Source organism: Hydractinia symbiolongicarpus, chromosome 15 (assembly GCF_029227915.1).
Source record: "Hydractinia symbiolongicarpus strain clone_291-10 chromosome 15, HSymV2.1, whole genome shotgun sequence".
Taxonomy (NCBI): domain Eukaryota; kingdom Metazoa; phylum Cnidaria; class Hydrozoa; order Anthoathecata; family Hydractiniidae; genus Hydractinia; species Hydractinia symbiolongicarpus.
The window spans coordinates 1,411,794-1,554,429 of NC_079889.1; the positions used below are offsets into that span (position 1 = coordinate 1,411,794).

The 142,636-nt window shown below is 32.7% G+C and overlaps 13 protein-coding genes and 1 non-coding gene across 17 annotated transcripts; 5 read left to right on the forward strand and 9 right to left on the reverse strand.

Annotated features, from left to right (window-relative positions):
- Nucleotides 1-8,785: 8,785 nt before the first annotated feature.
- Nucleotides 8,786-15,695, reverse strand: LOC130629132 (uncharacterized). The gene is made up of 4 exons (XM_057442239.1): nucleotides 15,569-15,695; nucleotides 12,513-13,056; nucleotides 12,266-12,403; nucleotides 8,786-11,553 (listed from the first exon to the last, which is right to left on the reverse strand). The coding sequence occupies exons 2-4, from the start codon at nucleotides 13,045-13,047 to the stop codon at nucleotides 9,023-9,025; spliced, it is 3,204 nt and encodes a 1,067-aa protein (XP_057298222.1). The 5' UTR covers nucleotides 13,048-13,056; nucleotides 15,569-15,695; the 3' UTR covers nucleotides 8,786-9,022.
- A 2,504-nt stretch (nucleotides 15,696-18,199) lies between these two features.
- LOC130629227 (uncharacterized) lies at nucleotides 18,200-24,022 on the reverse strand. The gene is made up of 4 exons (XM_057442366.1): nucleotides 23,956-24,022; nucleotides 22,830-23,633; nucleotides 22,602-22,748; nucleotides 18,200-21,858 (listed from the first exon to the last, which is right to left on the reverse strand). The coding sequence occupies exons 1-4, from the start codon at nucleotides 24,020-24,022 to the stop codon at nucleotides 19,709-19,711; spliced, it is 3,168 nt and encodes a 1,055-aa protein (XP_057298349.1). The 3' UTR covers nucleotides 18,200-19,708.
- Nucleotides 24,023-29,804: 5,782 nt separating this feature from the next.
- LOC130629228 (uncharacterized) lies at nucleotides 29,805-40,154 on the reverse strand. The gene is made up of 7 exons (XM_057442367.1): nucleotides 40,100-40,154; nucleotides 39,515-39,565; nucleotides 38,908-39,393; nucleotides 35,876-36,136; nucleotides 35,661-35,804; nucleotides 32,885-32,949; nucleotides 29,805-32,012 (listed from the first exon to the last, which is right to left on the reverse strand). Exons 1-7 carry the CDS (start codon nucleotides 40,152-40,154, stop codon nucleotides 29,826-29,828), a joined length of 3,249 nt encoding a protein of 1,082 aa, XP_057298350.1. The 3' UTR covers nucleotides 29,805-29,825.
- A 6,529-nt stretch (nucleotides 40,155-46,683) lies between these two features.
- Nucleotides 46,684-54,456, reverse strand: LOC130628847 (Golgi-associated plant pathogenesis-related protein 1-like). Of its 2 annotated transcripts, none has more exons than XM_057441872.1 (3): nucleotides 54,372-54,456; nucleotides 48,071-48,293; nucleotides 46,684-47,276 (listed from the first exon to the last, which is right to left on the reverse strand). In XM_057441872.1, exons 1-3 carry the CDS (start codon nucleotides 54,373-54,375, stop codon nucleotides 47,057-47,059), a joined length of 447 nt encoding a protein of 148 aa, XP_057297855.1. In that variant the 5' UTR covers nucleotides 54,376-54,456; the 3' UTR covers nucleotides 46,684-47,056. The 2 variants fall into 2 exon arrangements, with proteins under 2 accessions (XP_057297855.1, XP_057297856.1); XM_057441873.1 differs by lacking the exon at nucleotides 54,372-54,456 and adding an exon at nucleotides 53,344-53,470.
- Nucleotides 54,457-55,785: 1,329 nt separating this feature from the next.
- LOC130628813 (uncharacterized) lies at nucleotides 55,786-74,163 on the forward strand. 2 transcript variants are annotated; one of them, XM_057441826.1, is made up of 10 exons: nucleotides 55,786-55,939; nucleotides 57,463-57,552; nucleotides 58,780-58,834; nucleotides 59,753-59,898; nucleotides 61,185-61,221; nucleotides 61,892-61,984; nucleotides 64,161-64,250; nucleotides 68,653-68,769; nucleotides 68,850-68,928; nucleotides 73,327-74,163. In XM_057441826.1, the coding sequence occupies exons 1-9, from the start codon at nucleotides 55,898-55,900 to the stop codon at nucleotides 68,918-68,920; spliced, it is 741 nt and encodes a 246-aa protein (XP_057297809.1). In that variant the 5' UTR covers nucleotides 55,786-55,897; the 3' UTR covers nucleotides 68,921-68,928; nucleotides 73,327-74,163. The 2 variants fall into 2 exon arrangements, with proteins under 2 accessions (XP_057297809.1, XP_057297808.1); XM_057441825.1 differs by lacking the exon at nucleotides 73,327-74,163 and having other exon boundaries at nucleotides 68,850-69,388.
- LOC130628814 (uncharacterized) lies at nucleotides 69,212-77,231 on the forward strand. Of its 2 annotated transcripts, none has more exons than XM_057441827.1 (2): nucleotides 69,212-69,284; nucleotides 76,186-77,231. In XM_057441827.1, the coding sequence occupies exons 1-2, from the start codon at nucleotides 69,239-69,241 to the stop codon at nucleotides 76,650-76,652; spliced, it is 513 nt and encodes a 170-aa protein (XP_057297810.1). In that variant the 5' UTR covers nucleotides 69,212-69,238; the 3' UTR covers nucleotides 76,653-77,231. The 2 variants fall into 2 exon arrangements, with proteins under 2 accessions (XP_057297810.1, XP_057297811.1); XM_057441828.1 differs by lacking the exon at nucleotides 69,212-69,284 and adding an exon at nucleotides 75,525-75,747 and having other exon boundaries at nucleotides 76,186-77,230.
- Nucleotides 77,232-77,428: 197 nt separating this feature from the next.
- LOC130628540 (uncharacterized) lies at nucleotides 77,429-78,748 on the reverse strand. The gene is made up of 2 exons (XM_057441478.1): nucleotides 78,634-78,748; nucleotides 77,429-78,054 (listed from the first exon to the last, which is right to left on the reverse strand). Exons 1-2 carry the CDS (start codon nucleotides 78,653-78,655, stop codon nucleotides 77,564-77,566), a joined length of 513 nt encoding a protein of 170 aa, XP_057297461.1. The 5' UTR covers nucleotides 78,656-78,748; the 3' UTR covers nucleotides 77,429-77,563.
- Nucleotides 78,749-84,802: 6,054 nt separating this feature from the next.
- On the forward strand, nucleotides 84,803-87,078 carry LOC130628990 (uncharacterized). The gene is made up of 2 exons (XM_057442070.1): nucleotides 84,803-85,443; nucleotides 85,660-87,078. The coding sequence occupies exons 1-2, from the start codon at nucleotides 85,350-85,352 to the stop codon at nucleotides 86,334-86,336; spliced, it is 771 nt and encodes a 256-aa protein (XP_057298053.1). The 5' UTR covers nucleotides 84,803-85,349; the 3' UTR covers nucleotides 86,337-87,078.
- Nucleotides 87,079-88,646: 1,568 nt separating this feature from the next.
- Nucleotides 88,647-90,878, reverse strand: LOC130629229 (uncharacterized). Its single transcript, XM_057442368.1, has 5 exons — nucleotides 90,335-90,878; nucleotides 89,797-89,948; nucleotides 89,099-89,755; nucleotides 88,876-89,034; nucleotides 88,647-88,658 (listed from the first exon to the last, which is right to left on the reverse strand). Exons 1-5 carry the CDS (start codon nucleotides 90,876-90,878, stop codon nucleotides 88,647-88,649), a joined length of 1,524 nt encoding a protein of 507 aa, XP_057298351.1.
- Nucleotides 90,879-95,199: 4,321 nt separating this feature from the next.
- On the forward strand, nucleotides 95,200-96,105 carry LOC130628989 (uncharacterized). The gene has a single exon (XM_057442069.1). The coding sequence runs from the start codon at nucleotides 95,245-95,247 to the stop codon at nucleotides 96,019-96,021; it is 777 nt and encodes a 258-aa protein (XP_057298052.1). The 5' UTR covers nucleotides 95,200-95,244; the 3' UTR covers nucleotides 96,022-96,105.
- Nucleotides 96,106-104,139: 8,034 nt separating this feature from the next.
- Nucleotides 104,140-104,221, reverse strand: Trnas-gcu (transfer RNA serine (anticodon GCU)). Its single transcript has one exon. It is a non-coding gene; the product is annotated as a tRNA-Ser (tRNA).
- A 17,670-nt stretch (nucleotides 104,222-121,891) lies between these two features.
- LOC130628611 (uncharacterized) lies at nucleotides 121,892-123,267 on the forward strand. Its single transcript, XM_057441592.1, has one exon. The coding sequence runs from the start codon at nucleotides 121,892-121,894 to the stop codon at nucleotides 122,864-122,866; it is 975 nt and encodes a 324-aa protein (XP_057297575.1). The 3' UTR covers nucleotides 122,867-123,267.
- A 203-nt stretch (nucleotides 123,268-123,470) lies between these two features.
- LOC130629080 (cytoplasmic polyadenylation element-binding protein 1-like) lies at nucleotides 123,471-128,925 on the reverse strand. Its single transcript, XM_057442175.1, has 12 exons — nucleotides 128,798-128,925; nucleotides 128,601-128,691; nucleotides 126,761-127,131; nucleotides 126,310-126,613; nucleotides 126,121-126,234; nucleotides 125,906-126,001; nucleotides 125,701-125,828; nucleotides 125,445-125,559; nucleotides 124,930-125,013; nucleotides 124,730-124,824; nucleotides 124,394-124,577; nucleotides 123,471-124,314 (listed from the first exon to the last, which is right to left on the reverse strand). Exons 1-12 carry the CDS (start codon nucleotides 128,798-128,800, stop codon nucleotides 124,298-124,300), a joined length of 1,602 nt encoding a protein of 533 aa, XP_057298158.1. The 5' UTR covers nucleotides 128,801-128,925; the 3' UTR covers nucleotides 123,471-124,297.
- A 2,840-nt stretch (nucleotides 128,926-131,765) lies between these two features.
- LOC130628936 (zinc finger SWIM domain-containing protein 6-like) lies at nucleotides 131,766-138,519 on the reverse strand. The gene is made up of 4 exons (XM_057442001.1): nucleotides 138,080-138,519; nucleotides 134,501-135,003; nucleotides 134,045-134,351; nucleotides 131,766-133,856 (listed from the first exon to the last, which is right to left on the reverse strand). The coding sequence occupies exons 1-4, from the start codon at nucleotides 138,402-138,404 to the stop codon at nucleotides 132,097-132,099; spliced, it is 2,895 nt and encodes a 964-aa protein (XP_057297984.1). The 5' UTR covers nucleotides 138,405-138,519; the 3' UTR covers nucleotides 131,766-132,096.
- Nucleotides 138,520-142,636: the final 4,117 nt, after the last annotated feature.

The following is a 142,636-nucleotide window of genomic DNA, read 5'->3' on the forward strand; positions in this document are numbered from 1 at the left end:
AAGCATCTTTTGTGCAAGAAAGGACAAAGAAAATACAACTTTTTGTACACACTTTTCTTTAAAAATATCAAAAACATTTGATGTAAGTTGGTTACTTGGTCGGGTTTTGTAATGTCGATGAAGAAACAACGTTAATTGCCAAACAAATAACTCTGTTGTTGTTTTCGGTGCATGGAGAAGTCGTTGGTCTTGATATAGAGAGCAAATTGTCCACAAAAAAACTGGGATCCTCGAAAGGAGTTTTAACTGCTTTGATTCATCAATTTTTTTGCGTAAAAGGTTTCCAAGTTTGGTATCTGATCCACTAAAAAGATTAATGTAATCAAGTACCTGCTCTGAGCTAAATCCAAGAATATCAACTTGTTTAATTGAAGCCGTAGAAAAAGACTTTCTTAAAACAGGAGAAGCATTTGGTCTGGATGTAATAATTGTTTTATGACAGGCATTAAAGCATTATGCGGATTTATTGTTTCAAAAATGACTTTCGAAATATCGCTAACGTTGTCTGACTTCTGTTTTGAAATAGTATGCAAATCTTCAACTCGGCTGAACTCATCCAATCCGTCCATAATAAAAATAATTTTTTTTGAAACAGGAACAAGGTCAGTGAATTTCATTTTTGTAAACAGTAGCGGATACTTTTTCAGGACTAAATCATGGAGCGATGAAATATTGCGAACTAAATTCATTTCTCTAAACTTGAATAGAAAAACAAATTGGAAATTTTTCCAAATACGTTTCTCAGCCCAATTCAAGGCCATTGTCTTTACCATAAAAGATTTTCCAATTCCTCCAATACCTCTCAGCAAAACAATTTGATTTTCTTCATCCAAAAGATTTTCCATGGTGCATTTCCCTTTTTGTGATAACATCTGCTTGATGTGAAACTCTCTAGCAGAATGTGTGTTATTAATATCAACATCTAAGCTATCCACAACTGCTAAGTCTACATAGAATCTTTTTCGGGGCATAGTTTGTTCATTTATACTTTCAATGTGTTCTTTTCCTATTCCTTCTAAATAATACTGCCTTAAAAGATCAGAAGCTTCTTTTAAATTTTTATTGTCACCTAAAAGAAAATGCAATGGATCTTTTAAAATTGCCTTATGTTAGGAATTTGGCGTAGCGTAAAGCGAAGTCCCTTTATAGCATCGTTTATTATGCTGTAAGGCGCGATTTTGCCATCCATGACGGGTGTTAATTTATATTTATCACATGTATAGACGATGTTATTCAGCACTGAAAAGAATCTTCTTTAAAGCTATTCAGTGGGAGAAGAGAGGAGAGGGACAGGGTAAAATCTTAATTGTAACGTGTACAATTCTGGTTGTGCTAGCACAAGTAAAGAATTTTGACACCGTGCGAAACATGTGTTTAAAAAAATATTAAAATTAAAATATGCTCAAATATCCACAAAATCTCTTTTTTTAAAATGTTTGGTAATAAAGCAGCGTTAAAGAAAGCAATTTACGAAAAAGTTTTAATGTTTTACAAGTTATGGTTGTGTGATATGCAGCTGGTAAAAATTAAATAAAGTAATTAACATTTTAATCTAAGAAGTTTTAAAAACAAAAAAGCTTCACAATGAATTTGACCTTTCTTTAGGGTTAAGACGAAACATACTTTAAAACCACGTGCTATATCGTACATTCTAGTTCTGGGAGAATTTTCATCACAGGTGATTTCAGTAGACACAAAAGATTACTATCAACTTCTTAATTTACTTAAAAACAAATGATCATACCAGAAGAAAAGTAGCATATGGATACTGCAATACCAATAATTGCGATGCTAATCACACTGATTGGATAGCACTGTTGACACAGCTTTTGCAATGCAGTTAGAAAATTTCGCCACGATTCCAGTTTCTCTACACAAACTTTCACACCTTAATAGAAAATAAAATGTCGAAAGAAAAAAAAATTTTTTAAACAGACGTGGTAAGAAGAGATTCCAGGTACCTTTAACATTATCTTTCAAACAAGCAATATCTTCTTGCATCTGTGTTATAGAGTTGTGTGCTTGCTCCAGCTCTTCTTGAATATCCTCGATGTCAGTGAAATTACTCCACAACTTACATTGCATGCGCTCTAACGTTTTATTCATATTATTTGTCTGATTCTCAACAGACAGATTTTTATTTGTCAATTCATGTATCTGAGTGTCATGATGGTTTAATTTCGTTTGGTTGTACAAAATAATTGCTCGCAGCAACAAGTTGTCTTGAAGGTTTAGGTTAACTGTTCTTAAATCGTTTACGTCAAATGGAGTGTTGTGTCCCAAGCCATTTATTATAACAAGAAGTTCATCCCATGTGGTTGAAAATTCTGCCTCTTTTAAAGCTGTTATACGAGGAAAATGATTGAGGTAGTTGCGCATCTTTCTTGCTCTAATGCAAAATGCTCCTACTGATTTATCATTACCTGGTGGATCATCTTGTCGCCAGTTTCCATCACTTGGCTTGATAGTTGTAAATTCTTCAATTAACACTAAAATCAGCGTAATATCGAAAAGATTCGAGTTGGTTTCGGTTTTACCTTGTGGGTATAAAATTTTCCATTGTGGTTTAGTAATCACTCCTCTGCCTTTTAATTGTGCCAGTAACTTTCTCTTAGATATCAAAAACTTGTACAAATCTTTTGGTTGGTTTGGCACTCCGTTGATGTACAAAACGTTTAAAAGAGCATCTCTGAGTGGTCCTAGTATAAACATGGCTAATCTGAGCCATAATTCACAGGAGGTTACAAATCTTTCCAGAGTCATTTCTGAAAGGAAGAACGTTACGTAAATGATTTAATCATACCCCTTTTTGTCAAACAATATTACACTTCAATTTTATGTTAGAAACAATAAGATTTAAGCTCGCAGGTACTTATTACGTTTTCATGGGACACGTTTAAAGTCGTGTTACATAAGTAAACCAGAGACATTACACTAAGTGCAAAGGAAGACTAGCTGGAAAATATTTTTGTTATTCTAATTATTATTATTAATTATTATTATTTTTTCCTACAAAATGAAAAAAACACTGAAAAAAACTGTCATCACAGTTGTCAAACAGACTATGATAAAATTTTGCAAAAAAAGAAAAGAAATTGTTCTTGACAGAAAAACGGAAAGTATACAAAGCAAACAAAAAATACAGGCAAATTTACCTGATCTTAAACCTTGTGCATCAAATATGAAGGAATAAACTGAAATACACTCATATTAAAAAAATAGTTACACAGTTACAGAACTTTTGATAATAGAGATGAGTTGTAGAAAGGCTTATGACAATTGAAGGAGTTTATCATGTTTCATGCCACAATTTTCAGGCTATTTTCTGGATTAACATCAAATACATGCACGAAAGGTTTAAGTAACGGTTAATGTGTATTTGAGGTTTTTTTACTGTTTATTGAACGGTGGTTTAGACATGACAGTACAGTGATATCCTATCTACATTGTGTCGCAATTGTTATATTTATTGTTGGCATCCTCGCTGGGAATAGCCGGTTGCTTACAACTGGGGCAAAAAAGAGGCATAAAGTTCACGTGACCAATGAGTAGGTACTACAATCTCGCATACTTGTAGTCTTAATACAGTCAGATCCCAGGTAAGAAAGTTAATTTGATGACGTCAAGAAGATAAGAAGCTACGCCACATATGCGTAAAATATACAATTTTTCGCAATTTTAAAAGTTTGAATTTTTTAAGCATTTTAAATGTTAGGGCCTTGATTTCTGATAGATATAATAAGCGATAAGCACAAATTTGGTTTTGAAAGAATGTATTCTAATGATATTATTGGGTTAGAAAATTATGTCATATTCATTAGAAAGTTTCTTATTTTAACGATAAAGGTAAAAAGATCTGTTTGTCCAGGAAAATTGATGTTCATGTCATTAAAAACGTTATGTAGATCAGAAAGAAAACGTCATTTTGAATGGTATTTACTTTAAATCTCATCCGTATTTCAGCTTAGGATACATATATCTCCTTAGCAACACGTTAGAAATTACCCAATAATTAAATACATGTAATAAATAGTTTATAACTAATACAACCGATATAGATTATCCCTGTCTAAAAAATATCTGCAAAGTATGAAATTAAAAAAATTCAGCACAACAAAAGTTATGCCCAATGAAGGAGAGCACGGGAACCTAACTCCACTTTACTTTATTTTTTAACACTAGTATGAACCCACTCCCAGCCTAAAAAGATGCTGTATGTTAAAAAATCGGCCTATTTAAACTGAAATTTGGCGAGCTTTTTATTGACAGAAAAGCTTTCTCTGATATAAGATATAACTGGGTTGCACCAATCTAGCATGGCACATATTTTTATTTAGACCCGATCTAACAATTTCAATCATGAGAATTGCTTATAATGTTTTTTGCAAATGTATATTTGCCAAAATTGATATACTGTCAAAAATCGTTTATCGGTGTGCCTGAAAACGACTAAGTTCAGAAACTCAGGAATTATGATAATAGTGGAAATATTTTTGACTCAAATTTATCAAACCAAGCTAAAAACATGTTATAGCAAGATTATTCTTTATTTCAGTTTTATTTTTAGAGAAAAGGATGGTGTCGAACAAGAAGTATTTTTTATAACCTAATTCTCTGGGCACTTTAGCAGCTATTTTCCACTTTAAGAAAATTTTCCATGGAACGGAATGGACAGGGTCAAAACAGAAAATTTTCTGCTTGGAATTTCCATTTCATAATATTACACACATTTTTATACAGAAACAATTTGTGCAATTCACACAAAATAAAATAACCTTAATAGTTCTAATGTTTTACATAACAGAATTTCAGAATATTTAACGCTAGATTTTATACTATCTGAAGCTGTCTACATATATCCAGAAATTAATCTGACCTTGTCTTCACTTAGGATTTAAAACGCCATAAAAAAGACTTTTTCCCACAAACTGGTTTTAAAATCTAACAATGAACTATCTAAGTTCAACAGAGAAAATTTTTATTTAGGAAGTACCTAGGTAGCTATAGCTAGCTAAACTATATTAATGTATTATTTAACCTGCTAATAGAACAGCACGCCTTTTTTCTTAACTTTAAAGACGCTTATTGCAGTTACCAAGATAATTTTCTTGTATATTTTAGTCGTAAGACAATACAATATGTTAGTACGTTTTCTGTTGCTGAAACATAAAAGTCTGCCCGCTAAAGTTTTGCCATTGTTGGTCGTATAAATTACCACATGACGCATTCGCTAATCTGGCCATATATTGGCTACATATCACTTAACGATACCAGGGTATTTCTTGTCGTCTTCTCTAATAACAAAAAGTGAGCTGGGTAGCATAGCTAAAAAATTATTATATAAAACGCCAGTGGGCAGCGGGCGGAATCCGCCGCCCAGATGGAATAGGGTAATGACGGTCATGCTCCAGAAAACGCAACAAAAGATCTTTGGATAAGTAATTCTGGTAATAATATCTGCAAGTGCTCCTTTTTAATATAAAAATCTGCATCACTTCAAACAGCCTCATATGATCAGTATTTATAAAAGTATTACAGTTTTGTATAAACGTTTCAATGTTCTTTAATAAAAACTAAACATTACTTTCTTAAATGTCTTAGAAAACTGATAACACTACCTCCGGCTTAGCGATTTTATTAACAGAAGATGATATGTATATAACAAAAAACAGAAAACTTAGTTAGATAGCTACATCCTAAAACGTACTTCTATAGAGTGATTGTTTTTACAAAATTATGGCAGAAGTTTCAAGACTATTCTTTTTTCTAAAACATTAATAACATTACTTAAAATTAAAATTTGCGCTTCATCCAGATTAAGTGCTTTATCCAGATTAAGGGCATTTGGTATTAAACGATTTTTTTTGTGGTTAAAATACTAGCAAAACTCTTAATTTGTTAGTTTAATGTTTATTCTTTTAAATATAAAGCTGTTTGAAGTGATCACACTATCACACTAACTCTGGTTTAGCATTATTATTAACAAAATATGATATGTTAATAACAAAAAACAGAAAACTTGGTTAGATAACTACATTCTAAAACGTTCCGTTCTGTAAATAGAGTGTACAAATTTTAGTACTTACAGGTTAAATTATAACGATCCGAAAATGTACTTCTAAATGTAATGAAACCAAACTTGATCTGAGTATGCAATAATTTTCTTCACAATTTTTTTCTTTATTATATCTGCAGTTACTATATTAAAGCTCCTATATAAAAATCGATAATAGCTATTTATTGAGATGTTCATAATGAATATGCTATTTGTGGCTGATAGAAAATTATAGAATGTCTGTATAAAAGAAACAGCTATTAAGCTCTGGGATATTAATGCTTGTAAGAAAGACGACCATTTGTTGTTATTCCTGACAATGGTTTACAAAGTAACAACTGTACTTCAATGTGCTGTAATTCAAAATTATGCTGATAAGCTGAAATAGCACGAAACTAGTATAAAAATATCCTATATAACTAAATCTGGAGATAAACATGGATATTTACCACTTTTTTTAATATATTCTATTTTGGGTTAAGGTACAAGCGTTTAAAAACTTAGAGAAAAAACTAAAGTATTAATGATAATAAATAAACTAAGTTCTTAAAAGTTATCTGTTTACTTTCTTAAAACTAGCCGGAGACCCTGCATCGAAACGCCGTTTTAGCTACATTTAGTCGTGTTACCCAATGTTGGGTAATTAAAAAATTGTAAGCTGTGCCACACATTCATGTTGAGCACTTTAGTACAGGTATGTACTGTGTCATTAATCGAGTAAAGTGGTTGGTGTATTTTTTTTTATAAAAACACTTTCCTACAATGTTAGCTGACATAAAAACACAATTTACAACTCGTTGTTACCCCGTTAAATAGTCGTCGAACCATTTTTATTTTGCGGAAAATGTTCCCGGGAAAAGTTACTCCAGGAGACTGAGCATTTAGTACAGGTAAACAATGTCGCACATCTATATAAGTGTAATACCCTTAAATAAAAACAGGAAACAGTCCATTGTTATTACCAGGATTAGCGGTTAGTACAGGTACAGGTGTTGCACATCTTTGCAGGTGTAATACACTTTTAAAACATCTTTATTACATCTTCAGCTTAAATAAAAACACAGGAAACAGCCCGCTGTTAACACCGAGCTGTACGCATATTACAATTTAATGGTGTCGCACAGGTGTGTAGGTGTAATAGGCAGCTGAAATATCACTTAGCAAATTTATTTTTCGGAAAAATTTTCGAAAAGAATTTGTTGTGACCAAACCGCATTTGGCCACTTTCAATTTATTGCCAGAGGTAGCTAAAAATATTACTTAGATAACCACAACTTCAACTTAGAAGTAGATAATAACATATTAAACTGAATAAAAACTTTCAGAGAATAGGGATATATAAAGGTAGCTATAACTAGCTAACTGGCTTTAGCAGGATACTCCCTCGAAATCTATGTTTGTAGCCAAAATATTAAAAATTGTTTAAGATTTTTACATCTCTAGAAGATATCTTAACATGTGGAATGTAGAAAAAATAAATATTCCTATAGATAAAAAATATTAAGAAGAAAAAAAGGTCATGAGGGGACCTATACAAACCGGACAACATCACTTCCAAACCAAAACAGCCTTCGTAGCATGTTCCCGCTTTTTTGGGGTTTTGCCGTGATTCTGAAATTAAGCAACTTTCAACGAAAAAAAAAAATCGGTAAAATTCGGGTTCTACGGGAATTTTCCGAAATAAAGCGGCGGCTCAACTCTTTTTAACAGAGTACGACTTTTATTAAAGCGATTAAATTATTAAGACATAATCACAATGTAAATGTACAAAACACAACGGAGAAATGCAGAGTTTACATTTTAATATAAATTAGAAACTAGCCCTTAAAAAGCTAAACTATAGCAAAATTTTGGTACCTAAAAGTTTAAAATGGTGTGATTTTTATTCATTACCTCTTCCTAGTTTCTTATTTGATGGCAAAAAGAGGTGTGATGGCGGAAAATTCTGCCTAATTGCCATAAATTCGGAACTACCTAAGCCTAGATGATAACACTTAGTACAATTGTGGAATGCTTTAATACAAACAGATTCTATGTACATCTAATAGTGATTTTAATGATATATATAATGCCTTCTCGACGATAAAAGGATTCTACAAGAAATATTGCTGCAATAAATGTCAATAAATTTGGTAAATGCTACAATAATAACCGATTACACCAACCTGTACCGCAAAATACCGCCCAAGGTATAAATGTCAACTAAGCTTGCGAGGTTAGTGCAATAATTGAAGGCTTTATTTTTGGTACAGCAAGGGGTAGCATTGTAGTTGCTTCTATCCTATGAAATGTTTTTACCGATAAGCGTAGTGTAGGATGACGGTTAACAATATGCATTATTGCTTTTAAAGATGATCGAAGTGAAGAAAACAATGTAAGATCGTCATTGGGAACAAAAATGACGTTAATTATTTATTTATTTTATCCGTAACACCCGTATATATCACCTTAGCAACACATTGGGGATCTGTATTAACCATGATACATGTAGTAAGTAATACAACATCTTGAAATATTGTTACATGGATATCAAATTTTTACAAATAATAAACTATATCCGAGAAATGCAATACCACTGCAAATTGTCAAATTAATCCATAATATTTCTTCTTTATCACAAGTCTCAATAAAAGCTTAAAAAAGTCATAGAATTTCAGCGCTCAATTACATACCACACAAAAGCTGCGGATGCAGGCAATTTCATGAATTAAAAACATAGAAAAAAATCTTTCTTTAAAAATTACTAAAATGCGGTTGGAGAATAACTAAACAAAGAATCAAATAAATAGACAAAATAGGATCTAATTAACAAACAATAATAATAAAAATTCAAAAAACTATTTATAACTGAAAAACAAATAGAACTACAATTATGTACAAAATTAAAAAAGCTAAGGCAGTGTTTTCATCAGTTTTGGGATCAATGTGCATGTGTTATAACTTGACGTAGTTAAACCATATATTATGTTACATTGACATAAATTCGCCGCAATATTGCCCATCATTACATGATTTATAGGTTACAAATGATAATACCAAAGAATAGACAAAATAGTAAGCCACAAGTACCGCACAAAATTCTCTATCAATCAATATACTTGCCTGTGTTAAATTTAACTTATAAAGACATAGGAGTATAAGGAATAATGGTAAAGTTTGAATTAACAATACAAGTGCTATATACCATCCCTCAAACGCATTCGTTTCAAACGGGAGATTTGACGTTTTCTCATTCAATTTATATTTCCATATCCATGATGTGTCAGTCATTTGCAATTCCCAATTTTGAATGACAAGTTTTACAAGTACTAAATAAGTCGATCCGTTTAAAAATTTAGATTTGGTTTGAATTTCTTTCAACAATTTGTCCATTGTTTGCTTTAAGCAGTCTACTTCTTCGTCAGAAAATCTGTAAAATGCGCTTCTAGTTTTCTGTACTTCAACGTCTTTAACACGCAACAATATTTCAGCTAACATCTCACAAAAATATGGCTTTATCGCACGAATATCTAAATGTAGCTTTTCTAATCTCATTTCATTTTTGTTTCGCATTATCGATTTACGAAGATCGTAGATCACCCGTCGTGAGTGAGAGCGTACGTGCAAGTGAACTTGTTTATAAAGTAGTAAAGTATCGAACAAAATTTGAGTAACTTCACCGTAATCTCTATCGAAATCCTCTCCCCAATAAACAAAAAATATGGAATACCATTTAGAAGTAATAACCGAGTTTTTGGAGCAATTGTGTATTGAAGTTACTAAATACTTTAAACTACCTTGATCAAAAGAATTAGAACATATAACAAAACGGCTTACACTACAAATGTCCGACATGATTTTTGACAATCCAACTACACAGGACACGCCACCTTGATTTGGTTCAAATGTTATACCCAATACATTAAAGTCATTTCTGTATTTTTCAAGAAAATACACAAGCTCAGATTGTGTGTGTGAAGCATCCACTGTTAAGAACAAATCACTGCAATCAGATTTCAGTTTACACTGTTGAATGATCTTTTCGCTTAGGTTGTTTTGGTATTCAAATATTCCTTGAAGTAATTGCGGATTTTTAGTTCTTAACAAGTTGTTAAGAGGATTAATTCCATGTTGAACAAGTCCCATATTTTTTACAAATTGTTTTAAAATAGACGAAGACTCAGATTTAACTTTTAAAGCTCCATGCAGACCACAAACAAGTGGTAAACAGCCAGATAACGAGGGGTTTGATGTAATGTCATTTTTATGTTTGCCTTCAGGAAAGAAGTAGTACACAGCTGTTAAAAACTCTTGCATTAAAAGATGGTTGAATTGATACTTAAGTCCATCCATTGTTCGAAGTTTTGAAACTAAACCAGTAGCTTCAATATTTTCGTTTCTTATCTCCTTTGGTATGTCAGCGACGTCTATTAGAATGACGCCATCTGTAAGCATCTTTTGTGCAAGAAAGGACAAAGAAAATACAACTTTTTGTACACACTTTTCTTTGAAAATATCAAAAACATTTGATGTAAGTTGGTTACTTGGTCGGGTTTTGTAATGTCGATGAAGAAACAACGTTAATTGCCAAACAAATAACTCTGTTGTTGTTTTCGGTGCATGGAGAAGTCGTTGTTCTTGATATAGAGAGCAAATTGTCCACAAAAAAACTGGGATCCTCGAAAGGAGTTGTAACTGCTTTGATTCATCAATTTTTTTGCGTAAAAGGTTTCCAAGTTTGGTATCTGATCCACTAAAAACATTAATGTAATCAAGTACCTGCTCTGAGCTAAATCCAAGAATATCAACTTGTTTAATTGAAGCCGTAGAAAAAGACTTTCTTAAAACAGGACAAGCATTTGGTCTGGATGTAATAATTGTTTTATGACCAGGCATTAAAGCATTATGCGGATTTATTGTTTCAAAAATGACTTTCGAAATATCGCTAACGTTGTCTGACTCCTGTTTTGATATAATATGCAAATCTTCAACTCGGCTGAACTCATCCAATCCGTCCATAATAAAAATAATTTTTTTTGAAACAGGAACAAGGTCAGTGAATTTTATTTTTGTAAACAGGAGCGGATACTTTTTCAGGACTAAATCAGAGAGCGATGAAATATTGCGAACTAAATTCATTTCTCTAAACTTGAATAAAAAAACAAATTGAAAATTTTTCCAAATACGTTTCTCGGCCCAATTCAAGGCCATTGTCTGTACCATAAAAGATTTTCCAATTCCTCCAATACCTCTAAGCAAAACAATTTGATTTTCTTCTTCCAAAAGATTTTCCATGGTGCATTTTCCTTTTTGTGATAACATCTGCTTGATGTGAAACTCTCTAGCAGAATGTGTGTTATTAATATCAACATCTAAGCTATCCACAACTGCTAAGTCTACATAGAATCTTTTTCGCGATATAGTTTGTCCATTTATACTTTCAATGTGTTCTTTTCCTATTCCTTCTAGATAATACTGCCTTAAAAGATCAGAAGCTTCTTTTACATTTTTGTCATCACCTATAAGAAAATGCAACGGATCTTTTAAGTTTGCCTTATGTTAGGAATTTGGCGTAGTGTAAAGCGAAGTCCCTTTATAGCATCATTTATTATGTTCTAAGGCGCGATTTTGCCATCCATGACAGGTGTTAATTTGTATTCTCGACGTATAAACGGGATGCTATATACCACTGGTTTCTTATGAATAGTTAAAAAACTTACTTCATTTTGGAGAAAAGTGGAATAACGTAAAATCACATACAATTCTAGTTGTGTTACCACTCAACAAATTTTTGACACCGTGTAAGACGCATGCTATATTAATCTGTCTTCCATTAAATTGCCACTCTTAAATCATAGTTGGCTTTTTTCAAAGAGTTATGTCGAAATTTTAGTTCAAGCCATGTGCGATACCTAACATTTTTTTCCGTGCATCAATGAGTTACGTAATTTTATGCCAATTAAAGAAGAAAGATGAGACCCAAGGCTTTTTATAATTCATTAGACACAAAAGATTTATTTTTACAAAATGCCTTGTCGATAGCCCTCTCTCTGAATGAAGTATACAGGAGAGGAGATTACTGAGCATCATGAACTTATAGCAGCTACATAAAAAGTGATATCTTATTTTAAAAACATTTATGAATATTTATGAGAAATTAGAAAACAAGTAAAATAACATAAAGTATAGTTTAACTACTTTCAGAAAACTTATTGTAGTTATTGTACATACCTGAAGAAACATAATATACACCTAGAATACCAATGAAAACTATGGCAATGCTTCTGACTACAAATTTCCACGTAAAATGTACATTTGACCCATTTTCCAGTTTCTCCATATCTTGTTTCGCCTTCACATAATCCATACCTAAATCAAAGCTATAAGTGAAACGACGTACAATTCACATCTATTAATATACATCTATTAATAATTAGTAATTTATTTCGCAATCTGCAAAAATTGGTTAGATTTATACCTAAACAATCGAGTGGTGATGTTTTTAAATGTTGTATATCCTTAGTGCAACCCAAACGATATAAGTATTTCTTCAACTTGTTCCAGTATGTATTGAATTCTGCGTCACTCAATGTAAGGAATGTTGGGTGGTGTAGCTTGTTACGAAGAGCTACAAGTCGCAGCACATAGGCTGCATCTGAGGTATCCCCTTTTACAGGATGACTGCGCCAACCATTCACAGGTGGTGGTATATTTGTACAAGCTTCAATCAACGTTCTGCACAGGGATATATCAAAATTTGTTGAATCAGTTTCTTTTGAAGCTGGAAATAAAAGTTTCCATTGATCTTCTTTTATAACACCTTTCTTTCTTAGCCTTCTTAACTCTTTAATATGGATTGTGTTCAACTGGTTGTACAGCTGTTTGGGATCACGTGACAATTGACTGTATGTTCTATCATGCAAGATATCATTCAATGTAGGTCGACCAAAATGTGTGAGGCAAGATATAAGTCTTGTCCAACATCCATACTGTTGTAGTAAAACATCTGACATTTCTGGAAACTAAAGTTTGAGAAAAAATAAACATTACTTACTGAGATTAGACAGTTTTCTAGATGTAACTTTTCCTGATTTTGAGTAAAAATAGGCTGAAAAAACTAATAAATGGAGGAAAAAGATTCGTTCTACTCCTGATACTTTTTCTAAAATTTTTATTAATAACACATATAACGTCTTTGAATTAAAGATCAAATACAACCCCGAAGAAAGTTATTAGTTTTCACTTAACCATGCGATACTTTTGACTGTAGAAGTGCGCGTGTGTCATGTACTTCGTCCGAGATAAAGACAAGTACATTTGTAAAAGTAACAATGAACTTTAAGTGGTTTTGAGTAAAGTTTGTCTCGCCGAAAAAGTATGGTTGGGTAAAAAACTTTGTTGTATAGCAAATTGTCTACAAATAAATTGCGATCCTTGTTAGTAATTTTAATTGTTTAGGTTCAATAATTTTCTTGCTTAGATTTATGTTTAATCCACTAAACGCATCAATGTGCTTACCTGCTCTGAGCTAAATTCAAGAAAGTCGACTTTTTAATCAAGCAGTAGAAAACAACTGTTTGAACTTATAATATGCGCTTGGTCTGGATGTAACAATTGTTTTCTGTCCAGGCATAAGGGTATTATATGGTTCTATTGCTTCACAATCCGTCTCAAGCGATGCTTACAAAACAGTACACCATTTTGAAAACATGTTGCTAATGTTTCGACTCTGTGGTAAATAATCACGAAAATTTTGAGTACACATTATTAAGTAAACATTATATGGTTAAAAGGTTGGTGTATTGTAGACACAAAATACTCACCTACTTGTCTTTGTGTTTAAGTTGATGTCAGTTTTGCTTATTAATTTTGGGAGATTTTGTAGAACCCTCCTATGAAGAAGAAATAACGTCTGACGACGATGAGGTTTTATTGCAAGTTCTTACTACTACTGTCTATTCTTGCCCATTGAATGTAAAATAGTACCAGTGAAAAAAGTAATCATGAAAGATCCTTTTGTCTTATATAATCTTAGCATATACACTAGCCTTTGTTTTTTTTAACCTGTTTCTTATTATTTGGTAAAACTTTCCCTGAAAAATCAGATGAGCGTTAATTAAAATGCCTAAAATATTATGCAATTTTGTTTACTTTCCACACGTTACGGCAGAACATTAATTTAACGTCAATGGCTTAATTTATTTTATTCTTTGTTAATTGTTTCTCACCTTATTCTGTTAATGCTGACTCATATTGATATACAGTTCACAATAAACTGTTATCAAATTAAACCGTTTGTTTCCCATCATGAAGAAATTTAAATTGTTTTTTTTTAAATCAATTAATTTAAAAAAGGATTAATATAAATTAATGAAGCCATGTTAATGCACTTATAACTTTAAGGCCAAAAAACTTAAAACGAAGGTGGTGACGTGAATTGTTTTTCCTACAAAGGTACCCAAGGAAAACCTGGGACAAAATAAAACCAATTTTCTAAAGATAATCAACCTATCCGTTTTGGAACAGCTTTAAGATCCAACATTTCTGCAACCGTTTTTCATAAGGGCACGGTCGTAGTTGTTTTTCTTGATTGATGTTTCAAGTTCTACACAATACGAGCAACAGGTAAATAAATTTCTAAAAAAGAAATTTTTAAGCATCTACGGTTAATTTCTGACATCGTCACAAATATAAATATTTTTTCCTTTGCTCTCTGGTCTAACTGGATCCAGGGGCTTATACACTAGTGTTTTGATAATAAAGGATCAGTGATTGTACATCATCCATGTAAAAGAACACGATCAAAAGTTGTTGAAAGGATATGCTTAAAAGATATAGAGTTAACTAACCAAAGGTTTAAGGTTTGGAAACATGTTTTCAACACCTTTTAGCATTAAAATCCATTTACAGGTAAAGGAGTACTGTCAAGATCAGTAATCTCTTACCGAACTTTTTAATCCCCTTTACGATCACTATTTTTTTCTCAATTACAGGTACGTGCAGTGTTAGAAGCCATTACTGATATGTCAAATTAAACTTAGACAAAAGGTATTTGATTCCCCTTTACAATCACTATTTTTTTCTCAATTACAGGTACGTGCAGTGTTAGAAGCCATTACTGATATGTCAAATTAAACTTAGACAAAAGGTATTTGATTCTCCCAGGGAGGAAGTCAATATAGCAAAAATCCACAGTGGAAGTACAACTAATATTTGGAAAAAAATATTTTATGTTAGAATGAGGCGCTGTTTAGTGATATATGCTTTAAATTTATTACTGGTAAGCTTGTGCTCTCTCCTAATGTATCACAGTTAATCATTTTTCTCTTTTGTTGCATAGGGTAACCGTAATGCACATAAAATAATTGGTTCAGAATCAGCATGTAACGTAAAGTTTATTCACTTAACATTTACTAAAAGGTGGAATGAATGAAAACCAAAAAGACCTACGCGAAAAACAACGCTTTACACATAATTGCTACATTTGCAGCAATGTTGTTTAAAGCGTCGGAATTAAAACATTAAAATACGTACAAGTTTTGTTGTTGCGTTTTAGAAATGTACTTCTAACCAAATCGAACTTCACATCAGTATGCAATTGTTCTTGTCTTTATTATTATAACTGCTATTAAACTTTACTTTCAACATATTTTTTAATAATATATTACCACTATAAACCAATAATACTCTTTTTTCATTGCATTAGAGTTAAATAGTTTTCAACAGAGCATAAAACATAATGTTAATACAAACTTATTATGATCACTATTGTGTTGTTTGGTTATTTAAGTGACGATAAGTCGTGTTTGAAATGTTTGGACAGCCATTATTACTGATGTTTTTATAACAAATAAGATATTCACCGGAAAATTATGCAGAAAGTTAACGCGACATGTATGACTGGACATAAGTTTATCTAGGCATGTGATTGAGTGCTGAAATTTTGTCATTTTTCTTAACTTTTATTGCGCATATTGGAGATATGAATAATTTTGGACAGGTGTTATTTTTTTGTAAATTTAAAAGAAACCTGAAATTAATGTAAGAGTCTTATTAAATGTCGTATTTGTCACATCAATATTCGTTGCATGTATTTTGGGCACTATAGAGTTGCCAAGAAGTTGGTAAGGAGATTAAAGGGTTCTAGGGATAAGTTACGGACATGTTAAAAGAAAAAAATTATTTAGCAGAATGACGTCATTTCAGATCTCGATGACGTCATTATCTTGTTTTCCTTACCTTGACCATTTTTGTTTACATGCAATATTCTACATATAAAGCAAGTTCAATGACATAAGTTTTAATATTTCAGCAAAACCGTATCTTTTTATCCGTATATTTCCTTACTTGGAACGCTAAGTTTTATTACTTGAGCGAAAGTAAGCGAAAGTATTTATGGTACCTCTAACCGCCCAACCCCTTAAATTTACATGGATAAAAAAGACGAAGTCATAATAGATTTAACTCAGAACAGATTTATAAGAACTGTTTATTTATAGTAAGGGTTGCGCAGAAGATTTCACATATGTCTTTTGTAGGCGTAAAAAAATTAATGCAAATTAAGTTTTGTTGTTTTGTTTGAATATTTATATCATTAAAAATTGTTTAACTTTTGTGCATCATAGGGTGATTGTTTAAATTTGGCATTGTTTGTATAGATATAGATGGGTTAAGAAGTACCTGCATTTATACATTTGGAAACAAAACTCAAATAATCTTGTTGCAAATGTACCAGTATCGGTATTTCACCTAAAATGAATTGTTAAGATATTGCTACAGTGTTAAGTTAAAAAAATTACAATAGAAAAAAGCAAAATAAAAGTTTTTGATATAATTTCAAAAATTTTTGAAAAGAAAATTTTTATTTATTTATTTTGGAAAGTTTATAATTTTCTGGGCCTTTTTACAAGATTTCAGAAGTACAATGTGTCGCAAGCCTTCGCAGACGTCTTGCCTGTGCGCAATAAAAAATAATCGATAGCGCTACTGTTAGGTTCCGTGCTTGTTGTCTTTTTCTTTATATAGCGGGAATATCAATAAAATTGAAATGAGCCATTACTTAAGTTTTAGTTAAATTGCACATCCATTTAAAAAGTAGGAAATCGAAATAATTAAAGGAAGAGAAAATTACGTTTAGAATAAATCTTCTGCAGTCAGAATACTGACCGCCCTTCTTAATTGATTATGTTAATATAATTATTTCTATTGTTGTTTGCTTATTTAAACATTATCCGCAAGTCATTTTTTCTCAAATGTTTTGTGCTCGAAGGGTCTCATTTACTTGAATAAACAGGATTAATTCTTTTACTTTTTAGGAGGGTAGGATGTGGGCAGGCTGACCTTGCGCTCAATGGTTGATTTAAGTTTGGCGTTTGCTTTGAGAAATTGTGTGTTTATTTGTACATATAAGTAAGGGATTTGCTCTGGCATATTCGCTTGCGGTTTTGTATGAGAGACTAAATTTTAACATCGTCAAAGAAGGCTTACATAAGTAAAACATGGCTACAAATAAATTAAAAAGACAGAGGTGCTTCATGATAGCAAATTGCACAATAACCAAAAAATCATCCTCTTTTTTTTCAATAGTTTTGATAAATATGAAACACTTTTTGTTTACAACGTTTATGCACTGAAATTGCCGCATAAAAAAACGTTTTCTCCGCATTAAGGCATCTAGCCATATTTTTTAAGTTGAAGGATTCGTAAATACATCTGGCAGAATTGGTTTTATTTTCAATGATAGTTGCGTTAAATCACAGGCACTAACACTAAATATTGCGAAATGATAGTTCTTAAAAAAATAATTATTCCTAGATAAAACCAATGTAATAATAGAGTTAGGCAAAAAGAAGTTGGTCTTATTAACGGCTACATACATGGTAGGGTTGGTTGATGACATAAAGTGCTGTATCCATCTAGAACTACGTTATGCTTAGGTGGTAACACTTGGTACAATTGTGGAATGCTTTAATACAAACAGATTCTATGTATAAAATTAACTTGATGTCATAGCATTCCGAAATAGCTTAAAATACACCAAAGACAAGACAATATTCTGCGTTTTGGCAGACTTATTAACTGTATAGCAGAAAAAATTTTTTTATCTTAAAAGTCATTTGGATTGACTCACCGGGTTAAAAATAATGTCATATTTACCCAACAGTTCTTATTTTGAAGATAAAGGTAAGAATACTCGCTTTTCCATAAATGTTGCTGCTCATGTCATTGAACTTGGCAAATGTTTTACAATATTTCATTTAACGATGATCTAAGTAAGGAAAACAATGTAACTCAATCAACATACCGTGCAACGCTTTAAAGTTCGTGTAGAACATAATGACACCGTCATTGCAGCCTTAGGTAAACATATCAACATCAACACCTAGGCTACAACGACGATGTCTTTGTTATCTACACGAAGTTTATGGGGTGGCGCCAAAGTCGCCTAAGAAAGTTGCTGTTGAGAAGTTGCTTGATTATTTATTTTATTTAAATCTTTCCCTAATACCCTTAAATCGCCTTAGCAACACCTTGGTAACCACCTAGAAACCAATATACATGTGATAAATAATTCATTATTTCACAAATAAAAAATCTTGTAACACTGTTACTTGGATAAAACGGGTTTTTGTAGAGCCTACAAATAATCCCCCCTCCACCCCCCTCCCTTAAGTATTTCAATGCCACAATGAAATTTTTTCAGAATAAATTTTGCTTTATCGCAAACTGTAATAAAAGTAAAAAAAGCCACAAATTCTAGCACGCAATAACACATCAAACAATATGCGCAGTGAAAGATAACGTGAGCCCTTCATGAATTAAAACAACGAGAATTTTTAACACACAACCTCATCATTTCAACTAATTTGCAATTGAAGTTGAGCAAAACAAAATATGCAATACCAAGTACATTCAGGCTTGGCAGAAAAACTTCGAAAAAAAGAGTTTTCAAATTTCGACTAAGAATTTCGATCAAAAACGAATAAAAAAGAAAGAAATAGGGAAACAACAAAAAATAGGAAAAAACAATATTTAAAGAAGGACAAACAAAAAATCAAACGGATAAATATAATAAGAGCTAATGAACAAACATTAATAATAAATAAATATTCAGATGCGGTTAAACTATATGAATAACTAAACAAAAAATAGGACTGCAATCATGCACAAAATTAATGAAACAGTGGCAGACCTTTCATCAGTTTTTAAAGACGGATAAAGGGGAGTGCGCATGTAGATTTTGTTAGTAGCATTCTCTAGCGCTTCCTTACAACGAAATAATCCACGTCGCTCCACACAAAATCGCTAAATTTTTAAAAATAATCGTACTGAGTCAGTCATAACATGAGATACGAAGACCTAAGTCCGCTGACAATCTCAAATGCGAGACTCTAATATAGAACAACCAATGATCACTTCTGGCGGCTAAATTTGAAATTGACCGTTCTGTATATTTTCTCCATGATTTTGGAGCTACATGTTGTACTGATAGTTTATTAAGTTCTAAAATCTATCTATTTAGTAAATTAATATTCTTTATTTTTATTGGCACCAGAAAAAAAAAAGAGTCAGGAAAAAACAGCCGTTCTAGAAAGATTTGGCATGTCGCGCCAAAAAGCTTTGGGATTACTGTGCTTGTGTTATAAGTTAACGTAGATAAATCCATATATTATGTTACATTGAAAAACCAGGGCCCCAGTGTTTAATACCATTACATGATTTGTAGGTGGCAAACAATAATACGCCTCTTGCAGTTTTCTGTACTTCAACGTGTCTAACACGCAACAATATTTCAGCTAACATCTCACAAAAATATGGCTTTATCGCACGAATGTCTAAATGTAGCTTTTCTAATCTCATTTCAAATTTGTTTTGCATTATTGATTTACGAAGATCGTAGATCACCCGTCGTGAGTGAGAGCGTACATGCAAGTGAACTTCTTTATAAAGTAGTAAAGTATCAAATAAAGCGCGAGTCACTTCACCGTAATCTCTATCGAAATCCTCTTCCCAATAAACAAAAAATATGGAATACCATTTAGAAGTATTAACCGAGTTTTTGGAGCAATAGTGCAATGAAGTTATTAAATACTTTAAACTGTCTTGATCAAAAGAATTAGAATATATAAATAAAATGGTTACACTACAAATGTCTGACATGATTTTTGACAATCCAACTACACAGGATACGCCACCTTGATTTTGTTTAAATGTTATACCCAATACATCAAAGTCATTTCTGTATTTTTCAAGAAAATACACAAGCTCAGATTGTGTGTGTGAAGCATCCACTGTTAAGAACAAATCACTGCAATCAGATTTCAGTTTACACTGTTGAATGATCTTTTCGCTTAGGTTGTTTTGGTATTCAAATATTCCTTGAAGTAATTGCGGATTTTTAGTTCTTAACAAGTTGTTAAGAGGATTATTTCCATGTTGAACAAGTCCCATATTTTTTACAAATTGTTTTAAAATAGACGAAGACTCAGATTTAACTTTTAAAGCTCCGTGCAGACCACAAACAAGTGGTAAACAGCCAGATAACGAGGGGTTTGATGTAATGTCATTTTTATGTTTGCCTTCAGGAAAGAAGTAGTACACAGCTGTTAAAAACTCTTGCATAAAGAGATGGTTGAATTGATACTTAAGTCCATCCATTGTTTGAAGTTTTGAAACTAAACCAGTAGCTTCAATATTTTCGTTTCTTATCTCCTTTGGTATGTCAGCGACATCTATTAGAATGGCGCCATGTGCAAGCATCTTTTGTGCAAGAAAGGACAAAGAAAATACAACTTTTTGTACACACTTTTCTTTGAAAATATCAAAAACATTTGATGTAAGTTGGTTACTTGGTCGGGTTTTGTAATGTCGATGTAGAAACAACGCTAATTGCCAAACAAATAATTCTGTTGTTGTTTTCGGTGCATGGAGAAGTCGTTGTTCTTGATATAGAGAGCAAATTGTCCACAAATAAACTGGGATCCTCGAAAGGAGTTTTAACTGCTTTGATTCATAAATTTTTTTGCGTAAAAGGTTTCCAAGTTTGGCATCTGATCCACTAAAAACATTAATGTAATCAAGTACCTGCTCTGAGCTAAATCCAAGAATATCAACTTGTTTAATTGAAGCCGTAGAAAAAGAATTTCTTAAAACAGGACAAGCATTTGGTCTGGATGTAATAATTGTTTTATGACCAGGCATTAAAGCATTATGCGGATTTATTGTTTCAAAAATGACTTTCGAAATATCGCTAACGTTGTCTGACTTCTGTTTTGAAATAGTATGCAAATCTTCAACTCTGGTGAACTCATCCAATCCGTCCATGATAAAAATAATTTTTTTTGAAACAGGAACAAGGTCAGTGAATTTCATTTTTGTAAACAGTAGCGGATACTTTTTCAGGACTAAATCATGGAGCGATGAAATATTGCGAACTAAATTCATTTCTCTAAACTTGAATAGAAAAACAAATTGGAAATTTTTCCAAATACGTTTCTCAGCCCAATTCAAGGCCATTGTCTTTACCATAAAAGATTTTCCGATTCCTCCAATACCTCTCAGCAAAACAATTTGATTTTCTTTATCCAAAAGATTTTCCATGGTGCATTTCCCTTTTTGTGATAACATCTGCTTGATGTGAAACTCTCTAGCAGAATGTGTGTTGTTTATATCAACATCTAAGCTATCCACAACTGCTAAGTCTACATAGAATCTTTTTCGGGATATAATTTGTCCATTTATATTTTCAATGTGTTCTTTTCCTATTCCTTCTAGATAATACTGCCTTAAAAGATCAGAAGCTTCTTTTAAATTTTTGTCGTCACCTAAAAGAAAATGCAATGGATCTTTTAAAATTGCCTTATGTTAGGAATGTGGCGTAGCGTAAAGCAAAGTCCCTTTATAGCATCGTTTATTATGTTGTAAGGCGCGATTTTGCCATCAATGACGGGTGTTAATTTATATTTATCACATGTATAGACGATGTTATTCAGCACTGAAAAGAATATTCATTTAAAGCTATTCAGTGGGAGAAGAGAGGAGAGGGACAGGGTAAAGTCTTAATCGTAACGTGTACAATTCTGGTTGTGTTAGCACAAGTAAAGAATTTTGACACCGTGCGAAACATGTGTTTAAAAAAATATTAAAATTAAAAATAGCTAAAATATGCACAAAATCTCTTTTTTAAAATGTTTGGTAATACAGCCGCCTTAAAGAAAGCAATTTACGAAAAAGTTTTAATGTTTTACAAATTATGGTTGTATGATATGCAACTGATAAAAATTAAATAAAGTAATTAACATTTTAATCTAAGAAGTTTTAAAACCAAAAAAGCGTCATAATGAATTTGACCTTTCTTTAGGGTTAAGACGAAACATACTTTAAAACCACGTGCTATATCGTACATTCTAGTTCTGTATGCTAATTAGCATATCACTTGCTGTTTTTTTTAAACAATAAGCTTTTCATAACAACATGTTACGCGGGAGAATTTTCATCACAGGTTATTTCAATAGACACAAAAGATTAATATCAACTTCTTAATTCACTTAAAAGCAAATGATCATACCTGAAGAAAAGTAGCATATGGATACTGCAATACCAATAATTGCGATGCTAATCGCAATTATTGGATAGTACTGTTGACCCAGCTTTTGCAATGCAGTTACAAATAATTTTAGCCACGCTTCCAGTTTCTCTACACGAACTTCCACACCTTAATAGTAAATTAAAGGTCAAAAGAAGAAGTATATATTTCTAAACTTTTAATAATTAAAACACATGCAAGAAGAGATACCTTTTAAATCATGTTTCAAAGAAGTAATATCTTCTTGCATCTGTGTTATAGAGTTATGCGCTTGCTCCAGCTCTTCTTTAATATCTTTGATGTCATTAGAATTACTCCACAACTTACATCTCATGCGTTCTAAACTTTCAATTATATTATTTGTCTGATTCTCAAGAGACAGATTTTTATTTGTTAATTCATGTATCTGAGTGTCATGATGGTTTAATTTCGTTTGGTTGTACAAAATAATTGCTCGCAGCAACAAGTTGTTTTGAAGGTTTAGGTTAACTGTTTTTAAATCGTTTACGTCAAATGGAGTGTCGTGTCCCAAGCCATTTATTATAACAAGAAGTTCATCCCATGTGGTTGAAAATTCTGGCTCTTTTAAAGCTGTTATACGAGGAAAATGATTGAGATAGTTGCGCATCTTTCTTGCTCTAATACAAAATGCTCCTACTGATTTGTCATTACCTGGTGGATCAACTTGTCGCCAGTTTCCATTATCTGGCTTGATAGTTGTCAATTCTTCAATTAACACTAAAATCAGCGTAATATCGAAAAGATTCGAGTCGGTTTCGGTTTTACCTTGGGGGTATAAAATTTCCCATTGTGGTTTTGTAATCACTTTTTTGCATTTTAATTCTGCCAGTATCTCTCTCTTAGATATTAAAAACTTGTACAAATCTTTTGGTTGCTTTGGCACTCCGTTGATGTACAAAACGTTTAAAAGAGCATCTCTGAGTGGTCCTAGTATAAACATGGCTAATCTGAGCCATAATTCACAGGAGGTTACAAATCTTTCCAGAGTCATTTCTGAAAGGAAGAACGTTACGTAAATGATTTAATCATACTCCTTTTTGTCAAACAATATTACACTTCAATTTTATGTTAGAAACAATAAGACTTAAGCTCGCAGGTACTTATTACAAGAATGGCGTAACAAGCAATTCGTTTTCATGGGACACGTTTGGAGTCGTGTTACATTAGTAAGAGAGTAAACTTCACATAAATGCCATCTATTTCACTGGTAGAAATAAATCACACTTGCATTTAAGCTTTTAATTTAAGGTCTTGGTTGCTTAGTGCAAATTTTTACCTCCTTAATTGAATTTATATGAAGTATGTTTCGACTGACTGCGAGCTGTTTTTGAAACAACGCCCTTTTTAAACTGCAAATTAATCAACTGCGTGAAGGCTTTCATTTTGTACAGCTTAAGTGTAGCACTCACTTAATATCCCATGTTTTCAATTGCTTACCATTGCACATATAGGCTTATTATTACGGGCGTGTTGGATCCTAAGTTACGTTAGTCTTACTGCTTGTTAATGGTGGTTTAATAGAAGCAAATATATAAATTATGTGTTTAAAGGTGATAATTCAAAGGTTTTTCCCCCAAAATGATTTAAGTACATGTTTTAAAATATATATATGCAAAGACGCACTGCCGGTTGAACTATATACTCTCCTTATCAATACTTTCTTGACCACCGTGCTTTTCTTATCAAACTATTTTAAAGCCCAATGCGCGCATTTCATGTACTATCCTATTCTTAAACAATGTTTTCAGTCAAACTCGTCTTCGCGTTTTTTGTGCAATGGCATGTTTGAGTCGTCGTTTTAAAGTCTCATATCTCCTGCACTGCTAATAAAAACGATGACGATCCTAACGCCAGGTTTCAAGATGTAAACATTAGAGAAAATGGACTGAAAAATTTGATCAAAAAGTTCTTTCTTTGCATTGACAGGGTTCTTGCTAACGCTTTACAAATTATATTTCTGTAAGCATTATTTATTCTTACCTAAGTGAATTGTCTGTTCTTCGTTTTACTCGTAAATAAAAAAGAGCCAGATTTTTTGATTTTTTTCCTGGTAGAAAAATTTAAAATTCCAAAATGTTGTGAAATTAACCTGCAACAGTGCTTTGTACGCGTGGTTTATAACATTTCAACTGCGTTTGAAGTAGGAATGAAACATTCAACGTTTGTTATAGATAAAACTACTTTTTCTGACTAAAGTATATTCAAATGGTGACTTGCTGACTTAAATACATTAAATCTTACTATTGGGTTATACGAAGACAAAACACTTTTCATAAAATTAATAAAGAATTTAAAAGTTATTTCTAGTTGACTACTTAGAGTATTATGGTTCTAATAAAGGAAAAAGTTCTAGTGCTGTATCGTTATTTGGGTTGGAGACAAGTTAGTTGCAGAATAACAACCTACAGTTTAAAATTGATTAAATGATACGCCAACACAATATATTAAGGAAAAGTGGAAGTTTTGAAATTTGTCCTCACAGTTAATTATGTAGCTATTTCTTGTATTTTTTAATTAAATTTTTGTAGTTGTAAATGATTGCAACAGAGGATATTATGTTTGTCAATTAAAAGTTTAAAAATACATTTTTCATATTTGTCACTCCTGACATTAATTAATTAACCTCTATAAAGGATGTCGTAAGGGCGACTGGCAGACATTAGACGCTGAAATCTGCTGTGTCGTATCAACAATTTTTAGCAAGATTGTTGATGCAGAAAACTAAAACAAGAGTGTCTTTATAAACTTTATTCTGATACTAGCCATATTATTCGTCAGAACAGGTTTGTGTTGGAAGATAAACCTTGTGCGTAAATATTTTATTGCTATTAAAATTTTTTGAAAGATAATGAAAGTATTTACAGAACTCTCTAATCTCTGCTTAATTAAACCAATGCTTCAACAATATATATATGGTTTATATCTTTTAATCTCACAGTTATCAAAACATGTTTTCTGGAACATCCCTATTGTATATACATTGTCTTTGTATAAATGATCAATAATCTTAGATCAAAATCTAGTAAAGAATATAATGTGTACATGTATTTTACTTTTTATAATTTAATAGTGTTTAGGTGATATAATGTCTGCTAGTACTGAATCTCTAACTTTTGCAATCGTTACATGTAAAGTAAGAAAACAAAATTTTCATGTAAAAAGAGGAAGTAAAAATAAGTAGGGTTTATTTATAACAAACCTTGCGTTTTTTTATAAATCTTTCCTCTTCTTTTAAATTTGTTAAAACTGCAACAAACACGTATAAAAATATCTAGCCAATTAACATTGAACCGTATAATTTGTTATAGAATTTATCAATATACTTCGTACAATGAACATAAATAATAAATTTGTTGTATTGGAATATAGTTTTTTTGAATATTTAGAATTATATGATGGAGTGCGATAGCATTGCTAATTAAATGACTCCCGAATTAAGGAAACCTTGTTATCAAGGTAAGAAACTAACAAATCAAGAGTTTTGCTAGTATTTTAACCACAAAAAAATTCGTTTAATACCAAATGCCCTTAATCTGGATAAAGCCCTTAATCTGGATGAAGCGCAAATTTTACTTTTAAGTAATGTTATTAATGTTTTAGAAAAAAGAATAGTCTTGAAACTTCTGTCATAATTGAGTAAAAACAATCACTCTATAGAAGTACGTTTTAGGATGTAGCTATCTAACTAATAGGGTTTAATATTCGCCATTACTTCAAACTACCCCTTTAACTTCTAGGAAATCCTTATAATCGGAAAAGTATAATAAATTCATGTTTTAGAAGAATCTTTAGAACGTAAATTTCGCAAAACAAATTTATTTCATGAATGAGAATCATTCTTTGAAGTTTAGATACTTGATTGATCCGATTTTTCAATTTTTTCCGACTTTTGGCATTTTTTAACATCAATTATACGAAAATCGGAAAGTATGTTAAATAAATTTTATTTTACCGTCAGAAACTTTAAGGATATTCTTTAAATTCGTTAAGGAGCTAAAAGTAAGCTATGGTCAACATAATTTCCGTTACGACACAAAAATTGATGACATAAGCAAGAATTCATTGCTGCCATTTTGTTCCTTTTATGACGTAACAAGTAATTTTTATCGAAAAAACAGAACAAAAATCCTCGCTTATGTTACAAAAAAATAATTGGTTTAAAAAACTAGATTTTATTTATTCATTTTGGAAAAGCCTTGTTTACAAAATTTAAAAAAATTAATGTCTCGCACGCCTGTTGCTCTACTTCTACAGACGTCTTTTATGGCCAGTGCGCTTAAGAAATAATCGACAGCGTTACTGTTGTGCTCAGTACCTGTTGTCTGTTTCTTTTTATAGCGGAAAATGCAGTCGAATGGAAGCCATTATTTAAGTTTTAGTTAACTTGCAAATACATTTAAGTTGATATATAGCTAGCCGGTAGACATAGCAGAATACTGACCACCCCTCCCAATTGATCATTTTAATTTAGTTATTTCTATTTTTATTTGCTTATGTGAACATTATCCGCAAGTTATTTCTTTTCAAATGTTTTGGGCATGGAGGGGTTCCATCATTTAAATAAACATGATTGATTCTTTTAGTTTTTAAAGAGAGTAAGATGTGGCAAGGCTGACCTCGTCCTTCTGGTTGATCCAAATTAAACGTTTGCTTTGAGAAATTGTGTTTATTTATAGATATAGGTTAAAGACTTGCTCACATTTATTTGTTTAAGATTTGTACGAGAGAATAAATTTCGGCATCGTGGAAGAAAGCTTACTAAACATGGGCACAAATGGATTAAAAAGACAGAGATAGTATGTGCTTCTTAATAGCAGATAGCACAATAACCAAAAAATCATCCTGTTTTTTTTTTATTCTATGGTTTTGATAGGTATAAAATACTTTCTTTTTACACCGTTTATGCACTGAAATTTGGTGCATTAAAAACGTTTTCTCTGCATTAAGGCAACTAGCCATATATTTTAAGATGGAAGATTCGTAGATGCATCTGACAGAATGGGCTTTCATTTCAATTGATAGTTGCGTTAAATCACAGGCACTAACACTAAATATCGCGAAATGAAAGTTTCCTAAAAAAATAATTATTACTAGATAAAACCAATGTAATAATAATAGAACTACTTTTGCTTAGGTGATAATACTTAGTAATAGGTTATAATACTTAGTACAGTTGTGGAATGCTTTAATACAAACAGTCAAGGCCTTCATTCTTAACATATACCAAAAACAAGATAATATTCTGATTTTGTAATTTTATTTTAAAATTCCTTCCGCGGTAAAAATTCTATGGTCTTGCGTTTTGGCAGTCTTATTAACTGTATAGCAGAAAAATTTTTTTCTTAAAAGTCATTTGGATTGACTCATCGGGTTCAAAATAAGGTAAGAATACTCGCTTTTCCCTAAATGTTGCTGCTCATGTCATTGAACTTGGCAAATGTTTTAGAATATTTCATTTAATGATAATCTAAGTAAAAAAAGCAATGTAACTCAGGCATTATACCGCGCAACTCTTTAATGTTTGCCTAGAAAATAATGAAATCGTCAGGCTTAGGTAAATATATCAACACCTAAGGCTACAACGACGATGTCTTTATTATCTACACGAAGTTTATGAGGTAGCGCCAAATTCGCTTGGTTAAGTTGCTTGGTTAATATTTTATTTGAAACTTTCTCTAACATCCGTAAATCAAATTAGGAGCGCCTTGGTAACCACCTAGAAACCAATATACATGTAATAAATAATTACTATCTGACAAATATAAGACCCTGTAACACTGAAACTGTCTTTTTAAAACCTACAAATAATACACCACCCACCTATGGGAGAAATTCAATACCACTATCAAATTTTTTCAGAATAAATTTTGCTTTATCACAAGCTGTAATAAAAGTCAGAAAATGTCACAAAATTTTAGCATGGAATTACACATTGAACAAAAGTTATGCGCAGTGAAAGATGACGTGAGCCCTTCCTGAATTAAAACAACGAGAATTTTTAACACACAACCTCATCTTTTCAACTAATATGCAACTGAAGTTGAGCAAAACAAATAATTTAATGCCAAGTACATTCAGGCTTGGCAGAAAAACTTCTAAAAAAGAGTTGTTAACTTTGACTAAGAATTTCGATCAGAAATCAAGAAAGAGAAAGAAGTAGGGAAAAAGATACGCAAAGAAACAAAATTTTAAAAGAAAAACAAACAAAAAATCAAATTAATAAATAAAATAGTACCTAATTAACAAATATAAATAATGAAGATTGAGATGTGGTTAAACTATACTAATAACTAAAAAGCAAAGACTGCAATTATGGGCGAAATTAATGAAACAAAGGCAGTTTTTTTTAATTTTTAAACACGAAAGGGTAGTGCGCATGTAAAATTTGCTAGTAGTATTCTTTAGCGCTTTCTTACAACGAAATAACCGCTCCATACAAATATGGTCGTGCTTAGTCAACCTTAACCTGAGCTACGAAAACCTAAGTCCGCTGACAATCTCAATGCCCGACTCTAATGTAGAACAACCAATGATTGCTTGTGGCGGTTAAATTCGAAATTAGCTGTTTTGTTTCATTATATTTTCTCCATGATTTTGAAGCTAAATATTGTACTGACTTTTTATTTAGTTCTAAAATAAGCTGGATCTATTAAGTAAAATAATGTTCATTGTTTTCTTTAACACCATAAAAAGAAGAATAAGAAAAAATCAACCGTTCAGATTTGGGGTTTTAACATGTCGTGCCAAAACTTTTTGGGGTTAATGTGCACGTGTTATAACTTAACGCCCTTAATTCCATATATTATGTTACATTGAAAAACTAGGGCCACAATGTTGGCCATCATTACATGATTTGTAGGTGGCAAACAATAATACGCCAAAAAAAATAACATCGTAAGCCACAACTACCGCATAAAATGTCGTATCCACCAATATACTAGCTTTTGTTGAATCTAACTTATGGAGAGATAGGAGTATAAGAAATAATGGTAAAGTTTGAATAAACAATACACGTGCTATATACCATCCCTCAAACGCATTCGTTTCAACCGGGAGATTTGAAGTTTCCTTGTTCAATTTATATTTCCATATCCATGATGTCTCAGTCATTTGCAATTCCCAATTTTGAATGACAAGTTTTACAAGTACTAAATAAGTCGATCCGTTCAAAAATTTAGACTTAATTTAAGTTTCTTTCAACAATTTGTCCAATGCTTGCTTTAAGCAGTCTACTTCTTCGTCAGAAAATCTGTAAAATGCGCTTCTAGTTTTCTGTACTTCAACGTCTTTAACACGCAACAATATTTCAGCTAACATCTCACAAAAATATGGCTTTATCGCACGAATGTCTAAATGTAGCTTTTCTAATCTCATTTCATATTTGTTTTGCATTATTGATTTACGAAGATCGTAGATCACCCGTCGTGAGTGAGAGGGTACATGCAAGTGAACTTGTTTATAAAGTAGTAAAGTATCAAATAAAGCGCGAGTCACTTCACCGTAATCTCTATCGAAATCCTCTCCCCAATAAACAAAAATTATGGAATACCATTTAGAAGTATAAACCGAGTTTTTGGAGCAATAGTGCAATGAAGTTATGAAATACTTTAAACTGCCTTGATCAAAAGAATTAGAATATATAATCAAACTGCTTACACTACAAATGTCTGACATGATTTTTGACAATCCAACTACACAGGATACGCCACCTTGATTTTGTTTAAATGTTATACCCAATACATCAAAGTCATTTCTGTATTTTTCAAGAAAATACACAAGCTCAGATTGTGTGTGTGAAGCATCCACTGTTAAGAATAAATCACTGCAACCAGATGTCAGTTTACACTGTTGAATGATCTTTTCGCTAAGGTTGTTTTGGTATTCAAATATTCCTTGAAGTAATTGCGGATTTTTAGTTCTTAACAAGTTGTTAAGAGGATTAATTCCATGTTGAACAAGTCCCATATTTTTTACAAATTGTTTTAAAATAGACGAAGACTCAGATTTAACTTTTAAAGCTCCGTGCAGACCACAAACAAGTGGTAAACAGCCAGATAACGAGGGGTTTGATGTAATGTCATTTTTATGTTTGCCTTCAGGAAAGAAGTAGTACACAGCTGTTAAAAACTCTTGCATTAAAAGATGGTTGAATTGATACTTAAGTCCATCCATTGTTTGAAGTTTTGAAACTAAACCAGTAGCTTCAATATTTTCGTTTCTTATCTCCTTTGGTATGCCAGCGACATCTATTAGAATGACGCCATCTGCAAGCATCTTTTGTGCAAGAAAGGACAAAGAAAATACAACTTTTTGTACACACTTTTCTTTGAAAATATCAAAAACATTTGATGTAAGTTGGTTACTTGGTCGGGTTTTGTAATGTCGATGTAGAAACAACGTTAATTGCCAAACAAATAACTCTGTTGTTGTTTTCGGTGCATGGAGAAGTCGTTGTTCTTGATATAGAGAGCAAATTGTCCACAAAAAAACTGGGATCCTCGAAAGGAGTTTTAACTGCTTTGATTCATAAATTTTTTTGCGTAAAAGGTTTCCAAGTTTGGTATCTGATCCACTAAAAACATTAATGTAATCAAGTACCTGCTCTGAGCTAAATCCAAGAATATCAACTTGTTTAATTGAAGCCGTAGAAAAAGACTTTCGTAAAACAGGACAAGCATTTGGTCTGGATGTAATAACTGTTTTATGACCAGGCATTAAAGCATTATGCGGATTTATTGTTTCAAAAATGACTTTTGAAATATCGCTAACGTTGTCTGACTCCTGTTTTGAAATAATATGCAAATCTTCAACTCTGGTGAACTCATCCAATCCGTCCATGATAAAAATAATTTTTTTTGAAGCAGGAACAAGGTCAGTGAATTTTATTTTTGTAAACAGGAGCGGATACTTTCTCAGGACTAAATCAGAGAGCGATGAAATATTGCGAACTACATTCATTTCTCTAAACTTGAATAAAAAAACAAATCGAAAATTTGTCCAAATACGGTTCTCAGCCCAATTCAAGGCCATTGTCTTTACCATAAAAGATTTTCCAATTCCTCCAATACCTCTCAGCAAAACAATTTGATTTTCTTCATCCAAAAGATTTTCCATGGTGCATTTTCCTTTTTGTGATAACATCTGCTTGATGTGAAACTCTCTAGCAGAATGTGTGTTATTAATATCAACATCTAAGCTATCCACAACTGCTAAGTCTACATAGAATCTTTTTCGGGATATAGTTTGTCCATTTATACTTTCAATGTGTTCTTTTCCTATTCCTTCTAGATAATACTGCCTTAAAAGATCAGAAGCTTCTTTTAAATTTTTGTCGTCACCTAAAAGAAAATGCAATGGATCTTTTAAGTTTGCCTTATGTTAGAAATTTGGCGGAGCGTAAAGCGAAGTCCCTTTATAGCATCGTTTATTATGTTGTAAGGCGCGATTTTGCCATACATGACTGGAATCTCTATGAAATCCTTATAATGGGGAAATTATAATAACTCCTGTTAGGATTATCCTTAGAACTTGAAACTTGCAACACAACTTTGTTTCGTCAAGAAGAATCATTTTGAATAATTTTGACACGTGACTAATCCGATTTCTCGATTTTTTCGGATTTTACCCGAAAATCGGGAAAAAACGGATTTTCGGTCAATTTTTGGCAATTTTTGGCAATTTTTTATACGGTCCATGTAAAAACCGAAAGATATGTTAAAAACATTTTATTTAGCTTTCAGAAACTTCAAACAGAATGTAAAAATTCGCTCTAGAACAAAAGTAATTATACTATAAGCAGATAGTGGCATTTTTAACAATTTTCAAGCTTCTGATGACGTCACAGAAAATGTGATGACGCAAGCAAAAATTTATTGCCGCCATTTCGTTCCTTTTATGACGTACTATAAGTGTGCCAAGTTTGATTCAATTTGAACAATCCTATGAAAAGTTATTAAGGGGGGGCGGGGCGGAATCCGCCCCCCCGGTCATAGTATGTTTGAAAAACCCCGGACCGAATAGGGTTAACACAAGTAAAGAATTTTGACACCGTGCGAAACATGTGTTTAAAAAAATATTAATATTAAAAATAGCTAAAATATCCACAAAATCTGTTTTTTAAAATGTTTGGTAATAAAGGCGCCTTAAAGAAAGCAAATTACGGGAAAGTTTTAATGTTTTACAAATTATGGTTGTGTGATATGCAGCTGATAAAAATTAAATAAAGTAATTAAGACGAAACATACTTTAAAACCACGTCCTATATCGTACATTCTAGTTCTGTATGTTACCGAATTACAGTATGTTAATGCTAATTAGCATATCGCTTGCTGTTTTTATTAAACAACTAGTCGATTAGGCCCGTGGAAAAATCCACTTAGGCAGAAAAACAATTAAAAAGTTCTGTCATTTGAATTTGGATGACATCAGCAAATATTTCAGTATATTGAATATGCCTTTTACTAAAAAAAATAATCTGAAAATGCATAAAAAGAAAGTGTATAAGTCATAATTTAACAAAAATGTTTTAAAATCTAACACAAAATATCAACATAATATAAAAAAAAAATATAACACATATCTCAAATATGTATACATCTTATTATGTGATTATGTTGAAAACCTTCAATATTTTAATCTGAAGTGTCGAAAAGAAAGGCTTGCAACAGTAAGCACAGATCTATGAAATAAGTTCTTTACCCATTTTAAACATTGTCTTTTCCCTAAATGCTTATACAACAATACAACCTGAACAATATCAAAAAGCCAAACTTAAACAAACACAAAACACCTAAAAACAAAAAGTTAAACTTTGAAAAATCATTTATTCGGTTGCATACCATCCTCTCCCGCACAAATATGCACAAAATGTAAAAATTAACCGGTTAACAAAACAATTTTTTGTCTAATGATCCGTACTGACTTTACCAAACAGTTTAACCTGAAATGTCAAAAAAGCAATAAGCAAAGAGTAAATTTCAAATCAACAAAAATCATTATTTTGAAAACATTGTATATATATATATGGTCCTTCCTCACAAAAGTTTACAATAAATGTAGAACACAAAGGTTTATGAGGAGCAAATCAAAATATGAACAAAAATCAGTTCAATTGGCATGTTCTATATTGTCTTCAGCCATAAAATCTTCCACAAAATTGATATGAAACCCATCAAATTCAACTCAGAAAAAGCAGTCATTTAAGTGCATACAAAAATACAACTTGTAGAATATCAAATTATTATTTTTAGTATATATAATTGCATATGGTCCTCCCTCACAACAGTTAAATTTTTGCACTAAATTTGCAACACAAAATACAAATTCTAAATAATTCCTATGGTTTTCCTCAAAAGTTTAATCAAAATATAAAAGATGAGAGGTGAACGACAAAATCAAAGTTTGCAGAATTTAATTATTTTGGTATATATATATATGTCTATTGATATATGCCCTTTATAACAATATTTCAATCCAAAATGTGAAAAAGAAAAACAGTTTGCAACAAAATCAGTTATTCTGATGATACTGCATACACTTTTTCTCCACAAAAGTGTAAAAAAAGAATGGTTGTAGGAAATACTTCTGATTCAACAAAAATCAGTATTTGCATCTTGTACTCATTAAATATTACCCAAAATTTCAAAAAACTGTGATTTGGAACGCATCAAATTTAAAAATAGAGAGGGATCAGTCATTTCGGTATGTTGTACAGAGTCCTTACACGGTAAGAATTTATACAAAATATAAAAAAACACAAGTTTTTTTGGTGTTGTACTCCCTCAAAAAAGTTGAAACTTTTCTTAATTGAGACAAAATTCCATAAACAAAAAAACATTTTAGTCAGAACATCTAGTACAACAAAAATCACTACACTTAAGGTACCAGAATTATTACATGTTAAATAAAAATCGTTTCGTCATATTGCATGTAACCGATGTATATAAGTTTAGTTAACTACACAAAATGTGAAAAATACATTATTTGCTTAAAAACATTCCTTAAACTCTTCTTAAATACTATGTAATACTTTTTTAAAAGTTGTTGTGGCTTGTTAATTTAAGCTTAAAATGTCAATTAAAATAAGTTACAGTCACATTCTTAGCAAAGACCACTAAGATTAGCTTCCATGTAAAAAGCAACATAAAACTGAAGCGAGCATAAGGTAGCTACAGCAGCTAAAAGCTGGTCACTTAAATATAAACTGGAGACTTAGCTAGGTATAAAAAACATGGCTACATATTTATAAATTCCTAGCTATATACCTAGCTAGCTAGTTGTTGTTGTGGTGGTTGATGCTAGCTAACAAACATGTGTCGCATCAATAATATCATCAAAACTTTAAAAAACATAAACAAACCTTACAGAAACCTTTCTATACTTCATTTATATACCATGCCCCTTTTTAAATGCTTTTGTAAAGATTTATTTTGAAGGCAAGAGAAGACAAATGCTTAAAAAGGACAGCCATCTTTTTTGCAAACACAATTTCTGTTACTTTGTGCTAGAACTTCATTTAACAAACCACACAAAACTCGCGGCTTTTCACGACAAAGAAGACATATTTTTTTCGGCAACATCAAAGATTTTTTTCGGCAACATCAAAGGAAAATAACGATATTAACTTTGCCTGTTACAGACACACAGACACACTTAGCGTATTATTATAAGACTAGTCAATAAGGCCCGTGGAAAAATCCACGGGTTCGCCCGGCCTTTGAATTTACCCGTGGCAACAAAGTGGATAAGAATATATCGCATTTGATATTCGTGTTTCCGTAACATCATTTTCTAACTTAGCGGGGGTCCGCGCAGAGACAGACAGACAAAATACGGCTATTATTATAGAGACTAGCCGTTAACCCGTGGAAAAATCCACGGGGTCGCCCGTCCTTTATATACCGCATTTCAAAGCTTTTCATAACAACGTGTTACGCGGGGGAATTTTCATCACAGATGATTTCAATAGACACAAAAGATTAATATCAACTTCTTAATTCACTTAAGAACAAATGATCATACCTGAAGAAAAGTAGCATGTGGATACAGCAATACCAATAATTGCGATGCTAATCACACTGATTGGATAGTACTGTTGATACAGCTTTTGCAATGCAGTTAGAAAATTTGGCCACGATTCCAGTTTCTCTACACGAACTTTCAGACCTTAATAGAAAATAAAATGTCAAAAGAAAAAAAAATTTTAAACAGACGTGGTAAGAAGAGATTCCAGGTACCTTTTACATCATCTTTCAAACAAGCAATATCTTCTTGCATCTGTGTTATAGAGTTGTGTGCTTGCTCCAGCTCTTCTTGAATATCCTCGATGTCATTAGAATTACTCCACAACTTACATCTCATGCGTTCTAACTTTTTAATTATATTATTTGTCTGATTCTCAAGAGACAGATTTTTATTTGTCAATTCATGTATCTGAGTGTCATGATGGTTTAATTTCGTTTGGTTGTACAAAATAATTGCTCGCAGCAACAAATTGTCTTGAAGGTTTAGGTTAACTGTTCTTAAACGTTTTACGTCAAATCGAGTGTTGTTTCCCAAGCCATTTATTATAACTAGCCATAGTTACCACTAATGCGCCCCGAATTACTAATAACGATTTCAAACATTCAAATTTAGAACGGGATTTAAAATTAAAATGGAAAATGGTGGACGTTTGAAATCTATAAAAACTGCAGTGTTAGAACTTATTATTTTCGTTATTTTCACATTTGGCTAAGGCTCTATCTATAAAGTTAGTTCTTGATTAAATATATGTACACTTTAAACGCCTCTAGCCTTCTTGTTGTGTAATTTCACGTAATCATTGCTTTTGATTTTTGGTTAAAATTCGTTCAAAAGACTTACGCATACATTTTTGACTTATCAAATCTCCAAAAATTCTTGTGCTGTAATAACAAATTGTGTCTGAAAGCTATTCTGCTGAAACATTTTCCGCCAAATATGACGAATATGATAGAAATGCAGTACGGAATTGCATAGAGGCTTGTGAATAAGCTTATTGCCCAGGGGAAAATTTTTAAATAAGAAGCCCTGCGACTTGAAGATTTCCGTCATTAGCCTAAAAGATTCTGAAATTTGAAGTAGACTTTAAAACGGAGAACAATGGGGTATATAAACACATCATAAGTATCCTAATTCTCAATTATTATTGCGTAAAATACAACTTGATAAATAAAAAATAATTTTTTTTTTACATATATATAGTATATATTCTAAAACAATAGTTAAAACTTTAACTGGATTTTTTTATAACTGATCTCGAAAATTCCAGGATGCAGGATTGCTATGTATGAACTTCACGATTCGAATATATATAATAACTTCTGAACAATTTCAATTTCAATGAATTATTACTCTGTTAAGTTACCAATAAAATCCTTAAAAATTTCTCTCGTTGAAGATTTTTCGAAACTGCTGATGGTGCATGGTTTCATAACAAATGATCTGAAAAAGAAAGTATATTTAAAATTGAGAAAGAAGAATACAATTTTACCAGAACTGAATTAATACTAGGTTGTTTAATTATTGTCTACTTATCTGATTTAAAGTTAGAATTTATTAAAAAGATACAAATCAATGCCATGTGATACACAAAAGGTATACTATATAAATAAAAATATATATATAAATTTAGTCAAGCTGGCTTTGATATCATTGTTAAACAAGTATAATATTAAGCAGGCGATACAAGATTTTCAAACTTGTGGACAATACAGGACTTATTTTGTTGAAATCGATTTATTGAATTTTACAAATTTGATTGTTTATTATCGAGGAAATTGATTGGTCATTGTTTTCGAATTGAATTGAACAAGTTGATACAAAAAAGGGTAGACACTCAATTAATAAATTTGTCAGATTTGATAAATCAACAACATCATTTATAATTTCAAGAAAAAACATAAAAAAGGGAAGAAAACAAAGAAACCTGTAACATACTGTGGGTAGCGTCTAGTTGTACTGCAAGGGCTAACTATGTTATGTTATTGGTTAATTTATCAGTTCAACTTGACTGTTCCGTGCAATAAACAACAATATTTTTTCATGATTCAACAAATATCTTTTTATATATATTCTTGCGGTCTGATTCGTGTCAACCAATCACGGGCAGCCATTATGAAATGGGGTACAAATGCCGTAATTAATGTTTTTGTGGTGAAATCTTCATAAATACAATACTGGATTTTTCAAGGAATTCTTTTTTTTTTAGTCAAATCTTTAATATGTTTTAGATACTGCTTAATTTTTGCCATTTTGCGACATTTTAACGACGTTTTACTTGTAAATTCTGTTTAAGTAAGGTTGCTACTTTGAAGGTTTGACCGTGAAAAGTCCACTTTGTTCTCCATCAAATAGCAACGAAGGAGAACATTCTGACCGCAAGAATACATGATAGCAGTCTCACAAAGGTTCCTTTAGAAGTTATTTTACTCACCCAAAACGCCTATACTTTTTACGGTGTATGTGGCTTATCAGCACCCTCGTTGATAAAATTACACAGGGCAGGATAAAAGTTTTTTGTTGCTTCTGAAAAAAGGGACTCTAATGAAAGCACTATTTTGTGCAGTTCTAGCTTGATAGCTGTAGTACAAGTGAGAGTAGTTTTACGACTATTAACTTATAAAATGCAAGAATTTAAAAATAAGTATTTAGCTCCCTAGCTACATCATTAAAGCTATTACGACAAGCCAGACCATCGGGAAGGGAAGACCAACAAAATGCAAGCAGTTTTAGTCATGGCCATACACGGAATGTTCTGTTCTTGATTGACTTTAAATTGTGATGCATTTATAAATTGCGGCCTTTGGATCAACGCCATAAACCGTTCTGAGTTTAATTTCATATAAAATATAAGTAATCCTTCTACTTACTGTTAACAAGTTTCGAAACAACTTGGACAAAGTAAAACAAACCTTTTCTTGAAGATAAATTCACTTGGGCTGCAGTGACATTTAAGCATATTAAACGAGACAATATTACAAAGCTTTAAATTAACATAACAAAAGAATCTCGATTAATATTTTTTATGGCAGTCAAATCTTCAGAGACAACAAAGAAACCGAGACAAGATAAGTTTTGCTCGATCAGTGTTATTTTTGTCTTGATGGTACCAAACACACAGGTTGTGTTATATCAAACCTAGGTTGGATGTTCGAGCCGAAGTTCCCCCGCGAAGTTGAGAGTAAGAAAAAAACTTCTCCCATACATAAAACAAACACTATATACCCGCGGTCCACTAAATGTGCGCCCCTTCGGCGGGGCGCAACAAGAAGTTCATCCCATGTGGTTGAAAATTCTGCCTCTTTTAAAGCTGTTATACGAGGAAAATGAATGAGGTAGTTGCGCATCTGTCTTGCTCTAATACAAAATGCTCCTACTGATTTGTCATTACCTGGTGGATCATCTTGTCGCCAGTTTCCATCATTTGGCTTAATAGTTGTCAATTCTTTAATTAACACTAAAATCAGCGTAATATCGAAAAGATTCGAGTCGGTTTCGGTTTTACCTTGGGGGTATAAAATTTCCCATTGTGGTTTAGTAATCACCCCTCTGCCTTTTAACTGTGCCAGTAGAGTTTTCTTAGATATTAAAAACTTGTACAAATCTTTTGGTTGCTTTGGCACTCCGTTGATGTACAAAACGTTTAAAAGAGCATCTCTGAGTGGTCCTAGTATAAACATGGCTAACCTGAGCCATAATTCACAGGAGCTTACAAATCTTTCCAGAGTCATTTCTGAAATAAGAACGTAACGTAAACGATTCAATCATACGTTTTTTTGTCAAACAGTATTACAATTTTATTTCAAAAAAATATGACTTAAACTCGTGGGTACTTATTACAAAAGCGGTGTAACGAGCAATTTGTTTTAACGGGGAGATTTTAGGAGTCGCATTAAATTGGTATACTTTAAAACAAAAACTTAAATGTCATCTATTTCACAAGCAGAAATAAATTAAACTTGTATTTTAAATTTTATTTCAAGGTCTTTGTTGCTTAGTGTAGTTTTAATCATTTACCTTTATAATCGAATTAATTGGTAATCTGTTTTGCCCGAGTGCAAGTTATTTTGAAAACGACGTCCTTTTTAAATTTCAAATTATTTAACTGCGTCAAGGCCATCATTTAGTACGGCTCAAGTGTAGCGTTTTCCAAATCTTCCATATTTTCTATTGTTTACCATTGCGTGTATGGGCACATTGATAAGGTGGTTCGGAGCTTTTAGGTCCTGATTTACGTTAGTCTTACTACTTGTTTACGGCCGTTGAGCAGAAGCCGAATATAAAAATTATTTGTTTAAAGGTCAAGAATTCAAAGGTTTTTTTCCCTAATATAATTTAAGTACTTGTTTTGAAATAAATGCTTGCAGAGACGCACTACAAGTTGAACTATATACTCTTCTTGACAATACCCTCTTGACCACCGTACTTTATTTATCAACCTATTTTAAATGACAAGCGAGCTGCGAACGGCACGGCTGCTGAAAAAATATTCATGATGAAAGGTTAATTTGAAGACCAAACCGACTGGCTTGGTCTGCTTTATAATAAATCACTTTACATGTTCGCCATTATGATAAAAATGGTCCTTAAACAAAATAATTTTTTGATGTTGAAAATGTTTGTAGAATTGATGTTTTCACCTAAAAGCATTATGTTGACCTAACACTTTGCAGAACGACAACACACTAGACTCAAAATAAAAAAAAAACATCATGGTAAAAATACCAGTTTTGTTTAGATATTGTGTTGAATTATTTATAATTCTGTATTTTTTACACATTTATCAACCAGGTGGCACAATTAAAAAACACTGCATTATATTATATTCTGTTGTTAATGTGTTATTTATAAATATATGTGCGAGTCTGTGATCCTAATCCACAACATTAATATGTGATCCTAATCCACAACAATTGCTAAAATGTCGCCATTAAAGCAGATAGCACAATCAGAAGGCTGAGATATATAATTTTTTCAATTAACGTGCTAAACCGAGTGGGACACGCTTGCAGAAAATTTTGTGTAGTAGCGACGATGAGGCCATTTTGATACGGTGCAGATTGATATCATGTTAAAGTTTTTAAGTTTTAGTCCTGATTTTTTATCATTGTTATTTCTGGGTTATCTTCGGCAATCTGACCACCCCAGGGCTTTTAAGGCTTGTGACGAGGCAATAGAGGACAATATAAATATATGTATGTATTATGTCTGTTCCACACATGAGTCACTTGTCAGCTGCTTGGAGTAGTGCGAGAAGAAAGATTGATTTAATTAAGACTATCAAGTAATCTGAGTGTAAACCAGACTTAAAATGGTCTTGTAAACCTTGCAGGAACCTTAAAGCGTTAACATACCTGTTAGTTGAGGTGGTTGCTCTTAAAGAGAGCTTAATCCAGAGAAGGGTCATATCAAAGGTGCTTACTCAAGGATAACGGTATGCTACTGATTATGTGAAACTCTGTTCGACTTATTTCTTGTGAGATCGCACACAAAATCCGTAGCTCCAGTTTGTGTTTATGTGTTTACTGCTATTTCGAATGAGCAAGATGCGTTAAATTTCGTTGAAAATCAAAATTCAGTATCATTTTAAACAACAAAATTACACGTAACATGAAAAAATACATATATTTTATTACAAATCTGAATTCTTTTTTGAAACTTTAAGACACATAATACTTTCGCCAAAGCACTTTAAATACATTGAGGTTGTTATTACATACACGTTTGCATTGTAAACAGACTCTCCTCCGTTGATATTGAAGCCTTATGTAAATAACCGCAATATATAATATATGTATGATTAGGTTAGCAGCATCTGCAAAGGAGCGATTTATATCATTTAATGCAATGATAATAAAAACAAGACGTATGATATACGCAAACAAACTCGCCAAAAAAGTGTATAAAAAGCTGAAGTTAGACACGACATATTTTGCTATTCGGATAGGCAATAATATTGATAGAAAATTTCTCGAAATTTCAATTTTCGTTAGGTCAGTCTGTAAACACGTCCTCGCGGGCGAGATACTAAAAAGAAAAAAAAAGTAAAAATAGTTACCAAGATGAGATTCGAACACACGACTACTCCCGTGTCGGTGCTCAGAGAGGCAAAAATTTCCATTCTTGTAGGACACATTTTGCGTTTTAATACAAGCTCACGAGCTTGTAATAAAAAATGGATGTGGTATTTTAGCAACATGAAAGATAAGACGCTAACTTTAAAGAAGGACTGGTGAGGGTTAATAAAAGAAACCACAAAGAACGGACTCCAAAAGAGGAACCAGGACATTGAAGCTGCAATCTATACTAAGAACCAAAAAGGATTGACCTATGACTCTGAACATCTAATAAACCAAATTGAAGGTGTAAAGAATTTTATTTGAACAAAGAAAAATGTATGATGCCACGAGATTATAGTCTTCATTAAAATACACATTTTGCGAATAAAATTCAAACATGCAGCTCCTGTTGTTTTCGCCAAAAAAATGTAATCAATATAATTAGAATTTGTATAATAAATCAGAATTATTAATTAGAATTATTAACAGAAAAATTAATTATTCAATGTATTTTGATTAATAGTGATTGGACAGGTTATGGGTGCAGTCTAATGGAAAAGCATTAACTGTGCGTAGTAATAAAAGTTAACCAAAAGCAGTTATCAAACAACAGCGAGTGTTAACAAGGCTTTTTTGATAAAGAATCATATACAGTCAACAAGTTTCAATAAATTTAAACTAACGTGTTGAGCTTTGCCTCTTTCCCTTGTTTCTTAGATTTTTGTTGCTGTATTTTATTAAATCACATCAATTTTGTCAGACTGTTGACAATTTTTTTTTGCACGAAATTACTCGCTTGTGTAATTCCCATTTAAGTTGAGCGCTACTCTTTCATGTTGCGTACTTTATCTTACAGTGTTCAAAGAAGAACCTTATATTATCATCTAGAAATGAATACAGGTAATAAATGAAGGGCATCATTGTGTAACTTTAAATTAATGAGGGAAATATCAAGAAAAATAATTTACTTCAAATCAAATTTTAGAAAATTAACATTGGATTAAATTTAAAAATACACCATTTTTTACAATTCCGTTCAATGCTAGAGTTTGAGTTTGTATACAAAAACATAACAACAAATTTTTTCGTTATTATTATCTGAAAACAATATTCACAATGAACCCATTACAATGTAAGTATGTTAGTAAAGCTTAGAAATAAAATTAATTGATCACTTAATTCAATTTTGAACACCAAAGAAATATAGATATGAGAAGAAATATTCTTAGTAATACTTACACTTTTGGCTGTAAATATTTGAACTTACGTTTTGATGAGGGTACAGACTTAGGGTTGACTTGCAACCGATAAAATGCAACCGATAAAATACTGTTAGCGTCGCTGATTTTTATAAAATGATTTTTCTTTTAAGTATTAATATCCTATGGATGCCTTTAACAAAGAAGATACCTTAAGGGAAGAAATTTTCGCGGGAATTTAATTTCGCGGTTGATCAAAACGATTTTTTTCGCGGAATTTAATTTCGCGGTCGAGAAAAAAATATAATTTTCGCGGTCGAGAAAAAATAGTCTTTCTAAATTGTTAATTACTCGTTACATTCATCATCGATAATGAAGTCAAATGCGTTTCTATCAAAGTCTTCTTCGAACCCCCATTCTGCATCATCATCATTGTCGTCGTCATCTTCATCATTTTCTACGATTTCGTTTACGTATCCTTCCCGTATCTCGTCCGATACTTCGATGAAGCTGGGCTGGTTAGCAATCTCATCCGGTGACATAGCCAACGGCGCTATCTCATTAAACGGGTCGACGCTTGGTAGATTCAACTTTCCTTTCTTTATCGCATCATAAATTCCAGCAATTTTCCAACCTTTAACAATAACATCAACACCAGCTACTGAGGCGATGTGATTGTAGTAGTCCACAATCCAACTTGCATGTAATGGTTTCATAGTCGTTAGTTTGAACTCAATGTTGATGTTTTCCACTTTTACTCCAGCATCAAGGGCGTTCTGAACCTGTTGTGTGTACCAATCAGAAAACTTGCTTTTCATGAATTTCTTGCAATGGCCGTTTACTGTTAAATCCAGCGGCTGGAATAGATGGGTCATATTGTTGGGTACCATGATGAAAAATATGTTATTTCGTGTTAAGTGAGACGTGACTTCGTCGGTGATTTGGCCACGAAACACATCGAATACCAAGAGAGCTGCTTGGTCTGGCTTTCCCAGTGCTTCTCGCTGAGCCTTGACATATGGTAGAATAACCTCATCGATAACTTTTATTGATTCTGCTGTATTACTGAAGTGTTTTGGGTTAACACTCAAGCTAAATGAATCAGGGAATTTGAATCTTGGGAGACTTTGGGTAGTCTTTCCGCCGTAAATAAGTTGGATTGGTAGGAAGCTTCCATCCAATGTGACCACAAAGGTAGCTGTTATGCAACGTTTATCAGATGAGCCTGCGATTCCGATAGACTTTGTGCCTTTTTTGGCCAATGTATGGTTGCCGCTTGGTACGTACTTGAGTGGAGTTTGGTCCAAATTCATTACGAGACTGTCTGGAATGTTATGTTCTTCGACAAGGGATACGATATCATGCAAATAGAGTAGTTGTGCTTCTTTTTTCGCTCCTTCGGGTATTTCGACCTTTCCTGTTGTTTTCATGCGTTTTACAAACCCCATTCTTTGAAATAAGCTCTTAGCCCAAGATGACGAATCGAGATCGATGTGTGCTAAATTTAACTGTGGGTTTCGTGCAATTAGAGCTTTGGCAACTGATACCGCAATGGCAGACGTAATTATCCCCCCTCTGTTTCGCACCGCCAGTAGAAATTTTTGGACCATTTGGTCCAAAGTTCCTAGTAAAAGTGGTCGACCTCTTCTGAGAACTGCCAACTCACGTCCGACAGAACGCTTCTCCTTACTCGCCTTTTTTACCTCGTCTTGATACAGTTTACACCACCCTCTAACAGTACTTTCGTTCAATGGTTGGCTTCTTGATGAAAATTTCCTCGTAGCAGCAGCGGGGCCGTGGATTGCAGCATATTTGCCGATATTAAATCTGTCTTCGTTTGACCATTTTTGGTAGGACTTTCTGTTGGTCTTTCGAGGAGTAGATGCGGCTTGGGCAGCAGCTTGGAAATCTAACGGTCCTAAACCTGATTCTCTCTGCAAGTTACGCGACGATTCTGAAAAATTAAAGGGATATCTGGGTATTACATTTGTATCAAATAAATATCAACTGCTTTAGAATTTTAATAATTCTAACAAGGCTTTAAACTCGGAAGATTTTTGCTTAAAAAGTAAGTATTACAATATGAAAGTTAATAATAAAAAGTAGTGTTACCTGAACTTGACATTTTTCTTTCGTCTTGTTTTGTCTTTTTCACATGAACGCGTTTGTTTACATGTGTCAGTTTATCACCCAAACTCAAGAACACGAGTGAAAGATATTTTGATCGATGAACAATACAAATATACAAAATTTGTGGTTTAATAGACCATTTCTATATATCCAAAACGAGACGAATTTCTATTAAAAACTTTCAATGGTTTTTTTTTGTTTCGGGAGAGCAAATAAATGAACATTCGAAAAGAAAAATTTTCCAGACAACAATTTTCCCGCGTGTTTATCCTATTGTTTGAGGGGGAAACCCTTCGATGAGAGCAAATAAATGAACATTCGAAAAGAAAAATTTTCCAGACAACAATTTTCTCGCGTGTTTATCCTATTGTTTGAGGGGGAAACCCCTTACTCGCTGAAGTAAAGGAGACTGAAGTAAAAGAGAGTCAAACAATGAGGACAAACTTATTGAGACAAGAAGGAAACAAGAAAGTACAGAAGAAAGTTACTGTCACTGTAAGATGGCGTACAGTAAAGTTTTCGAATTTTCAGCAGCAGTAAGAGGATACCATTATTATAAAAGCTTTTGGAATCCTCAGAGAGAACAATTTCTAGAATGTCATCACGAGTTTGGAAATCCCTTTGATCGTTTCGCGATCAAGGTTTGCGAAATAGGAGATACAAATGCAGTTGGTCATCTTCCACGAGAGATCTCGCGTGTTACAAAATTTTTCATGGATAGAGGAGCAATCGTTAATGCCAAGCTTACAAGTGAACATTATAGACGCTCTCCCATCGTTCAAGGCGGTATGGAGATTCCATGTAAAATCACAGTGAAAATTGCTGGTATTTGTATTAACCTTCTGTTGATGGAAAAATATAAACAACTTATAGAGGAATTGTACATTGAACCCAAGAATGAGGAAAATCTGGGATCCTTTTTACAACCTAATAATGTGACCGAGGAAAGCATCAATTTACCTTCCACTTCATCCCAATCGAAGAAGAGCAAGTCCAAAGATGAAGCGAGCAATCAGAAAGATATCCGAAGTTTTTTTAGCAAGACCATTAGCATTAAAACAACTACTAAAAGGCGAGATGGCAAGAAGAAAACGGAAAAGATTATCACGATTGACTCTGATTGATTAATGAAAGTTTTATTGATTATTGTAATTCTTAGAGCATCTCTTATGTTAGAAAAGATACTTTTATGTATATGCCATTTCTCCATTCTCAGTTTTCACTGAATTTATAATTCCAATGCAAATAAAATCAAAAATTTTCGCGAGAATTTAATTTCGCGGTCAACAAATTTCGAAAAATTTCGCGGGAATTTAATTTCGCGGTCGGTGAATTTTTAAAATTTTCGCGGGAAGAAAATTTCGCGGTTTTTTCCAAAAACCGCGAAAACCGCGAAATTTTCTTCCCGCGAAAATTTCTTCCCTTAATAATCTTTAACATAGAAAGATATGAAACTTATCAGTATGACATCATATCCACAAAATAATGACAAATATAATTATGTACTATCACTACTATACTTTGAATAAAGAAACTATGTCAATGTAAAAATTTAACGATTTCGGGATTTTTGGCCTAGATCCCCAAAGTTATTTTACTCAAAATGTATCGAAATTGACTATTTGGAAAAATTAATTCTCGCGGATTTATATTTATTCTGAAATTTATTTTATAAGACAAAATTTCCCTTTACATTATTTTTGTGTAGTAATTGTTAACCAATCTTTGAATTGATTCAAAATAACGTGTTTTTCCTTGTTGATGGCATTTTACGGCAACATATACTATCTCAGAAAACTTTAAAAAATTAAAACTATCAGTCTCGAAAGTTGTTTCTCGCAAAGAAAATTAAAAGTGGCTATCCGCGAAAGATATTTCCCGAGATTTCACGAAAGATTTTCCCTTGATTTTGCAATATATTTCCCTATATTTCACGAAAGGTATTCTTTGCCTAGATTTCACAAAATTATCTCCCTTGATTTCGCCAAAGTTTCTTCCTTTTCTACTATTAAAATGTTGGCGGTAAAACATTTTGTTCAAACTGTCTCAGCATATTACCAGCTGGAAAGTATCTTGCAACTATGTATACACTGCTTCCTCCGTTCTTTTGGCACTTCACTACTCCCAATCCAAGTTTACGAGATGACTTCCAAATTATTTGGGTAAAATGACCAACTCCACTTTTATATCCAGGATTTTTAAAGTCATACTTGCTTATTTCTTCGTACCTATTTGACAAAGAAAAGAAGATAATACTAAAAATTTTTTATTAAGCTAGGGGGTCATAAAAAGATATTATAGCATGAAACTAACTCGCTTTCATTGTATCGCACATTTATTTATTAAATGTCACGTGTAAAAACGTGAAACACACGTGTTCCAAACTTTTGACATATTCAGTATACACGTTTTCTTTTATAAACAGTGCAAAAACTTTGGCAGGAGTCTCAGCGGTGCTTAAGTTTCAATATTTTACAGAATCAACTGTTTCCCTGCTTAGTTGGGCTGATGAGGATAATTTAATTTAAGAGTCAAATAGAGTTAAATTTGAAAATACAGTATGTTTTCAATTCCTTTCAATGCTAAAGTTTGCTTAATGAAGTATGCAATAAATATAGCCACAATATTTTTAAGTTGTAATTATCCAAAAATAACATTTTTAATCAACCCATTACAATGTACGTATGTTTAGTAAAGTCTGGAAATAAAATTTAATAGTCACATGGTTCAAATTTTAAACATCAAAGAACGTAAATACATAAATATAAGAAACAAACATGCATCGCTTTTTGCAAGTTAACCACATAACTTTTGTAACAAGAAGAGTGTCGAAAATTATTGTTGTTCTTATAATCTATGACCCCTGTTCTCTCTTATCTTACTTACTCACTGGCTGATTGTTGCTTATGATTTCGTTTTGGTTTTAAAGCTTTGGCTAACAATTAATTATGTTGTTCAGGAGAAGCTAACAAATTTTAAACGTCGGAAGGTTTAATAAATGCGTTCCAAGTATTATTCTTACCACTTGTGCACAGCTTTTATGCCAGCTTCATTTTTATTCACATCACCTGAAGACCACTGTGAGTATACATTTTCTCCAAACTCTCCATCATCATGATCAAGTTTACCAATCGCCGCTAAATGGTCAGCCCATTTTTGTGCACCTTTTGCTAAACTGGCATCCCAAACTAAATCTGGAGCTTGATGTTTCCGCCGGTAAGTGTTGTGAGCATTTAATATGTTTTCTGAAATAAAATCGGAGTAAAATAAACAAAAACAAATAAGAAAAAGCTCAAAAAAGCTCAAAAAATAGTTTAAGCCGAGGTGGCTCTATTACGTACGAATAAATTCTATTGAATATTCTCTAAAATGCAATTATTGTTATATTAGTCAATAACTAGTCGATAATGCTCGTGGAAAAAACGAGCTGTTTTAGCTGTTTTGCCACATTATAAAGAAATTAATAAGGGGATTTAAGAGTTCAAAAATTTTAGTGACGTCAGCAATGACCCGCTCAATAGAAAAAATATTTTTTTTTAGAAATTGGTATACCAGTTGCGTTCATCGTAAAGATCCTAAAATCTTGATCAAGAAAATGTATACGATCATTTACTTTTGACGAACTGGGTTAAAGTTTTTTTGATGACGTCATCAACCAGTCTGTTCAAAAACGGGTGAGTTGACCCAACTTTGGAGAACTTGCCTAATTTGGTACAGGTGGACACTAGTTACACACGTAGGGATGACGCCAGCTATTTCCAGCCGTTTCCAAGATATTAGGTGTCAAATATAAAAATATAATGCAATGGTTCACTTATTTTAGAAATGCAACGTAAGTCAGTCCTACCGTCCTACCGTAACGTCAAAAGTTATCAAATAAGACATAGCGTTTTGGGATGCATCAAGGGAACATAAAGGTGTCTACTTTGCCAGTCACGGACGGACAGGCAGAGTTTTCATATAAATATAATACACTAGTTATCTAAAACCGTTGAAAAAATCATCTATATTGTGCTTATTATAAATGATTTCTTGTTAATTTCAGTTAAAAAGACTGCAAAAAATATATGTTAAATCAACCTCGTCCCCAGGGCATCTTGTATCTTTTCTGACGCCGGGACGGCGTTACAAACATGGCCTTGGAGGAGGCTGGTCCGATATGAAACCTGATTGGAGCGAAAGTGATACATACTTATAGCGTCATACAAAACATTTTAGCGAGGCGACGAGTTTGACGAACAAGAGAAAGCTGTTCTTATTTTAAAAAATGAAGGAAGAGCTATAAAATGTTTTTTCAATGTAAAAAATTTAATAAAAAGCATAACTGAGCAATAAAAGTACAAAAAAATACATTAAAAGTGTTACTGCTTACATGGAAATGTTCCAATAGCTGACAAAGTTCAATAACTCGAAAAGTAGCTAGCTAGCACACTATACCTAGCAAACTAGATAAGAACAAAAGAAAGAAATCAACTTGTTTCTAAGTGGCCAGGTTTAATTTGCAGCTTTATGTAGAGAATGACTTACATAACATTACTAGTTGAGAGGCCTAGTGCTGTCCATGTCCTTTATAGACAAAATAATTTTGCACAAAATGTCGAAAATGTTTTTTTTACAAAATATATATATATCATTACGTTTTAAATTATATTAGGTTGTGGTTAGCGGACATGTTTTATTGCTTTATACGTTTTACTTATGTTTTGGTTACCATAAGAAAATATAAAAAGACAGTAAGTTAACCATCAGACTCATTTTATCATTGGCTGCATATTTACCCCACCTAATTCAAGAAAATTCAAAGTGCAATAACTTCAGTAAAAAAATAAAGTTTTTGACTTGAAACTTGTTATGGAGTACTTTTCGACCGATTCGATTAGAGGTAATTTTACACGAGACATAAAAAAATGAACAGGCATTTTGAGGAAGAGAAAAGGATAGGAAGAATTTCCTAAACTGATTCTTACTAGGCCTTTTTTAACAGGCTATGAAGAAATTTAAGAATATTAAACACAATCAAATTTTAAGTGGTCACATTTTGATTGAGCGCTCAATCTGACATATGGTTAAATCCAGGATGTACTGAAGATAGTGGTAGATGTTGAACTGCTCACCACTGTGATATATTATGTCGAGAGTTTAATACTGATTACAAAGCAGTGAACATAAAAAAATACCAAAAAAGGTCTAAACCGGGTAGTATATATAGTGTCCCATAACTTCAGTAAAAATTAAAATTTTGACTTAAGATTTGGTATGATATGGTTTTAAATTGGTTTGATGAAATTGAGCCAAAAAATAGTTCTATTATTCCAGAATTTAGCCCTTTTCAGAGACACTGATAAGCCGTTTTGACAGCATATCAATTTTGACTAAGATACAGATAGGTTCAGAAAATTTTAAAAGCTTTTTTAACCTCAGATATAGGTCAGATAAGGTTCAACCTAAAATTATGCCAGTAAACGGAAAATTTATTTGCAAGAATATCTTTTTGCTGATATCTTTTTGTGACTGGATGCTCTTATGAAAATACTGAATTAATATTCACGGTTAGCTAGTTTGGCATTTTGAATATTTTCCAAGCAGAATGATAACAATAAACATAATAAGTATGTACAAATTAAAAAGCGTTTTTTTGAATAGCAGCAAAATTTAATGAGCTCTAAAAAGGGCGACTTTGTGGAACCTAATTTTGGTCCAAAACCCCCGAAAAAATATCCTGAAAAATTGTTTCCCTCAAATTTTTTTCTTTTAAGGTAGCAATACTTTGCTGTTGGTAAAGTCGTATACTTTTGAGGGAGCGGTACATGATACATGATTTGAATCGACAAAACAGATCACATGTAGACTTTCCGATTTTAACTTTTAAACCAGCATATGGCTTTTGATAAAATTTTTGGATTATTATGTTTTAAACAAAAAAACTTGTTTTTGTATATCTGTGTATGCAATGAAATGTGACCTTGTTGAGTGAAAAATAAAAAAAGCTGTAAGTCCACCATATTCAAATTCAGTTTCAGTTAATAAAATAATAATGAAAAAGCAACTTTGGAATTCATACAAAAATCATGGTCATCATATAAAAGTAGTAATGCAGACACAGATATGAACTTACAGTAAATAAGCCAAATTAGCCAAAATAAATAAAAAATATAAATGGTAATATAAAGTTAAATTTATGCCTAGCTATATTCAGTCAGGCACCTGAATAACTTGACCATTTGAAAATTATGTGGCCATATTTGCAACTTCTCTAAGTTGCAAATATGGTCAGGTGGGCAAATCATTTCCCAAATTTCCCTAGCTGCAAGTTTTGCGACCTAGTGCTTGCTAGCCAACCAATTCAGTAAAATACACATAACTAAACTACTTGAATTCCTTCAAGTACACAGCAGCCTAAATAACATGATTGTATATTTATACATTTGGAAAACAATAAAGGGCAATATGCGAGCAGTCTTTGTCTTGCGTATGTGAGGAATCAAAACCAACTCGCCGCACATGTCTGTTACGTAAAACGCTGATCTCGCTTTACTCTGCAAGGTTATATATAAAACTTTAGTTCATTGAGACAAATCTCATTAAATATTACACACAGAAAAACTGAGTATTGGAGGGTCACGTGACGAGGCCTCCTCCAGGGCCATGTTTGTCTCGCCATCCCGAGAGAAAAAAAGAGACAACAAGCGCTGGGAACAACGCTGATATTAAATGTATACATACCCATTCCTAATCTATGTGGATCGCTTTTGGTAATAGTCCGAAAGTTTTTGATTGAAGTAATTTTTATGGTTAAAAAAATGCTAAGATATTGAGAAAGGTGGAAATAAAGAATTTTAAGCAAGTTACACACATCATAGTGTCTTGTGTCTACACACGCGCTGTATTTACAATGAGGTATTAATCTGGTCCTCTTACAGTTTTTTCTACCATCAAAACTATTTCATCTACTAACATCCTCAGCTTAAGACATTAGCAACATAACATGTGGTAAAAGGTAATTTTATTTAGTAATATTCACTTGTTTTTGTTTTGAAGTGATTGTATCATAAGAACTCAGAAACATGGAAAAATACGTTTATTATTATTATTGAAGTTATAGAAACCATTGAAATTGTTTGCCCAAGATAGCCTTTTAAATCCTTATTGGTACTGCTATCAACGAGGGTCCTGCAAAGGAGTATGGTGCATTTAAAACTCCTATTTAAGCTACGAAAGTCGTCCAATCACAGCAATCGCTTAACTGGAAAACTGCCTAAGTTATCAATCCTATTCTAATGCTGAACACTTTTATACTTAAATTGCCATCGACAGATTTTGAGGCCAATAACTCTATATGATTAAGCTACAATACTGATATTTTAATCAAGCATCAGAATTTTGTCATTCATCACCGTCAAAGCCAATTAATCTTTCAATTTTTGTTATTCTACAACAGACCGTTTGTTAACATGCGTTATGTGATATTCTACCGACCTTTCGTCACACACATACAGTTAACGACAAATCGTTCAATTCTTTACTTCGGAAGTAACATCTAATTAGGAAAAGGAACTCGGCACTCTTTTTAAATTAAAACAAAAACGAACTTTAAAGTGAAACTTAATAAAGCTTTTATTTGCAGTACCACATGTTCTAATGAAAAGAGTCATTCAATTGAGTAGCTACCAACATTTACAAAAAGAATTTCGTAAATAAGTTAAGGACGTAACATGTTCAATCAATGCCGCAAATTATCAGTCGTGACCCAACATGTATCACATCTTTCTTTCAATACTATTTTAGAAACATATACAAAAAATGGATCAGTGTAGGTAGATTAAATGCTTTTTTAATGATAGAAACTAGAATTTAGCCCGTGCCTGTCTCACATATATTGCATATGCTATTTTGTGCATCATTTAAAACAACCTCAACTTCGTGGATAGAAAGAAAAACTAGCAGGCCGGCAGACAGGCAGAAAGACAGGCAGGCTATCATTATAGAGATTACGAGCAGTATAGGAAGTTGCAATTGTATTGCGAAATTGTACATCTCATTTTCTGAAAATTCGTTAGAAAATGTTGCAAAAAAATAAACAGAAAAACAAAAAATAGCAATTAGAACAAAAAATTAGTGAAAGAAGCAAAATGAAACACTCCCATAATGTTTACATAACTTATGTCCTGCGATACCCGCCTTTACCATTTTCATATTCAATTACCTTTCTATCCTTGTTTAAAAATGGGCACTCCACTTTGGTTAGAAAACAAAGTTATAAAATCAACAAGAAAAAAAACATTAGAATCAACATACCCATTTCACAAAATTCTCAATAACTGTTTTTTCGACAACTCTACTTTACAAAATTCTAATTTACATTTAAACAGATGTTATAATAAAAATAACACGTGTAAGTTATGTAAGGGTCTTGAATTGAACAATAATTGCGTATTGTGAATTTCTTGCTTAACCATGTGTACACATCAAATTAACGAGACAGATTTTTTTTTCAAATAATATTTTTCAATAATTTGCACCTGAAGGTGTATTTTTTTGTTTTGCAAGTAACATAATGTTGATAGACGTGTTTAACATAGGAGAGTCAATTCACACTATGTCATTTTTGTGACAATATTTCTATGTTCTTGTCAAACTGGATTACAGTTTAATTGCTGCATTTGTTTCTTGATATCTCCTCACAAGATGACAAGCATACTATGACCCTACACTGATTTGAAAATGAGTTAGGACTTCTTTACACACAGAGTCTTGGGTGAATTTGAATAATTTCGCCCTCCCAGGTTTTTATATTAAAAACTTTCGGTCAACTTTCATAGCTGGTCAAAGATACGACGTACGTTGACGCAGAGGCGTGATTGTAATATATGTAACTATCGTAATATTTGTAACTGTCGTAACATTTTTATTTGTCGTAACTCATCTAACTATCGTAACATGTCTAACTATCGTAACATTTCTAACTATCGTAACATATCTAAGTATCGTAACATATCTAACTATCGTAACATACCTAACTATCGTAACATTTCCAACTATCGTAACATATCTAACTGTCGCAACATATCTAACTATCGTAACATGTCTAACTATCGTAACATATCTAACTGTCGCAACATATCTAACTATCGTAACATGTCTAACTATCGTAACATATCTAACTATCGTAACATATCTAACTATCGTAACTTATCTAACCGTCGTAACATAAACGAATCGCCATTTAGATAAAACTTCTTCTATTTTTCAACGAAAAATACTAACAATGTCTAAGGGGCTAAAAACAACTTTCAAACACACGTAAAAACTGAAATGAAACATACCCATTTCAGAAAAACTTTGATGGCTTTATCGATAGCAAAATTGGCTTTGATTCATTTTTATTTAAGTTGAAACAGATGTTATACTAACAACAAAGAACGAAAAACACAATTAAGGAATGGAATAATGAAGGTTCAAATTGAAAAACAATTAAAAATTATGTTTATTTTTACATTTCACTTTTAAATACTGTTATCAACTAAAAGTGAGTGCATCAAATATTAATAAGCAACTTAATCCCCAGAGCTTTCTGCTTATGCCAGCGGCCCTGGTATTTCCAACAGGAGGACCATTTTTCTCCTATTTTTTATGTTTTTTTTTATTTAAGTCTGAATACTGAAATTTTGGTATTGTTAAAAAAATAAGCACTTGGGACAATCGTACGGAAAAAAATTATTAGATTTCATGGTGCATTTCCAAAAATTCTTTACCGATGTGTGGTTTTACTATGGAAACATGGCCTTAACATGTAACGGTTACTTTACACCATGTCGTAATTTTTATTCAACGAGATTAGTGTCTAAATGAAATAAAAGTAATTAATAAGTACATTACCAGATTATTTACAGAGCTTTGGAAGTAAGAACAACTTGTAAAATATTATTTATATTACAGGCAAATCTAACATTATTGTTTGTGACATCCGCTGGTACTCATATTGGGCTCATATGCCATTTGTAGCAACCTTGATCCCAGGACCTGTAGCGTATCCAACGTATGAGGATATCTAAAAATGCTACAGGCCCTGGGTTCGAGGTTGTCATTCGTAGGTGCTCGTATGTGACTCGTATGGTATTCGTGTACTCAAATGTGACCAGCGTCCAAGCTCGATCCCAGGACCTTTTAAGCACCGTTGAGAAGAAAATAGTCCTGGGGGACGGGGTTGACCTGCGTGCACCTTGTGCGTAGCGCATGTAGAAGGAGCCCTTTCGTTTCTTCTTGTTCAAAAACAAAAGTTGTAAAACTAATAAGCCAAAAAAAGCTACTTTATCATCACACATTGCATAACTAGCTGAAATTGCAGTCGGAAACTTTTATTTTCTGGTACGTCCCTCTCTGTTCCATTACTTCAGGCTGCTTTTCACTTTAAGAACATTTTTTCGCCAGCTTCACTTCTGTCATATACTGGCCCGTTCCTGTCCAGTTAGAGTAGAAACCAACTCTATCAACATGATGAGAATCACGTCCATGAGTTGTTGGCAATGGGAGAACGCAAATATCTTCACAACAGAGTTTGGTTTCTACACAGTGGTTTAATATAGGGAAAGTCTCTAATAATTGTGGAAGTCTTTTATTATTTAAATAACGTTCTAAAAGGTGTTATTGAAATAAAAAAAATGAAAAAATCACACATTAATACAGTAGCTCTTTTTTGAGGGAAAAATTTAAAAAAGCAATTTTTTTGCTGGGTTAACATCGGCGATGGAGCGCGGCGTGAAAAACAAAAACAAAAAGGGCTGCAAAAACGAAAGTTAAAACAAAGCGAGCTGTGTGGTTGTGGTTTACAGCTATCCAGGACACTTAAAGGATGAATTCTGTGCTAAAATCTCGAACGCACGTGTTTCGACAGGTCAGTCGAACGTTATTTTTGTTATTTGTACATGTGTATTTTTTTTAAAATTGAGTACGTAGACAAAGCTTTACCATGCATGCACAAGTATTTCTTTTTTTGGACTTTATGATTTGCCATAAACCAGTCAGGGTACAAATACGGTGACCTAACATCATCTAGAATTAGGCAACAAGCTATAGACTTTTGTCCTAACCAGTTAAAATGAGCATTAAATACTCTAGGACTCTCCATCTAAGCGATGGTCCCTCCTGGAAATAATAAACAGGGTATATCCCTCGATATTTGTGAGGCTAGCCATGTAAAATATTGACATCTAAAAGCTTTAAAAAAGTGAGAAATAATCACAACCGAAAATGTAAATGTAGCTAGAGCTAGTTAGCTAAATGAGTTTAATGGGCTGGTTGTCTGACCAACTGACCAACTTATTCACATAAAAAACCCAGGTTGGGAAGTCGGAAAAAATCTGAAAAAAATTTCAATGCATGAGTATGGACAAAGCTTCCAAACTCAATTTTCTATTGTAATATTTTTACATCTGCCCAATCGAAGCCCAGTTTGAATCAATTTTTAGTGGTTTCAAAACCTGGCACCTGTGCTCTCTCTTCAAGTCCTCCTTTCCACCAATTATTATATCTTATTAAGCATTAAAAGTCCTGAAAATAGGATTGGGTGGGGAAAATTGTTTTATGGTTTTATGAATTTACTCTTTACAATCTAAAAATCCCATAAACAAATCTAACCACCCACTGACAAATAGAAAGAAAGAAAATTATGTATGATTTAGATGGCTAGCCTCAGAAATATTGAGGGATATATAGGGAGTCCTGAGTATTTAATGCTCATTTTAGGTGTGAGAGTTTTAACTACTAAGCTACACAACTACAATCTGACTGGTTTTTGCAAGGACTTTAGGGAAAACTAAAGTTGCCTTGAAAAAAAGTATTTAAATGAGTATTTTAAAACTTCTAAGCATTTCAAAATCGCAAATTTGCAGGATAAAAGGTTATTGACGAAAACACATTTTGCGTAAATTTTTTCTCATGTTCGTTATCTCATGTTCGTTAGAGATACTAGGAATATGTGCAAATATATAACTAGTTGATAAGGTTATAATGATTTTTGATGACGTCATCAACCCGTCCATTCCAAAACGGGGACCCAGGTTTGAGAAAATTACCCAAATTGGTCCTAGGTGGTCCCTAGTTACCCACACGGTAAAAAATCATTGATGTCACCACCTCGTTTCCAAGTTATTTGGCCTTAAAGTTTTAAGTGCAATGTAATGGATTCATTAATTTAGTATAGGATATTGACATTAAAGTAGTGTTATTGACGTCGCGCTGTAACGTCATAAAATTTAACATCCGAGACATACTTTTTTCGGCGGCTTCAAAGAATATTTCAGCGAAATCAAAGAAAAATGACGATATCCACTATGACCGACACAAACACTCTGTATTATTATATAAGAAGCTAAAGTTAAGGCTGCACATAAAACACAATTACCTCTTACTTTTTAGTTATTTGATGCTGAATCATGGACGTTTACATATCTTCTTGGTTGTGCGATCAAGAAAGAAGCTATTTTGGTGGATCCAGTGGATACTCAGGTTGCTTACTACTATCAGTATAATGTTGTTGTTGGAATCTTTGTGAAATCTCAGTTAAAGGACTTCACTTGTCTCATAAACCTTTAAAATGTGAAAGTTGTGGAAAAAATCTCAAATGTTTTTGCAACTAAAATTTAATATTCAAATTATGGAATTTTCCGGGGTTTTTTTAAAATTAATGAAAAAAACTAAAAATATGTTTTTATGTAATAAAAACATTTTTACATATCACTTAAACAACATGGTATTAAAAAATTTAAACTTCCTCTTTTTTGTCCACATTGTGGTACCAAAAAGCGATAATTATATAAACATCAATAAACACTGTCGTTGTCGTACAAAAGCCAACTTGGTTTGTACATATTTTGATTTGTGACATCACACGCCGTACATAGCTCAACAAGATTTGTATTTAAGAACATTTAAGTAAAGAGTTCACAGCTTCTTATGCTCACGAACCAGAATATACCAAGGAAGAATTGAGTGACAAAGCAAACCAGTGTAAAGTTTGCACTGTTGAAAATGTAAAAATTATTTTGTTCTTTCAAGCTTCAGCAAGTGCTTGATACATTGTTTGTGCAAAGAAACTCAATGACTTTTTTACATTATGTTTAAACAAAGTGATGTTAGAAACTTACGTATGTTCTTCAATGTTGTAGCAAAGATAATTGCGAAAAATTTATTTAACATTGGAAAAAAGGTAAAGAAATAATGCTAACTTGTTAAATGCTAAAACCAAAAAGCATCTGTTTAGGAATCATTGTGTACAATCTTTCTGCCTTTTAAATGTTTTATATTGTGCAAATTCTAGAAGATGAAATGAAAAAACTTGTCTTAAAAGATGTTTTTATACACAAAAATAAAGAAAAAGTTTCATACACATAAAACTTATAATTTTTATCCACAATCTTATATCTTTTTGAGCTATGTAGTGTGACGTCACAAATCAACAAGTTGAGTTTTGTTTAATAATGGTGTAGACTGTTTATAATTATCGCTTTTTTGGGGGATAAAATTGGGACATAAAAAATTAAAAATTAAAATGACAGGTGTTTTAGTTTTTTCTAGGTTAATGTAAGTTAAAAGTACTTCTCATGCAATTTTAAATGTTATATATAATAAATGTATAATGCATAGTGATGTTTGGGTTGTCTTTTCACAATATATAAATACTAAAACTAGTTTTATCTTATCTTTTGTGTACAACTTTACTTACTAAAACCGTAGGTTGAACGAGATTTAAAATTGTTGAAAGAGCTAGATCTCACTTTGAAATATGCTGGTAAGTTTTTGTGTTGTTTCTATTATCATGGGTGATATTTGCTTTGAATATGCAGCTTTCAGTGTATATATAATAGTTTTATTACCAACAGCTAATGTGTGACCATGCATTAAAACAAAGGGTGTGTAAGGTTCACCAAACTGATTACCTTGCTGTAGAACTAAATGTATGATATTTTGATGTAAAGTGTAGCAATGTGTATTACACTGAAAATTCAATTTATGGAGCACTATTTTGTAATTTGGTTTTTGTGAATTAGTTATTAATTTTTAGGTCAGAATTAGGATGACTATCTATGTCTTATTCATAAATAATATGCATTACATATAGCTATCTAGAAATTAATGTCTTACTTTGTCAATGTGACATAAGCCGTGTTAGTACATTAACCTCAGGCATTGGTTTTAGTTCATATAGAGAAGACAGTAGCTTAAAGGTAAATATTTATTGCAGAAGGAATTTTTGCAAAACTTTTTTTTTGCAGATGAGTTTTCAGTATTAATTTTTGCGGATGCCAAAGATTTAGTATATATATAATTTTAGTAGGCATTAGTCTTTTTCCTACATTGCTATTTTCAAAGGAGCAGCAAAAAAACAATGGCTTTGATCCTACAGAAAATTGAAGTACAAAAAATAAAATAAAAAAATAGGTATAATTAAATATTTCAGGTCACAAGAAATGGGAAATTTTGCCAAAGAATTATTTGCAGATGACCGATTTATATTTTTTTTGCAGAACTCCTTTTTGTGGATTGGAGAGAAATTTGTAAAAATTTGCAAATAATTTGTACCCTTTTAGGCTATAACTTTCTATTACCATACCCATTTTTATAATTGTGCAAGTTTAAGTTGACACATGAAACGCCATGGGGTAATAAATTTTTAGGTTGTGGTTTCTAGAAATTTGATTTGTTTTAGTGAATACGCATTGTCATGCCGATCACGTGACAGGAAGTGGAATTTTAAAAACAATGACAGCTTGCAAAAGTATGATTGGTAAAAATGCTGGAGCTGCTGCGGATATTCTATTAGATGATGGAGATAAAATAACTTATGGAGATAGTGTACGTTGGAAATTTTAAGTGTTACCTCTGTTCAGAAAACAGAATTCTGTGAGATTATTTTCCAAATCCTGTATAACTTAAAAATTTCCCAGTGAAAAGGGTTCTGTTGAGAAAAATAGGGGTGTTGTTGTAAAAGGGTGGGGTTGCTCTATATCCCAAAGCAAATTATTGCTTCTTGGATTACTTACTTCAAGTAAAACACATCACTTAATTTAGCTTTAATACAGGAATTTCTCACTTTTAGTTTGCAGGCAGTTTTTATTTCTTTGTTTTCAAAGTTACATCCTGTTAATTCATTAATATATCTAAATTCGTGTTTCTGCCTGTCAAAATCTATTAGAAAAAATCATTTGAAGTTGACAATTGTGAGACGATTCAATAAACGCAGTAAACTAAGCTTGTGGCAATTTTTACAATTGGCAATGTTAGAAAATTAGAGAGACTTATCTAGGCTATGAAAGGCACGCAAAGTAGACAAAATGTAATTTGGTAGAGGTTTTTCTCACTATCAATATCTAACAAAATACGACGTTGTTTAAGTTCCATATGATCACGTTTTGATGGTCATCATCATCATCATCATCATCATCATCATCATTCTTGGCTTAACGTCCGTTTTTCGTGCTAACATGGGTTGGACGGGGTATATTAATGGCCCTCTTCCAATCTGATCTAGACTGTGTTAGATCTAAACTCAACTTCCTCTGTATCATGTCTGTCCTTATAACCTCCTGCCATGTCTTTCTCGGTCTGCCTCTGGGTTTTGCTCCAGGAACTATTAAGTCTCTGCACTTCCTTACCCAATTATCCATCTCCATTCTTTCCTAGTACCTAAGCCAATTCAATCTTCTTACCAGGATAACATCTTTAATTCTACGGATACCTTGGTTTTAGAAGAAAATATGCCGTCGTTCAGGCTCCATACGTTTGCGTTTTGGTGCGCGTTTTGATGTAGCGAAACAAACTTTGTTGTTATCTTTTGAAGATGTGTTATGTGATATATTTTGTGTTTCAAAAAACATTTATCCTCAAAATCTCCAGTGCACTCCTCCTCACCATCACAACAGTAACAAGGCTTACGTTACTCCACCCTAACTCAAATACTATATCATATGAAGATTTTTATTTTTTCAAAAAAGGTCTGTAAACGGGGTGTTCTCATTTGTCAAAATAAAGGTCTGAAAATAGGATATGTACAGGCTAAAAAATGTAAAATAATTGTTTAGAAATAATAAAACATGACACACAGTGCTTATAAATGTTTTCTTTTCTGTCCATATTTACAGAGTATTGAAGCTATATCAACTCCTGGACATACCAACGGTAAATCTATTTTTTAAATAATATTCTTTTGTTTCTGTTTTTCTATTTAAAACTTTACATGTTTTACCATATTAGACAAAAGTTAACCTGATTTTGCAGGAATTAACGTGAATATTTTATAAGATTAGTTCGTCATAATGTTTTGTAACGACACACATAATCTCTTTCTAACAAGAATTCTTTGACTTCGATCCTTTGTAACTTGAACCAATCTATGCGAAAAGAAAATTGTACATCATTAAGAAATTATATGGTTTAGCTTCTTTTGTAGCGTGGCCTTGTGGTTATGGAGTTCGCTTTGTAATCACAAGGTCCGTGGTTCGGTCCACAGCGCGGGCATGTTTAGCAAGTGTATTCACCACAGCTACGGGTCAACCCATGCCATGTGAGGGAAATTGGGTAGGTACTGCCGGTGTATACTTAATGTATAAATCCGAACACAGGGCCCACATTGATAACAGTGTTTCCAACAATGAAGTGGCAATATCCTGTATAAATATTCTGAATAAAAGCTATATTTTTCCTTTTATTAATAATTTTATATTGACAGCAAATTTTTAAAGGAAACCTACCTAATTCTGTCGTATTGTTGTATTATAATACGAAAAGGAAAAATATAAAAAAATTTACATACCTAAGTATTAACCAGTGTTTTAAATTTTTTGTTTAGGTTGTTTCTCTTATGTCCACCATCAGGAAAGATTTGCATTGACTGGCGATGCATTGTTGATTAGAGCTTGTGGAAGAACAGATTTCCAAGAAGGTATATATTAGTTATTCTTTCAGAAAGCTGGACCCAATCTATGTATTCAAAGTCTTTCGTTTCACTTTCTTAAAAAGTTTTTAGTTTGATATGCACTCAATTCAAATCATTGTTGCAAAACAACTCAACTACATCTAATGTTTAGCATGACGTTGAGTTTCTTCAATGGGTTATTTTTTTAGCAAATTTTAACTTTCGCGGTGTTTTTTTTTTAATGTAAAGCTTCAGTATTTAAGCATGTGCGAATATTTTTTTAACATTTTTTTTATGTGTAAGAAAAAATGTGTCGGTCATAAATTTGGTGGTGAAAGTTTTCGTCATCTAGCAAAAAATGTGTCTTCATTTTTAACCAACCAAATATATTTTTAAATGTTATGTTAGTTCTTTAATTTTTTTAACACAACCCAACTCTTTCTTTGCTCTATTTGACGTTTGTTCGTCATCAACGTTTGCTTTAACTGCGGGATTTTCTTCTTCCATGTTGCTCACCATTTCGATGTCATTCAAGGTGACTTTTCAATACAAGATTCTATAACCCATTTTTAAAATTTGGTCTTTTGGCGTATTTTATGCAAAATATCACAATTTTTGAATTTAATAAAAAAATAAATTTAGATAAGTCAGATAATAGAAATAGATAAACTAGCCAATAAGGCCCGAAGAACAGTGAAAAAAAAATCGGGTTGTATAAGAAATTTTAATGACGGCAGCAGTGCATGTAAAATAAAAATGCTTACCCGTCGCCTCTCTTGTATAAAGCTTCAAACTGATCAAAATAATGTATAGGATGATGTGATTTTGCCGAACGGTTAGGGAGATTTCGGGGTTAAAAAAATTGATGACGTCAGCAAACACCCGCCAATGTACAAAAATTGTTTTAGAAATTTGTTTGAAAGTTACTGTCATTGCATGGAGCTTGGGAAGCTTATTAAAAAAATGTATAGGATCATATGCTTTTGAAGAGATAAAGTATTTTTTGATGACTTTATCAACCCTTCTGTTCCAAAACGGATAGGTTGACCCAGCCTTAAGAAATTGGTCGCATTTGGGTCCCAGATAAATATTTTTATGACGTTCCGAAACGGATTCGGAGATCTAAATTTGGGAAACTTACCCAATTTAGTCCCAGGTTGTCACCAATGCAGTGAAAAATGACTGACGTCACCATCTTTTTTCTAAGTTATTTGGCATTTAAGTTAGACCTGCATTGTAATGGCTTAATTAGTTTAAGTTTAAGCTTTTGACTTTAAATCAAGTTTGTTGGTGTCGTTACATTCATATTTTTCGATTAACAATTGCGACATGTATTTTCGGCCACATCAAAGGAAAATGAACACATCCACTTTGCCTGTGACAGACAGACAGAAGTAGGATGTCAATATTGGACGATGACAAATACTCGTGGGCTAAAAATATTCGTCGATCATAAATTTTCGTCACCTAGCAATAATTCGTTATTTTTTACTCGCTTAGGTATATAAGAAATAGGGCTAATATAATATAATAGTCGTTAGCCCTTGGAAAAATCCACGGGGTCGCCCGTCCTTTAAATTAACCCGTTGCAACAAAGTGGACAAAAATATATCGCATTTGGTGTTGGTGCGCATTATAAAAATTTCGTGATTCCGTTACGGGACGCAGCTCTTGCGGACACAACAAGAACTAATAAATGTGAAACCATTGCAAGGTTTTATTTTCTGCAAGTTTAGAAGTAGTTTACAAAGTTATTCGTAACCTTCACTGATACATGCTCTACCAGCAGCTGATACAACTAATCTATTATTTTTCGAAGAAACCATTAAATTATGTGCGATAGTATCTAATTAGTGCAGACTCTTTCACCGACAGAAAGTTTGGTGAATTGGAAATTTGGACCTCAAGCCGTCCTTTTTGTTATCAAAGCATAAAATTAAAACTAGAATTAAAATACACCATTTTTAACCACAAATTGTTTTTGGCGAACATTAACTTCCTCCTATCGAGGGAAGTAGTTTTTTTGTCTTTTTAAATTTTCGCAAGGCCACCTAGAATCCAAAAGTTTCTGCACGCGGAAGTTTCTGCAATTGGGGTTGTTAAAAGCACAGAAAAACAACTGTACCTAACAGATATTGATTTATATGCCACGTTTAAAATATATCTACTTTGTTTTTTAAAAAATATCTGCCTTGTTTTTTAGGTAATCCTCGCACACTATACCAATCAGTTCATTCAAAGTTGTTATCACTGCCGGATGATTTCTTGTTGTTTCCTGCTCACGATTACAAAGGTATGTCTGCTAATTTTAAAGGAAAACTACAACAAAATCAAAACATCAATGAAAATGGTAACCATTTTGTTTTTGAAAATAGTAACCTTTTTGTTTTTGAAAATGGTAACCTTCTTGTTTTTGAAAATGGTAACCATTTTGTTTTTAAAAATGGTAACCTTCTTGTTTTTGAAAATGGTAACCATTAACCTTTTTGTTTTTGAAAATGGTAACGTTCTTGCTTCTTGACAACCAATGAAATCATTTAATTCTTATTTTCCTATGACAGAAGAAAGTCATACCAAATCTGCCAAATCTGGTTTTGCTTATACAAATTATCCAGTTACAACCAAGTTAATAAGTTTTGAAGAAACTTGTGTTTTATGACCCCTCCATATTTTTTCAGTCCATTTGCGAAAGAAATAAAATCAAGTAAATCTTGGCTTGGTGGAATTTCCTCCAAAGTCTTAATGAAATGTTATTTCTACTACAAATCTACAATTCCAAAGTGTCATAAAAATATTCTCAAATAATTGGTAGCGTTGAATCTGTTGTAATAAAACCGAGACCTTGCCATGCGTACGTGTTTACTGGCGAGTAAGTTCGGTCCAGCAACCGGCGAGTGTCGGGTGTACGCGGTCGAGTATAAGCTGGGTCAGCGAGTCTGTTACACAAGTTGTTAATATCGTTCGCACTTAAACATCTTTTTTCGATTTGCACTTTACGATTTATTGATTTTCCACTGTGTGCTTTAGGTGACGAAATTCGAGTTACGAAGTCATCGAGTTCACTTATATGTTTCGCAGTTCCCCGACTATATTTTTCTTGATCCTTTCTTTTGATTGGTTTAACCAATCGTTCTGATACCTGATCTGTATCTACATTTTGTCTGGTTATTGTTACTGTGTTCCTGTGCGTGTTTTTGACTCGTTTACCTTTTGTATTTTCGTGTAGCCGTATGGCAATTTCTGTGATTTCTTCTTGACTTCTTGTTTTCTTTCTATCATGTTCTTTCGCTTCTTGTGCTACGTGTATTCTATATTTCGGTCTAGCTAATCGGTTTATAGTTTCAATACGCGCCATAGTTTTTGCGCGTTTCGGTGTGATTTGACTCGCGTTTTGTTGCGACTCATGCTGTTTCCTTGCGGTATTGTCTTGCGACAACACTTGTGCAGCCCTGCGATTTTCTTCTGTCACCCTCGCGATTTCCATGTCAACACTTACAATTTTATTTACAAAATAGAACTTCAAAAAACGTTAACGATTTGAAGTTACAGCAATTAAAAAATTTGTTAGACATGGTTTCTACATGCAATGAGAAACCTGCGAAATTTTCATTGTATGTTTTGTTGAAATATTGGCTCACTTAACAAAACTATTCATTCGTTAATGTAAATATGGAACTGCCATACTCATAAAATTGTAAACTAAGTATCGTTAAAGATTTTTGCTACTGGCTATAAAATAAACAAATTTAGTAAACTCTTTCACAATTTTGTGTTAACGATAAATGGTTGCTCAATTTTTGATTTGACAGTTGAGATTTTCTCTTATAAATTGTACCATAAGAAGCTAACAAGCGATATGGGTTGCATTCAAAATACTCAACGCTTAAAAAAATTAAAGTTACATATTCATAAAGTTAGTATATAGAAACCAGGTGATATGCTTTCTTCTAAAGTATTGCTTCAAAATTAACTCGAAACTTTTGTTGTGGTAGTTGGGTTTTGATTTCAACTCCCTGGTGAGTAAAACAGATGATGCGTTGTCATGGAGAATTTGGCGAGTAATGCTTTCACTCACGTCAATTGCTGACGTTTTGTTTTTACCCTGCGTGTGTCGTTTTTATCCGCTGATTTCTACAACTTAGGTTTTGTTTTCAACTCCCTGGCGAGTAAAACAAATAACGTGTTGTCATGGTGAAGTTGGCGAGTAATGCATTCACTCACGTCCATAGCTGACGTTGTTTTTAACCTGCTTGTTAACCCGCTGATTCCTTTAACGGGAAAGCAGAAGTTACAATGCGTTTTTATTCTCTGGAATAGATTGTCAGAACAGGACGAACGTCGTCTGACATTGTGCAGATTATTGGAATTTAGGTCAAACTTCGAAGATCACACCCCCAAGCAATTATTTACGCTCTTTCAATATTAGACATGTACTTTGAACTTGTTAATATTCACAAACGGCTTGAGATTTTAAATTTTCAGTTAAATAATTCTTAATGATGTCAGTATGGCGTATTTTTGCGATTTTTTGCGCTTCACATCGCAGAAACTGTGACTAGCGCATTTTTACGATCTTCGCTCGTTTTACCCTAAACCGAAATTTAGTCTTAAAGTTAGACTGCTTTTCTCTCCACTCATTCAAAAGTACGTTAAGGGGATAAAATTTCGTGTGTATTTAATTCCGCGGTTAAGCCCTCCCTGGAAATTTTGCTTGGATTTAATTTCGGGGTCGACCGAAATTTTCGAATTTGCATGGATTTAATTTCGTGGATAAGCCCTCACTGGAAATTTCACTTGGATTTAATATCGTGGGCAAGCAAAGAAGGGTAAATTTAAATCATAATTTAATGCTCTACTTTATCTTCTCAAAACAACAATTTATGTAATATTTAACACTTTGATAAAATCAAAATTATTTCTGTCTTTTCCCTTGTTTTCATTGATTTCTTCCTCATCCTCATCATTTTCGTCATCTCCGTCCTGGTATTATGTGGCGGTTCTGGTAACATTTGTTTACGTTAAAAGAACTCAAAAGTTTTTCAAAAATGTAATTTCGGTGGCTTTAATTTCACATTTTTTAGCGAAAACCGCAAAATTTAATTCACGCGAAATTTTATCCACTTAAGGTAGTTTATATACTAGATGTATATGTATGAAGAATTTTGATCTACAATAATGGATAAAATTAATGGAATATGGGCGGCCATATTTTTAAAGACGGACAAAAGCGTGATATGGCCACTACTAGTCGCAACCTTTGCGCACACGTAAGCCAGGTAGAGAACGTGTGGATTTCGCTAGTGACTTTCTTAAACCACCCGCAAAACAAAATAAATACGCCGCCGCGACCCGTAATTCGGGAGAAATAGTCTTTTTGACGCCAGCAACAATTAGCAGCTTGTTTCAAGAATTTGGATTTAACCAAATAACCTAAGTTGTGAAGTCCTAAGTTCGCTGGAAACGTTCACAAAGGAAATGTTACAAGTTCACAATACGCGACTTTAATATAGAAACAACCAATGTAATTACTTGTGGCTTCTAAATTCGAAATGAGCCGTGTTATTTTATTATATCTTGTCCGTGATTATAGTGTTTGCCTATTTTATTTTAATAGCTAGTTGTGTCTCCAAATACTTCGTGTGAATTTTCGCCCATTTATGTTGTTCTTCATTTACATTCGGGACGATTACAAAATGTTTGTTCATTGTGTACAGCTTTCGCAGAGAGGCAGGCTTTTATGATGTTTATGAACGCGAAATGATATTTTTTTCATTCATCTCGTGAATGTCAAAGAAAAAAAAATGGATCCTTTTTTATGCAGTTTTATACATTCTTATACATATACAAGTGTTTAAAAAATTTTTAAAATAGTAGAAGGACTGACCGTGATCTATTTTAGTTTTAAATTTTTTCTTGATAATAATAAAAAAATACGTTTTGAGGTTAATTCCTTCAATATTTATAGGGTTTAGTTTTGTTGATTCGCGAAAATGCAGGTGGAATTTTTTATCAGCGTCGATTTACTAAATTTTATGTTTCAAAATCTTTTAATATCCTGGCAACAAAAAACTTATTTGCGACGTTTCGGGTGTTTCACACACCCAATTTCAAGCAATCAAAAACGTACAAAGTTTTTCTAAATTTATACAAGTTTAACAGTAACCACGGTTACAAATGAAATACTAATTGTATAAATACAATGGAGCAGATCTAATGTTGTTATTCAACTAGGGACTATCCCGCATTATGAACAAACTCTCTTTAATCTCTAGCAAATACCGGTTGTTACCACTAGAGAGTATACTAAAATCGTCAAGAGATGATGTGGTGTGACAGGCTTTAAGATGATCTTTAATTGCCGTACAATTAGATGAAGTTGATTTCTTACCTGTTAAGGGAGACACTCCGAGGTGCTTGCTTGCCCGAACCTTAAGAACCTTTTATTATAGGTGGCGTTGCAGCCACTGCACTTATATTTGTAAATGACGCCTGACTTTAATTCTTTGGGCTTTTAATACCACAAACGGAAGTTTCTTCACTTAAAGTAGTACCGGTTGAGTGCCATGAAATCTAAGCGTGGTAATTGCATTTAGTCTTGGTTTAGGGAGAAATCATTATTATTCGCGCGATTAATTATCGCGCGCTTTTCTGCAAATGCGTGAACTTAAAACTCTAAAAAACGATGTTCTTTCCAGGTCATTCAGTAACCACAGTTCATGAAGAATGCAAGTTTAATCCAAGACTTACAAAATCAGAGGATGAATTTGTTGAAATCATGAAAAACCTCGGATTGGCGTATCCTAAGAAAATCGGTAGGCAGCTAGTATTGATAAAATAATTTCCACTTAAAGAGACTTGCAAATATTGTATTGAACTTTCTTTTACTGTTTAGACGTAGCTTTGCCATGGAATGTAAAATGCGGACCATCACAACTTGGCGAAGCCAGAATGGACGGACTGTAACGAGAGAAGTTTGTTGTTGTTGTTGTTGTTTCTGAGCATGTCTTGTTTTTTAGAGTATTACACTTAAGAAACAACATTCTATTCAAAGTTTACAAGGTTTTGTCTCTTGACATTTTTTAGAGTTGCAAAAGTATAAACTTATATTGTTTGCAATTAACAGTAAAACTTATTCTTACTAATTTTCGCGTGGAGAAAGACGTTTTGTCCTCACAGAATAAGATTATTAGTAAAATACTGGCTTTCACGCAATATGTAGATATTTTTGTGTTGTTTACATAGGGTTTTTTGGGTAATTTCTGTGCTCAATTTGGCGTAATAATGAATTTTTGTGTATCGAAACAAGTACGTGCGAAAATCAGTACGGGTAAGGTAACTTATCTTATAATTTTTTAACCTATCTTGGTGTTCACCGAAATGTTTTTATGCACAAGGAAGAAAGAAAGAAAGAAAAAAAAATCATTTCATTTCTTATTATTTTTATTTAAAATCTTTTGCAAATTTTTTTATAGTATTTGCAGTTTTTCTATTATGTACCCCTATAGCACAAAACAGGACCTATATGGGGCGTAGCTTTTTGTTATGTCCTCACTTGTGAAACAGCGCTATTAAGTTCCTTGGAATTAAAGAACAAATCTTTCCTAATGTAAGCAGCAGTAATGAGAGAAAGCGAGATAAATATGAAAACTCAGAAAGTATTATAACCATGGAGGTAATAAAATATATAATATATCTTAATTTGATGGAGTTTTGGATCAGCTATGACCACTGCGCACAAGAGCTGCGCGAGGCAATAATTTTGTGCGAGGTATTTTCGCTTTATTAGTACGTTGGATTATGCGAAAGCTAAAACATTAAAAGCGAAGAAGATGGTATCAGCAGATTTTTTTTTCTTTAATTTTTAATTGTTACTTTCTAAACCCAAATTTCCGCTAAAAAAATTTACTAATTTTTAATGTTTTCTTGCCTCTTCTACTCTATATTAAAAATACCCGTTTCTCTATGTGGGAGAGAAAAAATTCGTGCTACGAACACACGAATTTTTTATGCACAAACAACAAATGCGATGTATTTTCAACGACTTTGTTACGATCTTTCATGCGTAGAAAGCAGTCATAAAGTCCGATTTTCATCAGCAAGCTTTTTACGTCCTTGACATGCTAACGAAGGCACAAATTACAATGAGAGCCACCATTACAATGGTCATTTTGAAAGTTGTGGTGTCAAGGTGATTGTCTCTTCTTAATATTTTTGTCTTCTCATCACTTTGTATTTATAGGATTAATTGATTTAAATGTTTGTAAGAGTTAAAATTGGTATTTTATCACATTAGGATTTTGTGCATTAAGCACGCTAGCCTAACCAACATGCTTTATTCGTATCTTTTGATCCTAGTCCGAATTATTCTTTTCTCTTCATGTCAATGTCAATTAGTCTCACATTTAACTAAGCTGCTAATTCTGGGCAATTTTTATAACTGTATAGCTAACCATGACTACCTAACGAGTGAAAGTAGACAAATTGCTGTTTTGTAGCTAGCTAAACCAGCTAGGAATAAACTAACAAAAAATGTCAGATATTTTTGATTCACCTAGAACTATATATTATATAAATATGAATTTCAACTTCAGTGGTCTTTATTGTTTGTCTGAGAGCTCTTAAAAACGAAAGCTCTTAAAATCGAAAATTAGTTCTCGCAAAATATCAGGACTTCGCGAAAATTAAATTTTATTTTCAAAATTTCTTTTTGCGAAAATTAGTTCTCGCGGAAATTTTTCCTAAGGTAGATAAGTAGAAAGTCTTAGCCTGTGTTTAGTGTTTCGTTGTGGCTAAGGTAATACACAATTATTTTCTTACTCAAGTTTACTTGTGTAACTTTTGCGGAAACTTATTTTCCGAACTAAACAGAATTCTGGTTGACTCATATCCTTGGATTGGATATTACCAGGATTTATTTAAAGTGAAGTAGCAAGAAAGCATTTTTTGAAAAACACAACCCACCCGCACTGCTATATCGAACGCGTGGTTGGATTTACAATTGTAATAAAGATGGTAGCTGCGAGTAGCGAAGGGTAAATACTTTTAATTTTCGTGACACATGGATATATTCCCGTGAGGTTTTTCACGGGATGTCGAATAATTTTAGATCAAATAAATAAATAAAAGGTTAATATTTTGTGGTTCATCAAAGAAAATTCGGGAATCGTTTAGCTACTAATTGTTGGATAAATATTTCAGATCGGCATCTTGACTTTGTCAAACAAATCCGCGAAATGGTTATTACTTATATTTGATAATAAACGCTCCATTTTTTTGAAAATATCAAGCTACTTTAAGTGCCGTAAAATTCCCAAAGAATTAATGCGCAAAAGTTTATTTACGCGAGAAAAAATAATTTCGCAAAAATGTTGTCAGAGTTATAATTATCTATTTTCATGATTTGACTTTAGCGAAAGTCTATGTTAGTGAAATTTTCTGCTCTTCACGCGATATGGGTAATTAGCGAAAGTTTTTGCACTTTAAGTAAATGAAAATACTTTTTGCATGATTCGCGTTTAAATTACATACGTGCTATATTGAATCCTGCGAAATAGTTGTTTCATGCCAACCTCGTTTTCAGAGCTCTGTGTCTCTTTATTATGCTGGAAACGCGACGGTCTTAGTTCGAGGTTGGTTGAATGCATCATATTTTTTCAATTTTTGCTGAATTGTACGAAAAATGGATCAATGACATTATGCCATAGTTTAACCTGCTTTGAAAGCTACACATTGCATTGTTAGGATCAATTTGAGATAAGACCGATCTCAAAGAGATTTGGGATCGAGAATGACTAAATATCAAATCTATTTTAGAACAAGGTCAATTGTGGCAAGATTTGGTGCCATTTTTTCTGTATATCTACTTAGAGCATTGATAAGAAACATGTCTGCGTGTTCGAGTGATTGATTATATTGTTTGAATTAGGAACACCCTAAGGCTTTCGATATGTTCTTTGTACCAGGTGGTAGCAGGTTTAAACAATGCAAAATTTTTGTAAGCTTTGTGAAGATCAAAGAAATTTCTATTCGATTATTTCATAAAAGATTTGTATCTTTTGGTTTATCAAAGAAAGTATTTCTGGTGAAGTTTACTAAATACGGGATTAAAATTTCGAATCCGCATTTCGACTTTTTATCTGTAACAAGCCCACAATATAGGAATTAGTTATAGTTGATTTCAAACGTTTCATTTTTTTTGAAAAATTAAGCTACTTAAAGTCCATAAAATTAAATAGTATGGATTCATGAAAGTTCATAAAAAATTAATTTTACAGTGGATATTGTCTATCTCGAACTCGCAGGGGACCAAAAAATTTGTTCGAGATAGAGAAAGTTCGAGATAAAGAAAGGAAATTACCTTAGGCGGACCACAAAGGGACCGAGACTTTAGTTTGAGATAGGAAGTAGTTCGAGATAGAGAGATTCCACTGTAGTTGCAAAAACACATAGTGGTAACGAGTGTCGGATTTTCTAAATGAAAAAATATGTATTTCGATACAACGTCGATTTAAGAAATGCCGCTTTAAATAATCGATACATATTTAATGTGAAAGTTTAATGTTTTTTTACACTTTGTGCTTTGAAAATTTAAAAATTAATTTTCTAGTTTCGAAACAAAAAGAATACTTTAATCATAGTAAAAAAATAGTATCTGTTAATACACCAACTGCTGTAAAAACTTCTTGTAAAAAAAGGGAGAAAATATGATGAGTTTTTGGAAGAAAGGTATTTTGTACTTGAAGTAGATATCTTACTTTACTTACAATTATTATATCAAGTCTCTCTTTACTGTTTAATTTCTTACGACCCTATATTTTTTTGTTTTTTAGGTAAATTCGTCAGTAAATAACCACTAACGATGCTCTTTATTGCCATTGTGTATATCAACTCGCCTTTAAAATATTAAATTTTGACTGAGAGAGATATTTCACAGATGCAATTCGCGATTTTTTGTTCTCGCAATTTTTTTTTCTTTATTCGCAAAATTTGGTTTTCGCGAATTTCAATATTTTTTTGGGTTTAACTGTGCATATCATTGAGCTCTATTGTGTGAAGCAACCAAATAAACTCGCGAGATTGAGTTATCTAATCGTTTGCTTAAATCATTAAAAATATTTGTTTGGACGAATTCGAGAAAAGAGAGAAAAAAAGATAAGCTTTGACCGTTAGAAGACATTAGTTCGCGAACTATAATTATTCAGGAAATGAAATTTTCGCCATATTTGGAAATAGCTTATTTCTCATTCGCGAAATCGCAAAAAATAATTCCCGTGAAATTTTATTTTTTCACCTTGAGAGAGAAAAACGACAAACAACTTACTGGATTCCCAAAGCCACTTTTGCATTCGCCATTATTTTTTCATGATTAGGTAAAGAAATATCAATTAACAAAAATGGTAAGTCAAGTAGCGGCTGCATAATCTACCATTTTAAAACGTGGAAAAGTGGAGGGTACAGTTACGAGTCAATCAAACCTTACATGCTGACTAACCAAGAACTAATAAAATATGATATCGAATACGAAAATTCGAGCACACAACCTGGACGTCTACCCATGACATCAAATATGAAGTTACAGCCGAGATGTAGAGATTCTTTAGAATCTTATGAAAGTTCTCTTCAAACAAATGACAAACCAAAACGAGCAAAGGTAAACAAAGGAGAAACGTTTATACCAGCACCGAAAGGTTATATTCCAAGACTAACTTTTGAAAACTTGCAAATGCTAGCCAATGTTACAAATGAAAGCGTTCACAAATCCATTAAAACATGGATCAAAGATGTTTACGTCAGCAGAATAAACGAAAAAGAAGCTTATAGAAATTAAATACATCGACTGTCTAATTTACGGACACTCTGGGAAGTGGATGCATCTATCTAATCAACGGACAGAAAGTGATTGCAATGGCAAAATCATGGTTAAATCCTATTAACAGACCACGTAATCAGCGAACAGCAATTAGGGAATACTCTAGCTAGCACCAGACAGGTTTCTGTTGCACTAAACGAACTTTACTGCAGAATTTTTTTTATTAGTAGTAGCTAGGAAAACAAAATGCTTTAATTCAAACGTTTATTTTTCATGGGAGTTGTTGCATTATCATTGTACTGCATTTCCCACTGCTCTTTGGTGTCCATAAGATCTCTGTTTCACGTTTTTCAAGTTTTTATTGTTCGTGGTCAATAGCTTCTAGAAATCCTGTGAAATTTTGGCCATTTTTGATTAACGTACCCCTCTAATTAACAGACAATAAGTTGTCCAAAGGTATCTACCAACTAGAGACTCATTCGAACAAGACAAAATATATTTTGTAACAAAAACGTATGGCTCTTGTCCTATTATTACAAGAAGTCCTGTAAATGTTTTGTCCTAGCTGCTGGCGTTCAACTATTTTGTCCAACAATATGAAATTCAAAAAACGTTTTAAACTTTTTAAAGAGTAGTTTTCTGTTTTTTAATATATTGGATTTAAATTTTTCTTTCAATATATTGAATAATGTCAAAACGGTAGTGCTTTGTGATATATAAAAAAAATGTTAAGTTATCAAGTCCCATTCTTCTGCCCACCCTTCCAACAAGCTCCCACCCTCAAATTCATTTCTGACAAATTAATCTTACTATATATTCAGTATCAAGGCAAGGCACAGTTTCCGTTTAGAATAAAAACTATTTGGTTGTGAGAGTAGTAGTTCTAAGACCATGTTCACATTATACCGGATAGCTTTTACGCCGTTATAAAAATCATATCGGATGGGCCTTCTGTTCACACTATCGAATCTGCTTTGCAGCATCATTTTTATAACGGATAGCTAACATGACGCAACTATTCAAAAAGATGTTACGCTGCATATTGGATAGGTTTTCATAGCGCAATGTTTCATAATGTGAACAGTATGAATTCTATGCTGAAATACTTTCTTTTTTAATTTAAAACGCGCGTATGTGTAAAAACAAGGTGCAGCAGTTTTATCAAACCTCTAATTATTACAGATCTTCAACGCATTGCAAAATCTTTGGAGTTGCTCGATCGTAATTCATCATAGACTAATCAACAGTATTTTGAATAACAATAATAAATTAAGTCTTATACTTTCCCTATTTATTAAATAACCAGGAGTTCATTTGCGAAAACGAAAAAGAAAAACATGGAATGAAAGGGAGAGTGTGGTTTTTCTTTTTCTTGGGCCTTCTTAGGAGCCATCTTCGTATTATTTCTGCACATAAACCAGTTTTCTCTTTGCAATCAATACTTCATATGATATTCATCATATGATAAAAAAGCACTTTGTAGAAGAGCAATTTAATATCTACGGGGCGCATGCGCAAGTTGTATTTATTAGTTGTAAAATACTTTGCATGAATATTTATCAATGTATGCAACATCATAAGAAGATACCAAGCAATCCTTGGGATACGTATAATTAGTGACGTTATTTGGTCAGTGTGGTTTTAGTAACCTCGTGTTTGCTAAACGAAAGCTAACGGTTTATAAATATTACATCTTTCTTTAGTAATTATTCATTTTCAAGTGACGTTAAAACTTAAAGAAAGTTATTTTCAGTTTCAAAACATCTAATCAAATTTTAATGTCATGTATATAAATAAAAAATATAATATTTAGCTAAAAATAAGAACATTCATGAAAACTCTGTACACGTGAATACAAGTAGCTATAGAAAATAAGAAATATTTGAGCAAATGTTCACAAACTAGTTGTGTCCGGTTAGTTTAGCAATTACCTTGAGTTCGGCTGATCTCCAACTCACAATGAAGTCATATTGGAAGAAAGGTAAATATTCTTTTTTATGGGAAGCCAAAAATTACAAATACAGCATCTTTATTTTCGTAATGAATCTCATATCATAATGGAATATTACAGACCTCTTAGACCCAAGAAACACAATTTCTACCTTACTTAGACAAACCCTACAATAACCTAGAACTCCTTTGTTGCCAACATTTGAAAATATTTCTTGTTTTTTTTACATAATATGATTAAAATTAGAAATTAGCTATTCTGGTGAAGGCATTGGTTTTTAAAGACGACATATGTTTAGTACAATACAACATAAAAACATAGAATAGCCATAATAGGAATGACCATGGTTAGCACCTTTACCTGTCTATTCCCATAGACATTTCAGTCTAAATTTTTTCCAATAGGAAGATTATGCCGTAGAGAAGCATCAGTTTTTAGGTAAATTACTTTAATGTTTTGCACATTTAGGTAAGAGAGTTACTGTTTCGTGTTCTGGTAAGTTGACGACAGGGCATATTATGTATCATATAAAGGCATGGACAGATGGTGAATTCAACTACAGGTGCACGTCTCCTTATCTTTTAACCAACCACGAAGATGATATTCATACTGCAGCGACTAAAAGTGCTAAAAAATTTGTAAAAAACAACCACATCAACACTATCGAGTATTCACTCAATTCTGATCAACAATCTTCTGACGTATCTGTTTTTGAAACATCAACTCGCATTGATAAAGCAAATGACGTAAGGGAAAGAGAATTCACGAAAAGAGTGCTTCCAAGTTTGCCAGTAAAAGACCTGACGCCAGATAATTTGAAATTACTTGGTCAACCAACCACTGAAAGTGTGAAATCCTTTATTGAACGTTGGGTTGATGAGACACAAATTGAAGGCAATGACGCAACGAGCCTAGATTCAAGCGCGGGAATATGAAACTTCAACAAGCTATTACTTTTTGTACTTTCTTTCAATGCCTATTCACAAGTTGAATAAAAACACATCAAATATTTACAAAGAAGATGAAACGTAGTACGAGATGAATATTTGGAGCACCTTATGGATACAATACGTCATGGATTTTCCTAACCAGTACCACACCTTCTCCATTTCATATTTTTGATTAATATTTTATAAGCAGTGGAACTCAATTGAGAGCAAAGTACTTTAGATTTTAAAACATTTTATTTTAAGAAAGAATGTAGCTATTTTTTAGATTATAATAATAGGAATAAGAATATAAAAACTTAATAGATCAGAGAAATATATAAATATATATAGCCGACGTTTTTACCAAGACACAATATGTATTGATTCAAAGGCAGATTACAATCGAAAGGTTTTTTGTTTATATACTGCTGAAATAATAGCCTGCCTTTAGGATGGAATTTCCCCCAAAAGTTCTACACTCCTCCATGTCATAATTTCGCATAATTAGTGGAACTTCAAGTCCAAATTCTTGAGAATCAATAAACGGTTTTTAAAAAAATAAAAAGATTCCTAGACAACTTTCCAAGCCATTTTATATAAAATCAATTTGTTTTCAAGTGCGATGTAAACTTTAAATTTACGCACAAAAATTAAATAAGCGCCGCGGCGCTTATTAGAGGAAATACGGTATGACGATCACGTGATATAAATTCTCGTTTCAAGGCCCCTACCACTAAATTAAGTTGGCACAAATCTTAAATGAGAGCTGTTATTAAGTCCCTTCTCTCTCTGTATATATATATAAAAACTCCAGGACAAATAATTTTTATTCATACAATTTACATTGCCACGACAGAAATGTGTGGCTTTTTAAAGTTGTCTATTTGACACGTCATACATCTCGTGCAACGTTTTTTTTAAACATCTGAACCAAAATTGAGACCAGAGTCATCTTCATCACTATAACTCAACTCGTTAACCCAATCCTCTATCGATGATTTTATGCTTTCTTCTGTCGGTTGAGCAAGTAAATTTAAATTCTCACCAGTTAACTTTGTCACCGGTAATTCAGGTAGCTTTCTTGGTAAGTGCCTTTCAACATCTCCAATTGTTGCTTTGGTTGGTATTTCATAAATGGTGCTATGGTAAAAGGAATCACAGGTACTTGCCTTGGATTGGCATGAGCCTTCCCACAAATTACTGTCACATCCAACGTCTCTCCTATTTTCTTCCCGACCTTCAAATGTTGTGTTGGAATGTTTCCTTTCGATTTTAGGGTCGGATTGTATTAGTACATAAGGATAAACAGTTTTATAGACATGACTTCGTGTTACTTTTTCTTCCACGTGATACATGATTCGACCTCTTTTAAACAGCTTGTCATCACGTGATATGAGGATGTGTTTACCTACACAAGAAAAGTGTTAATTCATTTGTGGTTTTCTATACCTCAATTATTTTAATAGTTAGCGATATATTTACAATAATTTTACACTTTGCGTACTGCTCCTGCGTAAGCGACAAATACGTAATCCTCTACCCTAAGCAATGAGGATGAAAAAGATCAGAAGATCCAACCTAATCCTTTTCACTTGTGTAATGCTCCTGGGGCTAGCAGGTGACATTATTCAATAAACAATCAACGTTTCCGTACTAATTTCCTTTGTGCATCAAAAACATTGTAAAATTAAAAAAACATATTTAAAAGAACACCACAATTTAGGTGTTCTTTTAAATATATGTATGGGTTTATTTCCATCTCTCTTTCACCCTGCTAGCCCCAAGGAAAAAAATAAATTCGGAAAAATATTGCGGAATTATTGTTTGCCTCGCATTTTCAAACTTAAATTTCGTATTTAATCGCACGCTTAAATTTAGCAAAACATTTACTCTTTGAAGATATGAAAAAGTGGAATAAAAATATGCGACGTAATCTTGCTATCCGCATAATAAAGGACTGACAAAATATTGCCATAAAAACACCTACCCTTTTTACAATAGGAAAACATCTTAAAATACTACTAAACTGTCTTTGAAGTGCTACTTAAATATTTTTGAAACCTCTATCCATGGTTTTTATGGTATTAATTGAAAAGTAGTTGAAAGTCGAGAGATGAAATAAATAAATTAAAAAAAGCATTTTCAATTGCTTATATACACTGGTGGTATTAAAATTCAAAAATTAATAAGTTCCATAGAACATATTGAATACCATTTAAAAACAATGAACATACAATTTCTTATATATGAACCTGTCGTGTTTTCACCAATGTTGTATATATAAACCTGTCGTGTTTTCACCATTGTCGTATATAAGAACCTGTCGTGTTGTCACCGGTTTCGTATATATCAACCTGTCGTGTTTTCACCAATGTCGTATTTATGAACCTGTCGTGTTTTCACCAATGTCGTATATATAAACCTGTCGTGTTTTCACCAATGTCGTATATATCAACCTGTCGTGTTTTCATCAATGTCGTATTTTGCAATCTTTTTACTCGCATTTACGTGCATAATTTAACAATAAGATAACTCCAACATCATTTATTTGTTTCCAGCCTTAGAAATATTAAAAACTTTTATTTCCACAAATTTAAGTTACTTTGAAGTAAACAAAAACTTTATTCACCTTATAAAAAGATATTTCTGTTGCAGGTTTTTCCTTGGTAAGCTTATTTGAAGCAAAGAGAAGGGAAGAGGACTTCTAGAGGCCTCCCCTTCCAGATTTTTGGGTGAGACTTAAAAATCTTTTAACGAAATGAAAAATATTCCTATATGAATGAGTAGTTTCAGGGTTAAATTAAACCAAAAATAAAAATTTTGATTTTTGTAATTGTTTTTACCGCAAATGTTATAATTTCTACAATTCCGTGGGTTTAGTAAGATAATGGGTAGAAAGTCAAGATTTTTTTAAAAATTGATGACGTCATTACAAAATTAAATACGTTTTCACCAATTCTTTAGTCAATTATTATAAGAATTACGAATAACGTGCGTGCGAAATATTGTGCACTTAACTCTGATTGCTTAGGGAAAATATAGGGGATAGTGGGTTTTTTAAATCTTTAAAAGAGGGGTAAATACTCCTATTTAAGTTTGAAACCCAATATCCACTTTTGCTGTTTTATGATTTCCTTCCAATAGATAAATGATTGGTTACTTAAATAATTAATAAGTAAGGTAGCGTGATATAACGTTGATTTATGAAAATATTTTTCTTCTCATGTGAGGATTGAAAAAAACACTATCTTAAAATTTAATAGGGATTTCAGGAGAAGTTTGTAAGGCTTTGGAACTGGAAGTTGAGAACAGTTCTGCACTTTGGAATATAAAGACACAATGACAGTAACTTTACAGAGATTAACAACACGAGAAAACAATGTGAACCATGTAAATTAAATATTTTAGAATGTTGTGTGTGAAAATGATAGCTAAATGTAAAGTTTTATGGGTTAGCTAGGATGATAGTACTTGAAATAAAAGCAATACAGCGATGAAAAACGTTTATTAAACAATATAGATCACAGATCGTTTTATTTTTATATCTTGTGTCATTGTTTCACTCTTTGACACCGAAGTACACCGATTGACGTCACAGCATGGCTGAAGCCCTGATATGCAATACATTAACAATGAACACTTATTATTCAACGTTGCGATGCTAAAATAGAGACTCATGTGAAAGAAAGTGAATTTCTGATCTAAAAGTGGTTAAACTTGTCAATTGCAATAGAAGTTTATTGGCAAAAGATTGTGGAAAAAAAATTGGAGTGTTTGAGTTTTTTGAAAGATTGCTTCTGAAGTCCAAGGGTTAAAAAATAAATAAATGAGAAAAGGGAAGAAGGTTTATACATCATAGTACAGCAGAATAGCTGGTAAATTGAACAAGGGGTAACTTAAATATATTTTATCTGGATCAATTTGATCGATTAGTTTCGCTCGTATAAGCGAAACCTTTTTTGGAAAACCACTTTAGAGTCACCAAAGCTCAGTTTTAAACATTCTTAATCGTTTTATTGAAAGTTTTTTATGCAGACAGGGCTGAGCGCGTGTTCGAAGGGCAGCCTAATGCTTTCAGGGTAAAGTAGAGTCAGAAATGAAAGTTGTTGTATCCTTTGCTTTGTAATGTTTTATTAGATTCGAGATCTATATTAGCATGCTCACATGATTATGATCTCAGAAAAAAAATGTTACTTTGCGTCCATTATTTGCCCAAAAAACAAAAGCAATAAATTAATAAATAATAATGTCCAGTATAACGTCCTTTTGTGGCACAGAATGGTTAAAAAGAGATTACAGAACCTATTTATTCACAAAAATAAATAAATAATTATGCAGTGAAAATCATTTTCAAGTACTGTAGCACTGTTGGAACACGTGAAGTAAATCAGCTGTAGATACCATGTAGAAACAATTTTGCTAAACTGCTACTATGAGCTTCTTAATGTAAAACTTGTGCTATATCGGTAGCGGCTAAAAATATATGGAATTACTGCTTTTTGGTATCTTATCGTTTGAGCTAATAGTACTCTTTTGTTACAGAGGGTTTTTAGGCATATAAAAACATTTATAAGTATTCTCAAATCTGCCAGTAAGGAAATACTAAATTTTTTCCAATCACGATTGCACCAAATGTAAAAATTAAAATTTCTTTTAAAACGTCAGATATATGAACATCATAGTTGCCAGCATCAAATCTATTGTTGATTTGTAGTGAAAAAAACAGTATCAGTCGTAGAGCAAATGTACAACGGCTTCTCTTCGTCATTTTAGTGGGTTTTTTACCTTTTTTATTTAAACTAATCAGTTTCTTCTTTAGCGTTTCGATCTCAATTACAATCACTTTTTATGTTACAGGTACATCTGTAATACCCTCCTAATATTTTGAATTTATGATACTGTCATGGTTCTTGCTATACCAATGAAATTGTTAAATAAAATGTCAGAAAAATTTCTGAGCTCTGTAATTTTGATACATAATATAATGACAGCCAAGCTGGAAAAATGTGCACATAAAGAATTGATTCAAAGGATAAAGATATTGGATTTGCATACACAGTTAATGTTGAATGTCTATTCCGACTGTCAGAATCATACAGAGACGTTTCTTCCAAAATCAATAAAAAACTAATTCAATTGTCATTAGGAGATTTCAAATATGTATGATTGTGTCGTAGCTGGTGCGGTTTTTAAGGCATATATAAATATTAAATTTAAAAAAACCTTACTAAAGTCAGGGAACTTTCAAGCGTTTCATTTTGTCAATTTTCTAAGTTTTATAATGGCACTATAAACGTGACTTGGCTTTTCACAAATTCGACAAAATAGATCTATTAACACGACTTTTAGAATGTCCTATTGTTAAACTGTTTGACGAACGTAAATGCAAATTCATTTATTTACTCATGAAGAAAATGTTTTCTACTGTTTTATATATGCAAATGTATACAGCAACTATAATATTGATTATCATTATCACATGTCAATGCAATGTCTTTTTATCTAAAGTTTCTATTGACTTTTCTCGGTCTTGTGGCCGTCGTATTTGTCCTGTGGCAGTTCTAAAATGGTTTCTATCTCTTACTTTGACAAGGACTGTTGCTTAACTAAGGTCTGTTGGTATCTCCTAGTTTAACTAAGAGGAAGCAACAGCCTTTTTGTATGGAACTTGTGTGGTGAGTCCAAGATGTCAAAACCTTGGTCTTTATTTTTCTGTAGCAACCAGGTAAACTTTTAAGCTCATTCCTTTTTAATCACGGTTGTTGTCTTATGGAATTCCTTTTTCAATAAAGAAAGTGTCAGAAACTATTACTGTTCTTAGAATCCTTGTTGTTTGTCTGTTCACTTTTATGTGTGTATTCACTTCAGTCTCACTGTTCAATATCAGTTGCTTCCTTTTTGTAAAGAATTAGGCCCTGCTTTGTTTTTAAGGTCTTACTGTCAAAAAGCGTGTGAGTGTTCTCAATTTCTCATAGGAAAGTAATTCTTTAATATCTTATTATCAGACTATCAAGCTGTGAAAACTGAAAAAAGGGTTCAAAGACTGTTGATTCTTCAGAAATGCGTATATTACGAATTATCAATAACAGTTATAACGTGTGGGGACATATGTAATCAAATAGTTACAGAATCTAGATATTACATTTCCAGAAATTTAATTTTTAGTTTTTGTCACAATTTATTTTAAATGCTATTTCTGTTTAAGTATTGACTGCACATTATCTTCAGCATTGGACACTTACATGATTTTAAAAGTTAGTTTTGAGAAATTTTACTTTGTTTTATCAATCCCAAAAACGTTGAAAACGCTCACAAGTCAGTATTTCCTGGGTAAGAATAGTTTACATTGTACCTATCCCGGGCATCACTATTTCGTGACCTTTAGCAAAGAGTACTGATTCAGCTCCTATTTTAAGCAAAATGCGACCATTATCATGGGCACTAGTCATTAGCGCATAGAAAAATCCACGGGTTTGCTTAGCGTATTCTGGGCATCAGATATTCTTTAGTCGTACATATCCCAGACATCGTTATTTCGTACATCTGTAGCACGAAGTAGCTTTTCAGCTAACATTTTGAATAGAATGTACGTATTATTATAGAGACTAGTCGATAGCCCGTAAAAGGGCTATCGATTATTGTCTATAATCGACTAGTCTCTATAAAGCAAAAAAAGGTGTTTTCTGGTTGTACGTATTCGGTGATCTGATTTTTACAGTCACCGCTATTGTGTGTATTGTAAGCGCAAAGTAGCGACTCAGGTACATTTTAAACATAATAATAAAATAATAATAAAAAAGGAATAGTCTTTCCATGAAAATTCACTTATAGAATATGTTCTTGCGTCGGTATACTTGTTCCGCTTGTCACAATGAAGTAATTACATTACTTCGTATGGGTCTGAAATAGAACTGCGTGTAAATTTTTGCCCGGTGGACATATTTTCCGGATTAATATTACGTGCATTTTCCTCCATCTTTCAGCATGAAGCAAAAAAGATTTCTCCATAGAGTGTCTGACATAAACCTGCGGGTAGTAATTCTAAACACACGTAATGTAGCTTTTATTATAGAGACATAACAACATTTATGCAAATAACTTGAAAGCAATTACCAGAACCAATTGAGCTTTATTTAATTATCTAGATGTAGGTGACCGTTATTTCCTTTTCGGTATCCAAAGAAAATATTTTGTTGCTTGGCTATTAAACTTGTTTAGTTTATGTTGTGGTCACGAGTCAGCATATTTAGATGTCATAATTACAAGTTGCAACTGCAAACGTAGGTTTTTACTCATCAACGACTTTTTTCATGTTATAAGTGATATAGCAAAATAAAAATACTTTAGCTTTATAAAAAATAAGTTTGAAAATACAGGTTAGTAAAAAGTTGCTTTTTTTTATTAATTAACTTCTTCCAGCCTTTATTTTAACTTTTCCAAATATTTTAATTAGCGGTTTTGTGCTCAGTTATACATGATTACAATTTATAAATGTGGTTTTTTTGTTGAATAAAAACGGTTTCTCAACATCCTTACCATGATATCTCAATTATTTATTTTTCCTTTTACTACAATCAGCTCTGTAAAAGTTGCACATAGTTGGATTTTTTCTAAGTTTTTATGTTCCTGTTACTATTTGCTGAAGAAATATCTCCCAAAATATATTTAAATAAATTGTAATTTATTATTCGTGATGGTATCATAAAGCAGTCATTGCATATATTAATTTAAAAATTTGCAGTAATATATTTTTACAACCAAGTTTACTTAACTGTGCTGTGGTTTATATTTTTTTAATTTACCTTCAAAACAAGGCTATAGGAAAGCATAAAAATATTTGATTTTCCAGTTTTATTCATCTTTGGTATATTCAAATAGATGACAAACTTTTATAAAGTGTTTTTCATTAAAATCATTTTTCCACATTCGCAACAATCAGATATTAAATTGACGTTTACACAACTTCTGCCTATGGAATTTTGTTGCAAAATTGAAACTGTGAATTAGAGGAAAGAGGATTATTTTAACCTAAGATATCAAAGGTGAAATGAGAGACAGGTTTTGTAATTTTCCATATGCAATTGATATCAAAGAATTTGAAATAGTCAACTAAAATTTTCTTACAAATAAAAAAAAACACTTTAGTTAAGTATCAGTCTTATTCTAACACATTCTACGATCTTAGTTTTTGTGTTTATATCCTTGTTAAGTGAAAAGCCATTGTTGGCATGGAATTAAAATCAATTTAGATTTCTTGTTATGTTAAAAAAATGAATTGTCATACGTACGTGTTATCGTGAATTTTTAATAGTTGTTATTTTTTTGTAAACTGTATTCATTTTTTAAATTTATTTCAAGAAATTTTAAATAGAATCTTAAAAATTATTAAAACGCATAGTAAGGGATCTCAGTAAAGTATTGAGGTACTTTTTGTTAAGAGATGAACTGGGTATAAATCACTGCGCATTACTCACGTCCACAGCAACGTATGAAAATAGTATCACGTTTTATATAGTACAGAGGAAATATTGCACTGTTAATCACATCCAACAGGACATAAAAACAGAAAGTCTGAGAGATTAAAGAATTTGTTGATGTTACGTGTTGTGGCAAAATAATTATTAAAATGTATTAGAAAAATGTTTTATTATTCAAATAACTTTTTACTTTAGCTAGAAAGTATTCTATACGTCAAGATCAAAAATGACATTGAGAGTTTCTCCAGAACCAGCACCAAACTTTACAATAGCTAGAGAAGTTTTAGGGATAGCTTGGCCGCTGCACTACATATTTTTTGGTATATTCTTTGCAATATTGTTTTTCTATACACTAATTAACATTTTCAATCTGTTGAGATCAGAAATGTTTCAACGTCGAAAGATTTTTCTTGTCATCAATGGCATGTTATGTTTCCTTTGCTTTGTCATGGCTTCCAGTTTATTTCTTGATCCATATGAGTCTGGTGAGCATATCGAAGAAATACATTTTCGTGGTGTTTCCTTTATAATTGTAGGTTTACGAGTTCCATGTATCACTGCTTCGTTTTCTTTGATCCAAATATCGTTACTGGAAGCTACAAAGTTGCAGTTATATTCAAAGAGATTACAAAGTTATACATTTCTATCAGTTGTGATTGGCTTTCACTTTTTCTTGGTGTTCACAGCTGACCTTATCCTAACGGTGTTTGCAGGAACAACTGTTTTTTTACTGGTATGTCAAGTCTTTTTCCTTTTTATTGGCGTAATAATGAGTGTCACCTGCATATATTCTGGTCGCAAAGTCATCTCACATTACAGTCAAAGTAAAATCAATCTACAACAGCACATTGGTATGGGATCCTTAGAAAAGAAGGAACCATCCAAAAGTGTATCTGCAATAACCAGTCCATATATCATCAAAAAACTCTTTGGAAAGTCTAATAACAAACCTAGTAACATCAAGAAAGTTATTTTTCAAGATAAATCAATGCGCAAAATTGCTGTTTTAAGCATTTGCACAGCCATATTCAGTCTTGGTATTTCTGCGAGTATTTTGTATTCGTTTACTTTGACTACAACGAAGACGCCAGATGCGATGAGGTGGTTCGTTTTACAGAACTTGTTGCGAATATCAGAAGGAGGAATGGTTGCTACTATGGCATATATTGTTCGAAGAAATATCTCATTCAGTTGTTGTAAACGCTCGCAATAACTTCACATTAATGTTTTAACAAAAATGCTATTTTGTGCGACGGTGATCACACTGGCTGAATAAAAAGAAGACAATAAGAAAAAAATAAATATGAATAAAACAGGAATCAAACAAAAGAAGGAAAAATTACTCTTTTAATTAAATAGATGGTGTATTATTTTAAATAGATTTTTCAGACAACCTTTCTAACAATAATTCACAAGCCAATCAACTAGTCTTATGTATTAATACGCCAACTATCAGCGTGTCTGTCTGTGACAGGGAAATTTAATATATTTATTTTTCTTTGGAGTAGCCGCAAAATTATGTCTTACTTGTTACGTTACGGCACGATATTAATGCATTCGACTGACGTCAATACATTCACTGAGATTACTAAAGCCATTGTATTACACCTTTAAGCTTGAAGTCTAATAATTTAGAAGCATATAGACACAACTGAAATCATCTCCTGCATGAGTAACTAGGAATATTTTTACCTTATGAACTAGTATTGATTGACTGTGGCTGCTCAAAGTAAGAACATAGATATAAGAAATTATATAATAACAAGTTGAAGGCTTCAGCCAAAAAACGATAAAACAACAGTACGGAGATGTCAAATATTGGCTTAATTTTTCTGCACGTGAAAAAGCCAACGTACAAGGACAATAATACTGCTAGTGAAAAGAAGTAGAGTATAAAAAACTGAAGGCTTCGTCATAACGCAACAATCGTGTGCATAAACGTCGGTACAAAATTTTTTATCAAAACATAAGCCATTAACAATTTACTCACCCTTTTACGATGTTCTCAGGGTCTCTGAAAGAAGAATGGGGTGAAGGGAACGAATTTCACACGATTTTGAGGTGAATTATTTTCAAATATACTGTGAACATAATTGTTACTTGCTATATTAAACTTTGTAGCATGTCTCGCGTTTTAGTAAATAATGTTAAATGCAAAAGAATTAGCTTTAAAACTGCTGCCTACGTCATCTGCATCATGGCATTCACAGAAATACATTTTTAACGTTTTATGTATTTTGGCCATTTCTTAAAATTAGTGATTTAGGTATTACTTTTTCCGAATTAATTCTTGAATAATATTTCGCTTGTCCATAAATTTGTACATTTGACCAAAATCCGCGAAATCGACGAAACTTAATACTAGCACAAATCAGTTCCGTTAAGTACACATTTTTATTATCTAATTAAAACTAATGAGACAATGGAGCATTTTAGCCAACTTTTACAAAGTAAGCAAAAAGCATTAACTCACGAGTCTTTTTTTAATCAGTCAGTCTTTTTAATAACTCCTTATTGCTGTGTTATATGGTTATGAAACTTGAGTTTTAATATTTATCTATTAGACACCTGCATGTCAAATTTTTAGGTCCCATACCTTTCAGAGGCTTTGATATTGGCCATTACTCGAAACTACCCCTAAAAATCTCTATGAAATCCTTATAATGGGGAAAATTTAATAACTCCTGTTAAGATTATCCTTAGAACTTGAAACTTGCAAAACAACTTTGTTCTATTAAGAAGAATAATTTTGCCTAATTTGGACACGTGATTAATCCGATTTCCCAATTTTGTCAGATTTTAGCCGAAAATCGGAAAAAACTGGATTTTCGGGCAATTTTTGGCGATTTTTTATGCGATCCACGTAAAAACTGGAAAATATGTTAAATAAGCTTTCAAAAACTTTAAACAGAATGCAAAAATTCGCTCCGCAACAAAAGTAATTATATTTTAAGCAGATAGTTTTATTTTTAATAAATTTCAAGCTTCTGATGACGTCAGAGAAAATGTGTTGACGCAAGCAAAAATTTATTGCTGCCGTTTTGTTCCTTTTATAACGTACCTATAAGTGTGCCAAATTTGATTCCATTTGAAAAACCTTATGAAAAGTTATTGAGGGAGGTGGAGGATTCCGGTCATAGTATGTTCGAAAAACCCGAGACCGAATAGGGTTAAACATCTGAGTATCTTCAACTCACGGTGAAAATTTACATGTCAAGTCTTAAGTAATTTGATCAGAATTAAGATAAAGATAAAAATATCAATTTTTAGAAAGACATAAGGTTTGAAAATTGGTTAAAAAGCGTTTCAGACGCAAAATTTGTAAATAGGAAACTGTTTGTGCTGTCTCCATACTAGCAATACCAAAAAACGTCAAGGATGTTTTCATTCTGTCTTTCATACGGAATAGAAAAGAAAGCCTAGTACTTCTTTATGGGAATATTAAGGTTATTTATTTATTTATCTATATTTATACAGGATAAAACATTTTAGATAAAATATCTGCTTTATAAATGTGTCCTGTTTAAAAAAATAGCTAAAAAATAGTTAATATTTGATTAAAATCTAAATAAAAACGATATGGGAAAAAATAGAAGAAAATGTGAAACAAAGGGCAGATGAAATAATTGAGTGTGGACACAAACTTTAAGTAAAGACGCTCCTCAAATAGGACACATTTAGAAAACAAAGAAACAAAATTTCATAACATACACCTAAATATAATATTGTTTTAATTTCTTTTTAAATGTTACATAACATTTTTCTTTTCTAATATCTAATGACAACTTGTTGTATGTATCAGCACCCATGTAATAAAAAGCACTTTCGCATTTACGTCTGGCAAGCGTAATGATAACTGCTTGTTGCGTGAAACCCTTTCGTGATTCATCAACTCGAAGTAACTGTTGAAGCTGCTACAACTCTCTCCGTCAATACATCTACGAACTACGCAACACATATTTCTTATTATCAAACTTTTGATTGTTGTAAAACGTTTACATTTTTTGCGACATTTTTCGATATGTTGTCCAGAGACACAAGCCTTTTCTGTTGTGTATTTGTAAATTCAAGGTTGATGATACTGTTAAACTTGATAAGAGGTAGTATCATCATGTTGTAAATGATAGTAGCAGTGTTGTCATCAATTTGCGATCTCAATGCTGATAGGAGACGAAGTCTTGTTGAAGCTTTCTTGTAGGCTGTGTCAAAATTCACCTGCATGGATAGTTTTGACTCCAGAGTCGAAGCTAAATATTTATACTGGCTTGTCGTGTTGACTTCCACAAAATTGTAAAATAGCTTGAGCTTGTGGGATACTGAATTCAACTTTTTTCCGGTTCCGAATAACATTGCTTCCGTTTTTCCTCTTTTTAAGTTAATCACAAGATCATTATCGATTAGGTACTGTTCGATATTTTTTAATTCTGAGTTCAAAATATCTTCGATATAATTTACATTTCTTCCAGCAATATAAACCACTGTGTCGTCAGCGAATTGGATAGTACGTGCTCTATTAAGCGAGGTCTCAAAATTATTGGAGAAAATTAAAAATAAAAGCGGTCCTAAAATAGATCCCCGAGGGACTCCGCATTTTACATTCTCAGTGGTAAATCTCATGTTATCAATAACCACCTGTTGTGTACGGTTGAATAGGTAGTGGGTAAACCATCTACCTCTTTGCCACAAACACCATATGCGCAAAGCTTTTTAAGCAAGATGCTATGTGAAACAGTGTCAAAAGCTTTCGACAAATCAATGAAGATTGCACCAACTAAATTTCCTTTATCAAGCTCTTTTCTGCTGTTATCAGTAAATAACGTCGCAGCTATGTCCGTGGAGCAATATCTACGGTAACCAAATTGAGAACGATATAATAAATTATTGTCTTCTAGACAGCTCTTAAGTTAGCTATGAACTGCTTTCTCAAGTACTTTTGATAGGCTTGACAATATAGATCGGTAGTTAGCGTCGGTAATTATTTGGTTCAGATGGTGATCCTGATTTAAAAATGGGAGTGATCAGTGCATGTTTCCAATCTTATGGTACTTCTGAGTTTTCTAATAATAAGTTAATTAAACAACACAGTGGTTCAGCAGTCTTTCAAAAAAGCTGGCGGAAGATGATCCGAAGCAGTTGATTTTTGACGCTTAAGCTTTTTTAGTTCTTTCTCAACAAATATGCGTGACACATAGTTAAATTTAAATTTCATACATGTTCTTAAAAGTGACTGTTTTGGTTTTTTCCAGATAAAATCTTTTAGGTAAATAGATTTTAATTTTAACCGATGTGCCATGTTAGAGAAAAATGAACATAATGTATTTTCTTTTTCGAATTTATTGGTAGTTGTAGTTGCATCATTAGTAACTTTTCTCATCTTGGTGGGTATTATGATTTTTATAGTGTCCCAAAACTTTTTTGGATTTCTTGAGTTTCGACTTAACAGATCCCTACTGTAGTTACCTTTAGCTTTTCGTAAGTCAGTGGTACATTTGTTGCGAATTTTTTTGTATGCTTTCCAATCTGCTGCTACGTTTGTCCTACGGGCTTTTCTACGGGCTTTATCTCTCTCTGTCATGAGATATCTGATGTTGTTGTCAATCCATGGGCAGATTTGACCCTTGACCCTATTCTCAATTATCGGTGCGTGTTTGTTAAATACGTTAAGAAGTGTATTCTTCAAATAAAGCCATGCTTCGTTAAAATTTTTCATTTCGTACATTGGACTCCAGTCGTGATGTCTAAGCTCCTCGTTCATATTGTCGCTGTTGTACTTTGCGTAGTTCCTACTTTATACATTTTTCGGCGGTAACTTATCTCTCTTGATTTTACGCACAAAGCCAACCATGTCGTGGTCACTAATAGAAGTTGGTATTACGTCATTGACATAAGTACTATCCGTGCGAGATGTTAAAATATGTTAAAATACAGTCAATTAAAGTTTTTGATGTTTCGGTTACTCTTGTCGTTTTAGTAATAATTTGTTTTAGTCCATATAAATTGAATACTTCCTTAATATGCTTATTATCGTTTGCTTTCAAAAAAACAACGTTTATTTCTCCCAGAAGATTCACTTCTTTTGATTCAGTTATAACAATAAATAACATATCATTAAGGAATGTTTCAAAATTACGTGGTAGGTGTTTCGAACCAGCCGGGGGTCGGTACAATGATCCAACAAGAAATGATTTAAACTTTTTCAATCCAAATGCACTCCAAGTCACGATGTTCTAAATCAAATCTACTTTTTCCATTTGATTCGGTTGGAAATATACATACTCCTCTGAAAAGTTAAAAGTTTCCTTTTGAATTTTTAAATCCCTTTAAGATACTTATTGTTGACGAAAATAAATCTTTACAAATCACATAGTAGTAATCACATCTTTAACTAAAACAGCTATAACGCTGGTACTAAATCAGAAAAGCGTATGTTTAAAGCACGTAAGTAGTATAAAAACCTTTAAAATATTATATTTGCTTTTATTTGAACTTTTTATTTATTTTTTTTTTTCTATTAGAAGTAAGTAATCTCTGGTGTATACATTGTTGTTGCTTTTAAGTAGAATGGATTTTTATTTGTGAAGAGTTGTATAAGGTAGAGAGGATTAATTAACTTTTGTTTGACAGTATTTGCACTCTTTTTTTAATTTTTTTTTTCGTTAAGGCATATTTTTCTTTACTTTTTAGTTAGCTAAAGACAGTAGTTACATGCGTTGTACAAGCGTCTTCCAATTTTTAGTAAAAATGTCTAAAGTTTTTACACTTTCAAGTGTTTTTACTGGTACGTCTTTTTTATTATGCTTGCCATTTATTGATTCACAATGTATATCTATCTGGCCTGCTTAACATGTACGCAACAGGTCCTAAGGGCCTGGTAAACCTAATACTACCCTAACGACTAAGCTAACACAGCAGATCTTCTAGCACAAAATTTGGCACAGTTGACATAAATTTAAATCTTTGCACGTTAATTACTATCTCGCCTGCGAGGATAGTATTGGTTTCCAACTCGTAACTAACTAACTAACTATGTCCCAAATGGTCAATTGCAACGTCACAGATTTAAACTTCGTACCTAAACTCTCTAAGTACTTGGAATGACGTTTCAGACCAAAGTTGGCATTTGTTTTCGACAAAATTTGGCACAGTTAACAAAAAAGTATGCTGAACATAATGGTGACATCATAATTTGATTTTTGTCAGGTAAATGTCATTTTAGGCCAAAATTGGTCCAATAATTGAAGCCACTTCTTTTTCGACAAAGTATAACGTATGCTGAACATAATGGTGACATGAAAATGTTAATTTTTTGTCAACTAAATGCCATTTAAGACCATAAACGTTTCCATGAATGATAGTCTGTATTTTTTGTTAGCAAAATTTGTAGAATTGGGTAGCATTGTCGATGTTTCATACAGTTGTGCATTTTTAATAGCGAGATAGTTTATGCAGCGCATGCATCTTGTTGAAATTTGATAAACACATGCTTCAATAATTTACTCTGAGTTTTGCATCATCATTACTTAGAGGTCCCAAACAAGTTTGACTTAGTTTTACCATAATTGTTAATTTTAATTGTTCATGACAACAAAATGTTTTCCTGTTGTTTTTATTTTCTTTTACGTCAAAGCGCCCTAATACTACAATTAATGTGCCGTGTGATTGTTTGTTTTTAGAGACGGATTAAAACAGTAGGTTGGGACAGACTAAATGTTCAATTAGATGAATATTAAGTACTTTTTAGGAATTAACAATAATTTTTAAAGGGTCTAGAAACTATGACTCAATAAGCAAGAATTGTAATTAGAGTGGGTTGTAATTGACACTCTAATTGTTGCATCATTAGTGAATAAGGCTGTTAACAACTTAGTAAAGTGGTAAAGTTCTTTTTCTTGTTTGTTGAAATGAGTATACTTTAGGACAATAACTATTTATTTAAATAATTATAAATATTTATTTGTCACTTATTGCTCAAAAACATTGGGACTATACTCCTTTTTTGGTTGGTTTTTCACGAAAGTTTAAATGAAGTGTGCTTTGATTTTTGCAATGGACAGCCCTTTATTTTAACCTTACATACAGAAAGATTGCCGTGAGATCGATTGTCTTTCTCTTTGCCAATTTTGTCCTGTACGTAAATTCTCACATGTTATTAAATTAAATTAGCAATAGCTTGTGACCAAATTTTGCCAATTTGCTAAGGGCAGTTTATGATCATAAGTATGCCCTAAATTTCCCCTACTGTTTGAAACCTTTGCTTAATAAAGAACCAAACGTTTATGATCTAATCATGCGCATAGGTTAAAAAACTGGATCATTCATTAAGAATGGCTATAAGTTCTAATGGTGATCAATCATGTTTTTTACTATCATTCTCTGGAGTGAACAAAATACGTCATGCTTGAAAGTAAACTTTAAAACAAAGTATTGTAATGGTATGGGTAAGGTAATGTTGCTCCTGATACATTTAGGAAAAGTAAAACATTGAACAGTGAGACTCTTAAGAAATGATCTAATTATTGTTTGGAGAACCCTGCCGATCAGAATTATGAATAAATTTGATTTCGTTGAAAATGAAATATCTGCGATGACTTAATATGCTGTTTTTAATTTAAATTAAAGTTAAATTGCTGCGAAATCTAAATCAGATAACCCATCGTAATATCTGCGATTACTGACTATATCGTTTTTAACCAAAAAGTTAAATTGCTCTAAAATCTAAATCAGTCTCTTTGCCAAGAAATTCAACTATGTAACGTTTTGTTACGTTGAAATTATATTTTTATCTTTTTCTTGACCGCAAATTAATCGGTAGCAATTACCAACACCTTAATTATAAAATTTGATTAAATTATTTTGGAAGGTGTTAAGCGGAAAATATTTTTTTCCCATTGTTATACCAAAATGTGGTTTGTTGCGTGGGTATGTAAGACTCGTATGATCTTGGGGCCATGAATTATTTTTAATTTGAATTTAATATATATGTGGTGAAACTGCAAAAGAAAATACGTTGTGGTGAGTGATTTATCTGAGATAAACATATATGTAAAATAGAAAGCACGGGTAAGATGGAGTTCTTTATTGTTTGTCATTTAATTTTAATTTTATTTTTTTTTCATTTTAATTTCCCAAAAATTTAATAGGGTGTTACGGCTAGGCCTTTCTATAATACTAGTAGGTGGCCTGTGGAAAAATCCATGAGTTCGTCTGGTCTTTTTATAACACATTGCGTGCGTCCCGCTACTTTCGGTACCGTTTTGCGTGATAGACAGACAGACAGACGCATACAAGTATTATGATATGGACAATATAGATTTCGTGTAAGGAACCACAAAGTACATAGCAATTACTAAAAGTTCATACTAACACCACTAAAATTAATCTTTAATTTCTACTTTCTTTCTTATAATAAGTTATAACAATTATTAGAGATTTTCTGTTATATCTTAGGTCAACAACTTTAAAACTTGTGGCTTTGTGGTCTCATAAGACATAATCCAAAAATGAAAAATCTTATTGCCAGCGATAGCGATGTATGTTTATGCGGTGTCCTTTGTTCAGGTAGAAGATAGCAAGTTTTAAGCAATTCTTTGGAGATAAATACTTTTTTTTACATCTGCGAAAATTTTACGCTGTGCTGTTGAGAAATACTACCTACCGTCTAAGTACTGGTGACGTTCGAAGATTTTTTACTTGATTTATAATTCATTCTAGTGTATGCTTTTTGGAGAAAATTTTACATCTCTACAGCAAGACAACATGTAGGTTATAGACTTTTCTATTGGCCGAAAATTACTTTTGTGACTTATTATATATGGCGTAAAAAGCTGAATTATTTCCAATGTCTTTTTTAAACTTGTTTACGTTCCCTCTACTTTCTTCCAATGTAAACTTCCATTAACCCTGACAATAGACATTTTTATTCTTTCTCGTGTCAAGGTCACCAAGTCAAAAAAAAACGCATAAGAACCTAAGGTGCCTGGTTTCATAGTTCAAAGGATTACCGAATAAGAACTTTTCAACAACACGCAAATCCCGTCAAACTAACAGCTTCACTAAACTGCATTGTTTATTTTTAGATCCATTCTGACATAAATACCGCTCAGGATAAAGTCGAATAAAGGATGACAGGTTTGAAGGTATCTCCGGAACCGGCACCAAACTTTACAACAGCTAGAGAAGTTTTAGGGATAGCTTGGCCATTACACTACATATTTTTTGGTATATTTTTTGCAATATTTTTCTTTTATACGCTAATTAACATTATCAATTTATTGAGATCTGAAATGTTTCAACGTCGAAAGATTTTTCTTTTCATCAATGGCATGTTATGTTTTCTTTGCTTTGTCATGGCTTCCAGCTTATTCCTTGATCCGTACGATTCTGGGGAACATTTTGAAGAAATAAATTTCCACGGCATTGTCTTCACAATCGTTGGTTTACGTGTACCATGTATCACCGCCTCCTTTTCTTTAACCCAGATATCACTACTGGAAGCTACAAAGTTGCAGCTATATTCAAAGAAGTTACAAAGTTATACGTTCATATCATTTGTGATTGGTTTTCACTTCATATTAGTGTTCACAGTCGACGTTATTTTAACAGTCTTTGCAGGAACAATTGTTTTTTTACTGGTTTGTCAGGTTTTTTTCCTTTTCATTGGAGTTGTAATGAGTGCTACGTCTATATACTCTGGTCTAAAAGTTATCTCGCACTACAGTCAGAGTAAAATCACTTTACAGCAGCATAATCAGTTCGATATGGAATCTTTCAGAAAGAACAATCCTTCAAAAATCGCATCCGAAGTAACCAGTCCACATATCTTCAAAAAACCTACGAAATCTAGCGACATTAAGCAAGTTATTTTCAAGATAAATCCATGCGAAAGATTGCCGCCCTAACGATTTGCACCGCAATATTTAGTCTTGGTATATCGGGGAGTCATGTCTATTCATTTACCTTAAATGATAAAAGGACGCCAGATGTGGTGAATTGGTTTGTTTTACAGAATTTGTTTCGAATATCAGAAGGCGGAATGGTTGCCACTATGGCATATATTGTTCGAAGAAATATCTCATCTAATTGCTGTAAATGTTGGTCATAACCTGCAACAAACCTTCAATGATACTTACTTACTTTATTGTCTTCCAGAAAAACAAACAAGCAGATGTATAGACAGACAGACATGCATATATAAAGGCAAAGAGACTTCAAACATATTAAAGCCGTGAGTTTGGTAGCGTTGTAAACTTGATAACTTAATATGTTGCGTTATAAGTATAAACACTGCCGTATATCCCAACCGTTGCTAAGAATCCAGAAATTCAGTTTCTTCTATGATTTCCATTAACAGTCAACTTTATGTGCTATTTCATGCCCAATGTCTTCAGCAAATATAAATTCGTGCTAAGTCTAGTCTTTGGAATATAATTTACGGTTTACATCCAAATCCATTTTTATGATCAACCTAAAAAAAGATAAAGAACTGTGGTGAACAACAACACATCTCACGGTTATTATATCAGATTGATATTGTACTGTCAAGATGGAAAGTATATTATTTGTTGATTTCTACCAATAGAACCAGAGGAATAAATTGTTCCAAGGTAGTATTTCTACAAATGTATTTTCATTACCTACTATTTCACTTTTATGGTAAGTTTAAATTTTAAAATGGTTTATGATAATGTATTTTATGTAATAAAAATTTATACAAAAATGTAGTGTTTGTTTTCGTTCGTATACTGAAGAGAAATTTAAAAAACAAATTTAGTGATTTATCATCATTTCTAGTTAGTTTTAGAACACTGACGTTGCGTACGTTTTTTCGTGAGTCATGGTGTAACAAGTAGTGGGGTAAGATTAGGCATTTTCTTTTAATATCTTTAGTAACGAATACTAATAATTTGTCCTTTTTGTGAGTTTATCAAGGATAGTTGAACATGTAAATTATTTGAAAAACATTTTTATTCCAAAGTTTATGGTCCTCTGTTCTAGTTCTTTTATCGTTCGAAAATGTATGATAACGTCATCTTTGGCTAAATCACACCATCCAAGTTTATATCCAAATTGTTATCTAATGTGCTATCAGTTACAACAATTGCACTAAGTTTTTGTCAATGTCTTTTTCTTTTCAGAGTATCTAAAAAACTCGATCTGGATAAGGCTAAACAGGTTAAGAGAAAGACAAGGCTACCTACCTGCAATAAAGCATATGAACACTAACTTCAAAAAAATTGAGGCGGTTTATATCTACTTCGTATTTAAGCCACGTACATACAACAAACCCAAAATAAATTAGGGATGACAACGCAAGAAGTGGTTCCCATATATTTTGACCAGAATTGTAGTTAAAAAAGTAAGGCAGAAAAACACAGATTTGTGTTTAAGAAATTAGCTAGCTAACTGCCACAAAAATTTCCGACTTTGTAGCGTTTTTATTTTTAGATACTGCTACAAGTCCAAAATTGCCACAGTTCACAGCAGGCTCTTTTGCCCCAATTTCGCCATATATAACCCTTGCCGAATCATGGGGTGCATTATTTTATAATGCAAACATTGCAGAAAGTGCAGCTAGCGCATTTTTGACGTTGGTTACTCAGCCTACAAAACCTTTTCAGACTACCGGTTGCAGAAAACTGGCCAAGTGATTTTCATTATAATTCATTAATTTTTTTTCACATTTTTTTAAATTATTTTGCCAATTTGTTGAATTGACATTTCAAAAGTTCGACAAATTTGTATAAATAATGGCCACCAATTACACTCTCCTAAATAGATTATGAATTTGGAAAGATTATGAATTTGGAAGCAAAAAATTCGGATAAAATCGGATAAATTGAATGCGACAAAATGGATGGTGTATTGTCCGCCACTAAAGTAAGAACCTTCGGTGCAGTGTTATGGATAAAACTCGCAAATCTTTATGTATCTTCGCTTGTATAGATAACGGCGTTGTGCTGTGTATTTACACCAGTTGCTATGTATTATATCAAAGGACATATTTACCATATGTTGCTACTATCAACTGAAATCATGACGCCTAATTGAATGATTTTTCTGTCAACGAATGCTGTCTGGGTACATATACTTCATAAAAACACGCTTGGCAGGAAACATGGTAAGTCATTAACATTCTTAATATTCCTATTGGTGATGAGATATATACTATTATTACCATTTATAACGATATTAAACGGAAACACTCATATTAATACGCTCCCAATACTGTATTTTTTGGTCCATTAAGTTTAATACTTCAATAAAATGTCTTTAAACCCAGTTTACACACTTTTGGACTTATATTAGTGATTACAGTATTATTTGAAAAATTTCCTCACTGAGGTGTAGAATTAAATTAAGAATTATTCGTCAAGAAAAATCCAAAATTTTCCTAGAGGTCGTCTTGACTAACAAAAAAGGGTTTTTTAACATATCAGTGATTGATCAGCGAAAATAATTTCTTTCAATCTAGAAACAGGACAAAAATTGGTACACAATGTTAATTTTTGCTCATTTTAGTATTTGGATCCATTTTACTCAAGAAAGGCCGACGACGCGACCTGCGCCTTGTTAATTGTTAAATGTTAATTTGGTTATTTTTTCAGTAATTTAAAGTTTGTTATCCTGTCTAATTTTAGAAACTCATTAAACAATTATACAGAACCCGTGATCTATGTCCATGCCGAGTTTAAAGGCTCTCTAAAAAGTCTCTATGAAAAAGGTTAAGATTAGAGTCAAATAAATTCCTAAAAAACCGTAAATGTATTAGAAACTTTTCATAAAACTAGTGATTTTTGGCACGTCTTGAGTAATAAACAGCCATTTCCTATTTGCTTGGATACAAAATCACTGTATTGTGTTTGATTGCCATGAAGCGGTTGCGAGTCAGCATAACTGAAGATGACATAATTAGACAAGACCATAAAAACGTAGGCTCCACTCATTAACAGATGCAACTAAAGTTTAGTTTAGTTATAGAAAATCGTGTTTTAAAAAAACTAAGTATTAAAAACATAAGAGTGTAAGTTGGAAGCTTGTTTTTCAGTTTTTATATTGTATTTCTTTTTTATTTATCTTTACCTTTGCTTCTGACTACTTTTTGAATTAGTAGAACAGGAAGTTCTTGCGTGGGTGGGGTCCATTTTGTTTATTTTGTAAGTAGAACAGAAAAACATAGCAGTTTTTAAGGATACGGTAACCCCCTTCAGGGTCATTTTTTTTTAAAAAAATATTTTTTTTTTAATTTTGATTCTTTGGCATAATTTCCTGATATTTTTTAAAAAAGAATCAAAAATATTTATTGTTAAGAGGGATAAAATGAAGAAAAATCTTCTTTATCTTTTAGTGGGTTCAATAGTGTGCTCAAAGTTTAAAATTCCTTAAATATACTTAATCTGTATAATAATTAAAGAGAGTTATGCAGAACGAATAAAAAATTGCATCTCTACATATAACATAGGAAACATATACACTTTAATATTCTATACAAATATATTATTATTTATCATCTATAACTTTTTAATTTATTTCTTTATTTTTTTCGCTTTTATCCTGCTATGTTATGTTATCCTGTTGTCTGTTTAACAATAACTAGACTCAAAGTTCTGCGAAAAAACTTTGCCTTTAATTTTAGATAAAGTATTCATGACTATTAATTATTCATAACTTTTAAGTGGGTGTAACCATGATTCTTGCAGGTAAAAGCAAAGGTCTTTGATTTGCTTTTTCTCGAAATAAAATTTTCAGTCGTAACGGTATATATGTTTGTCGAACACTCCCCTCCATCTTGTCGAAATTGTACGAAAACAAGTTTGTTGCGACAATTATATCTTTGGCTGCAAAACTTTGCTTTTTTAACGCAGAAAGTGAGGAAATATCGAGTTATTGATCTATCATGCTTAAAAATAGATAAATCTGTCATAAAACAGCTACTGTGACACAAAATATGCTATATTTTTGGAACCAAGTGTTGTTTTGAGTAAGAAAAGCAAAGTTTTTTAGAGCTGAATAAGAGCTTCGCAATGATGTTTTTTTCAACGAACAAAAACTTTACTGGGGGGAGTGTTCGACAAAATGAACTGGAAGGGTGAATTTTTGTATATAATTTTTTTCCTTTTTTTTTTGGATTTTTTTTATGAAAATATTTTTTCATCATTCTATAGATATTTTATTTGGCTTTCAGAACATATATATTTGCTAGGGTTAATAATAGCGAACAGAGGGGATATTTTAAATATACTGAGTATGTGTCTCAGGGGGTTACCGTATCCTTAAATAATTTCATTTGTGATAGTTATAAATATATTACTACATTGTTCATTCAGTTTTTGTAAATATATTTTTCATCTATGTACTGGAATAAACAAAAAATTTGCTTTTATTTAGAAATTTACTGTAACACATCCTTAAAGAAAAGGAACCGACTGGTTTGTTTCAAATAGTATGTTTAAGTTAATACCATAAGAAATAAATTATTAACAAATAAATATTTTTTTAATTTTGTGTGTTTTATTTAAGTATATTATATTTTATACTTCTGTAAGCTGCTATAAATATGGACCATATTCGCAGGAACTTACAAAAATCCGCTTGACTCTAAAAAGCGTTAAGAAGACTTATCCTCAAATATCTTTCTGTTGTGTTTATCCAAAAGATTATAATATACAACGAGATTTTTTTCTTTTTTTAATTTTTATACCACCGTATCTCCTTGCCAACATACAAATCATTTTTAATAATAGACGGTAGTGAAATAATTTAGAATGTCTCGCCATTGTGAAAAAAATGAAAAACGGTATTTGTACTTGACATAAAATTTCTCTATTGTTTCTTTCCCTTAACAAAAAGTCGCATCAGCTTTTTATTTTGCTTTAAAAAATTTAAAATTATTAAAAAAAATAAATGGAAACCCAGTAATAGAAACGTATTGAGATATAGTATTTTCATTACTGAATATTTCAGTTCACTGCACTACATATTTTTTGGTATATTCTTCGCAATTTTTTTCTTTCATACACTAATTAACATTGTCAATTTGTTAAGATCAGAAAAAATTCCAACATCGGAAGATTTTTCTTGTCATCAATACAATGCTATGTTTTCTTTGCTTTGTCATGGCGTCCAGTTTATTCCTTGAACCATATGAGTCTGGTGAACATATCGAAGAAATAAATTTTCGTGGTGCAGCCTAAATAATTGTTGGTTTACGAGTTCCATGTATCACTGCTTTGTTTTCTTTGATACAAATTTCGTTATTGGAAGCTACAAAGTTGCAGTTATATTCAAAGAGATTGTAAAGTTACAAGATCATATCAATTGTTATTGGATTCCATTTCTTCTTGGCGTTCACAGCAGACATAATATTAACATTTTTTGCAGGAACCACTGTATTTCTGCTAGTATGTCAAGTTTTTTTCTTGCTAATCGAAACTATGATGAGTGCGACATGTATATATTCAGGCATGAGAGTTCATTTTGCACTACAGCCAAAGTAAAATCATTTTGCAAAAACATAATGATATGGAATCTTCAGAAAAAAATCATTCTTTCAATAGACTAGTTTCAATAACTAATCCATGCACCATCAAATCTCCAGACATTAAAAAAAGTCATTTTTCAATATAAATCTATGCGCAAAATTGCTGCTTTTACCATTTGTACCGCCATGTTTAGTTTGGAATTTCAACAAGTATTTTGTATTCGTTTACCTCGACCAATACAAAAACGCCAGATACAATGAGGTGGTTTGTTTTACAGAACTTGTTACGAATATCAGAAGGAGGAATGGTTGCCACCATGGCATATATTGTTCGAAGAAATATCTTATTTAATTGCTGTAAATGTTGGTCATAATTATCTTTGATTGGAATTCAAATATAGAACGAATTGTCACGTAAATATTATAAACAACATAACTAAAAAAATGAAAAAATGAAAAAAACAAACAAACATGGAAAAGTTATTACATTATAAAAAATATGCGATTAAACCTTTATATCGCCTAAAATACACAGATTTTTTGGCTTGTAATACAACCGTCATTTTGTGTAAATACATGTATGTTAAAACATTTATTTTAAAATTCTTTGTTTTTACTTGTGGTGTAAAAAATTATTCAAAGATAAACGTCTTAGATACATGCTTTTCTAATACATACATGTTTTTATTAGAAATTTGGCGTGGATTTAGTACTAAAAATTTCTATGTAACAGCAAAGTGGCAAAAGTATTTATTTACATACGTGATCTGACTGTAAAACAATATTTCAAAAATAATTCGACATGGAGGACCCCAGCTGTGGACTTCTTTTTCGCCTGAATACATATGTGGGATCAAATCGTGGAAGCTTGTAAAAAAATTGATAAAAATATGAATCAAGAAAAAAAAATTAAGATGAGCGTAAAATGATTTTTAGTACATATAGAGGTAAGGTGTGGTAAAAGTTTGAATTTTCACTAATTAGAGTCACAGCACCATGCAAATAAATATATCCTTAAATCCTGTCCATCTTCGTTAAAATTACATGTTGAAATATCTTTCAAAAGAGCTATTGTTTTATCAAGTTAAGTGTTCACGTTGTAATAAGTGCTATGGCGACCAGATAAGCCTTCATTAAATATACCGTATAAGAGAACACCCACAAAATGGTGCAGTGGCGAAGCACATGATTTCGTGTAGCTGTGAATTAAAAATGACATAAGCATCCTTTGTTCCAATAGCAAATCAAGTACCATCCAATGAAACTTATGCTTTGATAAATAATCAATTAAAAAATATTTTCCCAATACTAAAGATGAATAGTCGATCACTGGTCATAAAAATATAAAAAATATAATTATCTCCGGGTGATTATATCATACGTCTCTTGATACGTCTTTTAATTAATATGTATTGATTTATTTTATTTTAATTGTGTTCTAAGTATGTTACCGTGAGAGAAAAGTTCTTTCTGCATTGGCGGGTTGTTTTAATATTTGTAATAATTTATATATTATACATACTTTATATACGAATAATTTATATACTACCTTTTTAAACTATTCTAACTGTTTTAATAATTGATTTCAGATCTGAAGATGGATGTAAAATGTTGTATTGAAAGATGTTTTAAGAAGTCAAAACATGACGTCATTGGGAACAGAAATGACGTCATTTCGCTTGAATAATATCGGTCTGTATTTTACTTCCAGTATCCATTATGAACCCTTGGTGAACAACATTTATATATTAAATATTTTTTTAAGAAACACAAATACTTTTCTTATAATAAAAAATAATTTACCAAAAATTCCTGTGCGTCGGTAGTGCAGTAACGCCTGCAAATAAGAAACATTTTTTGTATTGCAAGCTTCAACTAAAGTTACGAACAGTTACAAAATTCCCGCACTCAATTACGTGCCCAATAAAAGTTATACGTAGCCAAACACAAGAAACACAACAAAATTCAATAGAAAATCATGGGTATTCAATTGTTTATTCTGTTGCGCATGCTATCTGCTTTGTCTATCTGGCGCTGGCCATCATAAATAGCGTAGCGAGAAAACAAAAGTTCTTCTACCTTGTCAGTTATGCTTTTGAGTAGCTGTGTATCATACCAGTGTTGTATTGTTAATGCTTAGCTAACATTAATGAATCTTTTTATATCTGCAATACGAATGTCTTCAGAATACAATCAAAAGATCAAGAAGGTGAGTTTTATTTAGTTGTCATCGAGTCAATTCTCGATGTCCTTGTAACATAAGATAATCTAGGACCATATTGTGCTTTAAATCATTTATTTTGTAAACAATTCATTGACATCTAGCTAGCGAATATATTTTTTTAAACTTTACAGGAACTTTCGTTTCTGCTGCCACAAATGATAGGAGGGTGAGGGTAGGTGATTGAGCGATTCCAAATATATTTTTCAATTCTATTGATGTAATTATGCCCCTCAACATTTTCTATTCTAATAGTCACAGTGGGCGTATACTTTTATTTTGCGGTAGGCAAACTTATATCCAATTGTGAAAAACAGTCGACGAGGATGGGATTCGAACCCACGCGGGCAGAGCCCAATGGATTAGCAGTCCATCGCCTTAACCACTCGGCCACCTCGTCTGGAAGGCTTAAAATGAACATGTGTTAATTTCCAAGTTATCTCTATAGCAACGAGTATTCTGATAAGAAAAATTGCTTTGAAAACAAAATAGCTAAAAATACCATTCTTTCGTTCAATATTTCGCCAACTCAAAAGTTATATTTTATCTGTACATCTTGTTGCAGTGTTGGTGATAACTTTCATTCTAAGCATTACGCAGTGCTAAAAAACGAAAATATCACATTTTACATATTTTAATCAATCAGTTATTGAATTTTCTAAAAAGCCGATAAGAATGCTTTATTCTATTCTCAAGAAAAACATATTTTGTCATTTATTATTTACAAAGTAAAATGCATGAAAGGCTCATTGCATTTTTAACCAAGGAACCAATAGCTTAAAATACCGATATTTGTAGCTTTCTATGAAGGAAACCCCCTGAAGTACTCTCTTTCAGTTAAGGGTCTCGAATAATAAAGTTACTTGTCTAACGCGTGGTGATCAACATAAAATCACGCAAAGCAGGATGTATGGGCACCAAGACTCCTTGGATAAGAACTACTAATATTTCTTCCACATAGCAGTAAGTACCTTTTTATAACAATTTTTAACGCTGAATATTTCATTTTGCAATTAAAAGTTGCAAAAATTAAGTTGTAGTAAACTCACTAATGATTTGATGCTTATCGCGTTTCATATTTCCAAAACTTCGTTGAAACATTTGTTGAGTTTTTTTCTGATAATGTTACTAACTCAAGTTTTTCACGTATTACAAAGTAATCCTGTATTCTGCCTGTATCCTGCAATATCTGATTCTTGCCAAACCCGCTTCGATTTCGAAGATCGAAACACTAAACCTGCGGTGGAAGTAATAGAGTGAATACAGTATTCTTGGTCAATGTAGAAAATAACATTACAAGAATTTTTTAGGCAAATTGAGAAGATTTTTTATCAAATTTTTTATACAATGGTGCAAAATATGTCCTTGTTTTTTTAATATCGTTTGATCTAGCATAAAGTTGCATGCGAGAACGCCATTTAATTAACGCACACAAAGAAGTGGTAATTAAATAGAGACCTTGCGTTAAAATGACTCCTATGACTTTGAGCCTTGACTGGACAAGTAATGAAAGGTAGATATATAATACTTAGATGTTCGGTTTTATTTTTGGCTGTAGTAGCTATTTTCCACGAAATTATCATGATAATTTCGTGGAAAATAGCTAAATTTTAAGGTAAATGTCTCATCAACTACCTCATTATTCGCTAGCTAAATTTTACGCCCCTTTTTTCTATTTACCTTGATTAGGTAGATAATTGAACTGGAAAGCTTGATAGAAGTTTAACTCTGATCCTGTAACTAAACGAATCCATTGCACCGACGCCTTAGAAGTGTCCACATATTTATGTGGAGTAATTCTTATGGATCACGTTTTGTCTAATGCATAGCAAAATGCATAGCTAGCTTTCAACGTATAGCTACAATCTTTGCAATTGGTTATAAGTTCCGTTCTTATCCCAGATCTCTTTGAGTTGGTTTATCTTAAAAAGCTCTTGGAAAGGAATTTTGTCACCAAATTTTATCACCAAATTTTATCACCAAATTTCTCCAGTTTTTAAAGCCTAATTTTCGAGTGCTACTTTAGTAGGACTCGTTGTTTGTAAACAGGACTGTACTTATTTACTAACCCAATGCATAAGTAATCTTGCTAACCATAGGTTAAGTCTTAGAGCGATGTTGCTATTTTCAATTCATTGCCGCGTCACTCTCTCCATTAGGTCTTCTTCACACTTTGTGGACAGAAATCATCCCGAAATGCAATGTGCACAAGCTAAATCGAAGGACTCGTTGCAAAAGGTAGGAAGCTATTTCCTTTAACATAACTATTCTGTTCACACGATATTCAAATATTGGAGTAAAATTCTTTTGTTTCATCTATGGGATAGGCTGGGATCTGCGTGAACGATCATTATCCGAATCGTGTAAACATAGTCTAAGAAAGACTATGTTTACACGATTTGAATATAAGACTTTTTTGGGCTAATTTTACATTCGTCTCTGAAGCTAATTTAATGTTGCCAAAAAGAAAACGATCTCTAAACAAATTATCAAACTTTCTTCACGGTTACTATTGCCCGTGCCTACTTTGCAAGTACACTTGAGCTTTTAAGGCCTGTTAGGGTATTGTTTGTAATAATGCTATTATTTTATTTTCTACAGAAATGACTGTGAATGTAGCTTTAAAAACATCTTTCTTCTTTTGAGGTTTTAAGTGTAATGCTTTGACGATAAGCGTCCCGTGAGATAGCCAAATAGTTGTACCACGGCTTTACTTCGGACCCACACAATCTCGATTCCAGGGCCTGTAGCGTTTTTTTCTTATATGAGGATGAAATGCGTACGAGTTTCATCCTCATATCAAAATAACGCTACAAATGTGCAACATAGTGTGTAACCTGTACTAAGCGCTCAACGACGGGCTGTTTCTTGTGTTTATTTTTAAACCCAAGTTACGATACAGTTTTTTAAAAAGGGTATTACACCTATGCGTATACCTTTACTCCTACTAACCACTCAGCCTGGTGTTAATAATGGACTATTTCATGTGTGTTTATTTAAACAGAGGCTGCGATTAAGATTTTTTCAAAAGGGAATTTTTATGTCTATGCAGATGTGTAACATATAATTTATTAACTTTCACAGAATCCTATCCTGTAAAAATAAATAGCATTGACTGATTGACGTACTGCATGCCTGTACTGAAGCGCTACACCTGAATGTGCAGCACAGTTCACGGCTCTTATTAAGCGCCCCACATGGTATTGAACGGCAGGCCACACAGTTACTCGTGGTTTAAGTCTCTATATTTATAACGCGTTTTGTCAGTCTGTCTGAGCACCTTGTCTCTTTCTTTATTTCAAGATTTATTTCGAGAGCAATATGGGATGCAATAATATTATCCTTTTTAGTACTCTCACATTGTATTGACAATATAATCTATATTATAATGCCCGTATACGTCTGTCTGTCTGTCTGTCACGCAAAATGGTAGCTTAGCTGCGCAATAGCGAGAAGTACGCAATGCGGTATAAAGAGGACGGGCGAACCCGTGGATTTTCCACGGGCTAACGACTAGTAATCTATATTGTTGACTGGCTCCCTCACTCAGATAAAAGATAGCTAGCTTTGAGAAGTTTGTTTTTCATTATTCTTGTAAACTATAAATTGAACGATATATATCTATATTATAATACCAGTATACGTCTGTCCGTCTGTCTGTCTGTCACGCAAAATGGTAGTGCAAGTAGCAAGACGCACGCATTATAAAAAAACAGGCCAACCCGTGGATTTTTCCACGGGCCACCGACTATCCTCTATATTTTAGTTGCTAATAAACATCAAAATACGCGTGACATACAAAGTATGCACAGCTACTCCTGCCAGGATTTGAACCTGAATCTCTTTCCATATTTTGTAATAAGAATCATACCTTAGACCACAGGAGCCATTATGAGTCTCGTGAACCGATGTTTGGCTATGTTACATCAACTACATAGAAATACAAGAACAGCTTCATTTTGCAAAAAAAAATTACATTCTTTATGCTCAATCAAATTAGATAAAAAGCAGATACTTCTAAGTATCTGCTTTTTTCTTAAGAATTATAAAATGTGTATTAACTGTTTATTATCACAGTTGAATGACTTCATATTAGATTCTCACTTCAACAAAATTATTTTGAATCCCACATTTGATAAAATTTCTGATTAACTCAAACAGCCAACTCAAATCATCTGTTAAGAATCGTAGCTCCCATTCTCTTGTATTCTCTTTTAAAGCGAAAGTAAAGGTGAAGGTTATCACCCTGAGAATTTTTAATAGTTGCCACAATCTTGTTGGTCCTGCTGATAATTCTTATCTAAATTAAATTTAGTTAACATAACATCCACTTCAGAATCTTCTAAGCACAACTTGATACGTACGATATCATTCCAAATATAGAGTCGTGACCATAAATTTTGCGTTGTTAGATTTAGTAATTTAACTTTTGCAACAAATAAAACTCCGCTTGTTGTTTTTGTTTACTTGTCACTTGTATTTCTTAAAAACTAATCGTTAGCCCGTGGAAAAATCCACGGGTGCCCCCGTCATTTTTATACCGCATTGCGTTCGTCACGTTACTTGCGTAGCTTAGCTACCATTTTGCGTGACGGACAGACGTATACGGGTATTTTAATATAGACTAGTCGTTAACCTGTGGAAAAATTCACGGGGTTGCAAGTCCTTTATATATAGCATTTCGTGTTCCCGTAACAGGACGCGTCTTTCGCGGACAGACAGACAGACGGAATACGGCTATTATTAAAGAGACTAGCCGGGAAACCCGGTGTCGAAACGCCAGGTAAGCTAAAAGTAATTGTTGTCGAACGCTCTGAGAAGCACTTAATAAGAACCGCAAACCATGTGACACGGTCAGGTGGAGCGCTTTAGTACAGGTAAATTGTGCGGCACACGCGTTTAGGCTTAAGACCCTATTTAAAAAAAACTATTGCAGCTTTGGTTTACAAAACACAGGATACACTTTGTTGAAACGGCGGGTTAAGCCACAAGTAGCTGTGTTACCCAGTGTTAAACACCAGATTGAGTGATTAATAAGAACCGTCAACTGTGCCACACATTCAGGTAAAGCGCTTTAGCACAGCCATATAGTGTGTAGAAAATCAAGTGAAGTGCACACAACTTTATGGTGTTTCCGGTGTAACATACTATTCAAAATATAACTTTCGACAACTTAGGTAAAATAAAAAACAGATTACAATTCATTGTTACCACGTCATAGCGAAAGCAGCCGACCAACCTTCTTTATTTTTCAGGGAATGTTCCAGGGAAAAGTTCAAAAAAATGTTAAGCTGAGCGCTTAGTATAGGAAAAAAATGTGTACTTTTTTCTGTAAAAAACGTTATCACAACTTCGGTTAAACAGAAACACGGGAAACAGCCCGTTGTTACCACTGGACTAAGCGCTTAGTACAGGTAGACTGTGTCGCACATGAGTATAGGCGCAACACCATTTTTAAAAATATTTTATTGCGACTTCAATTTAAAAAAAAATCAGGAAACCGCCTGTCGTTATCAAGTTCAGTTAAAAAAATATATACTCAGCAATTTTATTTTTCAGCATAAGCTTTCATAGCAGTAATAAAATTGGTAGCTGCCTAACTGCATTTAGCATAAAAATTAAGAATTGCGTTGCAGCCAAACTGCATTTAGCTACTTTCACTTTTTAGCCAGAAGTAGCTAAAAGGAGCTAGCTAGACCCAACTTCAACATAAAAATAAATAACAATATACCAAACTGAAAAAACTTTAAAAGAATAGGAATAAAAATAAAAATAGCTATAGCTAGCTGCCTCAAAATATACGTTTTTAGCTAGCTAGCAAAAAACTTAAATTGGTTTGTTTAAGATTTATACATGGCTAGAAAACGTGATAAAATATTCACCTTTACAGGTGAAAACATACAGAAACAAAATAATCCTATAGGATAGAAAGTACTTAGAAGAAGATCTACCAAACAAAACCAAAAAGTAGATCCACCAAACTTCACACCAACACTTCCAAACCAAATTGGCTTTCGTAAGGTTAGCATGTTCCCTCCGTTGGCATGTTGAGGCCGCGAAGCACTTGGATTGGTCATTAGTGAAAATCCAGCTCCGTGATTGGTCTATTGCGCGTGAGCGGTCCAAGGCCGGTAAAAAGAACGGGGTCTGCCGGTATGCAAAATAAAACTGCAGGGCCGCGGGGATACAAATTAAAGTTATTTTCCACTTCAAGAAAATATTCCCCGGAATGGAACGGACAAGAACAGAACGGAACATTCTCCAGGTTATGTTATTGCGCATATTTTAATACAAAAAGTAAGCACAGTTTGCACATTTCTCACTAAAATGAAATAATCTGATTGGCCAACTAATTTTCTACTTGTCGTTTCCGCAAAGAACTCCAAAGCGTTAAGCAAAAACTCCATTCCACTTTCCTCGGGACGGAACAGAAAGGAAACTGTTCCACTTTTTGTGTAAGTACGCATGCTTAGAAATTGAAAATAGCCTAGAAGTGGAAAATACCGTTGAAGTGGAAAATATCCTTCAAGTGTAAAATAGCCTTTGCCTAGAAGTGGAAAATAGTCTTGATAACATGTTTCGAAAGTGAAGTCTTAGTTGTCTGTCAAAGTCACTACAATTCTTCGTCGTCCCTTGTATTTCAGCCTCGTCTAAGGTGCTGCTTTTATGAACGGTGCAGGTAAAAAATCACAGGGACCAGTTCATAAAGGGCTATGCTTACGACAGCGTTTGGCGTAGTCAGAATTATTAATCATTACTAACTTAAATATCATTAATTTAAAAACTATGCACTCTGTTTTACCACATCATAATTAATTTTTTGCTTGATTTTTTTGCCTTGCATCTTTATTTCAGACAGTGTCAGTATCACTTCTATATTCCCACGCATTAAAATTGTTGTGTTTTCTTATTTTGAAAGGTGATGCAGCCTTGTTCTCTCGATACATCTATGACATCTTTCGAGACATCAACAGAAAAGAAGTGAAAAATAAATTAATCGAAATTACCAGTTTTTATCAATCCCTGATGTTTATTATTGAAGTGAAATACGCGATGTCGTTTTTTGATATGAAAATTACATGATCAGCTATTCCTCAGGATGGATTATGAATTTTCCCCTCTTTAGCCCACGCCAACAAGAAGAAGTCAGTCTTATCTTTCCTGGTTTTTACATTGTGTTTATGGAGCATGCAGCAGCTAAAAATATTTCCATAACGGCTTATCGAACATTGGACTGATACTACAAAATAGCAAATAACCACCGTCCGTCCCTATGACAAAGAAAACAAACAAAATTAAAAGAACATAAAGAAGAAAAAGACGAGAACATTGCTGGTTATACAATACTGTAGAAAAGCGTCAGAAAATTTTGAAAAAGCGTTGAAGAATTGAAGGAGCCTTGTGAAGTAACTTTAACGTTACGAAAACTGAAAACGACATTGCCATCACTAAGGTCATCTATAGATATCATATTAATTGTCCATGCTGTAATGCATGCTAAGTCGACCAAAGTAGCTAACATTTGTTTTGCCGAATCAGAGGACACCGACGAAAAAGTAGTCCAGTAAGGTAGTCGTGGAAGCTCTCTTCTCAGCTTGCACAACTGATTTTAAAATGACTGATGCCAGTGTTATTGTACGCACATACAGATCATTAGCATATTTATTAATATTGGAAGCGTTACCGATGAATGACATTAAACAAAGCCTAAACACTAAAGATGAATTTAGATCGCGTGCGTTAATCATTAAATTTTGAATTCACAGCATAATGTTGCGTTATTTTCTTGTTTTTTTTATTGAAAACTAATTTAAACTAATTATTATTAGATGTTATTGTTAATCATTGTTAATGTATGATGAGTAAAATGCCACTGATTATTATTTGGCGCTGACTGTAGTCTGTATGTAAGTAAGGGGTGGCGAGGTATCTTTGTGTGAGCGAGATGGCAAGAATAATTCAGAGAATTAACTGGACGCTGCATATTATAAATTATTGTTGGCCGCGCTTTACCGAAGAAACCTTTAGCTGGATTATAATGTTAAAAATGTTATGCTCTCTTTCTGTCATAGAGAACAGTTCCATTTTTATTGTGATTTACTTGATAGCTGTTGACATCTTAAAGAATAACCAGTAGCTCAATTGGTAGAGCAGGAGACATCTCCGATGTGGGTTCGAACCCTACCTGGTTTAAGTTTTGCAACATTGCAGTTTGATTCTTCAAGTTCTGTTTTAAAAGAAGCTGCAAAATTATCCAAATTTTCTTCAAACAAAACTTACATAATAATTCACTTTTCGCGAGATGGTACACTGAAAAAAAAAATAAAAAAATTGTATTTTAAACAATTCAACCATATTTAAAACGTCAATAACCTAAAATGTTTGTTGTTATCTCTGTGTACGAATGCCTTAGTTGGTTAGCGCGTTGTTACAATGCAACATCCGGGTCTCACTGCTGTGGTTCAACCCCGACGTTGGACCATATCGAATCAAAAATATTGCTCGAGAATGCGGCAATTCTTAAAATATAGTAATTCTTTCACTCTGGCTCCCATGGATCAGTGGCGCAGTGGGTTAGCGCGTTGCACTTTAAACGAGTGATTCTCTGATTCGGTGGTTCAAACCCACAACAGGTAAAAAAATAGTCTAATGAGTGTTCGCATCAAACTAGTCAAATGAAGTCTAAAAATTAATCTCAGCGAATGTTAAAATAGTCTGCATCCGTAATAAGTCTTCACGTCACAGAAACTTCTCAAATCTACAAAAAAAACCTCGGTGAAATTAAAGTTGTTCGCAAATCTAGTGAGGCTTCGTATCTATCAAACTTAAGTTAATAATCTACGAATTAGTCTCAGTGAAAGTGTGCGTCTATAACGTGTCAAAAGTAAAGTGTCAGTTGTCTCTCAAAGTCTCGATCTCAAAAATCATAAAAAATGACAGTTGAATAAATCCTCTACGTCACACAAGCAACACTGGATGGTTAATGTGGTATCAGTCTCGTCGGAAACTACGACTGGGACAACGCATTGGCAACAAGAAAATAAAAAAAGGTGGGAGTCTTGCATAATTTTATTTTGCAATTTGTTAATTTTTTTTTTAAAAAAACTAAAAAATCCCTTCAATGCACAGTGTAACTTAACGTGCCAAACATTTAATGAAAAGAATATGTCCCAACTGAATGATTAGAATAACTTAAATTTATTCACAACGAGACAAGATTTTTCCGCTCCATTGTGAATAAATTAAAGTTATTCCTCTCATTCAGTTGAGACGTATTCTTTCCACCAAATGTTTCACACGTTAAGTTACACTGTGCATTGAAGGAAGGCATGTGGTTTGTGTACATGTGGAATATTTTTACGCGCGAAGTACTTAAGCCCTATCCACATTCTGCTTATATTGTGATTCGCTTAATAAAAATATAGCGTCAAAGAAGATCATGCCGTGGAACATTCAAATTACGTGAAAATGACTGAAGGAAATTGAGCTAGGACCCGCAATACTTACACACTAGCCTCCTACACTGCCACCCCATTTGTATCGCTCCCTCTATTAAAACAAAAATCCTGACTTTCACAGAAAAAGCTAAAAATTATTTGGTATAAAATTAAGTAACTCATTTCGAGGGAGTTTTTACCTTAACATCCTGCTTCCTGTCAAACCTGATACTTATTACAGCCTTTGAAATTTAATCTTTTTTTAAAATTAAAATAAATGAGCAAAGCTTACGAATTGTTTCCGCAACTGGGTTAAAAAAACCTCCCTTGTAATAAGTTAGGAGGGAAAAACCGTGAAGCTAAAACAAAACTTGTAAGTTTTGCAACTGACTGCACTTTTTGTCTTAAAACAAAATGCTCCTTCTGTTAGAAATAAACATAGCAATTGAATCGGGAGATAATTTTGTGACATTCGTATTGATACGATCACAAAAGACAACAAAAGCGATTTTTTGATAGGAAATTTACTTTTTTAAAGTATAATTAAAAATTATGTTTAACAATTTTGTATGTTTTTACAATTAGCAATAAAAGTATCACTGCACAACTTTCAATTGAATTTTCCCAAGACAAAAAAGACCAGAAAATGTAACATTAAAGTAGTTTGGAGAAAGTCCTTAATTTTATTTTTAATTAAAACACAAAAAAGAACACAAGGAAAGAAAAGGAAAAAACTTAATCTCGTCATAAGTATGGGCAAATGAATGCTTCTCTTATTTTATCGATGTAAATTCACCTTTAAAAGCAAAAGTAGATTTTAAGACAAAAATTGAGACATCTTTTGTGAAACAAAAATCACTTTATCGTTAGGCTGATTTTTCATTGGGCGAATCACGAACGCGCTGAAGGCTATTTTTTTAACATTAAAACATTGCCAAACGTAAATGTAAATGTGAAATGAAAAAATCTACTTATATAAACTGTAATAATTAACACTTTTATTTTCAACATTTTACAATTTTGAAGCAAAGGTCTCGTATGTGCATACATAAGAAACAGATTTGTGTTTGGTGTAAACAACTTCAAATATTTTTGTTGCACAGCAGGTTAAAATTTTTATTTTGCCATAAGCGGCAAATTTTTGACTAAAAGAACAATAGCCATCACGCTTATAGCTAATGTAATGTTGAATAAAACGAAATGATTATCCGAAACAGTATTTAATTCGCTAAGTGATTTTAAATTTTTTGAAATTTGCGAAATATGTACTAGTTTAAAAGTGTAGCTATTATTAAAATTCTTTTTCTTTTTGAAAAACACAATTGCAAATTAAATAAGATCAACATATGAAGAAAAGATTGGTTTAACCGAATTCCGTATCAAGGGAATTTAATAACAGACTTATGTCTCACGGAATAAATAGCCGCCACGTTCAGAGCATCTGAAACACATAGTGAAAAATCAGCTAGCAAATGTGAGATTCAGGACGTTGAAGAAAACAAACACGAATGTCTGAAACAGTTTTGACTTTTGTGGGCATAAAATTTCGCGACATTTTAAAATTTGTATTATCACGTATTAGTTAAAAAAGTAGTTAAAAGTATTCTTTTTAAATGAATTTAGGTAAAAATACGAAAATTTCTGATGCTATATTTTAGTAACATTTGTGCATGAAGGCGAAAAATGAATAATGTATCTACGAATTTTCTGCCACAAAAGTTGGAATAACACTTTTTACCAAAAAAAAATTTTACTGATATTGTTAAACCGAGAAACCGTTTTTACAAAATTTTCGGCTTAAAATTTTTTAATCAGTTTTTTTAAAAAAAGTTATTTTGGATGTATGATTATCTATCCTTATTTTACTCAAATAGACAAGACGTCACGAAATGCTGTACAAATGACTAATATTTTTGCCGACTAAATTTTAATGACATTTTTTGTCAATTTTTTACCAATAATGTATTGTAAATAATGAGTGCAAAATTAACTTCGACACAAATAACAAAAAAAAAACATTACGACCAGCGAATAAAAATAAAAACTGTTTCGTCGAAAAAATTGATGATTGAATTTGCAAGCTCACTTAAAATGATACAATGATGAAATTAAATAAAAAAATACTAACCTCGCACTTAAATAATAGAACTTTAATTAATTTACCTAAATTTTTTTAAACAAACGAAACAATCACGACAAGTAGTAATAAAATGACATGATAAATGCAGAAGCATCAAATAACTAAATTCGTTTCCTTTTCTTTCCTTATGGGAGTTCAAAATTAAAGATGTACTGGGGCACCAAGAAAACACAAGTAAAAAGAAATATACCCTCCCAACAATCCTACTTCCTGTTTGAAAGTAATGCAGTGATTGATTAGACGATTATCTTTTTAAGAAAAAAAAATGTAAAATTATTTTTGTTTAATCGCTTTTATTTTCTTCATTTCTATGGCGGAGCGAAAAATTTTACACTAAAATCTGAACGAATGTCATTATGTCGAAATTATTGAAAACCTTCCACTCATCAAACCTACCTAGCCTACCTATACCTTCCACTCTAACGCTGTATATCCCTGAAAATAGTTTATCTTAATCTCCCCAGCTAGTGCATAAAGCAAGGCCCCAACACCTTAGTCGTATCATTCTAACTCGAAATATCCCAAAGCATGATCAAAAGTGACGCCACCTGACGCGCTCGCAAACCTAAGCATTCCACAAGTACTTATAACCACATACCTTTAAAAGCAAGTTCTCGAGTTGCGAAAATGAAAGCAAAACCTTCTTTGTTATGTATAACGGATAAGCAAAAGAAAAAAAAATGTTTAAACTGATAGCTACATGACTATTGTTAAAATCTGAATGTAGAACTCTCAATTAAATAATTACTCGAGAACTTGCTTCTCCATAAAAAATGCACATATAACTTCCGTAGATAACAATAAATAGTCGTTTGGTTTGATAGCCAGCGTCATGTGGACATCTAAAAAGTAAAAAAAGTAAAAATTCAAAAAGAAGAAAATCTAAATTTTGTGATATATAAAGTTGTAATATTACCATGGTATTACGATCACGATTTTAACACTGGGTATTTTCGCTATTAAGTTTCCTGGGGAGAGGGGTAAGTAAGTAGTAAAATCCAACAACCCCCTTCCCTCTTTAACATAAACAAGGTTTAAAATGAGAGCAACGAATGTAAGCAACAACCATTTGAACAAGAAAGCAACTTTTTTATCTTAACAGCTTCATGTTGGTAATGCGGTGGTGATTTTAACAACGAATATTAAACACTCTTTCCGATTAAAACACGAAAGCCTTTTATAAAATAAGCGTATGTATTCTTGTTTGTCTTGAAAGCAACAAAAATAAACAAGTCACATACCTAGAAAGTTCCAAATAGATACATCGGATGAAAAAAATATTTTCATGCGTCCACTCGCATCTCTCATATTTTTTTATCCTGCTATATTTTTTAAAAACATAAAATTTTACAATTCGGCATTTCTCAAGGGAGATATTATGCTACATTTCCTAACTTAAAAGGTTTTAAAAGACTGGTTTCTATTGTGTGTGTTGTGAGTTGACCCAGATTTAAATTTTATTAACGCATTTGTTTATTATGAAATAACACACAAGTCATTCGACAAAAATCTTTTCTATTATAATACCCATATTTTATCTGTCTGTTCAAAGCGGCGGCTTAAATGCTTGTGTTCTTTCCCCATTTTTTTTAAAACCAAGGTGATTATTAAATTAAAAACCGCAGTAAAATCTGACCTATATATCAACAGCATGTCCAGGTAAAATCCATTACTTCATGCAAACACCGAGGATACACATGATGCAGAGTATGTGTACTATCTGCGTTGGCCCGTGGAATTTTCCACGGGCTATACCAACTAGTTATATGATTTCCATTGTAAGTACGAAATTTGGGTTTTTAATTCTGTAATATAACCCCAAAGCTATAATCAACAAAGGTCGGCAAAAACAAGTCGGTAAAATAGAATGATCGTGTTACAAAAGGTCAAAAAAAATGGGTCGGTACAAACTATTGGTCAATGAGTCAAAGTTTTGCCACTTTTTACCGAGTTTTGTTTTGCCAACAAGGTATCTATCAGATAAAGAAAAACAATGGATTACAATTACAATGTAGAGTTTTAATGCTTTACTTATATCTAGCGAGCAAGGTGAGCGAGCATAAGGAACTAAATATAATAGAGCGAATGTGACAACGTACAAAGCACATCGTGGATGATATCAATGAGAGGAAACGTACAGGACTGATGCCACGCGCTGCATTGTGCATTCTTTGTATTACTCACGTGATTTTTTTTTCACATGTGTAAATTTATGATAACGTGTGCTAACGACGTCGCAACTTTATTGAGTTTATCAAAGAGGTATTTTGAAGCGGTGATGTGACACCGTATAATATACAAAGGGTGTATGTGTACTACTAAGCAAGCTCTATTGTTATATCCGGATAAATTAGTCAACCTAAATCATATCTATACAAAATATTGAGGGCTAAGTCTGGCATGTGTTGTCGGGTGACCTTAAATCACTTTCTGGTTTACGCCATTTATATAGCTAAACAATTTTGTGGTTAGAATCATAATCATAATCCTCGTTGGTAGTTTTAAATGTTCTAAGACTGTGTCACTTGGATAGAAACAGATTTTTCGACTGCTTGTGGTAACAATGTATGGAATAATTATAATTTTGGTGCTTATTTATATGACCTGCGCGGAAACTTAAAATTAGATCTTAAAATTAGAGAGCCGCGTAGTTATTAAATAGAACGAAGTTAGCTGAAGGGGTAATAATCGCAGATGCTTTTCCTCGTCACTCGTTACTTTCAGCGCAGTCATTCTCTTATAGTCAGGCTAGTAGTTCCAGACGTCGACATATGCATCACTCAAAGTCAATAAAGCTGGGTTACCATTAAAGGCAGTGATGGTTGTGTAATGTTTTCACAGGTAAATGCAGCATTAAATCCACATTAAGACTTACCGCATGTTTTATACTTATGTCCGTGTTTTTTGACAAACGCACACAAAAATAGACTGAAGGTATTTTTTTGGATTCTTAAAACACGTACGATCTGATGATGCTGTTTACTTGGTCAGTCCAAGAAAGGTGTTGGTCGAAAATAATACTAAGTAATTTTTACACTTGATTTTTGTTCAATAGATTTTCCACAACAACGGACAATGTAATCACGCATTCTCAGGTTTGTGCATAGAACTCAGTCTCATTAAAGAAAACAACAAAAGTTTTTTCAAGCTTAAAAATGAGGTTGTTATCAAGTGACCACGACGAAAGCTGATCAGCATCATCACGTAAAATCTCCATAATACACATAAAGATGTTTTGATTCTTGTAGTGTAGGGATGTAACAGTGTGTAGAAAATTCTACTAAATTGGGACGACTTATTAATATAAATATATATTATGAATATATATATATATATATATATATATATAATATAAATATATATTATAAATCATTGAAAGCAGCAATATGAATGTACAAAACAATTAGACTCAACAATTAGACTCAACAAAAAGGGGTTTGGTGATAAGGCTCAATGCCTTCTACTTCCTCCTGCCATTTTATTGTAAACAATTAGTGCACATGTAAGCTTTTCTATTATATGCGATATATCTAATTAGGCGTGTCGTGTGAACAAAAATAACGTCGACTTGTCACTCTGCTCTATTTTAAGCGGTATAAAATTAATTATGGTAATTATTCTTTTCAGAAGGACTTTCGAACAAACCAGGAGAAACTTGTTGTCAATTAACCTTCAAAACGAAAATTAATATACTTCCTGATTCGCGCTATTGTAACCCTATTCAGCCCGCAGTATTTCACGGATATTATGACAGGGTGGGTTGGACACCCCCCCCCCTCCCATCGATAGCTTTTGTCCAAATTGAATCAAACTTAGCACACTTACACACTTATAGTACTATCATAAAAGAAACAAAATGGCAGCAATAAATTTTTGCTCATGTCACCACTTTCTTTGTGACGTCATCTGAAGCTTTAAATTTTTCTAATATACCATTATGAGCTCCGGCGAATTTTGACATTCTCTATAAAGTTTCTGATAGCCAAAAGAAAATTATTTAATTTGTTTTCCGGTTTTTACTTAGTTCGCATTGATTAAGGGTAAAAAATTGCCCGAAAATTCGTTTTTACTGATTTTCGGGTAAAATCCTAAAATATCGGGTAATCGGATTAATCACATGATTAAAATTCTCACAAAGATTGCTCTTGACGAAATTAATATGTCTTGTAAGTTATACGTTTTAAGGATAATCCTTTTGAAAGTTATTATATTTTTCTGATTATAAGAAGTTCATAAAGATTTGTAGAGGTAGTTTCAAGTAATATCCAATATCTAAACCTCTAAGAAGTATGGGACCTAAATATTTGGCATACAGATGCCTTATAGATAAATATAAAAACTGAGTAAGTATCATAACCATGCAGTATAGCAAAAATGAGCTTTAAAATAATCCGCCCCGGACCGAATATTGGTAATTCTGGAAATAATGGTATACAATGTGTCTTTGCAAGATTGTATACTAACAAACATACTTTCCCTGTCCCGCTTTGCCTTCTATAATAGTTACCAGCAATTTATATTGTACAAAACTTGCTATCTCGGCTCGAATGCTTGACCGGAGATAGCTAACTGCTAGAGTTTTAAATATTCTATGAATATGATCAAGCCGTTTGAAATAATGGGTACAAAGTTTTACCAATTATTGGATAAAGGGGAAATTATGGCTGTTCTAAAGGCTTGTATTTCTATTCCAGAGAAGCAAAAAGGTATTTCTTACAAACAGATTTGAAAACATTTGCCGATATCACTCTTTGTAGAATTAAGAATATCCAGGTATAACGAGTGTATTGTATATATATAACATGATGCGAGATCGTATATTTACATCACTCCAGCATAAATACGGGACGAAGGCTTTTGATTATTTGGATTAGACGGATATTGTTTGTCCTAAAAAATAATTGGTTAGACAACAATCACAGACGAATAAAACTATTTGAAAGATAAAGATATCATGCACTTTACTCATGTTATTAAACAGGACCATTTAGTAGACAAAAAATAATCAAAATTTGGGTGTTTTTTATTAGAAGGCAGGTAAAAAAGAATTTACAGAATTTCCTATAAGCAAACTTTGGAGTTCGCATGCAGAACTTATGGCATGAGATGAAAAAGGTAAGCACGAAAGGATAAGACAACTTTGGAGAAAAAGGAAAGCTAAGGACTTTGAGGAAGAAAATTTTCTTTCTAAACGTCACGGACGCTCCTAATGTGGGTACCTATCTAATCAGCTGGCGGTGGCCTACTGCAACTCTGTAGTCTAACCTTCACTTGATGCAGTTATTTTAACTATACATTTTATACAATTGGTTCGGCACCAACATGATCAATGTGATTTGTGTGTTAACTCTTCTATTTAACATTTTGAATAGTCCTGATAAAAGAAAGTAAATCTAAGTGATACACCATTATATATTGGTAAATGATACATAATGTTCTAAAAGCATATGCTTATTAAAGTTAAAGACACGATAAAGATACATCCGACAATAGTAATAACTAGTCGTTAGCCCGTGGAAAATCCTGTACATATATCAACCGCAAAAAAGGAAAAGGATACTGATATATTGTGTATTAAAAAATAAGAAAAAACAGTCGAATAAAAAGTATTGCATTACTCTCTGGTGCAAGACTACTATCATAATTTATTTTAATACAAAGTTGACATTTTTTAACCACAAAATTCTCAATATAGTCAATTATTACTAATACAGATTGCATCCCCATCCAAATGAGCATGTAAAATTTAAGACTGACGCAACGAATACTAAAAACCGACAGATCAAACATATTTGTTAATGGTGACATGGTAATAACGCTGATTTTCGCATACGTGTTGCCATATTGGTACATTGGACTTAATATTGACGTCATTACATTTCTTAAGTTTCTTTTTATCTCTGACCAGAAATTTAAATAAGTCTAGTTGTTGTGAAATAATGTTGGGTTAATCCATTCGAACGTGATCAAAAATATTTATTCTGACTGAATGTTGTAATTTTTAAAAAAAATTTGATTCAGTATTGAAACTTGCTTGAATGAACCATGTTTATTTCTATTTAAAGATTCATGAGTTAGCTCTTAATGCAGAAGCGAATTTAGTATCAAATTCATGTTTATAATTAGCCCCACGTGAGAATATGTGTATATATAAAGGAAGGAAAAATTATCATATGGTTTAGGAACATTTATGAGTACATGGATAAAGGCTAATTCAAGGTTATATAATTTTTTTTTTGTTGTAAAATTCTTTCAATATTTTATATAACTATGAGAGAACATAGTTCATCAAAAAAATTAAAACAACTATTTGAACATTTGCATGACTTTAGTGATGAAGAATATTGTTCGAAATCAACAACTGTTTATATGTCCAAAGATGTTCAACGTCCTGATGAAAAATATCACGTGATCAATACAAAATTGTAAACATGAAAATTTATACTTTACATTTAGATAGCTACATTGAAAAAAAATTGAAAGTATCTTGAAGATGACATTCAAAATATCTCCGGAACCAAACTTTGAGAATGTCGAGGATGTACTAGGACTATCATGGCCGCTGCACTACATATTTTTTGGTATATTCTTTGCAATATTGTTTTTCTATACACTAATTAACATTGTCAATCTGTTGAGATCAGAAAAGTTTCAACGTCAAAAGATTTTTCTTACCATCAATGCAATGTTATGTTTTCTTTGCTTTGTCATGGCTTCCAGCTTATTCCTTGATCCATATGAGTCTGGTGAATACATTAAAGATATCGATTTTCGAAATGTCTTGGCCATCTTGGCTGGTTTACGAGAACCGTGTATCGCTGCTTCGTTTTCCTTGATCCAAATATCATTACTAGAAGCTACGAAGTTGCAGTTGTATTCAAGAAGATTACAGAGTTATATATTTATATCCATTGTGATTGGCTTTCATTTTTTCTTAGTATTTACAACTAATTTTATTTTGATCGTGTTTGCTGATACAACCATTTTTATCTTAGTCTGTCAGATCTACTTTCTTTTGACTGGATTTACAATGACTGTTACGAGTTTATATTCTGGCATCAAAATTATCTCTCAGTATAGTACAAGTAAAAGTACATTGCAACTACATATCGATATTGACATGGAGTCTTCAGTTCACTACGATCTATCTACATCGGAAATCTCCTGCCCATATATCATCAACAAACCGACTAAGCGTCACTCAAAATCAAGTGATATCAGAAAAGTGATTTTTCAAGATAAATCAATGCGAAGAGTTGCGGGGTTCACAATTTCCACCGCCACTTTTAGTCTTGGGATATTTGCGGGTATTTTGTATTCGTTTAGCTTGACAACTACAAAAACACCGGACCCTATGAAATGGTTTATTTTACAGAACATACTGCGAACAGCAGAAGGAGGAATGGCTGCTACCATGGCGTATATTGTTCGAAGAAACGTGTCACGCAACTGGTGGTGCAAATGTTAGTTCTAATCTTAGGATAAGATTTACTTCTTCTTTACTTTATAGACGATGTTAAAGAAGGATTAAAAAAAGCGCCGTGACTCATTTCCTTATTCTTATTGCATGTTTTTTTAAACATTTTATTGCGAAAAATAAATTGATTTAGCACTGAATTTTTTGTTTTAATATTCAAAATAAAGCATGTAAAGAGAGAAAGAGAGATCCATGGGCAGCATTCAAAATGACACTTTTTTAAAAAATTGTTGGATTGCATACAAAACATGTTTTTCAAGATCGTTTGTAAGGACTTGTTTATTTACTTTGCGCTCTAAATAACTCATTTGACTGTTTAAATTTATTTGCTTAGTGCTAGAAATAAAAAGGTCAAAATACGGTCAAACTTTTCTTTTGGAACTAACAAGACACATCGACTTTGAAAGGGCCAAACCCTGAACTAACAAGACACAAGGAGTACACTAAAAACAGACATACTTGGAAAATGCCAAAACCACAAAACCAGCAAGACACACTGAGACGTATAAAAACAAGACACCATATACATACACATATATATACAGAATTAGTAGAAAGAGATGGTACCCTTTCAATAAAAAATAACCACGAGCCATTCTTTTAAATTGATTTTTCTTGCAATAACTTTATAAAGAATTTTTTTTATTATTTTTATCTAAGCTCTAACACAATTGGAGTTTCTAAACTACTTTAAATCAATCAATAAATACAAAATGAAGTTTTAAAAATGGTACCCTCTTCAGCGGTGCAAATATTTATAAGGTTGCTTTTTTTACATCAACGCAGTGAAGATGGGGAGCATTAAAATGAATATCACAAATAATAAATCGTTAAAAAGAAGCTAAAAAATGCAAGAAACCTTATATCCATTGGAGCTACTTTACAGAAAAATCGTGAACAAATTGGTGGAATTTAGTTGTAGTATAGTTGAGCTTTTGCACTATGTTTCCCTTCAGCAAAGACGGATTTTTGAGAAGTTAGGCTTTCCTTTTGTTTTCGTTGCATTGTGAAAATTATAAGGCGCAAAAAAACGAAGTAAAAAAATCCACTAAAATATCAAAAACAGAATGTAAAACAAAACGAAAGTATTATCAATAAAAGAAAACAAACAGGTCGTTAATAAATTACATTAAAATATTGCAGATTCTTGACGCATGCGCAGTAAAAGTAATTAACGCATGCGCAGTAATGGTTATTGCGTAAGAGATCTATTAAGATTATCTATAGTTTTTCATCAAGAATCTACAATGGAAGAAAATGAACAATATATGCTACAAAAACTCTACTTTCTTTAAAACAATCGACAATAAATTCATGTTAAAAAAATATTTTCAAGACGTAAACATATTTTATTTTATTTTTATATTCTTTTTAGCAAAAACTCTAACGTGACGGTAACCGAAACAGAACTTCGCAGCATGATTAGAAATACATTAGACCTAAAGAAAAATTAAGAAGAAAATGATTTTAAATTTTTAAAAAAATTTTTCTATGATAACAAAATAAAGATCACCTTACCACTACTGGATTTGCTGTGTCTGGTCATGGGTTTGTGCAACCTTAGGTTATCCAATGAATGGTGCCAGCTCCAACAAGAATGACAAAAATACTTAAAACATATAGGATCACGACAAAAGAACGGACCAGGACTGATATGGCAGGTGCTACACATGGAATCTTCTAGGTAAGGATCGATTTGAACCTGGGCAGATAAGAATAATTTTGCAAACTACCCTATTGTTACTTATCTTAAAAGCATTTCTCTTGTGAACTTTCATCTCAAGCATTTAAGTAAAACGCAGGCATTTCAGCCAAATTTAACAGAGCGTTCATGCTGTAGATACGCAAGTTTACCTTTTTTGTAAACTTTGGAGACCTTATTTCAATGAAAGCGGCTTGTACTGCTTTCATGAAGCTTCGATGACTGCTGAAAGTAACTCGACCAGATCCTGAAATAAAATCAGAAAAAATGCATTTCTTTTTGAAGAAATGATTCGTCAGACTACAGGAAAATAAAGTTGAATTGTAGAGTACAAACGTAATACTCTACGTACCGATCGGGTATTTATGTTTGTCAGTATCGATACCAGCATAGATGACGTTATCGAATAAATCATTCATGATCTGACACAGCGCTTCTACACAAGAAAATTACATGTGTTTTTATGCATCTTATATTCCTATTTCGTCTGCGCGACATTTCTTATAGCGTGTATCAATGCTTAGCGCTTCGTAGTCGTTTGTCCAAGCAGTACAATGATTAAAACAGAAATGCGCGTACGAATTTAAAATGGAGGCGATTCAAGCAAATTTAATGGCCAAAATTATGAAATTAGTCATATTACACTGCAGCGCTCATAGCGGTCTTGAAAAAGTCAAATTGATTATGACTTTTAAATCGACCAGCGCGTGCAAAAGCGCTCTTAAATATTACGCAAAAACGAGCGCTTTAATGCATGCGCCTGCAACCGACGTGCGAAAAGATTGAAGTGATTCTTTTAAAAATAACGCCTGTGTAAAGTTAGAAAAGACATGTAAACAAAGAGTTTATTTCCAATATTTTTCTTACCCGCGTTTATCATACCATGCAGACCACCAACAAACACAGTACGATTTGGATCTAATTTTTGAGATGCTGATCGAACAAAATTACTATCAGTAAGAACCCATGGAATAACTTGAACCTGTGACAATAAAACAAAACAAAAATATTAGCAGTTTTTGCAGTTATCTGGTAGAATTATCTCTAAGTAATAATTTAACACAATTCGTCTTTGAAATAAGTTTTAATTCTGCCATATTAAAGTTAAAAACATTCTGTATACCTCTTTGCACCTCATTCTTCTGCTCGATATTTTGTAATACCAATCTCCACCGCTTGAGAAGTCGTGTGTACAGTTTGCCAGCAAAGCTTTCACAGATTTCTCGGATTCGAACAGTAAGTAGCAGTAGCCTGAAATAAAAGAGAGACATATGTTAGTAATGCAGATAAACCACCTCATAACTGTTCCTTGCTTATATACTGCTTACCTCGGCCTTTCGGTGAGTTTCTTTGAATTTTTGTTTCTTTCGCAGGCCATTCTACTTTTACCGGTCCAAATGGTCGAAAAGCTTGTTGCAAACCGCCTAAAGAAAACCATTGCAGATTAAAGACGTAGGCATTCGTAAATTAATACACGCTTGGAAAATTAGGTAAAGAAAGGACCTGATAAAAACTTGGAGGAAAGAATTACAAAAATGATTACCTTCTGTAATGTCCCATGGAACTCCACCAAGGAAGATTTTATTGGAATAGATAGGATTTTTGTAATTACGTGGTGGAAGCTGACCACTCCATGTATAAGATGGCTCGTTCATTTCTAAGAAAATTACGTAAAAGAAATCACTAACAAAGAAAGTGGTTTCAGACTTTCCGGTTATTAAAAAATTTTTACCTTGAGCAGTTCTTAACTGTCCACGCCTTTCTAAATCAAGGAGGTCTTGTGTCTGGCCAAGATACTGACTAAGTGTTGTCCATCGTGGATCCATCAAGACGTTACCTACGCCATATTCCGGGTCTTGGTATGGAACTCCAACCGGTGATAAATGTAAATTACGCCGGGCTATGTCGAGGTCCGGATTAGGCGAAACTGGAGACAAAATATTATAGTCCGGTGTGGGTGGCGGCGTTGGTGTTAATGGTGGGTGTCCGTACTGTGTGTAAGATAATGGCGCAGGAATAGACTGGTAACAACCGAACTAGTAAAATGTAAGCATAAAATGAGGATTAAAAAATATTGGTTGTAAACGCAAAATTAATCCGATGAACCGGATAAACAAAAGGAATGAAAAAAAAACAACAACAAACAAATATGCAATCAGCAAAAGTAAAAAGAAAAAACTTACAGGCGCTAGTGCTGATAATTGCGCTATGGACAAACTCTCTAAAGGTGACAACCCAGCATGTGGACCGCTGGGGCTAGTACCTCTTGACATTGGAGGTGAGTACATGGATATATGATGAGCGTTGGAAATATGTCCATGACTTGATTGCCTCATGTTGTTTTTGGGTTCATCAGGTGAGTAGACGAGATAATCGAGACGACTATCGCTTTTGTTGTTGTTGTTGTTACGGTTGTCATATTTCGGTTTGGATAATGGAGTTATCGTTTTTAAGATACTCATGTTGTTTTCAACAACCGGTGATCGAGGCAATGGAGGTGACCGTGACATAACCGGAGATCGTATTTTGCCACGAGAAACATCCTTGTAAGGAACTTAAAGAAACAGTTAAACATTTTAGTGTTTCTAGTAGCAGTATAGCTACTTAGTTAGCCAAGCTACAATCATGTTCACAGTATAATTTTAAACGGTTAGGCTCAAACTAACCCTCTTAACCCTATTCTGTCCTGGGGGAGGAGCAAATCCCCCCCTGCCGATTTTATAAGAACTCCCTAATGCCATGTTGCATGGCTGATACTTACTGAGTTTCATTATCTTCTATTAGACACCTGCATGCCAAATTTTTAGGTTCCATGCCTTTCAGAGGTGGAGAAATATTATATCTCTTGTTAGGGCGCGAAATTCCATTTATTTTAATTTTTTTGTATTCGTTTAAAGATTTAAGTAGAAAATAAATAAAACGTAGTTTTTGTAAGAGAAAACTACAACTATGGTTAAAGAATATAGGGATATCATTTTGAGACTCCCCTCTCATTTAAAATCAATTTTATAGTTTGATTGTACAGTGGAATCGCTCTAAAGCGGACACAAAATTTCGATTTAACACGGGATTTGGACTAAAAATTGTTTTTTGTACTATTGTTTACGACAAACGTAAATTTGAGACTTTTTAAAAAGAATGGACTCTTTGATTGAGTTTTCGAATTTTCAGTAGCAAACGCGTAAATCGTGGAGTACGCTGCAGTCAAGAGGTTTCTGTGATCCGAAAAAGCAGTGGAGCATTAATAGAAAAGTCAACAAATGTGTAAAATAGGAAAAAATGTAAAAGAGAAAGAAGACGTAATAAATAGACTTTTCTATGAGAGTTCAACCTAAAATCAATCCGTTCCAAGCGTTACTGTCCGTTTTAACGGAATGTTCGCTTTGAAGGGTGTCCGTCAGGATTCCACTGTACTTCCTAATGTTATCTCATTCTTCCCTATATGTTATTTTATTTATATAAGGCGGGGTTGGAGTATTAAAAGCTTAATGCGTCCATGGAAAAAAATAATTTAAAATTGAAGTAAATTTCAAAAAAGAGCACAAAATAGTTTGTAGTATAAAAAAAATTCAGAATGCAGCGCACACAAGCCGGAAAAAAGTACATAAATTTGTCACTCTGTAGTGAAGAATACAACTCACAATTTTCATGCGAAAACGTTAAGTAAAAAAGTTCTTATTCCTTCTCATTATGAGAAAGTTTAACAAGAGTAATTTCATTTAGTGTAGTGTTTTCCATTGTCAACAAAAGCCATCTTACTGCGCACAAAAAAATATCTTGTCGCTTATGGCATGACACAGGGTGAAAGTTAAGTTAAATGGTATGCAAGTAGAGGTTTTAACGCTCATTTAATGTTGAAATTAAAATTGAGTTCTCCATGACAAAAAAGGCAGATGTTAGTATCGTGATAAGAAATTTCGTTTTGTAGACTTCATTCGCGCCGAGGTTGTTAGTTTTTCTTTAGCTTGTATATTTGCTTCTGTCTGATAGGGGATAGTACAAAAATATAATGATAAAACATACTTTTATTTTCATCAGCTTCGAGTAGCTGGCTCATGAATCGGTTACATAAATCGCCTTCGATTAAGTCGCTGTAGAGATCATCAGACGAACTCTAAAATAAGGAAAATACACATTTCATGTCTCTGTAACACGACACATGTGCTTACCCTTGAATGATTTGAAAGCTCTAGATTTTCTTGCGATTATAATGTACTCACCATGTTGGAACAGTATCTTTAAAATGTTTTAAAATTTTGGAAAACTTACTGTCCAAACTTTTTAAAAATTTAAAAAAAATGTTTTACTGTAACTGTATTTTTCCAACGACACAATCATAAACAAAAAAAATGCTGCCATCAATTTATACACAACTTTTTTTCTCATACCAAATTACAAGTCCCACGTGAGTTGTTAAACCCAAGCAAAGTAGATATATTAACATTCCGAAATAAAAAAATCATTTCCACATTTCCATTAATTCTTGTCCGTGCAAAATAATATTCGAATAGGGAATTTGTTTTTTTTAATTACTATATTTCATTGCCCTTTTTTGTACTTCCGATTTCACATTTTTTTGGATATTTCCGCCTAGTTGATAGCTATTCCTTCTTTCCTTGAATTTGAACTTCTTTTGTATAGATAAATTTGGTAAACTTTAGCACACTTCAAACATATTTTTTGGCTTTCAGTAACAACGTTTTTAAGCGTGTAAGTCGCGAGAAGAAAGTCAAAATCTCAACGAATATATGGCATGTATACTTTTAAAAGCTACAGCTGTAGTCTGGGGCGAGTTTGCTCATAGTGTAGTTCTGTGATCTATGTTGCGCTTGTAGGTTCCTCCTTTTCTCGTCGCAGTTAAATTGATAGGTCGCAATGTAGTTCCGGATATAATTTATGATATTGATAAAAAACATAATTTTTGTGGATCACAATTTTCTGCAAAAACTGGGACAATACTTCCCGGGCCTAAACAAGAATTAGGGCCTATAAACAAGTCAAATTTTTTTAATTTTTTTAATACTTTCCAATCGATAGGTTCTTATAAAGGTTTATTATTTCTTGAACAAATTAGGAAATCGGTTTAAGTTGAAGTATCTGCAAAGTTTCTCTCCTGTTTTTAGTCGCCTTTCCCATAATTCAGTGTCCGGGCATGCATGTGGAAATTGTTTGTGGCTGTACTTTAGCAGCATTGTAAATTGAGTTCACTTCTAAGCGTTTGCAAACAGACAACTTTTTAACAACCAACAAAAATTGAACAAAAAACGCTACCATTTTTAACGTACAAATTGAGCATGCGCCAATATTTAGGGTAAAATCTTGGTGTGCGGTCATAAACGACTTGACAGCAAGCTTAACGATAGTCATTCTTAATTAGATTATTTGGATGAGGGGAAATTAAGGTAGAAATCAACAAAATACACTCCAACCTGACTATAGCAGACATGCTATATAGCGGAACCTTGTTATGGCGGACACTTTCACCAGGAACCGGCCGAATCATGCTCAAAGTCAATAAAAAAAAACTGTACATAAGGGACACTCTCTAGTGGATACATAATAGACATAAATTTCAGGAATCGTGTGAACATTTCCTTTGCAAATCACCTGTCTATAGCGGACACATTTTTTCAGCGGAAATTAAAAAAAAATTATATAAATAAATGAATTACTTGTATCTAACTGAGTAGAGAATTACGTCCACGTTCATATCGACAGCGATATGAACAAGATGTTAAAGGAGTTCATCGTAAGAGTTGAGACAATAAGATGGAAAAGTTAAGGCAAACTCACATGAACGACTTCTTTGAGAAATGAAATTGTAACAATTTTAAACTCGTACCCACTGCTTCTTTAAGGTAATGACTAGTATAGGTAATAACGCAGAGAATATTCAGATTACATCTATAAGTGTCTTTTCTCCGAAAAATCCGAACCTCGATATAGCGGACACCTAGTTATAGGGGACACTTTTTTCCAGAAACCATAGGTGTCCGTTATAACCAGGTTGGACTGTAGTAACTTTTGAAGATAAAAAACGTTTAGACAGTCATCATTTTGTCTAGAGTAGAGATAAATGCAAAAATATTAGGGAGAATTTATTAAAACATGTTACAGAGATTTTTTTCTTTACATTTTTGAAGATTTATTATCAAAAAAATAAATGTTAATCAAAATATGAACCGCAGAATTTATTATTTTCGCGAAGATGCTTGTTAAATTTGCGAAAATTCTTACTTTTTCAAATCTTATTAAAGTGTAGCTTAGCAAGAGAATAATTCTTAGTTTTTCTTTCAAATTTAATAGGGAATGGAAAGGCGAAAAAGTACGCAGCAACCTCGTTTCTATTCTTTTTTGATTTTTTCGATATCCCAGAGGGAGTATTTTTGCGGTCACAACTGAATTTTTTTTAAGTTTATTTTTGCCATTATAATTCCACAATACTATGAATTAAAAAAAAAATCATTCAAGAGAAATGATAACAAATAATTATCACGCTAAATTCACACAGTGCAAATTGCATCACAAAAAAGGAGAAGAACGATAAGCATGCTCAAGCTCTCCCCCATCTCGCCTTTATATGAAAAACAGCGTTGTTAAGAAACAAATGGGTCTGGGGACGAAATACAAATTTCCTACAAATCTTTCACAACTTTAATCTCAATAAAAGTTTTCTATTCGCTAATAACTAGGAAGGAATCTGATGCGTAGTTGTGAAAATTAGAATTTCTTACCAAAACCTATTATTATTATTATTATAATTATTATTAATAATAATATTATTATTATTAGTATTCCGAGACACTGTTATCAACGTGAGTATAGTGTTCTAAATGTATACATCAGGTATACACCGGCATTACCTACCCAATTTCCCTCACATGGCATGGGTTGACCCGTAGCTGTGATGAAGAAACTTACTAAACATGCCCGCGCTGTGAACCGAACCACGGACCTTTTGATTGCGAAGCGAGCTCCATAACCACAAGGCGCAACTAGGGTTCCATTGGGTTATGTCGTACAAGAGGCGTGGGTATTAGGTTGTTTTTTGAATAATCTTTAAGCAAGACAAGAAAACTATGTTCTAGCCTGTAATTAGCAACCAGTAAAAACAAAAATTTTTATTATTCCAGTATTTTTATAAAATAAATTTTATATTCCTTCTTCAAAAATATATATATTCACAACAATAATTTTTGTAATTCCTAATTAATATGTACAAATGAATTATATATAACACTAACAAATATATATAACACTTTCAAATATATATAACACTAACAAATATATACTAACTGTGAAGTTTTCCGATTTTCTTTAAAAATAGCTTGTCAAAAACAATAAAAGATATTTTTTATGAAAAAATTAGAAAGAATATGGCTTGTTAGAACAATCGAGTAACATTTTTGTCTCGTTTATTCAGACGCATAGAAAAGAATTAGCAATGAACTAATTTTTACTTTCTAATCTGACAACATATTTGAAGAAGGGCAGGCGCTATTTGACGTACAAATATAAATTACTGTGCACAACTTCTACTGGGCATCAGGTGTTGTGAAATAACTTGATGTAACTTTTTCTTCCCCTTCTGTGACGTTATAATATAGTCAATCAGCCACTGAAATTGTTCTTGCCCATCCTCCGAGAGCTGGAAAGCTCTTTTAATTTTTCGCAAGTAATCAGTAAAGTCATTGTAATTTTTACGAGTAATCGTTTGAAGTTTTGCCTCGATGTCCTGTATAAAAAGTTTCTGAGCTGACGCTACAAGTCGATTTAACGGTTCTCTATGACAAGAAAAATTTTGGTAAACGCTTTTGTGATAAGCTGGATTCGAACAACGCTCTGCAATCTCAGTTAATAGCAAAGGATTGTGAATACAGTTTTCAATAACTGGAACAATTTGGGTAAGTTCGTCCATGCCTAGATTACTTGCCAGTGTACTTATCCACAATACATCACAAATCGCAGGATGTTGGCAATCCATTGCACCAATATCCAATTTCTTTAAAGCTTGAATACCTATTTTAAAAGCTCGTTGCAGGTGCTTCTTGCTTTCTAAATATCTTGCCACGCTAAACAATTGAGCGGTATTAAAACGTTCTGAAGATTCTGAAGTAATTTGACAGACAAGTTCAAAGTTTTCACAATGGTCTTCACACAATGTTAATGCAAACAAAACGCACGGTACAGGGTCTTTTATGCACGCCTCGATCACCATGTTTCTAATTTTGCTCAAAAGTTCTTCTCTTAAGAGTGGACTGTTCAACTTCAAATGAAAAAACACAGGTTGTGATGTCAGCATTGGAGCAATTTCGTTACTAATCTCCTTTGGAGAGAATAAATCTGTCCAATTACGTATTAGAAAATCGACAGCTAAACGTCCGGTGTCAACAGCGCACGAAACTAACCATCGAATGCATGCTTTTCGTTCACTAGCGTCAGAGATTAAACGAATGCTACGTACGCCCAATTCAAAGGCAGCACTTAATATGTCTATATTTAGCTCTGGTTGCTGAGCGACAGCGATGGATTGGCACAACTTTGCGAGCTTCAGCAACTGCGAAGGTTGTTTGATATCTTCCAAAATAGCCGTTAACGTCAACTTTAAGTATTCAGAATGCCTATCGCATTGTTTTAACATACTTGCTGCAAGTTCGCCTTGTTGATATTCAATATGAGATTTTATATAACAGAAGGAGCCATTGTATGATACGACGTCGGATATATAGTCGCTTTCGTCGTCGTCACTGTCGGATTTATTAAGATTCAACGGCAACATCATGATTGATAATTTGAAAGCTAAATTTGCATCAAACTGAAAAACTTGTTCATTTAGAAAACGTATAAAACAATGATTCGGTAAAATATCACGGGTGATAGGAGTATCCAAAAGGGTGACCACATGTTGGTATAACTTTTTAGAATATTTTGAAAGTATATTTTGCAGAACAGGTGATTTGTAATCAAGCATTTCTAGCTGCGAAATTAATTGTTCGTATCGATGAGTCAATCGGTTTTGTGCGTATTCTCCTTTCGGTAAGTTGAATGATCGAGACAAAGCAATAAGTGCTAACTCTAAAGCCTCTGCCTTTAACTCGTTCTCGATTAAAGTATTATACGCAGTTAATATAGGTTCAGTGGATTTACTAAAAATGTCACAAGAGGACGTGTGTGATGTTTTAAGAGTGTTCAATAGAAGTAATGAATGTTCCATTGCTTTGGTTTTCAGATTACAAAGATTTAATGCCTCGATTCTTGCAGCTTGTGTGAACACGTTGTCTAAAATAGAAAACAAAAAGATCCAATAAGAAAATTGAAACTTTTTTCTTATGAACTTTTGTAACTTTTTTCAAATGTAAACATGCATCACAAAATTTTGTTAGCTTCGACTACTACAATGAATGACCATATTAGGTAAACATAACACCTTATTAGGGCAAAAAATAGACATATATGTCGTCACTTACCATTTTTGGAATCAATAACAGCTTGTAGAAGATTGGGAGATGTTACATCATCAATATTTTCTCGAGGACATGACGGCTTCTGAGCCCATTCTTTGATATATTTAGCCAGTCTATTTTTAGTGTTACCTGTTAGGTTGGGATTTAACATGACACAATACCACAACGACTGAAGTTCGTCGTAAATTCTACGGATACGCTGGCAGTCTTGAACGTCTGTTCTTTGCACACTTTCATTCATAATGGAGTCAGTCACAGCGATAAGTAGATTGATGTAGTTGCGGTCGGAAGCAGATATCATTTCTCGAACCTAGCAAATTAATTTGAATAAATGAACACGAAATAATATTTCTGATATCTTTACATTAAATATGTCATTTCTGTACCCAGTAATTTATCCGTTTTAAAGTGGACAAGTTTTAATTTATTTTAGTCAAATTTAAGACTAACAACCCTTACCTTATTCATGAGGGCGATGATATTTTTCCCAGGGCTACCTTCAGCTAAGCCAACTTGAATTTGTTTTCTAATATTTTCATGATCGATATGCCACGTGTTTTCATCTTCAATACTTCCACCGGCTGTCGGATCGGGTATACCGTTTAACAAACTAATCTCCGAATCGGGTTTTCGCAATTCATCTAATAAAGTCTGTACGGCTGGAAGAATATTATTACTATGCTTTGATACCAATGTAAGAAGTAACTTCTGTAGTTCATTTTTCTTTAAGTCTACTACCGAATCGGAAATCGGTGGCCTTATCGGAACTTCATTTGAAAATCGGATTCTGTATAGGGCAACAGCAACAACATGGGAACACCATAGTAGACTTTTATTAGAACAAGTGCAATCCGTACTGGTGATACAGTTTCGATCAAAATTCATTGAACATTTGAACACTTGTGTTTTTTGTTTGTTACATATTCCGATTTTTTCGGATACTAATCCGCTTAGATGAAATCCTGAAAAAAAAAATTAAGCATTGTTAAATTCGAATTTGCAATTCTTAAAAAAGATGATGTGTTCGTACAAGCAATTACTTTTAGCTTTGTAGAAGTTAAGCAATTTTGTAATCATATTTAAAATATAAATATTTTAATGAAGTCTACTATGAACACATGTCTAAAAGAAAATGAAAAAAAGGCGCTGCAGAAATAAAAAGATTTACTCTTAGCCCCTCCTTCAGCTTGTTAATTCACGTTTGGAGTTTTTGTGTTCGCTGTAAAATTATAGTTAAAAGAAGACACGATTTAAAATGTATTTTTGTAGTTACTTAAAAAAAGAGGGAGGTGATAGATTTTGTTGAATGAATGGGTTGGGTGTCATTAATAAAACATGTATATCAAGGCGACATTGAAGCGATAGAAAAAATTTATTACTTAAAGTTAATAATAATCATATTCTTTCCTCAACAACCGAATAAAAATACATTGCAAAATCAGGACAGAAAAAATGATTCAGTCTTTCCCATTAAGAAAATTTCATGGTGATGCAAAATAACCTTAGTAACTATTCTCTTTAACATAGATTTCTTTACAAAACTTTTATATGTAGACTCACAGCAGAGCTTTCTTAACAAAGCGCCTTTAGAATGATAAAAATAAGAGATAACAGCATTAAAAGAGAATCAGCAGACGTCCTAGCAGTTCTTTTATGAATTTTCTAAAGAAACAATTCGTCCTTAAATGCGTCTTTAGCATGTCCACCCTATAGAGTTATTACTGTACGGCGCCAGCTCCTATACGGCACCGTGAGGAAGCACTGTGCGACTCCCGAATGCGCACACTTGTGTACTCTTTTCTTCTCTAACGCACCGTACTGGTGACGGACAAAGAACAAAAAGTGACACCGTACTGTTGTCGTACAAAGAGCGGAAAAAGACGAATTCAAAATAATTTAATACGATAATTGCAGGAGGTATTTTTACCATAGGATGTACGGCGATTACAAGATTTTTCGTACCGGCTCATGACTTTATTTTCTATGTGAAATTTCACTAAAATATGTGATCATGTGAAATTTCACTAGCCTGTTTGAACTTATTATTTTCCAGGCACCCAACTAAACCAGATTTTTTTAAGAAATGTTCTTAACGAGAGCCTCTATGTTCTTATAAATCAAAATTAAACTGGAGTTAAATCCTATTAGGCTTTTAATGAAGATGAATTTCTGGTATTTTTTAACAGATACGTGTAATAGCGACACGGCTGAGATTCAAGTGGATCATTGGTTCTTTTTAAGATGGTGAAGATAAACTTTATTTCAACAGGTTAATTATTTTGCTTATGATAAATAGGGCGGCATTGCTAATTCTGACCGACATTTTCTTTACTAGCTCATCTGATAAATAACTTTGACATTTGCAATTAGAAAACTCAATTGACCAATCAGATTAAAAATAAACGGGATGTCTACCAATGAAATTACATAATCATAAAAAGATTACACGACGGGATTTTTATTTTATAACATTCGCCGGCACCAATAAAAACCACGAAAACAATGATGGCAATTTTGTTGCACTCTCCCACAGGGGTTTTAAAGAAAACAATTTTAGTTACTGATTTTATTATATTCGGCGGAGTTCACAAAAAAGAAAGGCGGAGAACAAAAGAAGCTGAAGAAAAGATCAAAGAAAAGTTCCCGACTTTATCCACTATGTTTGTTCAGCATAAATTCTAAATTTTTTAAGTGAAAAACGGCCCGAACAATGGATACAAAGGGCCGCTAGATAATAGTTCATTGGATGTCTAAAACATCTTGTGTATTAGCGCATTCATTTCTTTAACATTTCTAAAGCGATTTATATAAATTATCATTGCAGGGGTCCATAGACAGTTCTGCGATAAAGTGAATAAAGCACCATTAAGTTTGTGAAGACAGTAACTTCATAGGATTTGTGTTTTAAAGATAAAAGAGATAAGATAGAAGAGTAAAAGAATTACTGTTGTCATGCGCTATATAACTCGCCCCAGGGCATCTCCAAACCACATCAACCATGGAGACTAAGTTGATATTTATCTTTTTCTTAGTGTATGTTTGCAAAACTTTGTTTAAGAGAAAGATCTCACACTTGGGAGGGATTTTCAAGTATATTTTCAAGTTTATTTATCGTGATAAGTTCAACCTCTTGAATAAAATGAAATTTTTATGTCCGGTATTTAAGAAGAGCAGTCGGCACCATGGGGGGTTAAAATGATTCACTGTCGAAAGGTGGAGTTGAAGATGCCACAAACTAATTATTAAATGTCACTTTGGCGCCTCATTAGTTCGAGCTGTGTTAGTTTCCCGGTTTACTTAAGTAATTTTGATTAGAAGAAGCCTGGTTCAAGAGTAATTACACCCACTTAAAGGGTGGTTATAAACTCTTGTACGGGCTTCATGATGGTTTTCGCTTGTCAATATAATGACTAGTTGACGTCATCGAGGTTGACGTTAGAGAGATTCCATTTCCTGCTTATTTTAAAATTGGTAAACAGACAGCTAGAAACACAAAACAGATTAATCACACGAAAAAAGTGTTTGACTTTGTTAACCAGAAATCATAAGAAGAAAGAAGTGCTTTCTTGCGTTCTAACTGATACGGTATTACCAAAAACACAGTAGGGGAATGGTCCATTATTATTTAAAACATATGCGGTGCATTCACAGGTCGTTATTAGCGTATATGTTAGATCACGACTTTGTTATGTCAATAAGTTACTGACGCACTGTCGACCAAAAAAAAATGTTGAAATTATACAACACTGCACTTTTATGCCTTTTGTGAGGTTTTGTAAACTAAACAAAGCAGGTAAAAAATATCTCACTTAGAATGAAAGCCTCACATGATCTGGAATATAAGTCAGAAACTTAGAAGTTTTTCAAATTACGTTTGATGTTATATTGAACATGTGAATTCAAAATCTGAATGATCAGCTTGCTTTAGAAAAATGTTTTGATATTGGCTCCAGAAAGAAATCTTTTCACGTTTTTTTCTTTCAAAAAAAATACAAAATGTTGAATGTAAAAGAAAATAATTAAGAAATAAAAACTTACCAATTTGAAGAACATCAGATACTGCTCCTTGCTCTAATATTTTAGACCCAACATGGTACGGCTGTTTCAATGCATCTGCTGCGTTAACGTGGATTTTATTAGACGAATACAACTCGACACATGATTCATTCTGTGGAAAGGAATAAAACATAACTCGATTTTGTACAGGATCGGGTATAACTCCTAATTTCTCTTCGATTTCTTGATATGGAAATGAAGACGCTACACAATGTGCTGCAATGTCGAGTAAAGAAGAAATATTCTTCTTGCAACGTTTCGTGTCCGTAGATTTATCCACTTCATTTCGCTGACGCTTTCTTGCCATGCTTGGATGTGTGTTGGAAAACTCGCTCTTGCTCTTGTGTTCGTCTTCACTTTAAAGAGTGTCTATTTAAATGTAAAGCATGTATTTTCATTTGTGTGTTTTAAATGTCGGCCTTTATTCAACAAAGTTATAAATAAATTAACTTTCGGAACATAAAAGAATTGATTAGCGTGTTCAAGTTAAGAGAAATCAAATATTAATCTATGTATTTTTTTTCTGATCGAAATTTAAATTCTCCTTCAGTGGAAAATTAATTATTACTATCACGTCATGACGTTACCCTCAGACAGCTTTTTTTGTAGACTTGATTCGGCGCCATGCTAAAATTGTCATGACAATAAAAGCAAGAAATGAGAAAAATCTCAGTAATTTACATATTTTCATGATTTAATGTTTCCCGAACTAATTTAAAGATGGCGCATATGTTTTAAAAACAAACATAGGCAAGATGATTTTCGTATGTCGTGTTACTAAAAGCGCTTGTGATAAAAGAGTTTAATATTTAACGCGATTTTGAATGCCCCATACTTATTTTATGTAAACAAAATTTCAAAAGGCGTTACATAGAAATGGCTCTGCAAGATTCACAACCTCCCACCCAGGTGAATTGAATAGAACTCAAACTGTTTATAACAGATGCGGTTAAACAGAGCCTGGTGACGAATTCACAAGAGGTGATCTCCTACTGCTACAAAGAGATTGAGCGTCTGCACTCCTTACCAGACCTCCTGCTGTGAATCAGCATTGTCCTTATTTTTGAATAAAACTTCTGAAGGTACTCGACAGCTTATTAAGAAACGTTTTACCGATTATACCTTTGAACACAGATGTTAAAAACAAATTAATCATTGAGCGTTATATATCCTTCCTAATATTTTAATTTCGTTCCCTGACGTATCGAAAAATTAAACATTTAAAGATCCTTGAAGAAAACAAAAAATACAGAAAAGATATACTTTTTCGAATAAAACGCCAGGGCGTTAATCTAAAAAATAGGAAATCTTCAAACAAGCAATCTTACTTGGGAAGAGGCGGGGAAATATTCGTGAGGTTTTTTTATTATTTTCTAGTAATTATAATATCCCACACATTAAAAACGTCAGTTGTCATTACCTATGTTGTTGAGAAGACCATAAGTGGGCGTTTATTGAAAGAGGGTGGTAATTGAAAGGGGGCGGTAAATTTTAAAGAGTATCTGTTCCAAAAATTACGATAATTTCTATTTAATAGCTGATAAAATCGGAGAAACTAGCCTACTGATGTTACATTATTCTCCGAAGAATACAATGTATTGTTCAACTTTTGATCTGATATGTGCTTGCACCACGTCAAGGGAACTTTGTATTTTATTTCACATCACGGCTAACACTGCTTGTCGACAATTCTTTTCTCTAAATTTATCTTAAAACACGCCGAATGGTTTCCATATAATGTTTGTAATTGATGTCGGAATGAGCTTAAAATTAGTTTATAATTACCTTGTTTTTTCTGTTGTCGCTGTGAATTTAAAGTTAAGTAAAACTTTCATTTATGTAACTATCCAGGGAAAAGAATTTAAATCAAAACGAAAGAGTAATGTAGGTGACATGTATCTTTGCGGATATTTGCGTGATAAGAATTATTTTAAATTTTTTTTCAATGCATGTAAAAACCAGGTCTGACAATTCACAGTTCCTACCCTCATTCCACGTTCCATAGGTAATTTGAAAGCCTTGCAGAGTTGTTTTCTGTGTTGAGTCTTGCGGGCGCCTGCTCTGCCAGACATTCTATTGTAAGCACAGTGAGTGGCTCATTCGCCAAATGAGATATTATGGTTGGCTTGTAATTAGATCCCAGACCTCCTGTTGAGAATCTCTAATGACAGTTTGTAGAGTTACTACTGGTAACCAATCTGTTATGCTAAATAAATTATATTTTTCGTTATATTGAGTTGGAGAACAGGTTCACACGCAAAAGGTTTTAAACTAACTTCTTTAAGGTACAAAGTCTACCTATGTTTTTTTTCGTATTTCCTTCTTCCTTTTTGTATTTTCTTTTCATAAAGATGTATATATAAATAATCAGAATTAAATACACCAAATAATAAATATATAAATAAAAATATATGCTTTAATATGTTTGTTGGAACGTTCAATCACATCACATAAATGTGTGAAGTTTAAGAAATATAAAGAAACATTGTGTAGATTTTGTTTTATCTTCAAGTTTGTTTTAACATCAAAAAGTAAACAAACAAAAGCGAAGAGAATTTTGTCTGCTTCTTCAAAATAAACATTTTTTAAAAAATTAAGCTTCAAATCGTCTCTCACAGTTGGTGGGCCATGATACGTTAGCCTCTTTTAAGTAAAACTACCCGATGTAGACAAAACACTAACTGTTAGCGCGCAACACACTACTGAAATTATCGATGTGGGTGTTAATTTTTTGATCGTCCTCGTTATCAAGTGTGTTGATTTCCCGGTACAGTTGAAAATACATTTTTGTTTTCATGCAACTTTTAGCCCTTTTTTTAAAGGAAAAAATTCTTCCTACAGCAAGAAATGATAAAGAAAATTAAGCATTGAAAATTTCATTCGTTTGTCTTAATTTTATTGAAGATATTATTTAGGTTTGTCTGTTCAGTATTCATATTACTATTCTTGAACATGATAGTTTAGTAGGCGACGCTTCGAGAGATCATTCTCCCATCACCGTTCAAGAAATGATAAACTTTCCACACTAATAATGTCTTAATTTTGCTTCTTAGAATAATACATGCTTTTTTATTTATAATAATATACTCATGATAAATATGCATGATAAATTTAGACAAAAGTTAAGAATACCCTAAAAATGTGCTTATCCTGAAATTTTGCTTGCGATCTATTATTCGTGTAAAATGTCTTTTCTCAGGTTTCATTTGATTTTGAAGAATTATTTCCCAACAAAATATTTTAGTTTTAATAGGCTGCTAAAACAACAACTCTTTAGGGCTGATTTTTACACTAGCATTCTCAGATACTTTAATCTTGACTATGCTAAGAATGTATCAGAATAATTTTGCCCAAAAGTTAATAATATTCATGTTGAAACAAAAAAAAACAACACTATTCTTATAAAAAAAAGCGTGTGATACGGATCAGAGGGAAGTTATCAAAGCTAGATAAATCTTCATTCTGTTGAAGTTGATTCTGACCTTTTTCCCACAACACTCCCCTCTTGCGTTAATTATACGCTGAAAGGCTACTAAACGGAGCCCTAAGTTGATTTAATATGTTGTATGTAGGATAGGCAAGCAGCGTGATATTGACATTACATTTTGTCACCGAGAGACGTCTCATTGAGTTTACTGAATATAAAATATTTCAGTTATTTTTCAAATGAATTTTTAATTCCATCAGCGTAAGCAAACGTACAACCCGCTGTTTAATTCACCATGGAAGTTTTAGCGAAATTGCAACGTAACCGTACGTTGCTAAACCTCGCAAAAATCAACTTCCAAGTGAGTCATAGCTATCGTGAGGTGTAAATATAATTGAATCAAAACGAAAATCATTTCAGAAATATTTTGCATATCTAGGTCAGTACGATAACTACACGAGAATCAAATGTCGTTCAAAGAGAATTTTTATCATGCTGTTTCTCCAAACAGATTCTGGATTTGTTTGCTGCTGAGATATGCAAATTTGTTTGTGAAATAAAATGAACTTTGACGCACCGTGCAGAACATTCTTTCTATAGCTAGTTTCTTTGCACGAGCTAGCTAGGTTACGAAAAAAAAATTATTTTAAAAAAAGAAAAAAACAACAACTTGAAAATTAAAAACAACTTTCTTACAACCTCCACAAAAAATCTTGGAAGGAGTTAAAAACTCGTACGAGCTAGGAGAGTGATTATTCATACAGCAGTAACCTGTAAATTATTGACGTCACTAATCGTCTCATAATTATTAACTTTTATCCCCTTAACACGATCCAATTATGAATACGCTGACGTCAGCAGACTCCACTGATTAACCAAACAAAAGGTAAGCACGTGATTCATGATCTTAGGAGTCTCCCAACGTAAATAATTAAATGTCTCCGTATTTGTTCATATTGTTTACTTCAAATTTAGATGTCTCCACTGGCTTTTCTTATGTTGCGTATAGTTTAGACAAAGGGGAGGAGCTATGATCAGCATTTGCTTTTTACGCCAAGGATAGATAAAGCTTCAGCTAGCGACCATATGAATCACCACAAAATTTTAAGATT

Bases quoted from the DNA above. Each gene is read 5' to 3' on its own strand.
- LOC130629132 (XM_057442239.1), bottom strand. From the start codon at position 13,047: ATGTCAGATGTTTTACTACAACAGTATGGATGTTGGACAAGACTTATA. The intron at 12,404-12,512 runs GTATAAATCTAA...GCTTTGATTTAG, and splicing joins ATCACCACTCGATTGTTTAG to GTATGGATTATGTGAAGGCG. The intron at 11,554-12,265 runs GTATGTACAATA...ATTTTCTTATAG, and splicing joins TGTATATTATGTTTCTTCAG to GTGATGACAAAAATGTAAAA.
- LOC130628814 (XM_057441827.1), top strand. From the start codon at position 69,239: ATGAATTTTTGTGTATCGAAACAAGTACGTGCGAAAATCAGTACGG. The intron at 69,285-76,185 runs GTAAGGTAACTT...TTGCACATTTAG, and splicing joins ACGTGCGAAAATCAGTACGG to GTAAGAGAGTTACTGTTTCG.
- LOC130629228 (XM_057442367.1), bottom strand. From the start codon at position 40,154: ATGAATATTTTTTCAGCAGCCGTGCCGTTCGCAGCTCGCTTGTCATTT. The intron at 32,950-35,660 runs GTATGATCATTT...TATGCTAATTAG, and splicing joins CACATGCTACTTTTCTTCAG to CATTAACATACTGTAATTCG. The intron at 32,013-32,884 runs GTATGTTTCGTC...TTCTAACATAAG, and splicing joins ATATAGGACGTGGTTTTAAA to GCAAACTTAAAAGATCCATT.
- LOC130628611 (XM_057441592.1), top strand. From the start codon at position 121,892: ATGACATTCAAAATATCTCCGGAACCAAACTTTGAGAATGTCGAGGAT.
- LOC130628990 (XM_057442070.1), top strand. From the start codon at position 85,350: ATGACATTGAGAGTTTCTCCAGAACCAGCACCAAACTTTACAATAGCT. The intron at 85,444-85,659 runs GTATATTCTTTG...TTATAATTGTAG, and splicing joins GCTGCACTACATATTTTTTG to GTTTACGAGTTCCATGTATC.
- LOC130629080 (XM_057442175.1), bottom strand. The intron at 126,614-126,760 runs GTAAGTTTTTTC...ACATTTTACTAG, and splicing joins AATTATCAGCACTAGCGCCT to TTCGGTTGTTACCAGTCTAT. The intron at 126,002-126,120 runs GTAATCATTTTT...GGTTTTCTTTAG, and splicing joins TCCATGGGACATTACAGAAG to GCGGTTTGCAACAAGCTTTT.
- LOC130628936 (XM_057442001.1), bottom strand. From the start codon at position 138,404: ATGGCAAGAAAGCGTCAGCGAAATGAAGTGGATAAATCTACGGACACG. The intron at 135,004-138,079 runs GTAAGTTTTTAT...TTTTTTTTTCAG, and splicing joins ATCTGATGTTCTTCAAATTG to GATTTCATCTAAGCGGATTA. The intron at 134,352-134,500 runs GTAAGGGTTGTT...TTAATTTGCTAG, and splicing joins TCATCGCCCTCATGAATAAG to GTTCGAGAAATGATATCTGC.
- LOC130629227 (XM_057442366.1), bottom strand. From the start codon at position 24,022: ATGAAAGCCTTCACGCAGTTGATTAATTTGCAGTTTAAAAAGGGCGTT. The intron at 22,749-22,829 runs GTATCTCTTCTT...TTTACTATTAAG, and splicing joins TTTGAAACATGATTTAAAAG to GTGTGGAAGTTCGTGTAGAG. The intron at 21,859-22,601 runs GTATGATCATTT...ATTTTCTTTTAG, and splicing joins CATATGCTACTTTTCTTCAG to GTGACGACAAAAATTTAAAA.
- LOC130628540 (XM_057441478.1), bottom strand. From the start codon at position 78,655: ATGTTTTCCTATTGTAAAAAGG. The intron at 78,055-78,633 runs GTAGGTGTTTTT...TTTCTTGTGTAG, and splicing joins GTTTTCCTATTGTAAAAAGG to GTAAACACATCCTCATATCA.
- LOC130628989 (XM_057442069.1), top strand. From the start codon at position 95,245: ATGACAGGTTTGAAGGTATCTCCGGAACCGGCACCAAACTTTACAACA.
- LOC130628813 (XM_057441826.1), top strand. From the start codon at position 55,898: ATGAATTCTGTGCTAAAATCTCGAACGCACGTGTTTCGACAG. The intron at 61,222-61,891 runs GTAAATCTATTT...TTTTTTGTTTAG, and splicing joins AACTCCTGGACATACCAACG to GTTGTTTCTCTTATGTCCAC. The intron at 64,251-68,652 runs GTATGTCTGCTA...TGTTCTTTCCAG, and splicing joins TCCTGCTCACGATTACAAAG to GTCATTCAGTAACCACAGTT.
- LOC130629229 (XM_057442368.1), bottom strand. From the start codon at position 90,878: ATGAACGAGGAGCTTAGACATCACGACTGGAGTCCAATGTACGAAATG. The intron at 89,949-90,334 runs GTATGAAATTTA...CCACGGACATAG, and splicing joins ACAGTCACTTTTAAGAACAT to CTGCGACGTTATTTACTGAT. The intron at 89,035-89,098 runs GTTTGATAATAA...GAGTTGTAGCAG, and splicing joins ACGTTTTACAACAATCAAAA to CTTCAACAGTTACTTCGAGT.
- LOC130628847 (XM_057441872.1), bottom strand. The intron at 47,277-48,070 runs GTAAGAATAATA...TTTGTCAAATAG, and splicing joins ATAAAAGCTGTGCACAAGTG to GTACGAAGAAATAAGCAAGT.